The sequence below is a fragment of the Delphinapterus leucas genome, chromosome 9 (assembly GCF_059928025.1).
Source record: "Delphinapterus leucas isolate spDelLeu-1000000601 "Yukka" chromosome 9, BTC_Dleu_Yukka2, whole genome shotgun sequence".
NCBI lineage: Eukaryota > Metazoa > Chordata > Mammalia > Artiodactyla > Monodontidae > Delphinapterus > Delphinapterus leucas.
In genome coordinates this window covers 99,268,455-99,397,892 of record NC_143137.1, presented here as the reverse complement: position 1 = coordinate 99,397,892, position 129,438 = coordinate 99,268,455, and the positions used below count along the sequence as shown (strand labels likewise).

At 42.9% G+C, this 129,438-nt stretch overlaps 1 protein-coding gene and 1 pseudogene across 3 annotated transcripts; both read left to right on the top strand.

Moving 5' to 3' along the window:
• The first annotated feature begins 48,965 nt into the window (after positions 1 to 48,965).
• On the top strand, positions 48,966 to 50,847 carry LOC149748470 (mitochondrial intermembrane space import and assembly protein 40 pseudogene; annotated as a pseudogene).
• Positions 50,848 to 68,264: 17,417 nt separating this feature from the next.
• On the top strand, positions 68,265 to 128,491 carry LANCL2 (LanC like glutathione S-transferase 2). 3 transcript variants are annotated; one of them, XM_022593169.3, is made up of 9 exons: positions 68,265 to 68,479; positions 86,227 to 86,344; positions 104,125 to 104,326; positions 105,205 to 105,352; positions 106,716 to 106,862; positions 109,824 to 110,006; positions 120,402 to 120,578; positions 123,584 to 123,656; positions 126,018 to 128,491. In XM_022593169.3, exons 1-9 carry the CDS (start codon positions 68,291 to 68,293, stop codon positions 126,131 to 126,133), a joined length of 1,353 nt encoding a protein of 450 aa, XP_022448877.1. In that variant the 5' UTR covers positions 68,265 to 68,290; the 3' UTR covers positions 126,134 to 128,491. The 3 variants fall into 3 exon arrangements, with proteins under 3 accessions (XP_022448877.1, XP_022448876.1, XP_030617352.1); XM_022593168.3 differs by having other exon boundaries at positions 68,268 to 68,479; positions 104,119 to 104,326; XM_030761492.2 differs by lacking the exon at positions 68,265 to 68,479 and adding an exon at positions 77,905 to 77,954 and having other exon boundaries at positions 104,119 to 104,326.
• Positions 128,492 to 129,438: the final 947 nt, after the last annotated feature.

Here is a 129,438-nt window from a genome sequence, read left to right as displayed (position 1 = left end):
CCTAAGTTGTTGAAAGCAGCCACAGACTAATGGTGCCCTCTGCTGGTGGAGCGCAGCAGTACCGCACAAGGGATCCAGGCCGCAGTCTAAGGATGCTGAGATTCACAGTGTGCTCGCTTCTTCAGCGAAGAAGCTGAATTCCAGCCCCAACTCTTCTGCCGACTGACTAATTGGCACCGTGTAAGTGATTCCCCCTCCTGGGCCTCGGGGGTCTGTTCTGGAATGAAGAGCTTGAGCCGCTGCTTTCACATTCCTACGTTCCTGGATGGCAGGAGAGCCAATCCAAGGTTTGGGAACCGGACCCTTTCACAACCTGGCGTAGAAGCAATAAAAGTCCCTGTACCACTATCACCTCCAGTCAATAAAACATCACCTACTTCATCTTGACTTTTCAACTTCCTACGAGAGCAGAGAGAACCTGGGGCAGAGGAGACACAGCTGCTGAGACGTCCAGCTCACATGTGGCCAGCACACCCCCAGTCCTTCCCGCTGTCGGAATCCCACTCCCCTCCCCCAGCCACGGCTGGCCCACTGCTGCTCTCTACTTGTTGCACTTACAAGTGTGCGGGTTGTGCATTATCTAAAGCCTGAGACTCACCGCCGGTGAGGGTCACTGACAAGCTGTCCTGGAGACAGCACTGGGGTTAGTCTCTACAGGGGGCATGGTGATGCCAGAGGCCAGAGTCAGGCTCCACCTCTGCTTCTGCCACGTTCCAGCTGGGTCCTGTGTCTCCACTCCTGCGTCGCTGAAAAACAGGGGTTTACTGAGGACCAAAAGAGAAATGAATACAAAACTGCCTCATCAACCCTGAAGAACTGTGCACATAGATGTGACCATTAGGCTGCGAAGCCATCAAATAACAACCTGGCAGGACTTCCTTGGTGGCACAGTGGTTAAGAATCCGCCTGCCAATGCAGGGGACACAGGTTCGAGTCCTGGTCCAGGAAGATCTCACATGCCGCGACGCAACTAAGCCCGTGCGCCACAACTACCGAGCCTGCGCTCTAGAGCCCACGAGCCACAACTACTGAGCTGGAATGCCACAACTACTGAAGCCCACGTGCATACAGCCTGTGCTCCACAACAAGAGAAGCCACTGCAATTAGAAGCCCACACACAGCAACAAAGACCCAACGCAGCCAAAAATAAAATAAAATAAATTTATAAAAAAAACAAAAACAAAAAAACAACCTGGCATAGTTAGGTAGTAAAGAATGAATCGAAGGAAACCAAAAAGGAAAATCCAAATTTATGCAAAAAAATAAATTAGGAGGTCTTGAACTAATAGCAAGATTATCTCAGGGCATGATTTCCCAAAATAAAACTCCCTTGAGATTGCTCCAAGGGAAAATAACGATTGCATGGGCTTTATTCCCTCCTGGGAGATTCACAATGCCTGTCAGATTTTGCTGCCAAATTTATTACTAAAAATGCTCAATTTTTAGAGCTGTTTTGGATTTCAGAATTGCAGAATTTTGATACTTGTAAACCTGTATCAAAATCTACAAAAAAATTTCCAGTCTGAGTGGCTCCTATGTCTCTGGTCTCTTCAGAAGGAATTATTTCAATCTAGTTTTAGTTTATATCGTTGTCAGTAACTTAGTAGTCAAAATAATCCCACCAACTAGGGATGATTTAGGACTAAATTGCCCAATGTATACAACGTGCTTATCTGTAAGTAGGCACAAGAGGGTTTAATACGTGTGCTATAATCACCATCTGTAATAAAAGCATTCCTTCTGGCTCCAGGTCACTAGGAAAGATACTGCATGTACCAGTGCCACCTAAGAAAGGACCCAGGCCGCCACCTCATACTGATATTCTGAACCTCAAATCAGGACTAACGATCTGACAAGTATAACAGTAAGAATCACAGGATAGACTATTTGAACTCAGGACTGCCACAGAACACGTAGGATGCATAGATGACATAAGAAATGCATGAGAAAATGGGATCAATTGTCTAACAATTGACCCATCCTGGAATGTCAGATTCCCATCTGTCATATAATTCTTACTTATTACACAGGCTGAAGGAGGACGGAGAAGGATGGTTCCATCAGTGAATACAGTGAACGGCTCTAAACTTTCACTATCACCATGTGCGGCGTCTTATTCTACAAATCAGGGTCTTTTTTCAGCCAGCACACACTTCCTTGTCCTGAGAACACTGAATACGGGATCAGGAGAACCACTGTTCCCCAGTCAGGTCGTGGTCATACAGGCGTGGACCCAATGCTCAGCTCCCCATGTGCTCCTTTGGCCTGTTTGTGGTTTCTCACGCCTGTACCACACCGTGTTGATTACTGGGGCTTTATTAGTGAGTCTTGAAATTGGGCCATGTAAGCCCTCCAGTTTTGTTCTTTTCTTTTTTTCAAGATGGCTTTGGATATTCTAGGTCCTTTGCATTTCCATATAAATTTCAGAATCATTTTGTCAATTTCTACAACAAGCCCTGCTGGGGTTATGATTGAGATTGCAGTGAATATCTATTTGGGGAGAATTGATATCTCAATAATACTTTCTTCCAACCCACAAACATGGTATATCTCTCCCTTCATTTAAGTCTTCTTTAATTTGTCTCAGCACCATTTTGCAATTTTCACTATAGAAGTATTGCATGTTTTTGTTGATTTATTGCAAAGTATTGTATGTTTCTGTTATGGTATATGTTTTTTTTTATTATTTCATTTTCCAACTGTGTACTGCTATATATTAAGTACCCGTCGATTTCTGTATATTAACCATATACCCTGCAATCTATTATCAGTTCTAGTAACTTTGTAGATTCCTTAGGATTTCTCTATATAAACAATCATGTCATGACTATAAATTAAAAACCAAGCCAAGCCATACCCATAAAATTAAGTCTCTCTTTGGAGCCTAAGAAAAATGAGGAAAAGTAAAACTTAAGATACTTCATTAATGAACTAAAAGTTTACATCTACATGACCCACAGAAATGAGTGCAATAACACAAGAAGGTGGACCAGATTATCAAATTTTATGTCATTTGGTTGTGATTTCCTTTGATTTATGGAGGGGGAGAGAGAGAGAGAGAGAGAGAGAGAGAGAGAGAGAGGGAGAGAGGGAGAGAGGGAGAGAGAGAGAGAGAGAGGGAGAAAGGGAGAGAGGGAGAGAGGGAGAGAGGGAGAGAGGGAGAGAGGGAGAGAGGGAGAGAGGGAGAGAGGGAGAGAGGGAGAGAGAGAGAGAGGGAGAGAGGGAGAGAGGGAGAGGGGTGCTACTCTCATCTACATTTGGGTAAATTCTCATCTACTCCCCAAACAGTGTTACTATCAGTAAAGATACCCAGAAAGTATTTGTCATACATTAAATAATGACCTGCATTAACTGCTGTAAGATAATTTAAAATATAGGGACTTCCTTGGTGGCACAGTGGTTAAGAATCCACCTGCCAACGCAGGGCACATGGGTTCGAGCCCTGGTCCAGGAATATCCCACATGCCGGGGAGCAGCTAAGCCCTTGCGCCACAACTACTGAAGCCCACGCGCCTAGAGCCCGTGAGCCACAACTACTGAAGCCCGCGCGCCTAGAGCCTGTGCTCCGCAACAAGAGAAGCCACCGCAGTGAGAAGCCCACGCACCGCAACGAAGAGTAGCCCCCACTCGCCCCAACTAGAGAAAGCCTGCGCGCAGCAACAAAGACCCAACGCAGCCAAAAATAAATAAATAAAATTAATTAAAAAATAATAATAACCACACAAATATTTTTGTGATCCTGTAACACAACCTCTTTTCTTCCATGTTCTTGCTTCCCAATCAGCTCTGACACCATGTGATCATCTCCACGGTGGTCCCACCCACGCCCCCCAGCAGGGGGCAGGAGCCTTATCTCTGACATCGTGTAGAATCTCCAGTCCAAGGTGATTATAAAAAGCATGTGGACTTCAGTCCTTTGCATTACTGTCTGTGGACTCTCTGAGGCAGTACACCCCATACAGTGTGTGCCGGGTGGGCTGTGTCCCTACTACGTCCCCGTGCAACTACCTCTCTACCACCACCTCCAGCTGGGTCCGCAGTTTCTTTGCTGTGGACAAACTACCAGTGCTCAGAACCCCTAACTCAGCCCTGGTCCTGTTCACCAAACATTCCTGCTGGCTCAGCTGTCTTTGAAAGTGTCCAGGGCAGATTCTGAACTCAGGGCCTTTCAGTTATGGAGAGAGGCGTACCACCTTGGCTCATTCAAGCGTTCAGTGCAGGTAGGCCTCTGGTTTCTTATGTGTCTCGAGTAAAATGAGAAATATTACTGCTCCCAAAATAGACTAAACTTAGGCAAAATTTAGACTAGACCTCTGGCCGACAGAATAATAGCCCCCCGAAAGATGCTGCCCTAGTTTGCTAAGGCTGCCACACCACAGACTGGCACACGTTAATTATCTCGGGTTGGGTGATTACACAACAGAGTTTATTTTCTCACAGTTCCGGAGGCTGGAGGTCAAGATCAAGGTGTCAGCAGAGCAGGTTTCTCGAGGCCCCTCCCCTTGGCTGCAGAGGCCGTCTTTCCCCCTCTCTCCGCCCTGGATCTTTGCATCAGCTTCCCTCTGTGTGTGTCTGTGTCCTGATCTCTTCCTCTTATGAGGGCCTCAGTCAGATTGCATTAGGGCCACCCTAAAACCTTCATGTTAGCTTAATTAACAGTCACAGTCTGAGGTACTGTGGGTTGGGGCTTCAACATATGTGATTTGGAGGACACAGTTCAGCCTGTAACAGATGTCCATGTCCAAATCCCCAGAAGCAGTGAGTGTCACCTTACATGGCAAAATGACTTTGCAGGTGCGGTTAAGTTAATTTAAGGATCTGGGGAGGAGGAGTGGTTCACTCTGAATCATGCAGGTGGCCTCACTGTGCTCACAGGGTCCTTAGAAGGAGGCAGAAGGGTCAGGGTCAGAGAAGCGGTGTGACAACAGAAGCAAAAGTCAAAGGGAGACAAGACAGACGTGAAGGGGTAGGTTCCACGGGCTCTGAAGACAGGAAGGGGCCGCGGGGATACAGGTGCCTCCAGAAACCAGAAAAATAGAGGACACGGATTGTCCCCCAGAGCCTCCAAAGGAGCACAGCCCTGCTGACACGTGGCTTTAGCTCAGGGAGACGTCCCACCTCCAGAACTGTGAGATAATAAATCTGTGTTGTTTTGAGCCACTAAGTTTATAGGAATTTGTTACAGCAGCAAGAGGAAAACTAATATAACTTCCCAGTCTGGAAACACTTTGGAAGCTGTGAAAATGAGGAAACAAAAGGATTGTTGCAAAAAATAATGAAAAACTAGAGTTCAAGGGAAAATACCAAAGGAAACGAGGGAGGGGGAGAAAGGGGGAAAGAGATATCCAGGAATGCGACAGCAGAGAGCATAGGATGCCTACAGTGGACACGTGCTGGCCTGGAGAAGATTATAATATGAAAGAACTTAAAACACTAAGCCCATAAAACCAGTTGTGGAACCCTGAGCCTCTAGGAGAAGCGGCCACCAGTGTCTTCAGCAACTCTTTGCATCCATGACTCTGACCACACAGCCAACGGCCCCCGCTGAGCTGCCTTAGAAAGACCAGACCACGAAGCCAGTCAGCCAGATCTGGAAATGGTCCCGGGGCGGGCACGCTTCAGAGAAGCCACAGACATAACAGGACCTGGTTCTGAGACCATCCAGGTGAACGGTGTGGGCACCCGCCGTGGAGGTGATAATAATAATAACAGCTACTTTTTAGAAGCCTATTACTATGTCCACGTACTTGAGAGGCAGAATATACAAAGAGACAATGGCCAGACCATATATAAGCATAGAGCTCTGACCCCCCACCCGCTGCAGCCCACACAGGGAACCGACCTCTCATCCACAGTCCTCCACAGGAACCAGCCCAGGAATCAGCCTGCTGTCTCTAGTGACAATGCAGAAAGTCAAACAGTAACCCCTGCAGCATTCAGCCCCAAATGCCCAGGACCTGATGAACGAGTGACAGCATACTTTTGTCCCTACCTCCAGCTTAGGACCAACCAGAGGAAGCCAAATATGTCCCTCTGACAAATCGCATAAGATGCCCCCGTCTAGTTGCCGCCTCCAGCCAGGGCATGCCTGAAACCTTCCTTTTTTTTCCACCATGAAGCTTTCCCACTCCTCTGCTTGGCTTTGAGTCTCTGACCAACCAGGTGATGGGGTGGTCCCCGCCCTTGCTGCAGCCAGCTCTGCGTAAATAGCCTTTGCCTGTTTTCACGTGGGTGGTCTTCACGTACACGCTTAGGACACACCCACAGCCGCCCATGCAGTGATAACTTCCATGAGGCTATGCAGAAGCTAGAAGCCACTCTCTGCTTGGCACCTGAGGCTACATGCTCATCACCTGACACCTGGAGCCCAGAGAAGTTTGGCTTCTTTTCCCAAAGCCTACCGCTAACCATGTTTGGGAAAGACTGAACTAGAGTTTCAGAAGCAAAGCCGTAATTTGGAAGCCAGAAAGATAAAGAGTTGAATGCCAGAGAAGAAGGATTACACAGGGAAAACCAGAGAATGACCAACATGATGGTCAGACGTGTCTGGCCCTCATCACAGGGGCACTTCCATTTAGAAATTAACACGCTTCAAAATGTGCCCAAGTGTTGCTGGAGGTTCCTCCAGGGTCTGTCTCGTGCTGTCCAGTGCAGTCCAGGCCACCACTGTGCCCATATCGCCCTGGGTCTCACAGACTCTGGAACCTGAGCACTAACGCGGGGGCCTGCCTTCAGAATCCCGCACTCTTGCACCAGAGCTGAGACCACTGCCCCCGCGGGCCGGCCTGCCCCCCAGACATCCGAGGCTGAAGCACACGCCCGCCCGGGGAGACCAGCACGGCCCCTCACTCCTGTCTCAGCGCACCTCCTCGACTGTGTTTTGTCGCAGCATCACTGTCACCTCAAATGATTGACAGGAGAACATTTACTCCTTCCCCCCATGATTCTTAAAGATGATCACTCATTGCTACATTCCCATAATCACCTTGTTGAACTTGCAACAGTCTTGAAGTTATTTTCACAAACACTATTCATACATTACACTATTCCTCTTTTTTATCAACATCTTTATTGGAGTATAATTACTTTACAATGGTGTGTTAGTTTTTGCTGTATAACAAAGTGAGTCAACTATATGTATACATATATCCCTATATCTCCTCCCTCTTGCGTCTCCCTCCCACCCTCCCTATCCCACCCCTCTAGGTGGTCACAAAGCACAGAGCTGATCTCCCTGTGCCATGCGGCTGCTTCCCACTAGCTATCTATTTTGCATTTGGTAGTGTATATATGTCCATGCCACTCTCTCACTTCGTCCCAGCTTATCCTTCCCCATCCCCGTGTCCTCAAGTCCATTCTCTACGTCTGCATCTTTATTCCTGTCCTGCCCCTAGGTTCTTCAGAACCATTTTGTTTTGCACAGCAAAGGAAACGATACACAAAACGAAAAGACAACCCTCAGAATGGGAGAAAATATTTGCAAATGAAGCAACTGACAAAGAATTAATCTCCAAAATTTACAAGCAGCTCATGCAGCTCAATATCAAAAAAGCAAACAACCCAATCCAAAAATGGGCAGAAGACCTAAATAGACATTTCTCCAAAGAAGATATACACTATCCCTCTTTTGGGAGGATGATGGACACTCAGGGGACCCTTGGTTTTCATCCAAAGAGCAAAAAATATTTAAAATCCAAAAAACCTCTCCTCAAGCTCCATGAAGCCAAGGACGAGATTTCAAACAAACCAAGTCACCCCAGCTGCCATCTACCTGGGCTCCCTTTGCTGGGTGGGCTAGAATCTGGGCAGGGGCTGGGGGACATGATGGGGAACATGTGAAAAGAAAAGGGTAAATCGAGGAAGACTACCAGGAAATGCACTGGCAGAAGGCCAGCTCGTGGTAAGCACTCTAGGGTCACAGCCCACAAGCGCAGCCCTCTGGCGTGTGGGAGATGGGGTGTCCCTGAGCCTCGTCCTGTACGGCCCGTCATTCAGGACAGAGCTGACCCGCACCCAGAGGCGGAGCAGACGCCAGGAGAAATACGATGAACAAAGGATGAGAAACAAAGCTGAGCTGTTTTCTGAATGGAGACTCTATGAGAACCAGGCGGAGGGGAGCAGAGCGGCCCCCTCCACCCCTGCCGTCCTGAGTGCAACGGGGGTGACCCTGGCCCTCTTGTGTGGGCCAACGCACCCTGCCATGCCTTCACCTCGGGGTGTGCAGTGGAGGTGTACTGACGCTGCCACACATGCTTTCTTACAGAAACTTCTGCACTCGATATACGTAATGCTGTCAGAGCCAAGAACAGAAGGTTGTAGCCTCGCCCGTGACCAGGCTGGCCTATCACTGCCCCATCCCTCCAGATACTGCGAGGGGTTAAGGGGGAGATACGAGCCCAGCAAAACCCATCAGAATATTCAGGGAGATGGAAGAGGTCACTGAGAGAAGAGAGCTGTTCCTTATCAAATTCGAAGCTGCAGGAATACTGTAACCGGGAGCCCCTGGAAGGCATCGTGCCTGCCACCTCACAGGTGCAACGCAGACCTGCAGACGAGAGGAAGTGGCCCCTGACAGCAGGGGCCAAGGACCAGCAGCCTGCCGCTGCTGTACTTGGGCTTCTGCCTCTCTTCCCAGCTAGAACAAAGGGAAACTGGCTGAGCCTATACCTGAAACTAGGACAGATACTGAGCGGCAGAGCCCCTGCCCCTCCCCGGTGCCCGCTGAACAGTGCGACCCGGGAGGGATCAGGGAGACAGAGCCTTCAAGAAGCACGGCTCCCACCAGAGCTAAGCCCAAGATGAGGCAGTGACCTTACAGTGTGTCAGGACAGCCAGGAGAGCAGAAATAAAGCCTGTTCTCCTCCAAAGGGGCCACGGCCTCGGGTCCAGGCACGTAGCTCTGAGTAGCAGAACACACTCACTCCCTGACCCTAGGGCGAGGCTGGTCCAGATGCCACTGAGTCAGAAACTCCTCCTCCAGGGTGCAAACCACCAGGAACCACCTTCACTGGCTCCTTTTGTTTCCAGAGCTGGGACTGGGCAATCCCAGCAGAGCCACACTGAACATGCCTGGCTGCAGCCTGGTTTGGGACCCTGGAAGGGACACGCCAGGTCCAGGTGGGGCCCTTGGATTGCTCTGGATGGCACTGTGTCCCCTCAAAATTCGTATGGTGAAGCCCTAACCCCTCACATGGCTGTAGTGGAAATAGAGCCTTTCAGGACGTGATGAAGGTTATATGAGGTCATAAGGGTGGAGCCCTAAGCCCATGGAACCAATGTCCTCAGCAAAGAGGAAGAGGCACCAGAGATCTCTGGTGAGCATACGGTGGGAAGGCAGCCGTCTGCGAGCCCGGAAAAGAGTCCTCGTCAGAAACCACATCCTCCAGCACTTAAATCTGGACTCCGCAGCCTCCGGAACTGGGGAGAGAGAACTTTCTGTTGTTAAGCCCCCAGCCTGTGGCATTTGCTTCGTTGCCCTGAGGTGACTAAGATGAGGACTACAAAGATCTCTGGGTAGATACGCACCCGCCCGACCCTGTGGTTTCCTAGACAAAACCTCAGTAATGCCGAGCTCCACGTGCTGAAGGACAGGGCTGCTGCCTGGAGCTCCCCTGCCCCAATGACCAGCACGGCTGGGCCGTGGAGCCTACAAACCCGAAGGGTGGACTCTGGCCAGGAGCTCCGTTTCCTCACTGAGGAGGTCAGGGCTGCGGCATAACCTTGAAGAAAATGAGGGGTCAGGCAAAGTCCTGGCTCAGGGCTCAGTCAACTGGCCCCGCGGTTTGGACACTGAGTGGACACAGAATGAAGCGGGCCTTCCAATTCCAGATGCTTCAGCTGCATCCGAGGCCAGGTGGCAGGGGCCCCCTACTGACGACTGGTCAGCAGAGCAGCCACCCTGGACAGTGTGCAAAACAGTCTCCCTGGGCTCCGAGCCCAGGGAGGGCAGGGCCGTGTTGGCTGTGCCCACCTTCGGAAGTGCTGGGGCCCACGGACAGTGCCCAGCCACTCCGCTGTCCTTGCCATCACGGCGGCTCCTGAGCACCACGGGGCCGGCTGCCCTGGATACTTAGCACGGCTTTCCCACCCTGCGGCTCTCTCCCCAGGCCTTTAGAGCAGAGGAAATCCCCTGCCTGAGCTCCACCCTTGCTGCACAGCACGGCCGTCCATCAGGGAGAGGGGCTGAGCGGCAGGTGAGATCCATCGCACGGCCGGGCGTCTGCTGGCTCTTCCCCTTCACAATGTTACCCAAGGTGGGGTCCGGCTGCTCGTCCCTCAAAAGCCAGTACTCAAGAGGCAAGGTTGGTGGAAAGAAAGATTGCTTCATTCCAGAGCCCCGCAGCTGGCAGGGAGGGCGGACTCGTGTCCAAAGGCCAACTCCCCCCACCAACTATCAGGAGAGTTTCAGGGGTGCACAGGCGGAGGGAGGGGGCTACACATGGAAACAGCACAGTCGGCTCTGACGGCCATCCTGAAACTGGTCCTGCGGTGCTCTGACCAGCGTCATCGTGACCGCTTTAAGCACACTTAGTCTTCAGTTCCAGGCTTGGTTTGCTCCCATTTCCTTGAGGCCGATTCTCAGAATTGCGGCAGCTCATGTCAGGGCTACAGTCTGGTCATCACGTAGTTCACTCCTTCCACCTGGTGGCGGTTTCAGTGTCTAGGAGACAGCTCACAGGATGTGGCTCAGAATATTTATCTGTAGCCCTTGAGGAGGAACTAAAGGTCTCTGACTTTGCTTAAGGATTACACTATTATTATTTGGTCTCATTTGATTGTTTTCCTTTGTTTTTGCATTTTCCCTCTTCTCTGATTAAACTTATTCTTTGACTAAAGCTTTTATATAGACAAAAGGCATGCGGAGGACATGGTGGGGAGGGACCACAGGGTCCTTCAATTTCAATTTCAATTCAATTTCAATTCCAATTCAATTTCAATTTCAATTCAATTTCAATTTCAATAACCATCCCGGGAAGGAGACCAGGGCCTGCCTCGCCCAGTGATCCCAGCACATTTCTGGAATCCTTTTGCTCTCTCACTTCCCCGGGAGGTTATTTCACGATTTCTCCTGGCTGGAACACCCCACACCCCTCCCCCTCCTCACTCTCCACCCACAGCATCCCCTTCTGCTTCCCTAAGGACACAGAGGCAACGATCTCCCACAGCCTGTCTGCAAAACTGCCCGCCCCGAGAACCACCAGCTCCCTGTGTCCTCCCCGTTGCAGCTGGTGAACTGACCTCGCTCCTTCTAACGCAGCCCCTGCCCCCCGTCTGTGCTCAGGACCTCACCCCCTCATGTCAACTCAAGGACTTTTCTCCTACGGTTGTCTCCTCTCCCTCTGTTATCAGCGGTTTACCCTTGTCTCCTGGATGATCACCATAAACGTGCAACATGTTCTAGGATCTCCCACCTTTTAAAAACTTCTCTCTCTAGAACGCATGTTCCCCCTTGAGCTGCTGCTTCCCTCAGTGCCGCCCCTTGCCCTCTACACTGAGCCTCTTCTCTCTTGCGTATGCAGCTGCTCGTCCATCCCATGGCTTTAATGACACCAAAATGCTCATGATTATCAAATGTCTATTTCCGGCCCCAACATGTTCCCTGAGATCCAAACTCAAATATCTCAGTGCTTACTCAGATGTCTAGTAGGTGTCTCAAAATTAATACAATCAAAACAAAACTCTTCCCAACGCCCCTCAAACTTGCAGATGCCCATTTCAGCAAACGGCGCGCACACTGCTCCCATTTTCAAATCAAAACCCCAGGAATCCTCACTAATTCCTCTTTCCCACATACTCTGGGATTCATCAGCGGGTCATACCCACTCCTTCATGAATCCCAAATCCAACCCCCCTGCTCCCAGGGCCTGCCAGCCCCAGGGGCCCAGCTTGGGGCCCCTCTCTAAGCTCTTGTGCTGACAGCCGCGAGGCCATGGGCGCTGCAGCCCCTGGGGCAGGACAGGTGGTGAAAGATAAGCAGGGGCAAGGGACATCCCCACCAGCTACCACACTCAGGACCAGGGCCACAGAAATGGTCATTACTTGCCCTAAATCACAAGACAGTAAGTAGAAGAGGCAGGATTTGAACCTAGGAAATCTGGCTCCAAAGTCTGGGCTCTAAAATACAGGCGAGGACTGGACATGCAGAGTGTCCGGCTCACCTAAAGAACTGCCCAGCTGGAGAGAGTTGGACATATTCAAACCCCACCCACGCATTCCCACGGATACAGGCCATCCATAGAGTGGGCGGTCACGAGGCCATTTTTTCGGTCTTCAAAAACACTCTCCTCCAGGGATGAGGGTCTAGTTAAAGGTCTGGGTCCATGAAAGTGGCCAGTAGGAGAAGTGGTGCAGCAAGGGTGAGGATAACGGGAGCGTCCAGGGAAGGAGTGACGTACAAAGAGGCGGTCCCTGAACTAACACGGGGCTCCTTTCCTGGAATGCAGGGTCCTCCTTGTGGCCTGGCTTGGGGAACAAAAGCTAACAGGAGCCCGCCTCTACCGGAAAAACTAAATGCCGACACCGAACAGGCCATAGGTTCCCAGCGTGATCACAGGAATTGCTTTGGAAGACTGAAAATACAGATTTCTCGGCCTGAATGAAGCAAAACATCTCGGGTGGCATCTGAGGATCTTTACTTTTAGAAGCTTCTCAGATGAGCTCATCCAGGTTTGAGAACCACTGGTGCAGAGTGGAAGAAGGAAGAGGGGTTTGGGGCCTGGTGTGATGGCGAGCTTCCAGGCTGACCCCCAGCCACCCCCACTGTCTGGCGGGAGCTCCTCCCTGGGGCATCTCCTGCCATGCACAGGCCTAACCGGGGACAAGTGTCCTGCAACAGGGCAGTGCAAATGGTGCTGTGAGGTTTGAGGCCAGGTCATAGAAGACATCACGGCTTTTCCCCTCACCCTCTCAGGATTACTGATGTGACACATGATGTCACAGGGACACTCCGGCAACCCTACAGAGGAGCCCCCGTGGAGAGGAACCCAGGCCTCCTGACAACAGCAAGCACAGCCACGTGGGTTCGCCGTCTTGGAAGTGGATCCCCAGTGCCAGTCAAGGCTTCCTGACACAATGACTCTGCATGAGACAGGCTCCGAGTCAGAACCACCCAGCTAAGCCACTCCGGAACTCCTGATCCACAAAATAGTATGAAATAATAAACGTTTATTGTTGCTTTAACCTGCTGAGTTTTAGAGTGACTTGTTAAGCAGAAAGAGAAAATTAATAGGCCTGGAATGATCAGGACATTTTGGGAAGGAAATTGGACTCTGGGCTCTGATAAGAAGAGAAGAAGGGAAGGGCATTAGATTAAAGAGTAATCTAGGTCCAGAATGATCTATTTCACTGCAAGTCAAATGGAGAAGGATAAACTTATCCCTTACCCCCGGGCCCAAATTATCCTGCCTTCCCAGTGACAGTAACAGTACTCCTCCGGGATCTGGGGCGGGGCCTGGGGGGTGAGCTGGCATCATGATGCTCTGTGAGGAGCTGGCCTGGATCCTCACTGACGCCGTCCATGGGTCTCAAGCTGGGTTACATGTTAAGATCACCTGAGGAGCTTTAAAAAATATTGACTCCTGGGCCATCTTCCCAAAGATTCTGATTTAACTGGTCTGGGCTGTAGCCTGGGCATGGGTAACGTTAAAATCTTTCCAGGTGACTGATATGCAGCTCTGGCTGAGGACCACGGCTGTAGACAAAGAGCTTCAGCGTCTTCCTAGAGCTGGACTAAATATACGTGCAGCAAGGGTGGGCAGAAAACTGTGCACCTTTGTTCTTATGCAGCCCAGTATGCAGGGGTACTGGGACCATGCACACTAAAGTCAGGGTCTTCTGAAGGGCAATAATTTTTTTTTTTAATGTGTTTGGGGATTTTTTTTGGTTTGTTTTTTTGTGTGTTTTTGTTTGGTTGGTTTTTTGGTTTTGTTTTTTGTTCGTCTGCTGTTTTTCCAAGCTGCTCAGCTTGCAGGATCTTAGTTCCCCGACCAGGGATTGAAGACGGGTCCTCGGCAGTGAAAGCGCAGAGTCCTAACCACTGAACTGCCCCGGAATTCCCGTGAAGGGTAATAACTGAACAGCCAGTGAGGATTGCTGCTCTGGTTATCGATAGCTGTGTGGCATGAACCACAATAACCGCCGATTGTAATTATCATGCTTGCTCTGGGATCGATGGAATTCATCTAGATGGTGCTTACTGAACTCTCATGCAGTTACAGTCAGACAGTGGCTGGGCTGGAGTCCTCTCTAAGACTGCTTCACACGATGGTTGACACTGGCTATCAGCTGAATCTCGTATAGGGCTGTTGGTGGAACATCTACATGCAGGCTTCCCATGTGGCCTGGACCTCCTCACAGCATGGTGACCAGTTCCAAAAGTAAGCTTCACAAAAGAAACCATCAGAAGCTACTGGACCTTTTCTAAGCCAGCCTTGGAAGTCATGCAGCATCACATCTTTTTTTCTTTTTTTTTTTTATTGAAGTAGAGTTGATTTACAATGCTGTGCCAATCTCTGCTGTGCAGCAAAGTGACTCAGTTACACACATAGAGACACTGTTTTTTTTAATATTCTTTTCCATATGGCTTATCACACGATATTGAATATAGTTCCCTGTGCTACACATTAGGACCCTGTTGTTTATCCATTCTAAACGTAATAGTTTGCATCTACCAACCCCAAACTCCCAGTCCATTCCTCTCCCTCCCCCCGCTCCCCCTTGGCAACCACCAGTCTGTTCTCTATGTCCGTGATTCTGTTTCTGTTTTGTAGATAGGTTCATTTGTGCCATATTTTAGATTCCACATGTAAGTGATATCATATGGTATTTGTCTTTTTCTTTCTGACTTACCTCACTTAGTATGATAATCTCTAGTTTCATCCATGTTGCTGCAAATGGCATTATTTTGCTCCTTTTTATGGCTGAGTAGTATTCCATTGTATATATGTACCACATCTTCTTTATCCATTCATCTTTCAGTGGACATTTAGGTTGTATCCATGTCTTGGCTATTGTGAATAATGCTGCTATGAATATAGGAGTACATGTATCTATTTGAATTATAGTTTTGTCTGGGTATATTCCCAGGAGTGGGATTGCTGGATCATATGGTAATTCTATTTTTAGTTTTCTGAGGAACCTCCATACTGTTTTCTATAGTGGCTGCACCAACTAACATTCCCACCAAATGTGTAGGAGGGTTCCCTTTTCTCCACACCCTCTCCAGCATTTGTTATTTGTAGACTTTTTAATGATGGCCATTCTGACCGGTGTGAGGTGATACCTCGTTGTAGTTTTGATTTGCATTTCTCTAATAATTAGTGATGCTGAGCACCTTTTCACGTGCCTACTGGCCATCTGTATGTCGGAAATGCCTATCAAGGTCTTTTGCCCATTTTTTGATTGGGTCGTTTGCTTTTTTGTTGTTGAATGGTATGAGCTGTTTATGTATTTTGGAGATTAAACCCTTGTCTATCTCATCATTTGCAAATATTTTCTCCCATTCCATAGGTTGCTATTTTGTGGATTTTTTTTTTTAATGATTTCCTTTGCTGCGCAAAAAGCTTGTAAGTTTGATTAGGTCCCATTCCTTTATTTTTGTTTTTATTTCTATTGCCTTGGGAGACTGGACTAAGAAAACATTGGTACAATTTATCAGAGAATGTTTTGCCTATGCTCTCCTCTAGGAGTTTTACAGTGTCATGTCTCATGTTTAAGTTTTTAAGCCATTTTGAGTTTATTTTTGTGCACAGTGTGAGGGTGTGCTCTGACTTCACTGATTTACATGCAGCTGTCCAACTTTCCCAGCACCACTTGCTGAAGAGACCATCTTTTACCCATTTTACATTCTTGCCTCCTTTGTCAAAGATTAATTGACTGTAGGTGTGTGGGTTTATTTCTAGGCTCTCTATTCTGTTCCAGTGACTCATATGCCTGTTTCTGTACCAATACCACACTGTTTTGATTACTGTAGCTTTGTAGTATTGTCTGAAGTCTGGGAGAGTTATGCCTCCTGCTTTGTTTTTTTTCCTCAGGATTGCTCTAAAAATTCTGGGTCTTTTATAAATTTTTGGATTATTTGTTCTAGTTCTGTAAAAAATGTCATGAGTAACTTGATAGGGATCACATTAAATCTGTAGATTGCTTTGGGTAATATTGCCATTTTAACAATATTAATTCTTCCAATCCAAGAGCATGGGATAGCTTTCCATTTCTTTGAATCCTCTTTAATTTCCTTTAGAAATGTTTTACAGTTCCCAGTGTATAAGTCTTTCCCCTCCTTGGTCAGGTTTATTCCTAGGTATTATTTTTTGGTGAGATTTTAAAAGGTATTGTTTTTTTACATTCTTTTTCTGATATTTCATTGTTAGTGTAAAGGAATGCAACCAACTTCTGAATGTTAATCTTGTATCCTGCTACTTTACTGAATTCATTTACTTGGTCTAGTAGTTTTTGTGTGGAGTACTTAGGGTTTTCTATATATATTATCATGTCATCTGCATATGGTGACAATTTTACCTCTTCCCTTCTGGATACCTCTTATTTCTTTTTCTTGTCTGATTGTTGTGGCTAGGACTTCCAATACTATGTTGAAGAGAAGTGAGAGTGGGGCAGCATCACCACATTGTATCATCAAGGTAGTCACAAAGGCACAAGATAAAGGTGCTACAGACTGAATTGTGTCCCTCCCAAAATCCGTATGTTGAAGCCCTAACCCCCAATGATATTTGGAGATGGGGTCTTTGGGAGGTGATCTGGTTTATATGAGGTCATAAGGGTGGAGCCCCCATGGTGGGATTTGTGCCCTTGTAAGAGACACCAGAGAGCTTGACCCCTCTCTCTCTCTGGCTCTGCCATGTGAAGATACAGCAAGAAGAGGGCATCTGCAAGCCAGGAAGAAGACCCTAACCAGAACCAAACACACTGGCACCTCGACCTCAGACTTCCAGTCTCCAGAACTGTGAAAATAAATGCTGTTTAAGCTCCTGGTCTATGGTATTTTGTTATAGCTGCCTGAGCAGACTAAGACAAAAGACTCCACCTCTTGTTAGGAAGAGTGTTAAAGGACTTGCAAGCATATTTTAAAAGCACCTAAAATAGAATTGACATAAACAACACCTCTACAATACATCAAGCCTCATGCCAGTGAGTCTAAAGCTGAGAAGTTTCTGGGATTTTATAGATGTTTAGCGGTAGAACTATTTTGTAATCCATAGATTTCCTGGAATTGCAGCTCCCAGACCCTTTCTAGCCGAAATGGGAGGAATGAAGGTTGACTTGGTAGTCTCACCAGGAAAGCAACAGAGGAGATTCTCACTTATTTTAAAAATTCCAACACATGTGCTCTGCCTAGCACATGGGAGGTGAAGAATAAACACTTTGTGAATGGATGAATTCGGTTCTCAATTACCACCTCAGTCACAGCCTTGACAGCCCAACTGAAAGGCCCTGGGCTTGAATCATCTCCATCCTATGTCTGGCATTGGTCTGCCTGTTGGGAAACAGAAGACATTAAGTGGGGCTTCCCTGATGGCATAGTGGTTAAGAATCCGCCTGCCAATACAGGGGACATGGGTTCGAGCCCTGGTCTGGGAAGACCCCACATGCCGCGAGGCAACTAAGCCAGTGCACCACAACTACTGAGCCTGCGAGCCACAACTACTGAGCCCACGTGCCACAGCTATGGAAGCCCGTGTGCCTAGAGCCCGTGCTCCGCAACAAGAGTAGCCCCCGCTCTCTGCAACTAGAGAAAGCCTGCGCACAACAACAAAGACCCAGCACAGCCAAAAATTAATTAATTAATTAATTTTTTTAAAAAAGAGAACAGAAGACAATAAGTGGACAAGGTGTCCACCTGCCGCCCAGTGACAGAGATGGGAGCCAGCAGCAGAGGGCTGAGACTGTTTATAAGAAATTATTGGGATAGATTTCTGCTCTGAGGAGACAGTGTGGGAATCTGTGAGGGGGATTAGGCTGGGGCTGAGATGCTGGAATTCGTTTCAGATGTGGATGACAAGACACAGTGGGACTGGAACGCAGGCAAACTTTTCAAGGCTGCTACAGCCCTTCGGCTGCTGTGCCCTGGCTCTGTGACCAGACATCAGATACTCGCTAGAGGTGCCGGCCCTGGGCACTCCTCCCCGGGGCTCCTCCAGCCCTCACAACAAGAGTACAACATACGTGGAATTTCCACAGGCCACCCTGTTCTTGCATCCATTAAACTGGTGTCACTTGGGAGGGCAGATGGGAGGAAGTCCACGGGATGGAGAGTGCAACCTCAGCTGTGACTAGGGCAGCAGGACACAGCGCCCTAATGCTGCCATCAAGGTGTCAGCCAGAGGGATTTGCTAACTGGCTGAAGCATGACAAGGCCACGGGGAAGGTGACCTGAGATGAGGTGAGAGGGGATTCCCAAAAATCAGGAGGATGTCCCCACGAGGACTCTCAAGAGCAAAGAAGCAGCCCAAGTGATGACTGTTTCAAGGTGTTACTATATGCCTGGCAAGAAGCCAAAGCATGGGCCCATCCGGGGCTGTGGCTTGGCTGTCAGATGTGTCCACATAGCCATTCATTAGACATCATATCCGTCAATCTCCTGGCAGCCTCTGAAGTGATGTCTTCCCCACTCTGCATCTGAAGAAACTAAGTGTATTCCTCTCCTGTGCTGCTGTAAGAAACGACCACAAACTGAGCAAGGTGTTCTCTCCCAGCGTGGGCAGGCCTGCTCCAGCTGAAGGCTTCAAGGAGGACCCTTCCAAGCCTCCGCCTGGCTCTTGATGGTGCTTATGGTCCTTGGCATTCCCAGGCTTGTGGACGCACCTCGCCAGGCCCTGCCTGTCTCCCCTAACCCACCCCACCCCACGCCCCGCCTCCTGCCGTGTCTCCTCTGGCTGCATCTCTCCTGATCCCCCTCCTCTTCTCAGAACACCTGCCATTGGGTTAGGGCCCATCTCATCCAGGAGGACCTCACCTTAGCTAATGACATCTGCAAAGACCTATTTTCCAAATAGGAGCACATTCTCAGGCTCCGTTGAACATGGATTTCAACCCAGTGCACTGAGTTTTAAAGAGGTTTAAGGAATTGCCAAGTTTCCACAACCCATAAGAAGGCAGTTGGAAAAAGGTTTGAACCCACAGAGCAAAGCCGCTTGCACGCATCCCAGATTTGCCTTTGCAACAGAGGGGTTTAACGCTGTGAAGCCCCCAAGAAACATTCCCACCGCTGCCCTCACTTTTGGGCCACGAGGTGGAATTGGAAGACAAGTACTGTGCTGTCACTGTGAACCCCTGTGCCCGCACCCCTCAGGGAGCTGAGGGAAATTCTGCCCAGATGCCTGACCTCCCGACAATGTTCCCAGCTGGCTTAGGGAGACCATACAACCTGACAGCCCTCACCCCACCCTCATCAGATCACCGGGTGTGGATCAGATCCCAAACTCTGCAGGAGGCCGCAACCTCAAGAGTCCCACGTGGACTGCCGTGACCCCTGGTCGCCTGGAGGAGGGGCGCTGGAGGGAGAGTCAAAGCCTGGACTGGGGGGAGGAGGATGCTTACAACTCAGGGAGGGACCCCGGAATCCCAGAATCCCAGGAGAGGGCCTGGGTGTTCTTGAGCTGGGTGGGGGACTCCTAGCGATGGGTGGGCCCAGGATAAGAAACCATCCTTTCTTGGTCCAAAGACTCTGCATTGCACCACAGCACATGATCAAAAAACAGGAACTCAAAGCAGCACAGGGCTCAAGGGGCACCTGCTCGTGCACTGGACACCACGGACCTTCCTTCCCGCATGAGGGTGGGTTTGAGGGAAGGAATGACAGAGGCCCACTCGATGACCAAAGCCCCCCTCCATCCCCCACCAGGCCTCAGGCCACTCCCGGCCCGTGCCTTACTGGTGCCATCGTGTGCCTGGTCCTCCACCAAGGCGCCAACCTGCGCTGGGCTTCAGTCCCTTCAGTTCCACCAGGGAACAAGGATGACCTGACAGAATCGTAGCCAGGACAACGGGACAGCAACTGACAAGTGTCACCTGCAGCTCCGTTTCCGAAGATAAGGAGTATTATCGACTTTTTTAATGTTCTAGATAGCCACCAAGCAGGTCAGAAGGGCTGGAGCTGGTTCTGCATGGCGGGACCCAGGGACCAGGCTTGGCTGAGCCAAGTGGGTGTCAGGAGCAGGGCCCGGGGCCTCAGAGCCGGCTCAGGGCCCTGCCCGGTCCCCTAGCAGCACTGTGGCCTCAGCAGGATGCGTCCATCCACTGAGCGCTGGGCTGTGGTGGGACCCGGAGGAGAGCACGCCTGGCGCCCAGGCAGCCCTGACATTCCCGGAGTCTCCACGGCCTCCCCAGAACCTGCCTCTCCCCTGGTCCTAGATTCTGCCACCACCTCCCATTTACTATGACCCACTTCACACCCGTGAAGTGCCGCAACTAAGACCTGATGCAGCCAAATAAATAAATATATAAAAAAAATATATATATATATATTTTAAAGCTGAAAGATTTTCCTCTAAATTCAGAAACAAGACAAGGATGCCCACTCTCATTACTTCTATTTAACATAGCATTGGAGGTCCTAGCCACAGCAATAAGACAAGAAAAAGAAATAAAAGGCATCCAAGTTGAAAGGGTAGAGGTAAAACTGTCACTATTTGCAGATGACATAATACTTTATATAAAAACCCTAAAGTTTCCACCCAAAAACAATTAGAATTAATAAATGAAATCAGCAAAGTTGCAGGATACAAGACTAATATGCAGAAATTTGCTGCATTTCTATACAATAATAATGAACTACCAAAAAGAGAAAGTAAAAAAAAAAAAATACCAAAAAGAATAAAATACCTAGGAATAAACTTAACCAAGGAGGCAAAAGACCTATACTCTGTAAACTGTCAAACACTGATGAAGGAAACTGAACGTGATACAAAGAAATGGAAAGATATCCTGTGCTCTTGGAATGGAAAAATTAATATTGTTAAAATTACTACTGTGTACTACACAAAGCTATCTATAGATTTAACTCAGTCCCTACCAAAATATGACATTTTTCACAGAACTAAAATAAATAATCCTAAAATTTATATGAAACCATAAAAGACCCTGAATTTCCAAAGCAATCCTGAGGAAAAAAGAACAAATGATATGACCGATAAGGAGTTAATATCCAACATATATAAATAGCTCTTACAACTCAACATCAAAAAAAAAACTCAATTAAAAACTGGGGGGCTTCCCTGGTGGCACAGTGGTTAAGAGTCCGCCTGCCGATGCAGGGGACACAGGTTCGTGCCCCGGTCCGGGAAGATCCCAAGTGCCGCTGAGCGGCTGGGCCTGTGAGCCATGGCCACTGAGCCTGCACGTCTGGAGCCTGTGCTCTGCAACGGGAAAGGCCACAACAGTGAGAGGCCCGCGTACCGCAAAAGAAAAAAAAATGGGCAAAAGAACTGAATAGACATTTTTCCAAAGAGGGAAGGCTAATGGCCAACAAGCACATGAAAAGATGTTCAACATTGCTAACCAACTGCAAATCAAATCCAGCAACATTTAAAAGGGAGTATATACAATGATCCAGTGGAATTTGTCACAGCAATGCAAGGTTAGTTTAACATATGAAAATCATTCAATATAATAGATCATATTAATAGGCTGAAGGACAAAGTCCACATGATCATCTCAATCGATTCAGAAAAAGCATTAGACAAAATATAACACCCTTTCATGATAAAAATATCCAACAAACTAGGAATAGATGGTACTTCTTCAACCTGATAAAGACCATCTATGAAAAAAAGTTAATATCACACTTAATGATGAAAGACCAGATGGTTTTTCCCTAAGATCAGGAACAAGACAAAGATGTCTGCTCTCACCACTTCCACTCAACATTGTATTGGAGGTGCTAGGAGGGCAATTAGGAAAGAAAAAGAAATAAAAGTCATAGAGGCTGGAAAGGGTAAAATCCCTATTTATAGATGACATAATCTTGTATATAGAAAACCCTAATAAATCCACTAAGAAACTATTAATAAATGAGTTCAACACATGTATTAGTCAGAGTTCTCAAGAGAAACAAGACCAACGTGGGGGGGAGGGTGCAGAAGAGAGGAGACGGGAGAAGAGAGAGGACAGAACAAAGAGGAGAAAGATTGAGATTTATAAGAAATTGACTCACACGATCGTGGGGACTGGCAAGTCCAAAATCTGCAAGACAGGCCAGCAGGGAAGAGTAATGTTGCAGTCTTGAGTCAAGGCAGTCTGGAAGCAGAATCCCTCCCCCCTTGAGAAACCTCAGTCTTTTTCTTTCAGGTGTTCAACTGACTGGATGAGGCAGTCCACATGGTGGAGGATAATCCACTTTACTCAAAGTCTACTGATTTAAATATTAATAACATCTTAAAAATATCTTCACAGCAACATCCAGACTGGTGTTTGACCAAACAACTGAGTACCAAAACCCAGCCAAGTTGACACATAAATTTAACCATCACAGCAAGGTTAATATACAAAAGCCCATTTTCATACACTGGCAATGGACATTCCAAAAATGAAATTCAGAAAACAATTCCATTTATAGTAGTACCAAAAAGAATAAAATATTTAAGAATAAATTTTTAAAAGTAGTGCAAGAATCATACACTAAAAATTGTAAAACATTTTTAAAAGATATTAAAGATCTAAATAAGTAGAAAAATCCCCATGTACATGATTAGAAGACTCTAAGATGGCCACACTCCCCAAACTGATCTGCAGATTCAATGTCAATCCTATCAAATTCCTAGCTGGAAATTTTGATAAGCTGATTCTAAATTTATATGAAAACTCAAGGGATCAAAAATTATCCAAAATAAATCTTGAAAAAGAAAAACAAAGTTGGAATAGTCACACTTCCCAATTTCAAAACTTATACTATAAGTTTACAGAAATCAAGAGAGTGTGATACCAGCATAAGGATAGAAATATAAATCAATGGAATAGAATTAAGAGTCAGAAATGAACCTTTACATTTATGGCTGGTTTTCAATAAGGGTGCCAAGATAAAATGGGAAACAATAGTCTTTCCAATAAATATTGCTGGCACAACTGGATATTCACATACAAAAGAATGAATTTGGACCCCCTATCTTACACCATACACAAAAATTAACTCTAAATGGATCATAAACATATATGTAAGAACAAAACTATAAAACTCTTAGAAGAAAATGACCCTGGGTTAGGCAACGGTTTCCTAGGTATGCCACCAAAAACGTGTGATGAAAAAAATATATAAATTAGACTTCATCAAAATTAAACCTTTTGTGCCACAAATGATACCATCAAGAAAGTAAAAAGTCAACTCACAAAAAAAGAAAATATTTGTAAATCGTGTTATCTAAGAAGGGACTCTGATTCAGAATATATGAAAAACTCTTCCAACTCAAGTAAGAGTTGTAAGTAACCCAACCGAAAATGGACAAAGGGTTTGAACAGACAATTCTCCAAAGAATATATACAAGGCCACATGAAAAGATGTTTAGTATCATTTAGTCTTTAAGGAAATGCAAAACAAAACCACTTCATACCTCCTAGGACAGCTGGAATCAAAAAAGATAGATAATAACAAATGTAGATGAAGATGTGGAGAAACTGAAACCCCCATACACTGCTACTGAGAATATAAAATTGAGTAGCCACTTTGGAAAACGGTGTAACAGTTTCTCAAAGGCTAAACATAAAGTTACCATACAACCCAGTAATTCCACTCCTGGTTATATACCCCAAAGAAATGAAAAGCATATGTCCACACAAAGGCTTGCAGGTGAATGTTCACAGCTGCATTACTGATAACAGAGAAAAGGCAGAAACAACCCAAATTGTCTATAAACTGATGCATGTATGAATCATATGTGTTAGATCCATACAGGGGAATATTATTTGTCAATGAAAAGGAATAAAAGTATTTATGTGCTACAACGCGGATAAATAAAAAGGAATAGTGTACTGACATGCTACAACATGGATAAATCTTGAACACATAAAAGAAGTCAGATGCAAACAACTACCTTATGTATAAGCCCATTTACACTAAATCTACAGAACAGGCAAATCTTCAGAGCCAGAAGAGAGATTAGTGGGGGGGGGTGGAATTAGGAGTGACTACTAACAGGTAAAAGGTTTCTTTCGGGAGTGACGAAAATGCTCTGTAATTAAACTGTGGTAATGGTTGCACAACTCTGTAAATAAACTAAAAACCACTGGATTGTACACTTTACAGGGAGGAATTTATGGTAAGGGAATAATATTTCAATAAAGCTGTTAAAAATTTTTGAGAAAAAAAGATTCAGACAAGAAGGAGGAAAGAGAAAAAAAAGGAAAGAGAAGGAAGAAGTTATCTGTGTTGTCTTTCCAAAGTCATAAGGAAAGCTCTAAACACATCCTTGGAATGAGAGAGACCAACCTAAAATCACAAGAGGGGTCACAAGTCCAAATGCCTTAGACATGTGTATCACGACTGCGGAACACCACGCTTAGGAAACCAGAATATTTCATTAATATTTTATTTGTTTGTTTATCTTTTATTTATTATACAGGCTGCTAGCAAACCTGTCTGACTTTTACCTTGAAGGGAGACGTTGTTATACTAGACAGCAAACAAAACCCTACTCTCTGCTCCACAATGACACGAGTTCTCTATTTTCCAAGGCTATTCGCCATACAAGTGTTACCGAGCAAAGGCTCGCAGCCTGACACGCATAGGAGCCAATATCATGGTACTGGCTTTTGAGAAAAGAAAGAGCTTTATTGCAAGGTCGACCAGCAAGGAGACAGGAGGCAAGGCTCAAATCTCTCTCCCAATCCAGGGTTGGGACAAAGGAGTTAGGAACAAAGGAGTTAGGGGAATTTCAAACTTGGAAGCTGATTGACTAGTCTTGAATCGGGCCATATAAGCTACTCATGCTGCTGGAAGCCAGATTCTCCCCCCATTGAAGGACTTCTCGCTTCATAAAAGGCTCTGGTGGCAGCATTTTTATTTATTAATTTTTTTTTTTCAGTTCGCAGGCCTCTCACTGCTGTGGCCTCTCCCGTTGCGGAGCACTGGCTCCGGATGCTCAGGCTCAGCAGCCATGGCTCACGGGCCCAGCCACTCCTGCGGCATGTGGGATCTTCCCAGACCGGGGCACGAACCCGTGTCCCCTGCATCGGCAGGCGGACTCTCAACCACTGTGCCACCAGGGAAGCCCGTGGCAGCATTTTTATTCTTTGAGTTCCGTAGACTGAAGGTTCTTGGTTCCAGGATCATGCTGGAGACACGGGTTCCCATCTTGCATATGCACAAGGCTGTCATTCTCTAGTCCCTGGATAAATTCTCATTTGGGTACATTTTCAGTCTTGTCATCATCCCGACTCTTGCGTCTATGTTCCAGATTATTTACAGTTTTCCAAACATGTGGCTTTCGGAAATGAACACACTACTCCAGGTGTGGCTGACCAGCACAGAGTGAAACGGCCTATCACTTTCCTCTTCCCAACTTCTGGACTTCTATTAATGCAGTCTGAGCTCATTCTAGCGCTTCTGTTCTTTGTGGATTTTTTTGGCAGTCACTTCACAAACTCATGACTCACACTGAGATAACTTTTTAAGAAAGGCACTAAACATCCAAAAGTCTATTTAACAGGAGATGCCGCAAAACTACATAGTCCACATTCTGCACTTGAGCAAGTGGGTATATGGATCAAGACCAGGACTTTTCCTAACTGCTACTTGTCATGATTCTTCTGAGTCCCGATTTCTGTTCCACAGCTCAGTGTAACATACAAGTGTGAGAACTGTGCCTTCTTTGAGTCATACTGCAGGATTGGCATGAGACATGATGCTTCCTTACAGCACCCTGGAGCAGGTGAGATCAAAGAGGGAGCCAGGACCTGAGACAACCTTTATCAAGAGAGTCAGAGGAGTAGACGGAGCCTCTGCAGGGAATGCTGTGCCTGGAGGGGCAAGCGAGGTACGGCCAGCCAAAGGATACGACCAACGTGGTCTTCAATCTGGCCACTGGTGCTAGGATACTGAAGACAGTGAAATCCTTTTCTGGGGGGTTACAATGGAAGGGGCTGAGAATCTGATGGGCAAAAAGCCACGGTCCAGGGCAGCTCTCCAAAGGGCTACAATTATTTGGAATGTGCAAAGAAAAGGCTTGGTCCCTGGAAGTAGACCTAGCAAGAACAGGACAAGAAGCACAATGGAAACCCAGTCCTAGCAAACAGGGCCTAAGGAGAGCTTCTGCTGGGCAAGGGCATGGGGGCAGGAATAGCACTTCCTGACCTGAGTCCAGGAGTGACAACCTGCTGATGGACCTGCCTGGGCAGGACTGGTTTGGAGGCTGGGATGAAAGGGGGTGGTGCTGGGGATGAATCCAGCAGGAGACAGTTGCAAGTAACGGAGAAGGCAGAAACTGGGAAATGAGATATCCGTGCCATCACTGAAGCCCCCAGTGAAAGCGCAGAAGAGGACTGGGCTAGACAGGGTCCTAACACCCACTTGCAGCCACGCCACTCTCATCCTCTTCACTTTGAATTCCCCTTCTATGTAGTTTTCTCCATTTCTTTCTAAAATCTCACTTCATCGAGAGCAATTTCCCCTGTACTTTTTCCTGATGTTACTTGGCCCTTAAATAGGAAGATATGTCTTTAAATAATCAGGCATCAGGTATCAGTACTCAGCGCTTACACCTAATTGCATTAGCATTTAACCTGCATTTTCCTCTTATCCAAAGGGATAATGTTTTTTAAAAAAATTAGGGGCTTCCCTGGTGGCACAGTGGTTGAGAATCTGCCTGCCAATGCAGGGGTCACGGGTTCGAGCCCTGGTCTGGGAGGATCCTGCATGCCGCGGAGCAACTAGGCCCGTGAGCCACAATTACTGAGCCTGCGCGTCTGGAGCCTGTGCTCCGCAACAAGAGAGGCTGTGACAGTGAAAGGCCCACGCACCGCGATGAAGAGTGGCCCCCGCTCGCCGCAACTAGAGAAAGCCCTCGCGCAGAAACAAGACCCAACACAGCCAAAAACAAACAAATAAATAAATAAATTTATAAAATAAAAAAAAATTCTCTTCACAAGGAAAAAATCTTTAAAAAAAAAATTATATGCCTTGCTAAATTTCAGTAGCAACGTTGACCACTTTGCCAATCTCTCAATTTTATAACTGGATCAAAAAAGGAAATGAAGCTACTTCAGTATAGTTTTTAATTAAACCTACTGCCAAATTCTAGTCACCTCTTGCTTATGCAAGTATAGACAAGCAATTCATTTGCTAACCTATTCTACAAGACTATAGTCTATAGAATGTAGGATGTACCTTCTTTCCCTTGGAGAAAATGGAAGCACCTCTTCATCTTTGTTCTTCTTACATACTCCAAATACCTGTGATGTGGTGAGTTCAGATGCTCTGAAGTTCCTTTGGCTCAGACCTATAGAACAAGCAGATAATCTCTCAGTAGAGCTCACCAACCAGCAGACCTCAGACATATCCAGACCACAGCTGTATTTGATTCACTCAAACAAGGTTTTAAAAACTATGAATTAGTTGCCAATGTTGAACATTGAAGACATCACATAAAATCAGGATTCCTGACCTCTCTTGAAAAGTTGGAAGCTATGACACCCCTGGGCCCTCATTTCCACATGGTACATCAGGTGTCTTGGGGTAGCACGCGTTTCTAGTTTGCCTCTCCACCTGGCCCACCTGCTCCTCCATATTGGCTTGCTGGCCCCTTCTGGTGTGGCGTTTGTGATCCCTGATTTACAGTTTCAACATTCACCCTGGACTCAGTTTCCCCCTTCCAGTTACAACCTTCCTATCTGAGGTTAATACTCCCCAGATGAGTACTAAGATGCAAAATTTGAGTTGAGAGCAACGGTAAATACCAACATAGCACCTGCCAGGCACCACAGACACTGAACTATTAGTTCATGTCACACTCAAAACAACCCTGTGTGGAAAGTGCTATCATCCCCACCCGCCCTTACAGGTGGAGACACTGAGGCTTAGAGCTCTTAGTCAACTGCCATGTCTACATCTTCTGCTCAACTAACCCTTACACTCCGGATGGTTTCTGCTCTGAACCTAATATTCAGACTGGTTTTTTTTCTTGACCTCAACGTTTTGGGCTTAGCCTCAGCATATCTGGGGGTTAGGGTGCTAGCCCTCCAGACACTATTCGTCCAGCTCTGTGATACTTCAGTCTCCCTTCTCTCATGTTCTGTGTTTGCCCACTTTTAAACTGGAGCTCATCTGAGTATGACTCCCGCCATGTCTTCGTGGCTCAGGAAACAGGAATCTGTTAAACAAATGAAGTCATTGTTTTGGATACACCACTAAGAATGCTTAACAATAAAACTGCCTGATAGAACTGTGCGTAAATGGCCTGGGAAAATGAAGCGTGGATGAGAATGGTAATTATTCCTTACGAGTCAGGGAAGTTTTAAATTTACTTTCTGGAGTCAGAGGGTTAGAGGGTCACCATTGCAATCTGGTGAGTAAGTGGTTTCAGCACGTTTCACTTGTCATTGTAAATAAACCTGAAATTGAAGGGAAGTGAAGAAACACGTTTCAGAAGAGCATGGTGTCTTTGACCTGAAGTACTAGGGCAAGAACTGCACACAGACTCCTAAAACCTCACCCAGTAAAGCAGGAGAGCATTTAGATTCAAGGACATTCACGCAGTCAGTAATTCATCAGGTATGTATTAAGTGCCTACTATGTACCAGAAACTGTGCTAGGTGGGTACCAACAGTTTCATCCAATCGTTAATATTCTTTTGTGGGCCTACTACGTGCAAGCACCACATTAGACTCTGGGATGTAGCCCAAACTTTGGAGCTTATGTATTAGCAGAAGAGCCAGACTTTCAACAACCAATTACACAAAGTAGTTAATTATAAGTGCTGCAGAAAGAAAACACAGTATGCTCCCCAACTTAGGTGTTCCCGAACATCTAGTTCCCGACAACTAGTCTGGGAAGTAAGGAAAACCCCCCCTGGTGAAGTAAGGTTTGAGCTGAAATCTGCAGGAGTTGGAAGAATAGTGAAGTGAAGAGAAAAGGGAATAGAAAGTGCCAAGGACCTAAGGAGGGAAGGAGCCCTTGACTTCAAGGAACTGAAAAAGGCCAGTAGCAGCACACGTGGAGCACAAGAAGTGAGAGGAGAGGCACGGAGTGGGACCAGTGACCTGGGCAAAGATCACACCAGCTACAGCTGGTGGACCATGTTAAGAATTTTGAGATTTATCCTAAAAGCACTGGAAAACCAGTAGAATTTTAAGCAGGATGGTGATAGGATCAAATTAGCATTCCTAAAGTTCAGCATGCCATTATGTGAAGAAAGGTCAGAGGCATGGAAGAGTAGGTGCCGTGGGTCAGTGATCAGGCTAACTCAGTGGGGCAGGCAAGGAGTGCAGGGTTAGGGACTTCCCTGGTGGCACAGTGGTTAAGCATCTGCCTACCAATGCAGGAGACACAGGTTTGATCCATGGTCCAGGAAGATCCCACATGCCGTGGAGCAACTAAGCCCACGCGCCACAACTACTGAGGCTGGCACTCTAGAGCCCGTGCACCACAACTACTGAGCCTGCACTCTAGATCCCAGGAGCCACAACTACTGAGCTCATGGGCCACAATGACTGAGCCTGTGGTCTAGAGCCTGAGCTCCGTGACAAGAGAAGCCACGTTAATGAGAAGCCCACACACCGCAGTGAAGAGTAGCCCCCGCTCGCTGCAACTAGAAAAAGCCTGCGTGCCACAACAAAGACCCAATGCAGCCAAAAATTAATTAATTAATTAAAAAATAAAAAAGAAGTGTAGGGTTAGTGCTGAGTTTCTCAGCAGCAGCACCACTGGCATTCTACACTAGATGCTTCTTTGCTGTAGGGCTGTCCTGTGCATTGCAGGATGTTTAGCAGCAACCCCGGCCTCCATCCACTAGATGCCAGTAGCACCCTCCCTTAGTCATGACCATCAAAAATGTCCCAACATTGTCAAATGTCTCTTGGGGAGGAAAGTCACACACAGTTGAGAACCACTGGTTTAGACTAAAGTGGTGACAAGGGAGGTGAAGAAATGTGGAGAGATTCAAGATGTACCTTGAAGCTGAATCAAAAGTAATTAATGATGGATGCATTAAAAAGAATAAAATACCTAGGAATAAACCTACCCAAGGGGGTAAAAGACCTGTACGTGGAAAACTACAAGACACTGATGAAAGAAATTAAAGATGACACAAACAGATGTAAAGATATACTGTGTTCCTGGATTGGAAGAATCAGTGTTGTTAAAATGACCATACTACTCAATGCAATCTATGGATTCGATGTGATCCCTATCAAATTACCAATGGCATTTTTCACAGAACTAGAACAAATCATTCTAAAATTTGTATGGAACCACAAAGGACCCCGAAGAGCCAAAACAATCTTGAGAAAGAAGAACAGAGCTGAAGGAATCACGCGTCCTGACTTCAGACTATATTATAAAGCTAAAGTAAACAAAATAGTATGGTACTGGCACAAAAAAAAGACACATAGATCAATGGAACAGAATAGAGAGCCCAGAAATACACCCACACACCTATGGTCAATTAATCTATAACAAAGGCAAGAATATACAATGGAAAAAAGTCTCTTCAACAAGTAGTGCTGGGAAAACTGGACAGCTACACTTAAAAAAAATGAGATTAGAACATTCCCTCACACCATATACAAAAATAAGCTCAAAATGTATTAAAGACCTAAATGTAAGACCTAAAACCATAAAACGCCTAGAACAGAATGTGGGCAGAAAACTCTTTGACATAAATCGTAGCAATATTTTTTGCACCTGTATCCAAAGGCAAAAGAAATAAAAGCAAAAATAAACAAATGGGACCTAATTAAACTTAAAAAGCTTCTGCCCAGCAAAGGAAACCATCAACAAAATCAAAAGACAACCTATGAAATGGGAGAAAATGTTTGCAAATGATATGACCAACAAGGGGTTAATATCCAACATATATAAATAGTTCATACAACTCAGTATCAATAAAAAAAAAAAAAAAAGATGGCAGAAGATCTAAATAGACACTTTTCCAAAGAAGACATACAGATGGCTAACAGGAACATGGAAAGATGCTCAACATCCCTAATTATTAGAGAAATGTAAATCAAAACCTCAATGAGATATCACCTCACACCCATCAGAGTGGCTATCATCAAAAAGAACACAAATAACAAATGTTGGTGAGGATGTGGAGAAAAGGGAACGCTCATTCATTGTTGGTGAGAAAGTAAATTCCAGCCACTGTGGAAAACAGTATGGAGGTCTCTCAAAAAACTTAAAATAGAACTACCATATGACCCAGAAACCCAGAAATTCCACTAGGGTATATATCCAAAAAACCCAAACTACTAATAAGAAATGATATACATACCCCAATGTCCATAGCAGCATTATTTACAATTGCCAAGATATGAAAGCAACTTAAATGTCCATCAACAAATGAATGGATATGGTATATATACCACATCATATATATACACACACACACACACACACACACACACACACACATATACATACACAACGTACATGTTGCCATCTGCAGCAACTTGGATGGAACTGGAGGGCATTATGCTAAGTGAAATAAGTCAGACAGAGAAAGACAAATACTGTATGATATCACGTATACTGGAATCTAAAAAGTACAAAAAGCTAGTGAACATAACAAAAAAGAAGCAGAGTCACAGATATAGAGAACAAACTAGTGGTTAACAGTAGGGGGAGGGAAGGGGGAAGGGGTAATATAGGAGTAGAGGATTAAGAGATACAGATTATTATGTATAAAATAAGCTACAAGGATATACTGAACCACACGGGCAATATAGCCAATATTTTATAATAACTATAAATAGAGTGTAACCTTTAAAAATTGTACACCTGTAACTTACATAATATTGTATATCAACTATACTTCAATAAAAATAATAAATAATAATTAAAAAGAACTAGAAAAAAAGAAATTAATGATGGGTTTGAAAATGGACAGAGCATGGGGTCAGGGATGACTCTAACTTAAGCTACCAGTGGATGGCATGGCACCCAATGATAGAAAATATGAAGACCAGGTTTGAAGGAAAAGAGAAAGAGTTCCATTTGGGGTATGTGGAATGTACAGTGCCTCTTAAGACCTGCAAGGAATGCAAAGAAAAACACACAAACAAAAAGTGCCTGTCTTCCAGGAGTTTAGAATCCAGAGAGACTGACAAATACATTAATGAGTGCAGTGCACCGGGTCAAACACTGTGTTAGCTGTGCTCACGTGAGTGGCTGGGAGTGAGACACACACAGACGCAACCAGATGTAACTGGAGAGGGAGGCCAAGGGTGGCTTCTTAAAGAAACGAACCTCAGGGTGGCTTTTAAAGGCTGGGTTTAAAGAAACTGGTTAGAGACAGAGAAGGGAAGAGGAAAGCAAATGTGAACAATCTGTGCGGCAGCGAGCAGCCTAATGAACTCAGACAAGGTGCAGAGCAGCTGAAGTGAGGGCCTCTGCTAAGACAGTGAAACTTATACGGGGTGAGTCTGAGGGGTCTCCTGAGGTCCATTCCTCAAGACTTCAGACCGACTGGCCGTAGGGGCGAGAGGATGGGCTGCTCCAGCATGACCTCCGGCTGGTGCAGCGGGTACCACCACCAGGACATGTGCAATATGGGGCCACTCCCCTTGACAGAGACTTCAGGGTGAGAACTAGACTTCGTGGGAGATATTTGTGTGAGTTTAGGAAAGGCGAGTTTGAGGTGTGGGAGGGAGACAGGCAAGCGGCAGCAGCCTCTAGCGCACTGACCCCAGGCTCCTAGACCCCTGGCCTGTTTCAGAGTGAAGTCGGGCCCCAGCAGTGGTCCTTCCAACAATCGTCCTCCCCCCACCACTCCCCACGCCTCCCCGCGGGTTCTGAGCTGGGTGCTGCCTACATCTCACCATGTCCACCGCCGCCCTGGTACACCTCGGACTGCCAGTCTCCATGTGTAAGCAGCCAGGGTCCGGGCGGGGAGGCAGAGGGTCTGCGCGACGCCGAAACTGGGAGCAGGGTTGCTTCCGGCGCCAGCGCCGGGGCCTCCCCTGGAGCCGCTTCCGGCCGGCGCCGTGGGGCGGGGCTGCACTCGGAGGGATGCTGAGCCTCTACCTAGACGTTCACGCAGCCCGCCCAGGCCTCGTCTTCCGTGAACATTTAGTGCAGGTTTCCGGCACTTCCGCTGAGCTGAACTGCAAGCTCCATGGCGTCGATCGTGTTCTGTGAGGCTCTGGGAACTCCTTACGCTGCAGACATTGCTCAGGGCGTTTCAAGGGATGAAATAAATTGGTAAAATGCGGCAAGCTGGCAACGTGTATGAAATGGAGATGAAAATAGGTCAATTTGAAAACTTATTTTAAAAATTTCTAAGAAGAAAAATGCTTCCCCCATTATGAACCAAGACTGTACCTCATCCCTTTTCATCAATCCAAAAAATACCGCTATGACTCATCCACTGTCTCTTCTGTCACTTGGTCACAACAGAATTGAAAAGTGAAAAAACTAAAACGTTGTGCATGGAGTAGGGTTGCCAGGTAAGATACAGAACATTCGGTTAAATTTAAATATCAGATAAACAGCCAAGTTTTTAGTATACATATGTCCCAAATATTGCATAAGACACACCCTAAAAAAAACAAAAATAGGAATCGTCTATATAAAATTGAAATTCAGCTGGGCACCCTGTATTTTTATTACTAAATCTGACAGCTCTACTGTGGAGCAATCTGAAATTGGACCTTCAGCCTCCTAAAAGAGGTATTTAAATGTGTTTATTCACTTGTCAGTAGGTCCCTCCTTGTTCCAGAAAGGATGGGAAGTGCCTGAATAAAGTTGTGTCCTTCTAGGTGACTCTGTTGCCAGCTGTGGTCACTTACTCTTTATACTGAAGAGAAGGTCCTCCTCAGACGGCAGAGCAGGTCCCCCCCGGGGCAGTCAGAGACCCAGGCAGGTTCTGAGAGACCCTGACACCCTCCCTCGGCGCCTCCTGACTATCCTCTCAGCTCAGGGCATCTATTTTCCCATCGTAAAGCCGGCATTGAACCTACAGCAAACGTGATGAAAATCAAGGAAGCCTGTGTGCTGGTGCCACCTTCCTCTTCATCCCCTACTCTTTCATCCTGGGGGAAAGCAGAGCCTCTCACTCCCCACACAGTGCTCCGGTTCATTCTGTTCCCTAAGGATGGGTTCCCAGCGAGTCAAGAGGAGTGTCCTTCAAGTGCCAGGGGTCTTTTCAGACCTGTTAGGTGTGCCATGGAACCAGCATTCTGAGCTGATTCTGTTTGGGTCGGAAGCGAAAGCAGGGAGAGGGACACTCAGGCAGTGGCATCTTCTTAAGAGTTATGTGTCATCGTGACAGACACAAAGACCGTGAGGAAGACTGGAGAAGTCCGAAAACACCTGAGAGAGAGAGAGAGAGAGAGAGACCAGGAGTGGTGCCGTTTTAATGTCCTCGCTCTCCCAACCGGGCTGACCCTACCCCCAGGCTTAGCCTTTTCAAAACTAAGAAACTGGTTGAAACTCTGTGGTCAGAAGTGCCTTCGAAAAGCTACCTTTTCAGGCCTCAACTCTGTCTGGTTTTGCTGGGAAGGGAGAGAGGCAGGGACATGGACAGCAAGGCTGGCTGTCCCAAGGAAGAAGAGGCACGAGCTGGTCTTCAGAGGCACACACCCACAGGGCCTGGTCTGAACTCCGGCCTAGAGCTCCATGGCAAGTCGCAGCTCCTAGGATGTCATCTTTAGTCACTCATTAGAAAAGTCTGAACAAATACAGAAGTCATATGCCTGGCCTACTCCAGATGGCTCAGAGCTCTTCAAGGCCATTATTACATGAATTCTTTTTAAGATTCGCAACAGTCATATTTGATAAGTGGGTGTAAATATTCCTTTTTATAAGAGAGACATAGGGGCACTAAGTTTACTTAAGATCAGGCCAGAGAATAGTAATAAGACTCCTACATAAAAATGATTTTTTTCTTTTTAAAAAATATTATTTAAAAGGTTAAACGTATACAAAGTAGAGAGAATAATATAGTTAACACCCATGGACCCATTGTTCAACTACAACAATTATCAATTCATGGCCCATCTTATTTCAACATCCACTTTCCACTCTCTCATATTATTTTAAAGCAAATCCTAATTATTTCATCTAGAAATGTTTAGTATGACTCTCTGAATGATCAGAACTCTTTTTTAAACATAGCCACATTACCAATCTCATACCTAAGAAAGAGTTAATTTTCCAGTGGCATCAAATATCCAGTCAACGTTTAAATGTCCATTGATGTCATAAATCTGTTTTTGGTTTATTTAAATTAATAGGATCCAAATAAGGTTTACACACTCGGATTGGTTGACATATCTCTTAAATCTGTAACTTCCCCTTCTACATTATTTCTTTCCCTGCAATTTGCTTGTTGAAGAAACCGAGTCATTTGTCCCGTGGAGTTTACCATAGTATGGATTTTTCTGATTGAATCCTGAGATGTCATTGAACCTATTTCTCTGCCTCTGTGTTTCCTACAAACTGGTAATGGGGGCTTGATCCACCTTCTTTTAGGAAAACTTCTTCACAGGTGGTGCTGTCTACTTCCAGGAGGTTATCTCTCTTTCTCCATCTCTTTTTCTGTCTCTCTCTCTCTCTGAAGTTATCTGCCACTTACTATTTAAATATTCAAAGCCTAGTTCTTTTCATTCATCACTGGTTGTGAAAAGGCGATATTCTGATTCAGTCTTTCCTTCTTTTATCTGTTAGCTAAACTACATCCACAGAAAGAAACCACCCTCTTCTACTATCTGGTTACCCACGGGTATAGTTCATAGAGGAAAAGTAGGTCACCTGTTTGATTTCTTCCCTTATGTATCATTTTCAATGTACCACTTTTCAAAATAATGAGGTGATCCACTAGCATTCTGCAGCTGTTATCAGCGAAGTTTCTTTTGTGTTTGTGTCGTGATGATCACAAATTAAGATATTGATAGACCATGAAATCAGAAGGTAATAGAAGATTTGAAAAATAATTAACAAGCTTACATCCATAATTGCAGAAAATATATTTTTAATTGAAATATAATTCAGACATAAAATCCACCCTTATAAAGCATAAATTTAGTAGCTTTTAGTATATTCGCAAAATCGTGCAAACATCACCATTATTTAATTCCAGAGCATTTTTATAACCTCTCCCAAAACACCCTATAATCTTTAGTGGTCATTATCTACTCCTCCCTCCACCCAGCCCCTGGCAACTCCTAATCTACTTTCTGTCTCTATGTATCTGCCCGAAGATATATTCTTTACAATCACATTTGTAACGTTTAAGAAAAATTACTGTGTGAAAAGTCAGAAAGCAAGTCTCAAGGAATGTCAAAGCACTGATAATATTCTTTGGCTACAGTGCAAATAAATTAGAAAAAAATAACGAAAAGATACCACATAACTGGAAGATCAACAACACACTTATTTGACTCAGGGGTCAAAGAATCAATAAATCATGTCAATATTTACAGTACCTAGGAAATTACTTCCTCTGCAACTATTTAAACCTAAATTGAAAAGTATTAGATATCCACTTAAAGGTATGGAGAATTTTTCAAAATCCTTCTATGGAAGCGTGAAAGAAAGAAAGAGGTTAGAAAGGCAGGAAGTTCGCTGGTTTAGAGACCGCTTAAGGTGCCTGCCAGCGGGGGTGGAGCCCTGCTGAGTGAGGTGGTGCTGACCTGGTGGGCGGGGTCATCAGCCGGAGGTGATGGGCCATTCCTGGCAGTTCAGAACAGACAACAGATGTGCTCTGACTACAGGAAACATCCCTTTAAGCCAGGCACTGCTCTGCCGGAAGTGAGAGTGCTTACTAAATTGGTCACTGGAGCATAGGTGCTTCCCCAGTAGCTCCTTCACTTGAAATCCCCTGCAGTAAGGACATACATCCCCATAGCTTCTTCCGGTTACCACCCAGACAATTGCCAGTCACTTCTTCACAGGTTGTGCGATGAATGAGAATCCCTCCCAAAAGTGAAACTACTTCCACTTCGCTGCACACCTGAAACTAACACAACATTGTTAATCAACTATACTCCAATATAAAATAAAAATTTTTTAAAAGTCCAACTTCCAACAATCCTATATTTCTGATTTTATGCTAACTCATCACTCCAGTAGCTCCATAAATGTGCCATGAAACTTCCATTTTCACTTGCATTTCAAGTGGCCCTGGCATGCACCTGGTGGGCACATACAGCAACATCACTTGAGTGCCTTTTGTCAACCACCGTGGATCAAAGCCACTCAGATGAACACACAGCAGTGGCGGGAAGCAGGACCACAGCAGTGGAATAAACAGATTGGTCAGCACTTGGGAAGATGAGGAAACAACACAGGGACCCGCACTGGCCGCGGGGGCACATCTGACTCTGTGCGGTCACGTAGCGGCTAATGTGATATGAGGACTGTGATAACTGTACTCTTCAGAATTCTAAAATAAAAAATACTTCTGAGGGAAACCGAGCCATGGTGCCTCAGCCCGCACGCGGCCGCTGAGTGGGCGTGATGAGACAGCGCGGCCTGGAGACTCAGCTGCAGTGCTCAGGCCTCAGGGTTTCGCTGAGGCCAGCAGTGGTATGGGACTAGAGGGAGGCCTGGGGTTCCAGCAGTTACTGGTTTTGTTACCAAGAAGGGGAAGGTCCATTCCTCTTTGCTCTGTTGTCCTTTCTTAGACCTGCGGCCGAAGGAAAAAATGTTAACTTGTGGAACTTGAAAGTTGCTTGGAAATTCAATATAAAATAGTAGTTAGTGGGGTTTCCTTCATCCAAAACCATCTTGCTAAAGCACATATCAGGGGACGGTCAGTGACTGAAGCCAGGGTATAAGGGTTCACAGATGGACAGCTAGGAAGCGGTTGGCTAAGGGCCCAACAGGACATCTGTTAGCCAAGAAAGTCAGACCTAAGACTAAAATATTTTAAAATATTATTTTCCTCTGGACTAGACTTACAAAGCATAACACAAGATGAAGAGGAAATTTTTCCAAGATAAACAACGTGGAGTAGAGGGAGGCCTTGTTATCTTTGTACTCTTAGTAAATCTCCAAGCATGGAGTTCACAGAGGAGAATTCCTGATCTGCCCAGATCACAGAGAATGTCGCGTGATGTTAATTTTCATTATTTTATGCTAACTGTGCTACATAACATTTCAGTGAAAGCCTAAAAGTGCTGGCTACAGTACGCCGAGCCAGCAAGCAGATGCCCTCTGGGAAGACTCGTGCAAGAAGTCTGCTCCTGGCCACTACCCTCTCCTCCGTTACTGCTCTCCTGCAGTTCCCTCCAGGGTAACGTGCACATAGGCATTTACGAAGGAAAGCTGTCATGTGGCATTGCACACAGACTTCAGGGTAAAATCATAGATATTTTAAATAAATTACAGCTACACATTTTCTTAATCAACCCAGGTTCTAAGCATTAATCATATAGATTTTCCAATTAAGGCCCATCTACTTTCTTTCTTGAATAAGATAGCTGTTGTTTTAAAAATACATATAATAATAATAAATGCTAATCATCAAAAGTTTAAAAAATTAAGAATTCTAGTGTATCAAAATCCTACCACCAGTGATTACTATAATACATATACACATACGTGCGCGCACACACATATACACACATGCTGAAATCTTGGCATTCACGAGTTAATCATTTGCAGTTTTAGTGATTCACGAGTAACTCCGAGTTCAACAACGTACGAATGTCACTTCGCTGTGTGAGAGGATGTCACTTTGGCGTTATCACTAAGCTAACGAGCTATCTTGCTGAAGTTTCTGCCTCGACTACCTGGATCTCTGGTTGTCATAAATGAATGCATAAGAGAACCCGAATTCAATCCATATGAGTACATTTATTTGAAAACCCTACTGATATCAATAGAGACGCATTCACACTAAGTGTATAAAGGAAGAGGGTGGGATTAATAAGCAGCAGCCTCGTTGACATACGTGGAAAGAAAGGGACACACATGTGGAACTCACAGGGAGTAGAGAAGAAAATTGGGAAACCAGAAACCATGGCTACTCTCTCTGCCCTGTCTTAGGGATTTACTTGCTCCTAGTTGGTTCTTTCTGTGCCTGTGTTCCCCTCCCCAGTTTTCTCTGCTTCCTCCTCTTGCAAATGCCTAAAAATGGCCACCTCACCCCCCGAGGATAACTGAATCTGTCTTATGATCCAGAGAAACTGTCACATTTTCAGTGTCTTATTTTCAGCATCCCTGGAGTGGAATCAGAATGGCACAGTTCATCTTTGACTGCCAGGCCAAGGCCTGCTAGTCCTTTGGAAGGACTGTCTTTTTTTTCTTTTTTTTTTTTGCTTTGAAACCATGTTTATATAATTCAGTAAAAGATAAAAAGCGGATGCATTCATCCATCAGTGTACTTATTTAACTGAGTGATTTCAATCTAGTGTGAATATGCTAAACTATTACTTCTCTTGGACATTTACAGTTTAACCCATTTATTTAGTATAAGTATAGATTGAAAAGTTTTATGTAAAGACATCTCAAGCATCAGTAACTTTTCCTGCAGATTGGGGGGAAGTGGCGAGTTGAGTAAGATAAAATTCAAACTATGGCCTTAGAAGTGATCTGACATTGTCCTTGTACATGGCTGGATCCAGACAGTCTATTTCAAATCTCTCTTGTGGGAGATGGAGCTGGTCTATTCAGATGCTGGAGGCTTATTCCCACAGGTATTTAGAGGCTCAGGGAAACCAGGACTCTTCCCTGTCTTCCAGGCAGAGGGCAATTCAGCAAGTTTACATCTTCTGTAGAAGGATGGTCTCCCTGAGTCCAATATCTATCCTGATCTCGTCAGCTGTCCTCCCACTCGTGAAGGGCAGCCTCCCTTGGAAGGGGCCATGGACATCTTTGGCGTACAGATGCTCAGACAACCAGAACTTAGCACTTAGTCTTTAACGTGACAGTGTGATCTCCTTCCTTTGTAGCTGTAAAACAGATGAAACTTTATTTGGGTCTTTGCAGTTGATTTTGTATTCAGGGAATGATTTATCTTCCCGAATATGAATTCTGACAATAATCTCTGAAAATTAATGTTTGGCCTTGGGAGATTGGGTATATGGGGTGTGTGTGTGTGTGTGTGTGTGTGTTTAAGCAAATCATCTTCTATTGGAAGACTGGGAATAATGGAAAGGGTTTTACTCTAATGGGAAAACCTTCAAGGTCTTTGACTGAAGTGCTGAAGCCCAGGTGCTTTAGCAATGTTTTACTGACAGCTCCTTGATATTGGTATAGTTTGATTAAATCAGACTTTAGGAAGCATGCTAAAGTGGTTATTATACAATAAGAATGTACCAGTGGGATAGGAATGTACCAGTGGGTGAGGAAATAAATCCAACACCCAGAGTAGGTCACTTGGTCTGGGTTCCCCAAAATGCAGTTTCATAGGTGCAGCTAGTTTATTTGGAAAGAGGATCTCAGGAAGCAGATGCAAGAGAGTGGGCAGAGGCAGGGAAGGGAGAAAAGTCAGCAGAGGCTATATTTTGAGCTGTACTTGTTGTAGGCGAGTGGAGCTTCATCCACCTGGGAGCCTCTGAAGAGCCTGGGGGGGAAATGCCTCAGGAAGGCCTCACAGGAAGATGGGAACATCTGTCCACGGGTTTCCACCTTCCTGAGGCTTGGGTTGCCCCCAGGGGCATTAGCTCCACTGCTCCTGGGCAGGGGCTGAGTGTCCTCCTAGGCCTTCACAGCAAGCCCTGAGGCAGGGCGACTGAGAACCACTGCTGGTTGTAACCTGGAGAGCCCAAGGCCTGCGGTGAGGGCTCCAAAAGCAATGGCTGGAGCTGGGGATGGAGTTTCTCTAGAAGGTGGTGGAAGTTCCCACTGTAGAGGCGCCTGCAGGGAAGCTGAGTTCTCAGGACAGGGAGCTAGTCTGGGACCTGGGAAGTATCCTGAGAGCATCTCCCATGGAAAGTTTACCTATTACTTTGTTTTCTTTGTTTTCCCAAGAACTGTGGGACTAGTTGTACTTCCCAGAAGGGCTCAACCTTTCAATATTCTCTAGCTACCATCAAACACCTGCATACAGTTGCCTAACTCCATCTGCGGTTAGTGTTTTGCCGGGTTTTCATTAACTGTATGTATATATCTATCTGTATGTGTATATAAGTATGTAAATAAAACTTCTGGATGATTTGAAAGTAAGTTGCAGATGTTACGTCACTTCACTCCTAAATACTTCAGCATTCTTCTCTTAAGAGCGGCATTCTCCTGCATGACCACAATACCATTCTCATAGCTACAGAGATAATTCAATAATGTCATCTAAGACAGAAATCATTTTCAGATTCCCCAACTGTCTCCAAGATGTCATCTAAAGTACTGCCCCACCCCAGATCCAATTTGGTTCACACACCGAAGATGTTAAATGTTAGTTTCTTTTAGTCTAAAACTTACCCCTTGCCTTTTCTTCCTTTTCATGATAATTGACTGTTTTTTTAAGAATCTGGGCCAGATTCTTAAATTAACCACATTCTGCATTCGTCTGATGGTTTCCTTGTGATGAGATTCAAGCCAAATTCTTTTGGTAAGAGTATAAATAGAAGATATTGAATATTTCTTATTGTATGTACCACGTCAGGAATTCCAAAATGTCAGGTTTTCTCACTGTTGGTGCTGTTAAATTAGATCACTTCGATAAGGAACCAACCAGTCTCTCAATTCTAAAACCACATCTTCCCCCATCTAATTAGTAATTAACCTGTGTAATCTGTAAGTAATCTGTGGGATGAGGGTTTTTGTGTATAACATCCCGTTCCCACAACATTTTATCTCATTGTTTTATCATCTATCTAATGATCACTAATGAATCAGCAATTAATGATCACTCAGGGGTGCTGTTTAAAATTCTACCATTCTTTCTAAATTTATTCACCGGCATTTGTAAATAAGAACTTGCCTTCTTCTGCCTTTTCTTTCTTTTTGCTTTTGAATTTTATATGGACTCATGCAATTTTTTACTGTTATGACTTATTATTGTCATTATTCTTTTTGACGAACTGACCCATTTTGGGGCAGTGGGAGCCCCTTCCAGACCATGTGTTTGTTGGTTTTTTTGGGTTTTTTTGGTAAGTGTTATTGAGGTATACAATAAATATAGAAAAGCAAATCCTGTGTCCTTTGACCCTGTTTATCCTTCACTGAATTCTTCATTGATTTCTGGTAAAACAAGATGATATCCCAGGCTCACCTCAGACTCCCCCAGTCCCAGGCCTAGCTTCAGATACTTCTTCAAGGAGTCCTGGTTCCTTTTTGTAAGAAATGGGATTTAGAAAACAAGCTCTTGCAACTAGAGATTATCAGACTAAGTGAAGTAAGTCAGAAAGAGAAAGACAAATACCATACTATATCACTTAATGTGAAATCTAAAATATAACACAAATGAACCTATCTATGAAACAGAAACAGAATCACGGATATAGAGAACAGACTGACGGTTGCCAAGGGGGAGGAATGGCGTGGGAGGTTGGGATTAGCAGATGCAAGCTTTTATATACAGAATGGATAAACAACAAGGTCCTACTCTACAGCACAGAGAACTATATTCAATATCCTATGATAAACCATAATGGAAAAAACTGTTTTAAAAATAATGTATATATTGTATAACTGAATCACTTTGCTGTACAGCAGTAATTATCACAATATTGTAAATTAACTATACTTCAAGATCTGGTGTTTGTTGCTTTAGATCATTTTGGTATACAGACCCAAAAAAAAAAAAGATAGTATTTTTAAATGTTGATAAGGGCTATAGAGAAAAAAATAAACAGGGAGGAGAAGGCAAAGATAGCAATTTCAAAAGGGAATAAAGGAATCAGGACATTAAGAAAAAATGGAAGAGTAGAGCATAAAGGGAGGTGTGCTCCCTCCCACACCCACCCTCCAGCCGCTGAAGGCGGCCAGCAGATGGACAGGAAGAGGCTGGAGAAGTGAGGACAGCTGAGAGGATGGCTCAGGCGCAGACTCAAGACTGAGCACCCCACCCCACCCCTGCTTCTCGGCACGCCAGCCACGCCAGGACGTCAGGAGTGAGCGATGAGTGGTGGTTGGGGGGCAAGCTGGCGGTTGGGTTACGGAATCATGGCCATTTTTTTAAGTAATTAATTTTTTATTGGGGTATAGTTGATTTACAGTGTTGTGGTAGTTTCTGCTGTACAGCAAAGCCAGTCAGTTATACAAACACCAATCTCCACTCTTGTTTAGATTCTATTCCCATATACGCCATTACAGAGTATTGAGTAGAGTTCCCTGTGCTATATGGTAGGTTCTTATTAGTTATCTATTTTATATATAGTAGTGTGTACAAGTCAGTCCCAATCTCCCAATTTATCCCTCACCCCTTGGTAACCATGAGTTTGTTTTCTACATCTGTAACTCTATTTCTGGTTTGTGGATAAGTTCACTTGTACCTTTTTTTTTTTTTTTTGCGGTACGCGGGCCTGTCACTGCTGTGGCCTCTTCTGTTGCAGAGCACAGGCTCCGGACGCGCAGGCTCAGCGGCCATGGCTCACGGGTACAGCTGCTCCGCGGCATGTGGGATCTTCCCAGACCGGGGCATGAACCCGTGTCCCCTGCATCGGCAGGCGGACTCTCAACCACTGTGCCACCAGGGAAGCCCCTGTACCCTTTTTTTAGATTCCACATACAAGCGATATCATATGGTATTTGTCTTTCTCTGTCTGACTTACTTCACTTCGTATGATAATCTGTAGGTCCATCGATGTTGCTGCAAATGGCACTATTTCATTCTTCTTTATGGCTGAGTAATGTTCCGTTGTATATGTACCACATCTTTTTTATCCATTACTCTGTCGATGGACATTTAGGTTGCTTCCATATCCTGGCTATTGTAAATGGTGCTTCAGTGAACACTGTGGTGAATGTATCCTTTCAAATTATGGTTTTCTCAGGATATAGGCCCAGGGGTGCAATGGCTGGATCATATGATAGCTCTATTTTTAGTTTTCTAAGGAATCTCCGTACTGTTCTCCATAGTTGCTGCACCAATTTACATTCCCACCAACAGTGGAGGAGGGTTCCCTTTTCTCCACACCCTCTTCAGCATTTATTGTTTGTAGTCTTCTCTGATGGTGGCCATTCTAACTGGTATAAGGTGATACCTCACTGTAGTTTTGATTTGCATTTCTCTAATAATTAGTGATGCTGAGCATCTTTTCATATGCCTCTTGACCATCTCTATGGCTTCTTTGGAGAAATGTCTATTTAGGTCTTCCACCCTTTTTTTGTTTGGGTTGTTTGTTTTTTTGAAATTGAGCTGCATGAGCTGTTTGTATACTGTGGGGATTAATCCCTTGTCGGTCACTTCATTTGCAAATATCTTCTCCCATTCTGTGGGTTTTCTTTTTGTTTTGTTGATGGTTTCCTTGCTGTGCAAAAGCTTTTAAGTTTAATTAGGTCCCATTTGTTTATTTTTGTTTCTATTTTCATTACTCTAGGAGGTGGATTGAAAAAGATCTTGCTGTGGGCTTCCTTGGTGGCACAGTGGTTAAGAATCCGCCTGCCAATGCAGGGGACACGGGTTCAAGCCCTGCTCCGGGAAGATCCCACATGCTGCGGAGCAGCTAAGCCCGTGAGCCACAACTACTGAGTCTGCGTGCCACAACTACTGAAGCCTGCACACCTAGAGCCCATGCTCCAAAACAAGAGAAGCCACCGCAGTGAGAAGTGTGTGCACCACAACAGAGAGTAGCCCGTGCTCGCTGCAACTGGAGAAAACCCAACACAGCCAAAAAAAATAAAATAAATAAAAATAAATACGTTTTTTTAAAAAGCCTTATTAAAAATTTTTTTAAAAAGCAAGGACTCTTTAAAAAAAAAGAAAAGAAAAAGATCTTGCTACACTTTATGTCAAAAAGTGTTCTGCCTATGTTTTCCTCTAGGAGTTTTATATTATCCGGCCTTACATTTAGGTCTTTAATCCATTTTGAGTTTATTTTTGTGTATGGTGTTAGAGAATGTTCTAATTTCATTCTTTTAGGTGTAGCTCTCCAGTTTTCCCAGCACCACTTGTTGAAGAAACTGTCTTTTCTCCATTGTATATCCTTGCCTCCTTTATCATAGATTAGGTGACCATAGGTATGTGGGTTTATCTCTGGACATTCTGTCCTGTTCCATTGATCTATATTTCTGTTTTTGTGCCAGTACCATACTGGTTTGATGACTAGCTTTGTAGTATAGTCTGAAGTCAGGGAGCCTGATCCCTCCAGTTCCATTTTTCTTTCTCAAGGCTGCTTTGGCTATTGGGGGTCTTTTGTGTCTCCATACAAATTGTAAAATTTTTGTTCTAATTCTGTGAAAAATGCTATTGGTAACTTGATAGGGATTGCACTGAATCTGTAGATTACTTTGGGTTGTATAGTCATTTTGACAATATTGATTCTTCTGACCCAAGAACATGGTATATCTCTCCATCTGTTTGCCTCATCTTTGATTTCTTTCATCAGTATCTTATAATTTTCTGAGTATAGGTCTTTTGCCTCCTTAGGTAGGTTTATTCTTAGGTATTTTATTCTTTTCGATATGATGGTAAATGGGATTGTTTCCTTAATTTTTTTTTTGGTGGTACGCGGGCCTCTCACTGTTGTGGCCTCTCCCGTTGCTGAGCACAGGCTCCAGACGCGCAGGCTCAGCAGCCATGGCTCACGGGCCCAGACGCTCTGAGACATGTGGGATCTTCCCGGTCCGGGAAGTAACATTTTGAAGACAGACAATCATTTTGCATTAAGTCATTCATCCAGAGTGTAGGCCAATTGTTCACCAATATTTTGTACCAAGTGGAGGAGGCTTTTGGCATAACTACTTATTTCACTTTGAAAATGTTACACTCTTTAATCATTTTTTGAGGAAAATTTTTAGGAATAAAGTTAATTTCAGGTTTTCTTGAAATTTCCTGGGTCATTGCTTCTGTGAACAGGACTCAGTTATGGACTAAGTCACCCCATTTCAAATCCTCATAAGGAACCTACCCATTAATTTGACTGAGAAATCCAAGACCTAGAGCAATGGTCTCCTGATAGATCATATAATTTCCTCTGATGAAAACTAGGATTGTTTTACATTTAATTCACACCACAATGATTTTATTCAATTGTTTACCTGCCCCCTTGAATGCCTAACTCATTAAGTTTGAGCTTTTCCTTGTTTTAAATGTGTATAATTTTCCTCCTAATATTGCTTTAGCTACATTTCTCAACTTTTTATGTGTGGTATTTTCATTACCATTCAATTCAAACTATTTTCTAATTTTCATTATAAATCTAGACCTATGAGATTTGGAGGTTATCCTTCCATTATTGATTTTTTTTTATTATTTTCATTGTGGCCAGGTAATGAAATCTGTTTTATTCCAATTCTTTGAAATCTCTTTAGCCTTGTGTTTGGAGATATATATACATACATACTTACGTACTTACATATATATATGGAGAGAGAGAGAGAGAATAAACATAGAATATACATGTGTATATATATATATATATATATATATCTTCTATGTCAGTTTACTTCCTGGTCACTTTACACTAAGAGTGGAGGACTGGAAGTCCAGCTTTGCGGGAAAGAATCTGACACCTGGTCAGGCTCTGGGCTCATTTTTCTCTATCTTTTCCATGATGTTCCTGAGGTTGTTTGGTGTGTGGCTCTACTCATGTCCCTTTCGCTGTGAAAATGGAGGGTGTGTTCCCCGTGTCCGCAGAGGCCCTTGCCCATGGACTGGGTGCAGTGCTGCTTGCCTTTCCAGCTCCTGTCTTCATACAACACCAGCCTGAGGATGCCTAACTGCCCTGTCATCTCAAAGAAGCCTCTAAGTCCTGTAGACACAAGTTTATACAGGAGTTTTTGTTGTTTTCAAGCAAATGGGTAGATGTGGGCATATAGCCTGTTTTTACTGAAACTGGATACCCTTGAGGCTGTGTTTTGCACAGTGACCTTAGAGGTTCTCGATTACATGTGAGTTAACAGAAAAGTCACAACCTGCTGGAGACTTCGCCTGGAGACAGGGGAGAACAGGGCCTAGAAAGGGGTTTAAAGGGGCAGAGGCACTCTAAACTAAAGCCATTTTATGAGAATTGTGCTGTTGAATGTAATGTTTGCACTGATTTTTATGATTAAGTGAGCATTTTCTAATATCAACTTTAAACATTTTTCAGGGAAAAATAATACAGTCATACGCTATGATGTATAACACTGGGTGTTTTTCTCCCCTTTTCTCTGTGTTTGAGCAAAACCAAAATTATTTCCCAAAGAAAATCTTTTGGAAAAATGGTTCAAGAAGCTTTAAAATTTCACATCGTTTGATCCACTGATTATACTTCTAGGAATAGTTATAGTGGAACAATAAATAGGAATATTTTCCAAGTGTTATTAATAATATGGAGAAATTGGATATAACTCAGAGTCCAAAAATAGGGGCCTCCTGAAGAAGTTAGGGTGTTTCCTTTAGGTGGAATATTACACAGCCACTAAGATCACAGTTTGGCAGACTATAGCATAGTTTGAGGAAATGCTCATGATAAAATGTTTATGGGTAAAAGTCAGGGTCTATATCTATCTATCTATACATATATATATAGGCATGTTTTTTAATAGATAATTAGAACATTGCCAGAAAAGGGAAGATAAGAATAGGCAGAAACCGAATTAGTAAAATGTTAGACCAATCATCAGGAATATTGCAGCCCTGAAATTCCTGGGCAAAACTGTACACACTTTCTCAAAGATTATTAAAGAAATAAATACAAAGTATCAGTTTTTCATCCAAATTATAATATCACCATCAGAAACAATCAGCACAAAATACCGGCAACAATTAATTCTACACACAGAAAAAATGTTTGTTAGAGACTTTGTAAAACTGACAGAAGAATCTTGTAAAATCCGGAAGTTTTGACTTAGTAGAAATAAGCGACAGTAGGTAAACTCTGAATTTCTAGATTTTTGTCACAAGGAATCAATTCCTTTTAAAATGTGGTAAATAAACTTTACCATGACCAATTTTACTAAAAGCTTATTCCCAAACTGACTGAAAAGGGTTGGCTAGTTTTATTTTATTTTATTTGTAGACCCTAGAATGGCAGGACCCGTCCTCCACGCCTTTGCTTTCCCTGGAGAGCTGGCAGGAGCTCAGAGAGGAACATTCACAGGGCAAACCTGAGGAGAATGGAGCTGGGGGAGCGGTCAGGGTGCCCCGCCTAGGCAGGAGCCCCATAGCACAGGATGAAGCCGAGGAAGCCCCACCTCCAATGAACCACAAGGGCTTGGACAAGGGGCAAATGACGGTGACTAGTGTAATCTACAAAGCAATGGGATCTTCCTTAATGGTCTGGAATGACCTGGATTCTTTGTGCTTCTCTAGTAGAAGGGACATCTGTGCTGGTTACACTCTATTCCTCCCCAGCTCTGACCCCTCAATCCATCCCCCCCGGCCTTCTGCTCTGGGCCTCAGGAGGCTGACCCTTATGGGCATGATTCCTTGTGCTCTCTCACCTTCTGGCTTCCTGAAGCATTTGGACAGTGGAAGGCACTGACTAAAGGTCAGAAACGGGGAGGAGAGAGAAGTCAGAATATGCTTTCCTGAGAACGCAACAGAAGTTGAGAGAACTAATCCAAGTATCTTCTGAAATGATTTTATGTACCTTGGGCCAAATCAGAGTGTTGAGTCAAGTGAGTCCTTCCAGGAAACCATGGAACTAGTGAATGATGATGGGGCATCACCCACTTGATTAGAGAGAAAAAACAGACTTGGCATGAAAGAAGAATTGCAAATGACAAAAAAGCAAGTTTTGGGCTTCCCTGGTGGCGCAGTGGTTGAGAGTCTGCCTGCCGATGCAGGGGACATGGGTTCGTGCCCCGGTCTGGGAAGATCCCACATGCCGCGGAGCGGCTGCACCCGTGAGCCATGGCCGCTGAGCCTGCGCGTCCGGAGCCTGTGCTCCGCAACGGGAGAGGCCACAGCAGTGAGAGGCCCGCGTACTGCAAAAAAAAAAAAAAAAAAAAAGTAAGTTTTACCTGCCCAGTGTAACAACATAGATGAATGCAGGTAGAATGAGGGTTTATTATTCTCAATTACAAGTAAACTTTTAGGGATCAAGGAATATGAAGATAATTTGTTCCTCCAGTTACAACTGTAGTTGGGGGTCCAACAAGACAAAAATATACAAGCTTATAAAAATATAGAAATTACCAAAGATTGGAGCCAATCTTCTAGTATTCTTAGATACTTCTGGGAGAAAGAATATTGCCTGCACACTTTGCTTGGACCCATCTTTTGAGTATTCTTTTATCTGCAAAGATTGGGGCAGTGGTCCTTGGGACAACAGATCAAGTGGGATTTTTCCAGTTGCCCCAGAATTAGTGACTAAAATCCAATACCAAGGACAGAAAGGTGCTGAGTATCCCCACTATAGTCAAGGTCATCTATAGCCTCCCCCCACCCTGAACTAAAAAGGAGACCTGTAGCTTCCACCTGCCTCACCAGAGGAGGAGTGGGTGTGGGCAGGTCCCTGAGTTACCTTGTGATCTGGCCCAGCATTCATGATGAGAGGCTTCTCTCTTCTCCTTCTACAGAGAAGCAGGAAGTTCTTCTCCCCTACCTATCCCCACCCAGAGCCCAGAGAGGAAGGAGGTGCTAGAAGAATTATTTAGGGGAATTAGGAGTGCCTGAAAAATAGATTGGCCTCTCCGGAGCAGAGAGGTCACGGCGTGAGGTCGGAGCACCCGGCTGCACCATGGCCTATTGCCGGCAGGAAGGGAAGGATCGAATCATAGTTGTGACCAAAGAAGACCATGAAACTCAGAGCTGGTGGCTGACAACCCCAATGATCCGTACGAGGAGCACGCACTGATCCTGCCCCACGGAGACATCAGCTGGAACTGCCCGTGCCTTGGGGGCGGCCTTTCCCTGCTTCCACTGCAGCACAGAGGATGTCAAGGGGTCGGACTGTGTAGACCAGGTCCGGGCCATGCAGGAGTGCATGCAGAAGTACCTGGACCTCTATCCCCAGGAGGAGGAGGAGAAGCCAGGGGGTCGATTAAAGGAATCGGCTGCCTCTGAGGCCATGGCAACCAAAGAAGAGGAGAGGTCCAGCTAAGGAAGGCGCGGGGCACTGGGCGCATGAATCTCTCCAAGAAATTGTCTTTCCCTCTGTTGTTCTGAGTGCTGTAATGTACAAACTAATTTACTGAGCTGATCAGGGGTCTTGGCCCCTTGACATATACACTGAAAAATGGGTTGTATGTATGTGTGTCTCACATAACCTATCAGCGAATGTAGCTGCGCGTTTTGAATTCTCTTTGAAATGATGTGCTGAATAATCTCAGCAAGCAAAAATCTTTATCTGGGGGTGTCTCTTGTGAGTGAGCTGATCTATTCTGATCCATTGTATCCCTTTTAGTAGATTTTATACCTACTTGGAAAGTGAAATAGAAACAAACATCTTCCTTTCAAAATGTTGGAGTAGGGCCATTCCTTGTAGAAGAGACCGGATGATCAGACCTTGAGTATATGATGAAGCACTCTGCTTCTTTTCTTTTCTTTTTTTTTTTTTTTTGCGGTATGCAGGCCTCTCACTGTCGCGGAGCACAGGCTCCGGACGCGCAGGCTCAGCGGCCATGGCTCATGGGCCCAGCCGCTCCGCGGCACGTGGGATCCTCCCGGACCGGGGCACAAACCCGTGTCCCCCGCATCGGCAGACGGACTCTCAACCACTGCGCCGCCAGGGAAGCCCTCTGCTTCTTTTCTGATATATTTTGGTTTCCAGTTGCATTGAGCTCCAGGTTTTCTACGTTTGGAAAACAGAGCTTTGGACCCTCTGAGGGACTCCCTTTGTAAGTGAAGAGAAAGGCTGTTTTTTCCTGTTCTTTTTATTCCAAAAGCCCTGGTTTGGGGTCTTTGTTCACACTGGCTCTGTCTCAGCCTGTTCAGATGCAATGTTCTTTAGAGGTGGGGACCTAATCATTACCAAAGTAGCACCCGAGAGAGGAAACGGTGTCAATTAAAAGAAAAACCTGGGCTTCCCTGGTGGCGCAGTGGTTGAGAGTCCGCCTGCCGATGCAGGGGACATGGGTTCGAGCCCTGGTCTGGGAGGATCCCACATGCTGCGGAGCAACTAGGGCCCGTGCGCCACAACTACTGAGCCTGCGCGTCTGGAGCCTGTGCTCCGCAACAAGAGAGGCCGCGATAGTGAGAGGCCCGCGCACCGCGATGAAGAGTGGCCCCCGCTCACCACAACTAGAGAAAGCCCTCGCACAGAAACGAAGACCCAACACAGCCAAAAATAAATAAATTAATTCATCAATTAAAATAAAAAAAGAAAAACCTGATTTAAAAAAAGAAAAAAAAGATTGGCCTCTCTCTCCCCCGTAGATGGCCCCCATGCCAGCAAGATGAGACGGACCCACTGCGGGATGTGCCAGAGAACCAAAGGGAGTTACTCCTCCACCCAGCCCAGATCTCTGAAGCTCTTGGAGACATGAAGGGGGGATAAGGCATTCCAGTGTGGAGCTTAGATGCTGGGGGAGACAGGAGCCCTCGGGTCACCCAGGCACAGGACAAGAGATAGCAAGCCCTGCCCTGAACAGATGCTATAGACCTGGACTGTTGGTGTGGCTAACGGGACACACAGTTGCCCCCTTTTGAGGGAATACTCTGTGATAAAGGGTAGGTCAGGGTGAAGCTGAACGCTGCCCCCTCCCAAATCAAACACACACACCATCTACACAGAGAATGGCATAGCAGAGAAGCCACCAGCGTCAGATTGAAACAATCCAAGCCAAGGTAGGTCCAGAAGGGAAAGGGGATTAAAGAGCAGGTGCAGCCACACTCCCATCCCAGCCCTTGAGCCACAGTCTCTATAGAGACGACGGTGGGGAAGACACATCAGATGCCACTGGACCAGATTTCATTTCGTTTTTTAAAATAAATTTTTAAGTGAAACACACATATAGAAAGTGCTTTAATTATAATTAAATTATAATCAATTATTAAAATTAAATTATAAGATTACAGCTCAATGAACCATCACAAAATTGAACACAACCCTAGATGTAAAGACTGAACATCACTGAAGCCACAGGCACCCCTCATGCCCCTCGCTGTCGATGTCCCCTCCACACAGGCAACCACTGTCCTGACTTCTAACAACAGAGATGAGTTCTGACTGTTTCTAAACTTTACCTAAATGGAACTTATACAGTGGGTTGTCTTTTGACTCTGGCTTCTTTGGTTCAGTGTTATGTTTTTGAGATGCATCCAAGTTGTGTGTGAAGCCATTCATTTATTTTTATTGCTATATAGCATTCCATTGCATGGTGTATTCCTTTCCTGAACTGCTGTAACAAATTAGCACAAACACAGTGGCTTACAATAGAAATTTATTCTCTCATGTTTCCGGAGCCAGAAGTCCAAAGATAGTATCACTGAGCCTTAGTCAAGGTGTCAGCAGAGCTGCACTTTTTCTGTCTTATAAGAGAGATCCATCCCTTGCCTTTCCCAGCTTCTGGTGGCGGCCGGCATTCCTGGACTAGGGGCCACATCACTCAGTCTCTGCTTCCTGGGTCACACTACCTTCTCTTCTGTGTATGTGAAATCTCCTTCTGTTTCCCTCTTAATAAGGTTACATCTGATTGTATTGGTGGTGGTAACAATAAACTTTACATTAGTGAGATCCATGATAGCCAAACTATAACTTTTCTTTTGCATCTTTCCTTATTAATCTGGATGGGTTCTATTGGACTTTCTCACTATCTTTATTAACCTGGTGCTAGGAGGAGGGTGAATGTTATATTCAACAGGACCAAGTACAGATGGAACCAATTTTAGTTAATCAATTCTTTTTAAGAACTGAAGCCTCCACTAGTGATATGAATTCTGGGTAGATATAATTTACTAAAAATAATAAGAAAAGAACACAGAGAGATTTTTTGCCCAATCAGGTAGAATTCCATGATATTCATATTGCCAGAGAAATAATACAGAACTAGAAGAAATAACCAAGATGAGTCACCCCTACCCTTGCCAATTCTTTCCCTGACAGATGGAGAGATAAAAGATCTAAAACTGTGTATATAGTAAGAATTAACAGTCTAAAATATAGTCACTTGTAGGAATATTATATCAATGATCACTTGAAAAGACAACACATCAAGCATTTTGCTTATGGGACCCCAACTGGCTTCCCCCAGAAGGAGCTTTGATTTGAGAAGCCACGCAAAGTATTTCCTCCCCCTCACTCCACCCTCCACCCTTCTTTTCTCTTTTTTCCTTCTTGCTCTTTCCCCTTGCTCCCTCCTTCCTTCTCCTTTCTTCCTTCCTTCCTTTCTTCTTTCTTTCTCTTTCCCTTTCTTCCTTCCTTTCTTATTTCTTTCTTTTTCTTTCTTTCTTTCCAATAGAAAGTATTTTATTGTTCTATTTTATAGCCCTATATTTAAATTTCAGTCAGGATGTTACCCTAACCCTAGAAAGGAATATAAAGAAAAGTAAATGTGGGACCTCCCTGGTGGCACAGTGGTTAAGAATCCACCTGCCAATGCAGGGGACACAGGTTCGAGCCCTAGTCCGGGAAGATCCCACATGCTGTGGAGCAACTAAGCCTGTGTGCCACAACTACTGAGCCTGCGCTCTAGAGCTCACGTGCCACAACTACTGAAGCCCGTGCACCTAGAGCCTGTGCTCCACAACAAAGAGAAACCACTGCAATGAGAAGCCCGTGACCCTGCTCGCTGCAACTAGAGAAAGCCCGCACGTAGCAAGGAAGACCCAACACAGCCAAAAGTAAAGGTAATTCTTAAGTCTCGTTATTTCCAAAGGTCTCTTAGCTAAATAAGGATCTTTAACTTACCCATGTCAGTAAAGAAACTATAATTATGTCATTTTTTTGTAAAGATGCTTTCTCTTCTAACCCAAGTTCTCCTCAGCAGGAGAGTTCCTCAATATAATCAGCAATAAAGAATGCTCTCTTCTTCCCTGGGTAAGTCTTCACAAGCACCCTGTGGTCAAGGTGCCACTCTCTGGACCGAGACCTACACAGATCCATGCTGATTCCCGGAGCTGAGCATGGAGAGCAATGAAGAAGGAGGGGACTGGAAGGGTCAGACAAAGTAAGAGATTCAGAGACAAAGCCGGGATGCGTGAAGGTAGAAAGAAGCCGGTGACTTTGGTACAGTGTGTAGTCCACACTTTCTCAGCAGCACCACAGGCAGACACATAAAGGCGTGACTAGTAATTTCAGGGTTAGCAGAAAAGATATCATTTAGTTCCAAGACTTCAACTCATAGTTTCTTTGGGATTCTCTAGCACTTCATATCCTCCTTCTCCCTGACAGCGTCCCTGGGCTCCTAGACATGGCCCCAGCACAGCACAGCTCTGCAGAACTGTGTGTATTCTAAGATGTGCTCCTACGGATGTCTCAGACACAATACAGTGTGAGGGGCGCCACCCAAAGCTGGGCAGTGCCGTGTACTGTCACATGATCACCTTGTTACTGAACTCAAGTTCAGCAGCTTGCCACTCAAAAGCCAATAGTCGAGAGGCATGTGTCAATAGGAAGGAAAGGTGCTTTAATCAGAAAAGCTGGCAATCTGGGGAGAAGGTGGACTCATGTCCCAAGGCCAACTCCAAAGATTCTGCTCAGCCATTATAATTTTTGAGGGGACAGAATGAGGGCAAGAATCTCAGTGAATCATCGAGGCAGGAGGTTGGGTTCTGCATCCTTCTCCATTGTGTGCAGACTGGCTGACTCTCTCTTCATATGTTATCTCGTCCGTGTGCTCTGCCTGCAGGATTACTAAGAGGGTCTCTTGAGGGTAGAGAGCTAGTCATTCTTTACTTAATTCTTCATTCTTACTTCTTCTTATCTAGGAAAAGAATCAACAGGTTAATTAGGTTCTTTCAAGGTTAGAAGGGAACAGAAATGGGAAAACAGGAAAGGGGCAAAAGAGCTGCTTTCAACTTTGGTGAATGGCCAGTGGCCATTAATATCTTATTATTTGTTACTCATAAAAACAAACAGAAACAACTAAACCTCTCATAATGATGTGATAAAATAAGTTCTGATAGGTCATACAGTGGGATACTATGCAGCCAATAAAATCATGTTATAGGAGATATTTAAGGACAGAGGTAAACATTCATGATTTATTGCTAAGGAAAAACACAAAATATATACAGGAGTTCTGGCTTCTATAATGTGGGAACGATTTCACCAAACTAGCTGCAGGAGGTCAAATCCTCCCACAGATAACACTGATAAAACCCGAAAAAGAAAAAGAGTTAGGGGCTTCCCTGGTGGCGCAGTGGTTGAGAGTCCGCCTGCCGATGCAGGGGACACGGGTTCGTGCCCCGGTCCGGGAAGATACCACGTGCCGCGGAGCGGCTGGGCCCGTGAGCCGTGGCCGCTGAGCCTGCGCGTCCGGAGCCTGTGCTCCACAACGGGAGAGGCCGCAGCAGTGAGAGGCCCGCGTACCGCAAAAAAATAATAATAATAATAAAGAATTAAAAAGACAACAGTGTGGTCCATCAACAGAGGAATGGATAAAGAGGATATGGAACATATATACAATGGAATATTACTCAGCCATAAAAAAGAACAAAATAATGCCATTTGCAGCAACATGGATGGACCTAGAGATTGTCATACTGAGTGAAGTAAGTCAGACACAGGAAGACAAATATCATGTGGTATCACATATATGGAATCTAAAAAAAAAGGGAAAAAATGAACTTATTTACAAAACAGAAGTAGAGTCACAGATGTAGAAAACAAACTATGGTTACCAGGGGATAAGGATGGGGAGGGATAAACTGGGAGACTGGGATTGATATATACACACTACTATATATAAAATAGATAAGTAATCAGAACCTGCTGTATAGCATGGGAACTCTACTCCATACTCTGTAATGGCTTATATGGGGAAAGAATCTAAACAAAAATAAAGAGTGGATATATGTATATGTATAACTGATTCACTTTGCTATACACCTGAAACGAACGCACATTGTAAATCAACTATACTCCAATAAAAATTTTTAAAAAGGCCACAGGGTGTATATACTTGAGCAGGACCAAAAGCAGGCAGAAACTGGAGTGGAGTCAGTCCTTGAAAGTCAGGGAGCCTAGTGGGCAAGATTTGTGATTATGCAGCTGTTGGCCTGAAGCAACCTGGAGAGCTCCCCAGGCCATAGGCTGCTCAAGGCGGCTTGAAGTGTCAGGTGACAAAATTTGGGGCCTGCAGAGCAGATGGAAAGTTAGGGAAGAAATCCTGGAAGGGAAGGAGACGCAGAGTGGCTAAACCCCAAAATCTGACTGTAAACTCTGCCCAGATTCTTGGCTGATCTGCTAAACTACACATGCATGGGGATGTTACCAAACCAAACTTGGGTCTGCTCAGCCTTGCCCAGTAAAGCCAGTCTCCTGACACTGGGTTATGGTGAAGGAAAGTGCAACCTTTATTGTAAGGTGCCACACACGTAGTAGTCCGGGACAGCTAGAGCTCAAAAACCCCGAGCTCCCCAATGGGTTTCAAAGCACTTTTAAAAGCCAGGTGAGGAAGGGGTCGCAGGGTAAGTGATCAGCTCGGGCACAATTCTCTGATTGGTTCATGGTGAGGTAACAGGGTGGTGTCACAGGGGTTCACATTATCAATCCTCAGGCTCTAGGAGACCTGGGGGCTATGTGCTCATGGTCATCTAGTAATTAACGTCTTCCATTTGGTGGGTTTTTTTCACATCTGTAAAGCGACTCAGGAAACGTGCATCAGATACTATTATCTAGGTACTTCAGAGAGGAGCTAAAGCAGAGGATATGGGGGAGGAGTCTGTCCCGGGAAGGCCCCATAGGGTCGTGCTCCATCACAGGGAGACTTCAATGGTCCCAGCAAAAAGGAACAGCTGAAAACTAAAAGAACGGTTAGCTATTTCAGCTGCTGTCCACTGCAGGGGAAACAGTTTAAAGTTCTTTTTTTATTCTATTAATTTCTTTAAAAGAAAGATTAACACTGTGTTTGGATGTTTATGACGTATATACATGACATATATCTATAATAACACAAATGATAGGACATGTAACTGAACTATATATCTTTTTTTGTCTGTTTGCTGTTGTTTTTATTTTACTGTGGAAAAAACACTTAACATGAGATCTACCCTCTTAACAAATTTTAAAGTGCACAATAGATTACTGTAGAGTATCGGTACAATGTGGTACAACAGATCTCAAGAGCTTATTCATCTTGGGTCACTGAAACTTTATACCCATTTCTCTCTCCCCCCAGTCTCTGGTAGCCACCATTCTTCTTTTCAATTCTCTGTATTTGACTATTTTATTCAAGCCCCACTTTTAAATTGAGTTGGGTTTTTTTGTTTGGTTGGTTTTTGTTTTTGTTTGTTTTACTGTTGTGCTGTAGGAGTTCCTTGTTCATTTTGTAGATTAACTCCTTATCAGATATATGGTTTGCAAATATTTTCTCCCAACCCTTAGGTTGCCTTTTCACTCTAGTGATTTTTTTCCTTTGCTGTGCAGAAGCTTTTTAGTTCAATGTAGCCCTGCTTGTTTATTTTTGTTTTTGTTGTTTGTGCTTTTGGTGTCATCTTTGTGAAATCACTGTCAAGATCAATGTCATGAAGCTTTTCCCCTATGTGTTCTCTGAGGAGTTTTACAGTTTGGGGTCTTATGTTTAAGTCTTAAATCCATTTTGAGTAGATTTTTGTGTATGGTATATCAATGAAAAACAAAGTTCCCTCCCATATCAGTAAACAAAGGATCAAATCAAGCCATCACATTACGGCCCACCCTGTGGTGAGCCCTAAGGGAACTCAGGGTAGAAACAGGATGCCCACCATCAAGTAGTCAGCCACTACAGCCACCCCCGGACTTGCACCCCAAAGAGACTCAGGATGAGAAAGCACACGACACTGGCCCCAGATAGCTGAGGTGCAGATCAAAGGGATGACTTTAGTGAGCCCAGACTCTTGCATCTTCCCACACATAGAAAAGCACTAAATTCCTTAACATGAGATGTCTGGTTTTCTTTCATTAACAGTAATCTTTTGATGTCCTGACTACCTGGTCTTTGTTGCAAAAACTCCTCTGTATCCCGGTTTCCCCCTTACCTCTTCGGGGCAGTGCCTCAGAGCGATCTGAGAGGCTGTGTCCCGAGCTTAAATCCTCAGTTTTGTCCACCAAATAAAACATAATTCTCAACTTTTAGCTTGTGCATTTTTTTCAGTCAACAGGTTTATAAGGGTCCAATTTCATTCTTTTGCCAGTCTTCCCATCACCATTTCTGGAAGAGAAATTGTATATCCCTGTGTATTCTTTTTGTTTCTCATATTTTATTTTCTTTCTTTTTTCATTGAAGTATAGTTGATGTACAATATTTTATCAGTTGCAGGTGTACAATATAGTGATTCACAATTTTTAAAGGTTATACTCCATTTATGTTATTTAAAAATATTGGCTGTAGGGCTTCCCTGGTGGCGCAGTGGTTGAGAGTCCGCCTGCCGATGCAGGGGACATGGGTTCGTGCCCCGGTCTGGGAGGATCCCACGTGCCGCGGAGCGGCTGGGCCCGTGAGCCATGGCCGCTGAGCCTGCGCGTCTGGAGCCTGTGCTCCGCAACGGGAGAGGCCACAACAGTGAGAGGCCCGCGTACCGCAAAAAAAAAAAAAAAAAAAAAAAAAAACTATTGGCTGTATTCCCCATGTTGTACTCTTGTGTATTCTTGACCCCCTTTTGAAGAAGAGTTGACCATGCAATTGACTGTGACAGTCACAGGGGTGAACATGGTGTTCCTTCTTCTCTACTAACATTATTTCTGAAGTTGGGGAAGGTGATGAAATAAAATTTACATTTTAAGGCAAGACAAGAAAATTTAAGCATAAAATTCTCTCTGTTTGGGCCTCCTCCCTCCCCCTTTAAGGTGCAGTGTGTATCTGTGTTATACATTAACCAGATCTTCTCAAAAGTGGGAGCGCCTGCTCGATGGTAAAGATCAATTGTTTTCCTTTCTTCTGATGCTAGCAATGGAACGTCTTAAAAGGTTAGTGTTCTTTCCCAGGTCTGTAAGGGGTCATGGTGACCTGCTGCTCACTTTGACCATGATTACCTGGACTAGTGTGTCTTTGGTGAATTTTATGTAAAATATAAGTATGTCATTTTTATGTACGATCCTTTGTCTTGAAAATGTGTTTGACTGGGCCTTCAACTTCTAACAGGCGGAACGGTTCCCAGGTTATAATCCTCAATTTCAAAATTCTCAATTTTTCCTTCTTAGCTTGATGATGAATTGAGTTTTCGTCGACAAATACATACAGGAGGGTGTATAGGGCCCAAGGCAAATAATGTTTTGCAGGGCCATTATTTACACAAACAATTTGAATCACCCCAAGTCAGTGTATCAGCCCCATTCTGAGGCCTAATCATTCTCCAGACCACTCTCCTAGAACCTGGGTCCAGCCAGGGGGACCCTAGGGAGTCTCCAGAGGCACAAGTCCCAGAGCTTCTGGGGCATCTGGTTTGTACCCTGTAGGGAGCGAGTGCTCTGAAGAAAAGAAATGGGAACGGACCCTTGTATGTCCTGCCAGGGCCTGGGGCACCCCACCCAGAAGGCACAGCCAGTCTTCAAGAATCCTGGGCAGAGGAAAGGAACTTGGAAAATTCCAAGGAAGGGCCTAGGGTGTATTATGCCATCTCTCTCCTTTTCTCTTTATCCATCTCTTTCTTCCTCTGGTCACCATACTAATTCTCATGGGGACCATATCAGAGCACATTTGAGTGATGCCACGTAATGTCACTCCCAGAGCCTTTTTTTGGCCAATAATCAATAATAAATCTGTGTCCCAACATACAGCCTAGGTGTCTTGAGTTTCTCCACCTCACCTGGTGCAGGTGAGCTCAGTCCTGCCACCCACCTGTGTTGGTGGAGAGTTGGATCATGGCACTCTTCTGCCTGGGTATTGGCTATCAGTGCCTCAACTGTTTTTTGTGTGTAACAGCTTTATTGAGATATAATTCATACAGCATATAATTCACTCACTGGAAGTGTATGATTCAATGGCTTTAGTATATCACAGAGTTGTGCAATTGATTGTATCACCACAATCAATTTTAGACCGTTTTCATCACCGCAAAAAAAAACCCTCCATATCTCCTAACCATCACTTCCTAATCCCCTCTCCCCTCAGCCCCAGGAAACCACTCATCTATTTTCTGTCTTTATAGATTAGCCTATTCTGGACAGTTTATATAGCACAATATGTAGAGTAGGAGGGGGATCTTTCCATGCCATTATCTGCTAAGGAGATCGGGTAGCTAGCTAGTAAGCCAGCTCTTTCCTTATGAATGGGAGGGCTGTCCCAAATGAAGTCCAGTTTGCCTTAGGAGAGGCCTATTGCTTTGCATGGAGAAGAGCTAAGGAAATAATTAGCTAGATGGAGGCAGAGCAGCCACCTGAGTAGAAAAGGTATCTTGTAGTACTCGTTACTGAAAAATCCTGTATTTTTTCCTGGAAAGAACTTATCTCTGCAACTGCTCTGTGCACCAGGTAGGCCAGGTTCCCCTAGCTTATGAAGAACTTCTCATGAACAGTTGGAAGTCACAGTTCACTGGCTCATTACCTGCAAACCACACCCCGCCACCAAATATTTATGGGAATCTTTATAGTGCGTCTCCTATGTTCTAGGGGGAGTCTGCTCCTCCGGCACTGCATCTGCTTCACAGGGCACCACGCTGCCTTTGCCTCCCTCATGGGCTGTGCCTGGTCTGGAGGAAGGAAGGGGTAGTGCACAGTTATCCATGAAGCCCATTCTTCCTTCCAGTGTTTTGTAGAGCACTGTTATTAATCAAAATGCAGAGGCATGGGTCCTCCCAGTTTTGCTCAGAGAGCAGTTCAAAGATATAGATATATAGATAGATTTGATTCAAAAACTCTCATGGGAATAGAGATTATCCTTGTACTTGAGTGTGAGGAAGAAAAATTTAATCATTACAGCATAAGAAAAACTTGAAATCAGTTTTGTCAGTAGAGAATTCTATAGATCATGATATAGATGTATGTCTAATTCTTATTTTTAAAAAGTCAAATAACTGCATGTTTAGTAAACTGTTATATGCTAGGTGCAGTTAGTAAGAACCATGTCTCAAATGCAGTCTAAATTACTTATAGTTTACCTGTTTTCAGTTTCAGTTAAATTATTAACGTATCCCTTCATTTCATTTTTTACTTGAACCCCTACAATGTAACATCTAGGCAATAAATTTTGGAACAGACGTACAGTTTGTATTTACAGGAAACGTAAAATCTGTAGAACTGACGTAATATAAAACTACGTTGTATTGCTAAATTAGAAGTTCATTCCTCGGTATTGCTCATTTAAATGTACAAATAACATCCTTATGTAATAAATTCATCATTTCCTGTGGGAGGGCGGGAAATGATGACATTCTCTTTTCTGAGGACCAATCCAGGTTGAGCTGGGGATGAGCCCCTGCCCCGCATTGTTCTCAGAATCCCACCACATCTGCAACTGAGGCTTTGTTCCTGGGCCCGATGGTTGCACCTGGCCCTCAGAGGGTAAAGGAAGACACATTCCTTGCAAATAGGACTGTGCCAGGGCTGACTGCGTGTCCCCAGACCTTCTCAGAGACGGCTGAGCTGAGTCAACCTTTCTGTCTCATACTTTGGGGCATTCCAGATGAGCTCGTGCTGAGAGCCTGTGGCCACTTCAGTGCTGTCTGCTCCTTCTTAGCCTTTTCTGTGATCTAACCAACTGCTGGGTTCACCCTTGCCTTCTTATCTATCTGTTAGTCTAGAACAACTTAAATCGTCCCACAGATTCCTGCAGAGATCTAGAAATCAAATTAGACATTTTGGGCAGTCATGATAGATTTTGATCTGATGTAGAAAGAGAGCATGAAATTGCCCATTTTGACTCAAAGATTTTCAAAGATCGCCACGCCCTCCTCTGGTGAGAGCCGCTGAAGCATCCCCACGAGAGCAGTGGCCCTGTGCTCAGCACCCAGGGGCACTGCCACAGAGGACCGGTGCTGAGAGCTGCCACAGAGACAGGAGCAGAGAAAGATGCCCTCCAATCCACCACCACTTCTTCCTGCAAATGCTTGCAAAACCCAACATTGGTTACAATCTAAATTGTTTCTGGTTTCTACAACTATCATGGAAGCACTAACATCCAGCTTACGTTTTAGATTTTGGCACAAGCTTTAAATCTATTGATACATCCGTGACTACACATGCAATTTGGGACAGGATCTCCTAACTCTCCTTTTACATGTTTGAATTGACACCTAGCCTTTCTTTGATCATAATTTTCCAATCACAAATTGAGTTCCACAAAGCAAGAAATTATACAAATGACATCAAAATACATTAGTGTCATAGGGAGACCTAGTAAAAAAGACTACAGGAAGTGGCAAACACGAGCAGGTGAGGGTGCAGCTCTTTGCAGTGCTTACCTACACATTGTACTGCTTTGAATCATGTCCCCGAAGTGAAATGTGCCTGATGCAACAGCTTGCTGAAGGCAGTGGTTCTCAAATGTCCGGCCTCAGAATCCCTTTACACCTTTACAATTTATTGAGGACCCAAAATAATTTCTATGTGGGCAATATCTATCAATACGTACCAAATTAGAAATTCAAACTGAAAACATTTTAATATTTATTCATTTGTCAATATATTAACGTAAACTACATGCTACAGATTAACATAAACATATTTTTATGAAAGATAACTATTTTCAAAACCAAAATAACAGATATGGGGATATATGCATATGTATAGCTGATTCACTGTTATAAAGCAGAAACTAACACACCATGGTAAAGCAATTGTACTCCAATAAAGATGTTAAAAAAAAATAACATGCATGAGAAAAGGGGCATTGTTTTATATTTTTGCGAATCTTTTCACCTGGCTGCTTCTCTACTTAATCCGCTATGACATCACATATCATGTTGCCTCTGGAAAACCCCACGGTACACTCATGAGAGACAGTAGTTCACGGGTACTCCTCTCACACACGACTCCAGCTGTCTGCGCAGGCCCACTCGTGCTCTGTGTCCTGTGCACGTGTATGAGTGACATGTCTGACTACCAGAGCACCAGTTACCGTTGCTGCTGGGACAGCTGCAGTTGGTTATCTAGCTAACAAAAGATTTTATGTTAGAGATCATTGCAGCCTTTCATATCCAGAAAAACAACCCTGATCTGTACTCCTGCCACTGTTGGAGGTCCAAAAGATTTCCATTCTGTAACGGATTTCACACAAAACACAACAAAGATGAGACAGGCTGGAACCCGGGACCCTCTGCTGCAGGGCTGCCGTGCTTGCACCTGGACAATCGGCTCCTAGAGCAACAAGATACAAAGAAAGTATATGGGACTAAAAATAACTGTGTGCACGTGCAGTTGGGGCAAATTCTGGACAAAAGATACAAAAGACCAAAAAAAGCCCAACTGCCACTTCTGAAGAGCTGGCAGCAAAACAGGGTGTCAGGAGCAAAAGCAGGGCACTGCACGTGCCCCCTGCACTCGACACCACCTAAGGGGTGAGCAAACAACCTAAGCCGCCCCTCTGGCCCGACCCCTGGATACACCCCTGCCCTCACCCCATGTAAGGAAACAGCTTGCACCTCAGAGCCCCCCACTCCCCAACCCCTCTGGAAGCAAGCAGGGAAACCTGTTACTTGTTCTCCCTCCTGCTGCAGCAGGGGCCCCAATAAAGCCTTGACCGGCCTCTAGTCAATTTCTATTGTTTGGGGAAGGCCACGAACCTTGGTCGGTATCAAAAAGACTGGAGACAACGTGGGACCTCTGATCACTAAGAGATAAGAAATCTAAATGAAGAGTTTTGATGCTGCAAATCCATTTGTCATGATGTTACTTGATTGTCTAATTAGAATGACTACCCCTTCTGTCTAATGCACCTCCCTAGGTTCTAGATGTGGTATATTGCGAACTGCAACGTTCATATCCACATTATTTGCCTTACTTGTTGAACTGGCCTGGTGAACATTTGTTTAAATTTTAAAAAAAGGAAAAGGGAGAAACCCATCTTATGGGCTGTGTGTTATTTTGGTCTTGTAAGGATCTGTTTCTTCACATTTAAAATAATGACATTAAGATATAATAGTTTATGTTAAAGTTAACATATTAAATTATTCTCAAAATCAAAACACCAAAAACTAGTGTTGGCTTCTTAGCCACCCTAAAGGGTCTCTGATCGCACTTTGAGAGCTGCCAGCTTAAGGGATCAAATTTGCCTTAAATCAGGGCTGTAGAGCATACATAGGTCCTGTATATGGACTGCAGCTGAAAGGAACCGTCTTATGTATCAACAGAGAAAGGGGGTAAAGCAAACCCCCCCCATACCCCTGGGCTTGTTTCTTTCCCCAACTAGCTAACAACTTGGACCCTGATGGATGGACAAAGTGTAGGGAAATCTCAGAGGGGAATGCAGTGAAAGACAAAGGGAGTTTGCTGGTCTGCCTGCTGGGACTTCCCCTTGTACCATCCAAAGGAAAAGCCTTCTTAATGAAAGCCTGGGCAGCTCTGGCAATGGGACCAGAGGACTCACTGGTAGCTGAGGAACATGGACAAATCTAAAGCCTGTCAGATGACAAACGTGAAGGATAAATATAATAGAAAGAAAAACACTTAATAAATCAAAAACAAACAAAGCCTCAGGCCTGCATGTGTCATCAACAAATGTTCCTTCCCCTGACCCCCTGCCAACAGGCATGCCATCTGGAAGTTTCTCAGCCATGCAGCCCTCTGCACTCCCTCCGGAAAACCTGCTGTGACGGGGAGAAGTCTCACTCCCTGGGCCCTTTCAGAGTTCCCAACCTTGAGTGGTGCCCTAGGTTTCAGCCAGGGAACACAGAGGCGCCCCTCTCCCAGTTAGATTCCTTTGAGAGAAGGGACAGGTCAATTGCAAATTGTCCTTACCACTCCCGGGATTTGTTTCGGATGGGCATTTAGCTAATCCTTGTACTGTCCATCTCACTTACATAGAAGGGTTGGGGAGGATGCCCTCCCTGTCAAAGAATTTGGTTTGGCCTAAAATAATTGAAATGTTGTAATTCAAGGCACTGGTCGAATCTTTGTACTACTAAAGAGTGTACACCAGAGGAGGATGGTCCTGAGGTTTGAAAGGGCAGAACGGATCCCCATACCTCCTGCATTAAAAAGCCTCTTGGAGGCAAGAAGGTGAAGAACGGAGACAGTCACTTCTTGAAAAATAATTTAATCAGTAAGTGAAATCTCCACTGAGGGCAGGAACCGGCAGATCGGACAGCGTTTAGGAAAATTTGCCAATTCCTTAAACCGGGTTTAGCTACGTCGGTCTTTGAACATACCGGTTGTCCTTAGGACAAGTTTGTGTACTTGCCAACAGTTGTCCATGGTTATGCCCAAGATTTTAAGAAGAATGAGAAAACCTGCCTTTACCTCGCACCAGGTTGTGGACACAATGTTGCCCTGCCATTTCAGTAAATGAGGAATGTTCTGACCATCAAGCCCTCAGCCAGTGCGGCCGTTCCCAATGGTGCACCCGTTCCCGATGGTGCACCCTGAGGGGATTCAGGATGGAGAAAAGCAGGATACTGGCCCCAGACAGTTAAGATGCCAACCAATGGAATACTGTCAATGAGCCTAAAATCATTAATTTGCGATGTCTGGGGTTTTTGTGTGTGTGTGTGATTAGCAGTAATCTTTTCATATTCAACAACAGGGTTTGTTTTGTTTTGTTTTTTTCCAGCAAACTCCTATATATGCTAGCTCCTCGGTTACCTCTTTGGAACAGTTCCTCAGAGCTATCTGAGTGGCTGCCATCCCAGGCTATAGTCCTCAGTAAGGCCACCGAATAAAACATAATTCTCAACTTTTAGCTTGTGCTTTTTTTTTTTCAGTCAACAGGGGTGGAGAGAGATCAAAGGTCACCAGGCTTAACATAAAGCCAGCAGTGGATGCTTCTGCTGCACCTACCTGCGGTGTTAGGGTCTACATAACGCAGGCTTTGGGAAACGTCTGCTGTGGGTTATTCTGTGTAGTAAAGTCCCTGAGGTGGGAGAGGGATGGCTCCTAAGACAGGTCAGACTCAGTGGTTAGGGTGTCACCGTGTGGACTTGCGTTGTAACGAAGTAGCTTCAACCGAGGAGGTCAACGGAAGGCCCGGAGCAGCAATATCGGTTCACGATAGTAAGCAAAGAATTGCAAACTACCACGTTAAGCTCAAGCACAAAGCAAAGTTTATTTAAGCATAGGTACACTCTCAGAGAGGGAGAGAGAGAAAGAGCGAGCGGGCTGTTTCAGCGAAGTGAAGGAAGCCCAAAGCAAAGTTCATCGAAGCAAAGGGAGAGAGAGAGAGAGCGCGAGGGAGGGAGGGAGGGAGAGAGAAAGCTGTTTCTGCGAATTGAAAGCAGCATTCCTGTACAGGCTTAAGAGCGTTTTTTTTTTATTAATTTTTAAAATTTATTTATTTATTTAATTTACTTAAGAGCCCTTTTAAGGAGCATTTTGCAGGGAGGCGGGGGTGAGTAACGGGATCATTATTTGATTGACAGTCCCGAGCTATGGAACAAGTTTACTGCTGTGCATGCTCTCACCCTTGAATCGCTAAGAAACGCCCACTGGGGGGGCGGGGGGCAAAACTACCTGTAGATTTTATTATAATTATGGTATAATGAGTTCGGGTTCACTATAGGTTATATGCCTGTGTGGTCTGGGCATGGGCAGCCCAGGGAAGTCCCCCTCGTATCACTGTGCCTCTCTTTATCAGGATAAGTTGCTCACCACACGACCATAGTTTCGCCCGTTCTGGGGGGGTCAGGGGAGAGTCCCCAGAAGGCTGGGTGTGTGACTCGATTTTTCCTTGTCTTTCTCGCCACTGTCACCTCCTTGCTGCTAATGTCTGACTAACTACCTAACAAGGGGACTGAATTTCCTATATGGTAAAGGTATCAGAATTCAGGAGCAGTTAGAAAATGTCCTTGACTGAGGGTGGGAGAAAGATGGACCCCGGGACAAACGAATGAAGCAGAAGAGTGGAGCGGGCCCCTCAGGGCATTCCATTATATCAGTTCTGTTTCCTTGAACTCTAAGGATATATATTTATGCTAACCCCTTTATAATGATTTTTTCCAACAGTGGAATTTCCTATGGTCATCCTATAGGTAGGGGCTGTTTCACATGTGCATCCTTGTACAGTTGGGGGAGACAACAGGACAGACAGGAGTGGGAAGCCAGGCCACAGAGGCAGGAGGATGGAGCCTTTCCAGGGCTTGGTACTGTTTTCCTCTATCATGTCACTTTTTGACATATTAATGTATACCTTGCTTGGTTTCAGAAAAGTACCCACATCATGCTAAGCTATGCTTACTTTTCTCACCCACTAACTTGGAATCCCGAGGGTAAAAACTATCTTTTGTCATCACCTAGTACCATCTGGCATTCAATGTTTAAATGGAAAAAAAAAAAAAGGAATAATATATTTCCCTCAAGGGGGAGAAATCATTACATCTATTTAGTTTCAAATAATTAAAGAAACAACAAGAAGAACAAAGAGAACCAATAAAGGCTGCTAACTATGTTGTGATTACATAAATGCAGATGTACTTGCTTGTGTCCTTTTATTATTATCCATGTTATGCTCCTGGGCAATTAAACTAATATTGGACGAGCCGGGGGGGGGGCGGTCAATGAAATATTTAGGTGATTAAGGATGCTTTCACATTACATGCTGCTACCAAAGATACCCGTTTATTCAAAACAAAAGGACTTAAAACCTAAAAGGAAAAAAAAAAAGGCGGTGGCTCCTCCTCCAGACCCCCCTCCCCCCCGACGGCGGGATGACTGGGAGGGACAGCGCCCTCCCCGGAGACGCTGCCCTTGCGGCGCCGCTGGCCGGAGCCTACTCCTCGGAGGGGACCCCGCTACCGCGGCGCTCCGGTGACTGCGAATCGCCGCAGCCTACCCGAGGGCCCGTCTAGAGCCGGGCCGGGGCGGGGCGCCCGCCGCCTTCCTTAGGGCTTGCCTGAGACCCGCCCGTGGCCGGGCCCGAGCGCCTCGGAGGAGGCTTGTCCCCGCTCGCTCGCCGTACCGCGCGGCCCCGCGGAGGGCAGGGCGCGCGGCCGACATGGGCGAGACCATGTCCCGGAGGTTTAAGTTGCAGTTGGGCGGGGACGCGGATATGGAAGAGCGGGCGTTCCCCAACCCCTTCCCGGACTACGAGGCCGCCGCCGCCGTGCCGGCCGAGGAGCCGCCACGTGCTCGCCCCCAGCTCACTCCCGACGAGCTCGGCCTCCCCTTCCACAGCGATGGGAAGGTGAGTCGGCGACCGGCGGCCGGACTCGGGCCGCGCCAGGCGTTGGGGGAGGGGAGCGCCGGCGGTGGTAGCGTCCACCCGCCGCCCCCTCGCCGCGCGGAAGTCACCCACCCGCGCCGCGCGCTGTTCCTGGGTCAGGGCCCTGGGTTCCGCCGCTGGGCGGTCCGGGGCTGGCGAGCTCCCAGCGCGCGGGCGCCGAGCTTCGGTCCTTCCCGGGCGATGTGGCCCTGGAAGGCTGTGGAGCTCTACGTTGTTAGCCGCTTTCCTCCTGGTAGGCGCCTCCTGGTCCCTCGTGCCTTTGAAATACGCTCTTTCGGGGCTCTCGGAAGTGCGGGCCAGGTCTCCGGGGTCTGTTGAGGTGCAGATTTGTTTATCATCGAGGGCCCGCCCCCAGAGCTGTAAAGCGTACCCGCTGACCGCCTGTTGGCACTTTCCCTGGGGCCGAGGTTATCGTCAGCCCTGGCCTGCGGTCCCCTGTCCTTGGAATGTAGGGCTTGGGAACAGCAACCAAAAGGCCTTGTTTCTACACAGTAGTGTCACTGTAATGGGTCTGGTATGTGCGCCCAGGAGTCGGCAGTGGAATACGTGTGAACAAGCTAAGTCGGTAGGGGGAAGGTGGACAGGAAGGAATCCGTGAAAATCGGCACAGCTGTTCTCGTTTTGGTAAAGCCGCGCGTTCACCGGTTAGGTTCCTGTGTTTCCACTGATCTCTGTTCCAACTCCTACTTTACCTCCCTGGCTCCCCATGTATTTTGTGTTTGAAAAGGCGTTAGTTCGCCCCAATGAAGGCAATTTTGAAAGAGCTATTATTGGTCTGAACATGGAATCTTAGGCAAGTGACTTCTCTAAACTCGCTCTTCTTGTATGTAATTCAAATCTGGAGAACAATTCCTAACTCACAGGGATGTTAGTGATTGAATTAAAGTATATCAAGTGGTCTGCCAAACTGCCTTACGTGGTACCTGGTAAGCCCCCCAATAAATCCACCCTCATTCTTCCCCTGGAAAAGTCAGTGCTCGTGGTTTAGAATTCATATGTCAGCACTGATTTTTCTCTGGATTTCTTCTGTTTTCACATACATTTCTGTTTTGTTTGTGACTCGGTGTTTAAATCCTTTGTAGTAAAAATAAGTCTCTGGCAAACATTTGAAAAATCTGTCATTCATACATATTGTCAGTTTAAAGATAAGTGAAAGGAACCACTATTTGAGTCTCCCTGAGAACAGTAAAGAGGTGAGAACAGTTGAGTTTCATTTTCTACCTCAGAGAAGGAGATAAACACTGGTTCTGAAATTACATGTTTTTCTTTTTAACCTTTTATATCCAGTAAACATAATGTTGACGTCAACTACATACCAAACGGGCTTATGTAAAAGAAAATTAAGCCACAAATAACTAATGGGGCTTGTGATATCTCCATGCAATTAAACAATAAAAATAAGTCAGGGTGGGGGGCCCATGCCAGTGGTCGTTGTTATATACTAAAGGAAAGGGGAAGAGTTTTTTCATGTTCTTGAACATCAAGATGAGAGCACATTAAAGGGAGAGAGGGATTTCTGATTTTGAAAGGTGGACATGAAATGGAGCAGGACCCTGTGGTCCGCACCGCCGCCCCCCGCCCATGTCCTCAGCACACCTTTCGTCTGTAGAAAAACTGCAGCCAAATAAGTTGAATTAGAGAAGTGAGAAAATGCAGAAGCAAAGGAAAGCAATCAAACAGGACAAAATAATAGTTTAGTCATGAAGCAAAGTGAAGGACCTTTAGTTCCTCCTCAAGGGCTGTAGATAGTATTCTGGGCCATGTCCTTTGAGCTGTTTTGTAGAGATGGAAAGCCCCACCAGGTGGAAGAAGTGAACTACGTGATGACCAGACTGTAGCCATGACATCAGCTGCCACAATTCTGAGAACTGGCCTCAAAGAAATCGGAGCAAACCGACCCTGGAACTGAAAACTAAGTGTTCTTAAAACAAGATGATGTTGATCAGACCACCACATGACCAATTCCGAGACGCCTGTCAGAGCTGCCTGTGCTCTTCTGCACGTAGCCCCCTGCTTCCACTTACACACCCCAGAAACTCGCCTTTAAAAGCTCTTACCCACTGGTCATCCTTGGGGGCGGGGGGTGTCAGCCTTTGGACACGAGTACCCCCTCCCCCCTCCCTTGGTTTGCCAGCGTCCAAAATAAAGCAAACTTTCATTTCCACCAGCCTTGCCTCTAGAGTATTGGTTTTAGAGCAGCAAGCAGCCAGACCCCACTTAAGGTAAGAGAATGCTTAGATTTAGGGAAGTAGTAAAATAAAATGAACATGAATTAAGTTTCCCTGCCTTCTGTATTGATAGATTGTGATTATTACATCTTTAATTCTCAGAATATTAAGAATGTAATTAAAATAGAAGTTGTCAAACTATGCATTTGTTTTGATAGACATGAAGTTTCATGAAAATGAGGGTGTTATGAGTTGAATTGTGTCTCCCCAAAAGATGAAGTCCTGACCTGTGGAATGTCAGAATGTGACTCTTGGGAATAAGGTTATGTTATATGTAATTAAAGTAAGGTCATGCTGGAGTAAGGTAGGCTCTTAATCCAATATAAACTAGTGTCCTTAGAAGAGAGACAGACACACAGGGAGAGAGAAAATGGCCATGGAATGATGGAGGCAGAGATTAGAGTGATGCATTTGTAAGCCAAGGAATGTCAGAGATTGCTAGCAAACACCAGAAACTAGAAGAGGCAAGGAAGGATTCTGCCCAGAGTCTCAGACGGAACATGGCCCTGCCAACCCTTGATTTTGGACTTATGGCCTCGAGAACTGTGAGACTATAAACTTCTGTTGTTTTAAGCCACTCAATTTGTTTCGGCACCCTAGGAAATTAATACAGAGTGTAATTTGTAAATTAGGCATTGAGGAATGATTTTATCATGACGGTGTGTGCTGTTAGTGAGAAAAGATTACGTAAAATCTACCAGCACAGTCACTTTATTGCTAAGTACTCTTTAAGTCACTTATTTGATCCCGTTTAGGTTAGCTGTGTATATGTTGTGGTGTAATCAATCAGTAAGATTCACCTCCAGTTCTAAAACCAGGTCAAGTCTACTTCACTGAATTATGTTTCTGTAAGTAGGCTTTTGTAACATTTTGACAACGTCGGTCCAGATACTATGAAAAGCAGTGAACCAGTGTAATAGCAGCTTTTTTTGTTTTTGTTTTTTAAATTTGGAAGGTATCTAAAGTCAGCACTGTTGGCTACTTCTCTAATAGCCATTTCTTCCCTTCTTCTTTTTGCTTGATTTCCTTGTGGCCGTGAACTTCAGGAGCTGAATCATGGTTGATGTACACCAGTGTTTCTCAGAGTGCTTCTCCGATGAGCAGCGTCAGGTTTATCTGCTGTATCGTCAAGGATACACTCAGGAGACAGAAACCACACAGTGATTTGGTAGGGAAAGTTTCATATAAAGAATTATTCCTAAGCATAAAGAGATTGGAGTAACGAGAGGTTGCCTCATAAGAAGTAAAGAGAACTCTAAAGAATATAGGAATAGCCGATATGAGGAGCAGCCCCATTCCTGGGGCTAAGAGGGCACTCAAGGGAGAAGCCACTGTTACTATCCATCTATTGCTATGTAAGAAATGATCCCCAAACTTAATAATTTAATAAACATTTATTATCTCACATAGTTTCTGAGGGTCAGGAATCCAGTTGCTATAGCTTAAAGCCCAGTTGGCTCTTTGTGATTGGTTGTCCTTAGGTTTTGCTTTTGTAACCTTGAGGCATTTACAGGCTTAGGTTTTAGTTTGCTTACAGAGGCTGCCAAGGCAGTAGAGCCACCTCGGCCTAACGGTCTCCTTGTTTAGTTAATCTAACAATACCCCTTTTGGTCACGCTCTCATACATGAGAGATTGGTCTCGAATGGTGTAAAAGCGCCACCCTCGGTCACCATCAGAGTTAAGTTGCTCTTGTCTCATTGTGGAACTCACAGGTTGTGGTGTCAGGTCCATGGAAGAATTGTTTTTGCTGTTCATCTCTTTGTTCACTTGTTTCTGTTTCTCCAAGAGCAGTGAGACCACCTGATGTACTGCTGATGGCTGTGAACATGCGTTTAAGACAGTTGAGAGAATGTAGCCCACCAGGGAGACTGATGGCGACTATGAGGACGATAACACAGAGACTGAAGGCTAATCCTAAACCAGGGCCCCCATGAACGAAACCAGTTGGTATCAAATAAATCAAAGAATATACCTGAAGGGATATCAACCTGTTTTAGCCAAGTAGCTTATTTGCTAATTTCTTACATTTGCTAAAATATCAGAGGGGTTGATCCAGGTACAGCAGGAAGTATTTGCTTTGGTGCACACTCCTTGTTTAGCCAGTAAGTGATCTAAGCAATTCTATTATCTAGAACCACCTTAGCAAGAAAGCCTAGTGACTCTTGTTGTGCAGCTATGGCCTTGGCAGTAGATTCAGGGATAGTTGCCAGAGCTAAGGAGCATTGTCTTCTTGTGCATTAGCAGAGAGAAAAAGCAAGTAGTGAAGTGGCAAAAGGAATGAAGGCTTTTATATTGGAGATGAAGATCTTGTTCTGGGATCTTGGGAGATGCCATCTGCTTCTGGGGAGGAACCTCCCTGGTCAATTTCACTTCAGATCTTCACCTGGTGTGCAGTTCCAAGAGTCTGGAGGAGCCCTTTTTAGTTGAGGGATGTGGATCTAAGGTTCAGGGTCCTGAAATTTGGCTTCCATCTGGGTTTGAGGGGGGGGCCCTTCAAGGAAGTTCAAGGGCAATCTTTGTTCTTAGTGATTCCAGATCAGAAAGGTGGGAGAAAACTGGAAATACTATTGATAGTTTGGAGAGTCATAGCCAGGCATTTGAAGAAGCTAGAAGAATTCAGGATCCAGTCCAGTTTACAGGTATATAGCAAACCTCAAAGACAATGAACAGGACTAAAATCTGATATGCACCTGGTTGTGTTACAATTTTCTACTGAAACATAATTTTTTTTCTCTACAATCACCCTCATTTCTATTAAAGATAATCAAAGTAAGGCTAATTTGTTTGCAAAATAAGTCATCTCATGAAACTTGGCCTGTTTTAATGAGGGGACCTCCTGGGGGCTGTCAAGGGTCTCCTTCGATTTCCTCTTCTGACAGCGGAACTGTCAAAAGGTAAACTGAGGCATATTACAAATGTTAAGAGTTTAGTGAGCACAAATGGATTTGAATCAGGCAGCACCAAGCTGGAAGTGGTTAGGAGCATTTTTCCGACGAGCCAGGGGAACAGTGAGGGGGTTGGGGCACTGATCCTCCGAACAGTCGAATGTCCCCATAACTTAATTCTGCATAGGTCATTCCTCTGTACTGAATTTCTTCCATATCTGTGGTTCCTTATCCGTGGATTCAACCAACTAGGGATTGTGTGGTACTGTAGTATTCACTGTTGAAAAAAATCCCCGTGCGGGTGGACCCAAGCAGTTCAACAAACCTGTCTCCTTTAAGGGTCAGCTCTGTAGAAGAAGTGTGGAAGCAAAGCAAGGACATTCTTGATTGGCTATAGCTTAAAGCCTAGCTGTTTGTCGTTGGTTGTCCTTGGTGTTTTGATTTCATAACCTTGAGGCATCTGCGGGCTCAGGTTTTGGTTTGCTTACTACACTGCCAGGGCTTTGGAGCCACCTCAGTCCAGTGGCTTCTGCTAATGAATCTGACAGTGGGACTTTGCCAGGCTAAGGGGGAGCGCTGCGTGAAGGGAAAGGCAGGGAGTATAATCTGACTGCAGAGGAGGGAGCGTGAAGAATATTGGGTGGTAACGGGGCTGAAAAGGTAGATTGGAGCCAGTTCTAAAGGACTTGATGGGTCCTAAGGATTTTAAAACTTTTTCCATACAAAAATGAAGATAAAGAGAATTTTTACTTGGAATCTATAACTTGACATTATCTTGAGCTGTTGGAAATTCTTCATTTTATACTTTTTCACTTAATTTTCTGTATTTTTGCTTTTCACTTCAGAATTTGTTGAATGTCATAATATATCATGGAAGCATAAGGAAATAGCACTTTTCAGTTGCCCAGAAAATACATTGGGTTGGCCAAAAAGTTCGTTTGGGTTTTTTTGTAACATCTTACGGAAAAACCCAAACGAACTTTTTGGCCGACCCAATAATTTTTCTTTCGTTCAGATGAGCTAAAATGGGGGTGAGGGAGGGAATATACTCTACAGCCTTTCTCCTCAAACTGAGATTTGTGGACCCAAAACATCAGCCTTTCCTGAATGCTTGTTAGAAGATGCGGCTTCCACCCTACACCTAAAGAACCAGAACCTGCGTTTAACCAAATTCCCAGGCCAGACAGTCCATATGCCCATTATATGGGAGGAGCACTGCTCTACAGCTTGTTGAATTTTCTTTTAATTTTAACCTTCAGCCAGTTTTCAATTCCTGATACGGAAAGATATTGACATAAAAGCATAAGGGGAAGATTATGTAGGGGAGACTACAAAAATATTGCAAATCAGCATTTCCCATCGGTTGGGAATAACATGTGGAGTATAGAGCAGGTGAGAACTTGGATACACCTGGGTTTGGCTCCTACTTTTCTGCCACTCTTTAGCTATAGCCTTTGGGCAAGTAATTTGGGCAATGATAGTACCTTCCTAATAGGTTATGACTATTAATGCATTTAAACACTTAGAACAATGCCCATTAACATAGGATAATAGCATTTATCTCATCAGCTTGTAGTAAAGGGTTAAGTTGAAAAGGTAATTGAAGTTCTTAATATATTGGTTGAAAGTTGATAATAATATAGTTGTAGAGTAACCCATTCCTCATTAGGTTGTTACGGTGTTTAAGTTAATACATTTAGAGCAGTCAAAAGGGTGCCTGATACCGATACAATTAGTACCTTGTTACACATAATTACTAATATATAGGTACGTAGTTTAAGAGTTCAGTTAATGATAGCTATTAGCATTATTATGTATCCTATTTTTTGTCACTATAACATACAATGTGATAATGCAAAATTGCTTAAAGGTTTATATCTTTAGTGGAATATAAAAAAATATTGCATATCTCTTACTTTTTCCTTCTTGGAGAAATGCTTATTCTTGTGCCTTTTCCTTCTGAGGAAAATATAGGCAAACATGCAGTATTCATGTGGGTATGTTCTCAGATTTCTAAATTCCGTGGCATGCTTTCCTCACTCACATCTCTGCAGTGGGGACACTAACACGCCTGCTGATGGTGGGGAAGGTGAAAAAGGATTATTGGATGTTGGAAAGTCAGCTAAACTCTCTGCCCACAGTTCTGTCAACTCATGCTCTTTTTATTGGGGCCTCAGCAAAATTGAAAAGTGTTGTATATCATGACATAGATCTTCAGATTCGCATGCTTATTCTTGAACCCCCAAACAGGAGCTCTGAAGGTTTAATCCGTGGTTAGTGAGGGCTGACTGATTCATTTTTGTTTCTCTTCCCCACTTGACTCTTTGAGACAGGAATTTTTTCTTACCTATGCTTGAATTATTATTATTATTTTAAAAACTATCTCCACACTTGATACTGAGCTAGGACAGAATAGATACTCAGTGAATGTTGAATGAATAAATGTACTGAAATAAAAAACTTTTTTTATTAGAATCATTTTTATATATTATTTATTAGCATCATCTTATCTTTAAAATCTCTTCTGTATCTAGAATGTTATATGAGTCATGACTTAGGTCCTCTAGACAATCTTCTAACCTAATATAAGACTGTGTAATGTACTTCATGGGTGTCCCAGGTGAGGCCTATATTCTGTAGGGTGGCCACCTAGGAGTCTGCTAGGGCCAGAATAGGTTTGAGCAAATTTTACTTGAATAGAATTGAATATAACAAACTGAGTTTCCTTTTCAGAAAATGTTTCTCTTCCCTAGATTTTAGCTAATACCGTGCAGCAATTGTTTAATCAAAAATGAAACCTAGTTTTTCACCGAGAGCTTTCCAAAAATAAATATAATTTGACCACAAAGTCCTATTAACCTTATAACTGTAATTGTGTATGCTTTGAGCCCTTGCAATCAGTTCATTAATATGCCATTACTAAGCAGCTGTCCTTGGTTCTTTATGGTAATTACAGACTTCTTTTGTGGTTATATATATACATCCCCTAGAGAGGATACACAGCAGATTATCAATTAATTTTTATGACACAAAATAAGTACATCAGAATTGGACAGATGTGTGTGTTTAGGATATGCAGTCTAGAATATTTTCTATTAATAGTGTTACTGAGTTTGAAACAAGAAAAACAGAAACAGACCTGATTATGTAAATACACACCTATTTTTAAAAGAATGAACTATTTTCAAACATCTAAACAAACAGCATTTCCTTGACACACATTCAGTATAGGTAATGATCCTTCTTCTGTTTATTGAAAATACTGCTAGTGAGGGTAGATGTTCCCCCACCATCTAATTCTTTTTTTTTTTTTTTTTTTTTTGCGGTACGCGGGCCTCTCACTGTTGCGGCCTCTCCCGTTGCGGAGCACAGGCTCCGGATGCGCAGGCTCAGCGGCCGTGGCTCACGGACCCAGCCGCTCCGCGGCATGTGGGATCTTCCCGGACCGGGGCACGAACCCGTGTCCCCTGCATCGGCAGGCGGACTCACAACCACTGTGCCACCAGGGAATGCCCACCATCTAATTCTTTACTGTCAAAACATACAACTTTTTTCCCCTTTTCTCCTGTAGTAATTCACTTTGAGATAATGATTGGGGTACTTTTGCTTATGCATTTTTGTTTGAAAATGAAGTGTTAGAAAACCAAGCCCACCTACTTCATATGTGTAAACTGTCACAGAGCATCTTCCCCTGGGAGATCTGAGATTGCAAAATATACTTTCCTCAACTTGTGCCCTGGATTAAAAAGACTTGTTAAAACCTTTCCTATGAAAGAATTACTTGCTGATGTATATATATGTGCCTGTGTATACATATACTTGTAATTACTGGTGTCTATATATTTGCACATATTCTGGAGTGTATAATCTGTGTATCTCACATACACAAAATGTGGGTTAAAAAGCTATTTTTATTATCTTTAAAAATGTAGACAGGTCATTGTTAGCTTTAATTTCTTTGTCTATAACACAGGGATGATAATGTTGTTATAGGGTTATCAGGATTGAATTAGATAGAGTGTCACAAGTGCCCACCTATGTGAGGAGTATAATAAATGATATTATTCACAAGCTCTCCTGATGCATTATCCAAACTCAGAAGTTTGGTTCACAAATACCTGTTCCAAGCATTCCCTTTTGCTTTAGGAGTTATTTATTTGTGCATGTTAAACACCTATTTTGAGAGTTTCCACTCTCTATTTGAAGTTAAGATCATGAATTTTAAAGTTAATGATCAATCTCTTTTACGGTTTCTGTATTTTTGTATTTTAGGGTTGTATTTCCTCAAACACAGCTTTCATTAACAAAATACAGAAAAACATGTAAGTATTAGAAATACCAACATCGTTTTGCTTTATAGCACTTTGGGGCATCCTTGTTTGGGAAAATTGCCTAGTATGTAGGAAAAGAATATTTTCTTTCTAATTGCAGTGCAGTTACTAAAAATTAATCTTTGAGTCAGAGAAAAACCTCCCAAATTCTTTAGCTACTCGTTCTGTTTCTGTGCTTTGTGGAAGATGTGTATTGTATTCATATGGTGTGATTGAGTGAAAGCTGTAGTAAGCCTTTCAAAAATCTAAAGGTAAACTGTAAATAGAGAATCAAGCAAAGATTTTCACAACAAGGGCTCAGCATAGGGAGGCCCAGGAACTTTCGAATTAGACAGTCTAGCTACAGCCCCAAAAGCTCAATCTCTTGTTGTCTCATGTGACCTTGGGCTGGCCTCAGGTTTCTCACCTAAAAAACAGAACCATTCAGTAATGTGAAGATTAATTGAAATGTCACATAGAGCACTTAGTGCTAGGCATATGGTAAAGTGCTCAATAATTATTAATTATCTTTATAATAATACCATTATTAAATGAGATTAACCAGTTAAAATTTCTCCAAATAGAATTACAGCATAATAAATTTTTTTCTTTGTTCTTGAGACTTTGGTTCCAACATCAACAAATTAGAAATCTCTTTGATGACAGAGAGTTAGAAAATTAGGAACTAGAAAAGATACCTTAAAGCGAAGGCACAGAAACTATTTTCACAATGCAATTTTGTCAAGTATTAAAAGGCATTAGAGTGAGTAATCGTAAGCCTTAGAACTATACTCCAGTATCACTTATGAGGAATAAAGCATATGCTTTGGAATAAAGTTATCATGCCAGAGCTAAAACTGTACATGAATGTGTTAGGCCTGCATTCAGCTACAATAAACAGAAGACTCAACTTGGAAGTATCTCAGTTAGATTATTTTTCCTGTATAACAGGAAGTCTAGAAGTAGGCAACTCTTGGTGTTGATTCATTTCAGGATTTCTGCAGTTATGTTGGTCTTTCTCTCATATTTTTTGTGCTATAGTATAAGATGGCTGCTCTAGTCCCAGATTTCTTGTCCAATTTTACAGTAGGACGAAGGGAGTAAAAAGAAGGGAGTACCAGCTGTATCTTTCTCTTTTATCAAGAAAAATGAGAACCTTCCAAGAGCCCTTAGAAGACTTGCACTTACATCTCACTGGTTAGAACTGTGTCATATGGCTGCCCCTGGTCATAAGGCAGTCTGGGAAAGCAAGTAGCTCTTCTGGGGTTGGATGCATGGCTGCTGTGAATCTAATCAGGATTCTGATGAGGAAGGAGGGTGTCCTGCAGTAAGTGTGGGCTAGGTACTACCTTATGGGTTCTGCCACACCAGGTAATGAAGTGGTAGTACTCTAGTTTTTTTCCTTCTCATGAAAATTATTTTGTATCTCTTTGATTACTGGTGGAAACCAAAGGTCAAGACACAGGAGGCTTACATTACTAACTTGGAGTCAAAAAGTTATTAAACAGTTGGATGGAGAATCAGACATCTATCCTCTTTGACACATAACAGCAGTACATGTTAATTTTTCTGATCCATGAAAACAGGATATCTTTCCATTTGTTTATCTCTTCACTTTCTTTCATCGGAGTCTTACAGTTTTCAGAGTACAGCTCTTTCACCTCTTTGGTAAAATGTGTTCCTAAGTATTTTGTTGTTTTTGATGCTATTCTGATGAGACTGTTTTCTTTCTTTCTCTGGATAGTTTGTTGTTAGTGTATAGAAACAACTGATTTCTATATATTGATTTTATATCCTGCAACTTTACTGAATTTATTGGTTAGTTCTATCAGTTTTTTGGTTGAGTCTTTAGGGTTTTCTGTATATAAGATCATATCGGTAAATATAAACGGTTTTACTTTTTCCTTTCCGATTTGGATGCCTTTTATTTCTTTATCTTGCCTGATTGCTCTAGCCAGGATTTCCAGTACTGTGTTGAACAAGAGTGCTTAGAGTGGCACCCTTGTCTTGGTCCTGATCGTAGGGGAGAAGCTTTCATCCTTTCACCATTGAGTATGAAGTTAGCTATAACCATATGGTAAGTATATGGCCTTTGTTATGTTAAGGTGTTCTCCTTCTATTCCCAATTTGCTGAGAGTTTTATCGTGAAAGGATGTTGTATTTTGTCAAATGCTTTTTCTGCATCTATTGAGGGGATCATATGATTTTTATCTCTTGTTCTATTAATGTGATGTGTCACACTTACTGATTTGCATATATTGAACCATCTTTGTATCCCAGGGAAAACTCCCACTTGATCATGGTGTAAGATCCTTTTAGTGTATTTTTGAATTCATTTTGCTAATATCTCGTTGAAAATTTTTGCATCCGTGTTCATCAGGGATATTGGTGTGTAGTTTTTGTTCCACATAGTGTCCTTATCTGGCTTTGGTATCAGGGTAATGCTGGTCTTGTATTTGGGAGTGTTCCCTCTTCAATTTTTTGAAAAAGTTTGAAAAAGGTTGGTGCTAATTATTCTTTAAATGTTTCATAGAATTCACCAGTGAAACCATATTGTCTGGGGTTTTCTTTTTTGGGAGGTTTTGTATTATTGATTCAATCTCCTTATACATTATTAGTTTACTCATACTTTCTATTTGTTCCTTTTTAAAGATATTTATTTATTTATTTGGCTGAGCTGGGTCTTAGTTGCAGCACGTGGGACCTTTAGCTGCAGCATGCGAACTCCTAGTTGTGGCATGAATGTGGGATCTAGTTCCTCGACCAGGGATCGAACCTGGGCCCCCTGCATTGGGAGCACAGAGTCTTAGCCACTGGACCACCAGGGACCACCACTGGGCCACTCTTTCTGATTTGGCCTTGGTTAGTTGTATGTTTCTAGGAAATTATCCATGTTTTCTAGGTTATCCATTTTGTTCGCATATGGGTTAATCTGCATGTAACTTACAGTCAGCCCTTCATATTCTCGAGTCTTCCACATCCCTGAATTCAACCAACCATGGACCATGTAGCACTGTAGTATTTACTACTGAAAAGTATCTGCATATAAGTGGACCTGTGCATTTCAGATCTGTGCTGTTCAAGGGTCAGCTGTATTTCTGTGGTATCACTTGTAATATCTCTTCTTTAGTTTCTGTTTTTATTTATTGAGTGTTCTCTTTTTCTTAGTTTAGGTAAAGGGTTTGTCAATGTTTAAAAAAAATCTTCTTAAAAAACAGCTCTTAGGGACTTCCCTGGTGGTCCAGTGGTTAAGACTCCATGCTCCCAATGCAGGGGCCCAGGTTCAATTCCTGGTCGGGGAACTAGATCCTGCATGCTGCAACTAAAAGAGCCCGCATGCCGCAACTAAAGATCCCGTATGCTGCAATGAAGATCCTGCATGCCGCAACTAAGACCTGGTGCGGCCAAATAAATAAATGAATATTAAAAATAAATTAACTAATTAAAAACAGCTCTTAGTTTTGTTAATCTTTTCTATTGTTCCTCTAGTTTCTATTTCATGTATTTTTGCTGTGATCTTTGTTATTTCCTTTTTTCTGCTAATTTGAGCTTGGTTTATTCTTTTTCTAGTTCCTTGAGGTATAAAGCTAGGTTATTTATTTATTTAAGACTTTTCTTTTTCCTTACTGTAGGTATTTATCACTATAAACTTCCCTCTTAGAACTGCTTTTGCAGCATCCTATAGTTTTGGTAATGTTGTGTTTCTGTTTTCATTTGTTTCAAGATATTGTTTGATTTCCCTTTTGATTTCTTTGACTCATGGGTTGTCCGGGAGTATGTTGTTCAATTTCCTCATATATGTGGAATTTCCAGTTTCCTCTTGTTGTTGATTTCCATTTTTATACCAGTGTCAGTAAAGATACTTGGTATGATTTCAGTCTTCTAAATTTGGTTAAGACCTGTTCTGTGCCCTGTCATATGATCTATCCTTAAGAATATTCTGTGTGTACTTGAGAAGAATGTATACTCTGTTGTTGGATTGAACATCTTATATATGTCTGTTGGGTTCATTTGGTCTAACGTATGGTTCAAGTCCAGTGTTTCCTTAGTGATTTTCTGACTGGATGACCTACCCATTGCTGACAGTGTGGTATCAAAGTCCTCTATTATTGTTGTATTGTTGTCTGTTTCTCCCTTTAGCTCTGGTATTATTTGCTTAATATATTTAGTTGCTCTGGTGTTGAGTGCATATGTATTTCCGATTGTTAATGTCTTCTTCAGAGGAGTTGACCCCTTTATCTTTATATAATGACCTTTGTTTCATGTGACTGTTTTTTACTTAAGGTCATTTTGTCTGGTATAAATACAGCTACCCCTGCTTTCTTTTGGTTTCCACTTTGTGGGATGTCTTTTTCCATCCTTTCACTTTGAGCTATGTGTGTTCTTAAAGCTGAAGTGAGTCTTTTGTAGGCAGCATATATAGTTGGGTCTTGTTTTTTATTCATCCAGCCATTCTTTGCCTTTTGATTAGAAGTTCAGTCTACTTATATTTATAGTGATTATGGATATGTAAGGACTTACTAGTGCCATCTTTTTAATTGCTTTCTGGCTGTTTTGTAGTTTTCTTGTTCCTCTTTGACTCTTGCTGGATTCCTTTGTGAATTGGTGATTTCCCACCATTGTATGCTTCTGACTCCCTCGTCTTTATCTTTTGGGAGTCTACTCAAATTTTTTGCTCTGTGATTTTCATGAGATACATAAAACATTTTATAGCTATAACAGTCTATTTTACTCGGATAACAGCTTAATTTTAATCTCATACGAAACACCTACCCTTTTACTCTTCCACCTTTTATGGTTTTTTATGTCACAGTTTGCCTCTTTCCATATTGTATGTTCATCAGCAAGTTATAGTAGCTGTAGTTACTTTTGATACTCCAGTTCTAATCTTTATTCTAGTGTTAAGTGTTAACACACCATCATATTGCAGTGTTCTGAATTTGATTTTATATTTATCTTGATCAGTGTATTTTTTATGTTTCACATTACTAGTTAGCCTCCTCTCATTTCAGCTTGAAGAACTTCCTTCAGCATTCCTTGTTAGACAGCTCTAGTGATGATGAATTACCTCAGCCTTTGTCTGGGGAAGTCTTTATTTCTCCTTCATTCCGGAAGGATAACTTGGCCACAGGGAGTTTTTTGGTTTTGTTTCTGTTTTTTTTTAATTTTTGGCTGCGCCGCACAGCATGCAGGATCTTAGTTCCGCGATCAAGGATCGAACCTGTGCCCCCTGCAGTGGAAGCGCAGAGTCTTAACCACTGGACCGCCAGGGAAGTCCCCACATGGAGTCCCCAAATGGAGTATTTTTTATTTTTTTATTTTTTGTTTCATCACTTTGAGTATATCATCCCACGTTCTCCTGGCCTGTAAGATTTCTGCTGAGAAATTCACTGATGTCCCATTGGACGTTCCTTTGTAGGTTACAGTCTTCTTTTTCTCTTGCTGTCTTTAGGTTTCTCTTTTTGTGTTTGATTTTTGATAGGTTTATTACAGTGTGTTTTGGAGAAGGACAATTTGGGTTGACGTAATGGGGTAATCTGTTTATTAACTTCATGAACTTGATGTGCAGATCTCTTCCCAGGTTTGGAAAGTTCTCAGCCATTATTTCTTTAAGTAAGTTTTCTGCCCCCTTTCTCCCTCACTTTTCCTTCTGGAACTCTAATGATTTGGCTGTTGGTTTTTTGAGGATGTCTCATAGATCATGTAGGCTTTCTTCACTCTTTTTTATTCTTTTTTCTTTTTTCTCTTCAGACTGGGTTCTTTCTAAGTTCCTATCTATATTGTTGATTCTGTCTTCTATTTGATCTGCCAGCTTTTGATGCTCTCTATTGCATTTTTCATTTCATTCATTAAATTCTTAAGCTCCACAATTCTATTTGTTTATTTTTCAGTGATTTCTATTTCTTTGTTAAATTTCTCATTTTTGTCACATACTGTTTTTTTTATTTCATTGAATTGTCTTTCTGTGTTTTATAGCTCATTGAGTTTCCTTAAAACAGCTATTTTGAATTCTTCATTGTGTAAATATTAGATTTTCACGTCATTACGTTTGGTCACTGGAAGATTATTGTGATCTTTTGGTGATGTCATGTCTTCTTGATTTTTCATGTTCCTGGACCAGCAGGAGCTACATTCCTTTAATGCCCTGGGAATCTTATATGCTGCTCTCTGACTTGCTCCCTCTCCCCAGGCCTGGACTCCCTCTGTAATGCTCTGGATGCATTATGAGAAATGAGAGAAATAGGTCTCTTCATCAGAGTCCTGCACAGATTTAGAAACCAGGCAGTCACTCAGTGGCTCTCCCTTTCCCCAGATGGAGAAATAACGGGCCATCTATTTAGCCATATGCTATACCTGAACATTAGGTGATGCCGGCAGAGACAAGCTGTTACTCTTACCCACTTGAGTGGACCCAAACTCCTTTTTCTCTTTTTCCTCCAATGGAGTGTTGGTACTTCTCCTCGGGAAATCTGGACTTCCACAAAGGCTATCTCATCCGAAGGTGACTGCCTAAGTCACTGTTCTGCCTGCACTCCCAGACTGTAGCTGAGGGGCTGGAACCGATTCAGTCTCCTGTAGGTTTCACAGCTGGTACTGAAGTCTCTCTGCTTATTACCTAGTTCTCTAGTGGGCTAGCTTTGCTGTGTGTCCCTTGGTGTATGGTGCTGCATTCCACAACTCACACGAAGGCACTTCCGTTGGTGGATGGATGCCTCATTTTTGTTGTTAAAGGGGAAAACAAAAACAAGGGATGTGTTGTACTGCCATGATGTTGATATTACCCTGGTTTAGGTTTTCAATATTTATACTTCTTAATTTTTTCCTGAATGTACACAAGAGGTTTCTGGATCAGAGATTTCTTATTTACTAGACAGAAAATAACCAGTGAGTGGATCCCTGTCTCACGTCTTACCTCTTTGGCAGTGAAAGCCAGGTCAAATGTCCTACATACACAAAGTCTGTATTGTAGGCAAAGAATGAAGAAAAACAAGTTTTCTCTGCTTTTTATACAAGGGAAGGAGACAACTGTCTCTCCTTCCCTTTTTGAGAGAGTTTCATTGGAAATATCAAAGTCTTTGGAATATAAATAACTCTCTCTGTGAAAAGACTGGCCCGTTTGTCTTCAGTTCTATGACTGGGAAGGGTTTCCCTGCTCTAGCTTCTCATCCCCTTTGAAATGTACACACAGCCCTCCGGGGTTAAGTAAAACCTCTCCGGGGCTTTTACAATGTATACTATTGTAACTTAATTCCTAAGGTTGCTTTTAGTCCAGAATCCCAAATTTCAGTAAAATTTGGCCTGAAAACCCTAACCTGTCCAGTAACATGAAAATATTTTCCCTGTAGTCCCACAGAGGGATGTTTCTTTATGATAAAATCTGTCAGGAAGATCTAGCGTTCCTAGGTTTGTCTATGCCAAATAACAGAACTACAAGTACACTAAAGAAAAAAAAAGCAGAATTAAAGGGAGAAACAGACAATTTCCCAGTCACAACTGGAGATTTTAATACACCTCAGCAATTGATGTAACAACTGGAGTCTTCAAAAATCATCAAAGGCAGAAAAATCTGGACAACACTGTCAACTACATGTTTAAGAATACTGATAAATTTCCCTTGAGAAAGATCACCAGCAGTGAATAAGAATACCTGTTATCTTAGCTCCTGGCAGCCTTGGGAGTTAACATTTTAAAATTTTTTTATTATTTGTTAATCTGATAGGTAAACCATAGTTTTGGTACTTACTTGCATTTCATTAATTGCTAAGTGATTGAACATTTTTGCATATGCCTGTCATTTGATTTTTTTTCTTTTTATAAGGTACATTGATAATTTTAAGTGTATTTCTGTATTGTTATATAGTTTTATTTATAATATTTTATATTGCACATATTTCCCCTTGTCATTGACTTTTAAACCATCTCATGTTTTTTAACTTAAAGAAGTTAAAATGTTTGTGTAGTCAGATACATCTCTTTCCTCTTTTTTTGTTTTTTAGTTTTTTCCTTTGATTTCTGCAACTTTTTTTTTGTGGTTATACAATACTTATGACTTAGAGTCCATATAGGGCATTCTAATTCTCCTTATGACTTAGAGTCCATATAGGGCATTCTCTCATTTTAAAACTTACCTTGTAAAACCAAGGTAGACTCCCTCCAACCAATGAAACACTGAAATGGGCCAGGTAATATAATTTCTGTCTGTTTTTACAACTTAGACTGGTAGTTACTACAACATTGTCCTATTCTTGTGCAATTTAATTTTATGTCTTCTTTTGGTTCTCAGATTATTAATAATTTCACAAGGCGGATCCAGACCAAAATCAAAGATCTTCTACAGCAAATGGAAGAAGGGCTGAAGACAGCGGATCCACATGATTGCTCTGCTTATACTGGTTGGACAGGTAAGCCTCTGGGATATAAGTAATTGATATGTTTTATTTTTGGATTATGATATGTAAGCCTTGGATCTGAATTCTTTTTCTTTTAAAAGTCAAAGGTTTATACCTTTTAAAAGAAGTCCTGAGCTATCTTCATTGATGAGATGCTTTGTAATTTTATTTCTAAAGAAATTCTTTCTGCCTGAAGTTTGAATGGCATATGAGTTTGTATGTCATATTTTTGTAACATTAATTATCTGACCTAATTTATGGCTGTTTTTGAAAATGTGTTAAGATCAGCTTTTTTGTTTGCTTTTGGGTCTTTGATCTTTGCAACAAGATATATTTGTGTGATTTCTCTGGCCCGATACGTATGAACGATTTAACCTACTTTTTGTACTCATTTACATCATTTGTACACATAAAGATTTTGATTTTGATTCTGATAATAATAATTAAACAAGCAACCAGTAATACATTTCACATCAAAAAACTTAATTTCAAAATGAATTTGCCTTAACTAATCTTTACATTCTTTTTATTATTTTACCATGTAGCCATAATATTGTCGTAGCTCTTTAGGGAATATAAAAGAAATGAGACAGACCTTGTTCTGAGGGATTAGACTGCAGTATGAGCATTGCTATCGTTATAGCCTTTTCTTGCTAAGTTTTTATAGTTTAGTCAGTGAACAGTATGGGCACAAGTGTACATGTTGGAGTCACCAAGAGCTGGCACTTGTCTTTGCAGTGCACGCTCAAACTTGATGGCCCTGATCTTTTTTATTATTTGTGTTTATATTTGTACTCATTTATGCGATGCTTTATTTATTATTTGCCTGTTATCAATACAGTAGTACATAGTAACATTAGAATTGCAAACTTTTATACCCAAACAGACATGGAGCTAGTTCTCTTACAGAGCCAAAGAAACTTATCCTAAATGTAATTTTTAAAAAATATTTATTTATTTATTTATTTGGCTGTGTTGGGTCTTAGTTGCAGCACGCGGAATCTTTGTTGCAGCATGCGGGATCTTTAGTTGCAGCATGTGAACTCTTAGTTGTGGCTTGTGGGATCTAGTTCCCTGACCAGGGGCCGAACCCGGACTCCCTGCATTGGGAGCGCAGAGTCTTAGCCACCAGACCACCAGGGAAGTCCCCTAAATGTAAAAGTAAATAGTTTTGGCTAACTTGAAGTAAAATACAGAGAATAAGGTTATCTTGAAAGAAAAAACAGTTATTAGTAGCACAGTTTTCCCCCTATAAAGTCTTTTACTTAAAGCATTTCTTCTTGTTGAAAAGGGGTTTTAACTCCATGATTGTTAGGTCCCAAATTGGCTATGCATCAGAATTATCCAGAGAGCTTTATAATAAACAAAGACAATCAGCCTCCACCCCAGGACAGTTACATCAGGAACTCTGGGGGGAGGATTCTAAGAATCACTATTTCTTAAAAATCCCTGGTTGTTGTCATTTTTTGGAATCACTGAGAGAGTCATCATGGAAGTATTTGGTTTGAATGATTTCAAATAATATTTAGGACTTTGGAGTTCATGTAACTGTGTGGAATTCACTTACACCCCTACCTCCCTGTCTTTTCTCCTTAAACTGTACAATATAAGAATAAATGAAGCACCCCAAATTTATCCCTTTAGCAAAAAGTGAGATAGAGAATATACACAAATAATAAGGGGTGAAAAACAAATAGCATCCAGAATAACTATGGAAAGTCACAGTGGCAGAGCCAGTGAAGAAAGACAGAGGATCCAGGGCTGGCAAAATCTGTCCCACCATTCCCCACTTTCCCAATTAACGAGTAATTATTCCCAGAAGGAGTGAGACACACCCTGAGGGGGATCTTTTGAGGGCGTATCTAAGTGCAAAGTGGGCAAGTAATGCTGGACAAAGCAGAGAAAAAAGGTGTTTAGGGTATACAGGGAACAGGTTTCATTTTAGACTTTCTATAAAAGCGTTATTCTGAAAAAGAGGGGATTAACTTACAAAGCAGAAGCTGCATTCCTGGTGGCACTGGCTAATGGTGTAGGTAAGGAGAGAAACAGCAATGATAGGGGCCCTCCTCAAACAAGAAAGAATATGAGACTCAAAGGAAATCTGGCTACCAAAAGTCATCATTTATTAACTAAACTGTTCATCACTTACTAAGAAGAGGATGCCTTTCAGATTACAACTACCCTAACCATTTTCCTCTTCCTGTTAATAGTTGATCCAGAAAAATCTATCTGTTTTGAATTTAAGAAAAAAAATTTACAATTATTTACATAATATTAGGAAGAAGAAAATCAGATTTTGTCAGCAGAAGAAAACACACCAGGAAAATTCTACTACAAGATGGAGAAAAAGGGCAGTACTTTCAACATTAATTTTGTAAGTTAATTATGCAATATAGTCACAATGCAGAAATAAAGTAACTCAGAGAAGAGATGGCAAGACAGAAAGGTGATGTGAAATAAGAATTGACAGAACTAAGGAAAGAAATTAAAGGAAAAGGCAAAATCACTTCAGAAATGAGGACCAAATTGCAAGGAGTTGAAGAAAGAACTGGCACCACAGAAAACACAGCAATACCATAAAAGGAAAAAAATCAAACTGGAGAAAAACTTCCAGTTTCTGGTCTGATGTGTAAGGAGTTTAGAAGTCACCACTTTGTCCTAAAAAGTTAAAAGCTGAACTAACTGAAAAATCAATAACTTTTCTAAGATCCATCAGAGAAGTGGGGTTACATGACAAACGGCTACACCAAAAATAGCAATAGACAGGGAGATTCAGAAAATCACAATTTACTGGAGCAGAGACCTACAAGGAGAGATCTCCACAGGAGCCCAAACTGTAATTGATTAATTGCTAGAAGCTCAGTGTGGGCAAATATGAGAGTTAAAAAAACTCTAGGAGGACCCAATCATAGGGAGGCACCCACACTTTTGTGAGGTTAACTTTGGAGTTATCCCAGGTCCTCAGTGTGAATATTGGAGAAAAATCCTCTCATGCCTCTGGTTGGGGGAGGGGAAAAGGAACCATTCTGAAATATGCTAGAGCATTCTGTTCTTAACAAGGCCAGCCTTCAGGAGAAACTGTTTTACCAGAGCCTCGCCTACTGGAGTTTTATCAGAAACTAACCTACCTGGAGGAAGGGTAGTAGCCAACTCCAGCTCCCTCTAGCCATTCTGTCCAACCTAAGGGGAAGAAGACACAGAAGCACTGGTGGAGTTCATGGTCCAGGGGCACATGTTCATCAAAACACTGAGACCTGGTCATAGGACCATAGAACGCTTCCACTCCCCCACTCCTTACCACTCCATTACTAGAGGACTATTTGTTGCAGCTTCTTTTACCCAGTACATTATGTCCACCTTTCAATAAAAAAATTACAAGACATACTGAAAGGCAAAAACAAACCAGTTTGAGGAGACTAAACAAACATCAGAACCAGAATGAGATATGGCGGGAATGTTGGAATTATTAAACCAGGAATTTTTAAATACTATGATGATATGCTAAGGATTTAATGAAAAAAGTAGACAACACGCAAGAACCCATGGATGATGTAAGCAGAGAGATGTAAATCCTAAGAAGGAATTGAACATAAATGCTAGAAATCAAATAAGCTATAACAAACAAAGAATTCCTTTGATGGGCTCATTTAGTAGACGAGACACAGCTAGGGAAAGAATCACTGAGCTTGAGGATATGGCAGTAGAAACTTCTAAAACTGAAAAAAAGCTGAAACCCCCCCCCCAAAACCAGTATCCAAGAACTAGGGAACAATGACAAAAGGTTCAACACTTGTGAAATGGTAATACCAGAAGGAAAAGAAACAGAAAGAATCAGAAACAATATTTGAAGCAATAATGACCAGGAATTTTTCCAAATTAGTATACACTAAACCACAGGTCCAGGAAGCTCAGAGAATACCAAAGAGGATAAATGCCAAAAACAAAGAACAAAAAAACAAAAAACCTGCATCTAGGCATATAGTATCCAAACTTCATAAAACCAAAGATAAAAAATCTTGTAAGAGATACTTGCTCCCCAGTGTTCATTGCAGCACTATTTACAATAGACAGGACATGGAAGCAACCTAAGTGTCCATTGACAGAGGAATGGATGAAGAGGATGTGGTACATATATATGATGGAATATTACTCAGCCATAAAAAAGAATGAAATAATGCCTTTTGCAGCAACATGGATGGACCTAGAGATTGTCATACTGAGTGAAGTAATTCAGACAGAGAAAGACAAATATCTTATTACTTATATGTGGAATCTAAAAAGAACGGGTACAAATGAACTTACTTAGAAAACAAATAGAATCATAGATGTAGAAAACAAATTTATGGCTACCAGAGGGGAAAGGGGGGAGGGAGGGATAAATTGGGAGATTGGGGTTGACATATACACACTACTATGTATAAAACAGATAACTAATAAGGATGTATTGTATAGCACAGGGAACTCTACTTAATACTCTGTAATGGCCTATATGGGAGAAGAATCTAAAAAAGAGTGGATATATGTATAACTGATTCACTTTGCTGTACAACTGAAACTAACACAACGTTGTGAATCACCTATATTATAATAAAAATTTTTTTTTAAATCTTGAAAGAACACAAAAAAACTGCCCTATTATAGAAAAGCAAGGATCAGAATTACACCAGACTTCTGTTCAGCAACAATGTAAGCAAGATAGAATGGAGTGAAATACTTAAGGTATTGAGAGTTTAAAAAAAAATTTTAAATCCTAGAATTTTGTACCCTGCAAAATTATCCTTAAAAGTGAAGGAGAAATAAAAGCTTTCTCAAACAAAAATCAAGGGAATTTGTTGCCATTAGACTTGATTTTCAAGAAATGGTAAGCCAAATCCTTCTGAGAAGGAAAATGGTATTGGTTAGATACTTGGATCTATGTTAAAAAAGGGAAGAACTTCAGAGTATGAATAAGTGAAGGCTAAATAAAAACTTTTATTTTTCTTATTCTCAGATGATCTAACGGATCAAAATGTGTGTTCAAAATAATAGCAATAATGTGTTCAATTACATATGCTTAAGTATATGTTTATATGTATGCATATATATATATGTTTATATGTACATGTTATGTATAAGTAAAATGAATGACAGCAAGATACAAGAGGTAGGAGGAAGGAATTAGGAATATTTTATTATTATAAGATACTTGGCTCTACCCATGAAGTGGTACAGTAATATTTGAAAGTGGAGTGGGATTAAACAAGAAAAACATCACATCATATAAATAGATGCAGAAAAAGCATTTGACAAAATCCAGTGGCTATTCGTGATTAAAAATTCTCAGCAAACTATGCATAGATGGGAACATCTTCAACTTGGTTAAGAACATCCACAAAAAAAGTACGCTGTATTTAATGGTAAAACACTCAGAGCTTTCCTGCTAAGATCAGCAACAAGGTAAGGATGTTCCCTCTCACCACTGCTCTCAGCATCATATTTGAAGTCCTAGCTAATGTAATGAGACAAGAAAAGGAAATAAAAGGTGTATGGATGGGGAAGGAAGAAATAAAACTACCTTTGCAGATCACATGCTGTTCTATGTAGAAAATCAGAAAGAATCAACAAAAAAGAATCTCCTGGAACTAATAAACAGTGAGAGCAGGGTTGCAGGATATGAGGTAAATATACAAAAGTCAGTTGCTTCATTATATACCAGCAATGAATAAGTGAAATTTGAAGTAGAAAACACAGTACTGTTTACATTAGCATCCCCCCAAAATACTTAGGTATAAGTCTAACAAAATATATGCAAAATCTATGTGAGGTAAACTACAAAACTCTTATAAAAGATATCAAAGGGGAGCTAAAGAGAGATATTCCATATTCTTGGATAGGAAGACTCAATATGGTCAAGATGTCAATTCTTCCCAACTTGATCTATAGATTCAATGCAGTGCCAATCAAAATTCCAGCAGGTTATTTTGTGGATATCAGTAAACTGATTCTAAAGTTTGTATGGAGAAGAAAGAGACCCAGAATATCCCACTCAATATTGAAGGAAAAGAACAAAGTTGGAGACATGATGCTATCTGACTTTATAAGACTTATAAGACTATAAGACTTATAAGCTACAATAACCAAACCAGTGTAGGACTGGTGAAAGAATAGAACAGAATAGAGAGCCCAGATATAGACCCACATAAATATAGCTACTGATATTTGACAAAGGAGCAAAGGCAATGCAGTGTAGTGAAGATGGTCATTTCAACAAATGGTCCTAGAGCAACTGGGCATCCACATGCAACAAATGAATCTAGATACCTTTCAAAAGAATTAGCTCAAAATGGATCATAGACCTAAACATAAAATTCAAGACTATAAAAGTCCTGGAAGATAACACAGGAAAAAACATAGGTGGCCTTTGGTACGGCACTGACTTTTTAGATACAACACCAAAGATGTGATCTGTGAAAGAAATGTAGGCATACCTTGGGGATATTGTGGGTTCAGTTCCAGACTACCACAATAAAGCGAGTATCGCAGTAAAGTGAGTCATATGAATTTTTTGGTTTCTCAGTGCATATAAAAGTTATGTTTACAGTACATTGTGCACTAGTATCATGTCCAAAAAGAACAATGTACATATGTTAATTTAAAAATATTGCTAAAAAATGCTAACCATCATCTAAGCATTCAGTGAGTCAGTCTTTTTTGCTGGTTGAGGGTTTGAGATATTGTGAGAATTGCCAAAATGTGACACAGAGACACAAAGTGAGCAAATCCTATTGGAAAAATGACTCTGACAGACTTGCTCAATTCATAGTTGCCACAAAACTACAATTTGCAAAAAACACAACATCTGGGAAGTGCAGTAAAGTGAAGCACAGTGAAATGAGGTATCCCTGTAAATGATAATCTGGGCTTCTTTAAAATTCAAAACTACCTGCAAAAGAGAATGAGACAAGCCACTGACAAGGAAAAAATAATTGCAAAAGACATATCTGATAATGGACTTTTACCCAGCGTAAACAAAGAACTCTTAAAACTCAACAGTAAGAAATGAACAACCTTATTACAGAATAGGTAGAATGCATGAGCAGACACCTCACCAGAAAAGATATACAGATGGCAAGTAAGTGTATAAGAATGTGTTCAACGTCTTATGTCATTACAGAATTGCCAAAATTCAAAACACTGACAGTACCGAATGCGGGTGACAACGTGGAACAACCAGAACTCTCATTTACCGCTGGTGGAAATGCAAAATAGACACACTGGAAGACAGTTCAGAAGTTTTTAACACAACTAAACATACACTTACCATATGTGCCAGCAATTGTCCTCTTTTTTACCCAAATGAACTAAAAACTTAGGCCCACCAAAAAACCTGCACATGAATGTTTATAGCAGCTGTATTCATAATTGCCAAAAGTTTGAAGTAACCAAGATGTCCTTCAGTGGGTGAATGAGTAAATAAATGGTGCATCCAAACAAGGAAACACTATACAGACTTAAAAGGAACTGTGCCACAAAAAGACATGGAGTAAACGTTAATGTATATTTCTGAGCTTCCCAGGTGGCGCAGTGGTTAAGAATCCACCTGCCAGTGCAGGGGACACGGGTTCGAGCCCTGGTCCGGGAAGATCCCACATGCTGCGGAGCAACTAAGCCCGTGTGCCACAACTACTGACCCTGTGCTCTAGAGCCCACGGTCCACAGCTGCTGAGCCTGCATGCCACAACTACTGAAGCCTGCGTGCCTAGAGCCCGTGCTCCACAACAAGAGAAGCTACCACAATGAGAAGCCCGCGCACTGCAACAAAGAGTAGCCCCCACTCACGGCAACTAGAGAAAGCCCACACACAGCAACGAAGACCCAATGCAGCCAAAAAATTAATTAATTAATTAATTAATTAATTAAATTGTATATTTCTAATTGAAAGAAGACATTCTGTAAAGGCTACATACTATGTGATTCCAACTATATGATATTCTGGAGACTGTATAACTGTGAAGACAATAAAAATGGTTAGTGTTTTCAGTGAGCTAGAGGGTGAAGGACAGATGAATAGGTAGAGCACAGAGGATATTCAGGACAGTGAAACTGCTCTGGATCATTGTACAGTAGTGGATACATCTTATTATACATTTGTCCAGACCCACAGAATGTACAACACCACGAGTGTACCGTAATAAAAACTATGGGCTTTTGGTGAAAATGATGTGTCAGTATCAATTCATCAATTGTAATAAATGTACCACTGTGGTGTGGGATGTCAGTAGTTGAGGAGGGAGGTATATGACAGAAATATCAACAGGGAGAAAATCACATTGGTATCAAACCTCTAAGTGGCCACATTCAGAAGTTCACCAGCAGGGGCTTCCTTGGTGGTCCAGTGGTTAAGTATCCACGCTCCCAATACAGGGGGCCTGGGTTCGATCTCTGGTCAGGGAACTAGATCCTGCATGCCGCAACTAAGATCCCATGTGCTGCAGCTAAGACCCGGCACAGCCAAATAAATATTTTTTAAAAAAGAAGTTAACTGGCATCCTACAAGATATTCAAGGAATGAAAATATGAGGATAAGACGTTAAATCCAGCTAGGTTACTGCCCTCCAGGCATATGAAATATAACAAAAGGTATAACAGGAACCTAGGAAATATTTTTATCAAGAGCATTCCAGAGGACTCTACTAGTGTAGTAGTTGACAAACAGTGGCTCATGGGCCAAATCTGGGATACAGCCTGTTTGTTCACGGGCCTTGAACCCAGAAGCGTTTTTATTTATATTCTTAAGAATTTTGAAATAAAAGAAAACCCGACAGAGACTAAATGTGGCCCTTGAAGCCTAACCTAAAGATGATTATCTGGCCTTTATGGAAAAAAAAATTTGCTGATTCCTGTATTAGAGGACTAGCCAAGATATGATTGAGGAAATGGGCATAATTTTATAGTGACATTAATTAGGAACAGAAGTTTGCAGATAGGGGAAAAGGGCACAAAAACATAAATGAAATCGGGAAGCCTTAAAACAGAGGAAAATTTAGGGACTTCCCTGGTGGTCCGTTGGTTAAGAATCCGCCTTCCAATGCAGGGGACACAGGTTCAATCCCAGGTTGGGGAACTAAGATCCCACGTGTCACAGGGTAACTAAGCCCATGTGCTGCAACTCCTGAGCCCGTGTGCTCTAGAGCTCATGCACCACAGCTAGAGAGCCCACACACAACGACTGCTGAGCCTGCGCACTCTGGAGCCCTCATGCCTCAAGTAGAGAGCCCACGTGCTCTAGAGCCCTAGCGTCACAACTTAGAAGCCTGCGCACCACAGCGAAAGTTTCCGCATGCCACAATGAAGATCCCACATGCTGCGACTAAGACCCAATGCAGCCAAATAAATAAATAGATAGAGGAGATTTTAGAAATCACATGACTACTTTTCACTTTACAAAAATTTATTTCACAATGTAACTTGAAATGGATAATTCTCTGTGAATACATAATCTACCAAACCTGACCCTAGAAGAGATAGGACATGTAAACAGACAAAATTCCAAATAAAAATTTGAGAATGTTGTCAAATATTTACCCAAAAATTTCACTGGGAAATTATACCAAACCTTTACTAAAGGACAGGAAATCCTTAGGAGTGACAACAGTAAAATGGTGGAATAGGAGTTTTCTACTGTCTTCCTCCCCAAAGAACACTGATTTTGATAATTATACACAGATGAGAGTACCTTTCTGGGACCCAAGAGTCCAGTGGAGGAGTTACACAATACCATTGGGCGGGGTGGGGGGGGACACAAAACAAAAACTGAGATTGGACACATTGAAAAGGGTAAAAGGAAAATTTTCACTTCACCTGTGTCACCCCATCCCCAAGGTGGCACAGCTTAGTGCCAAGAGACACATTCAGCCTGAGATTTCTCCTACAGGGGAAAGTGAGAACATGTGAATGAGTGCCTGGCTTCCCCAGCTATGTGGGAAGCTACAAAGGATACCCACTTCTTTCTCATCCCTTTCAGAATACAGAGGAGATCTTCATGACCAAGGGGCAAGGAAGGGCTGAGAGCATAGCAACCAGGGCTCAGAATTCAACAAGGGATGCAGGTCCACTAGCCACTTTGAGGACTCCATCTGGAAGCCTGCCTGTGAGCCACTGGGGACACCTCACCAGTGGATCCCCCAGTTAGCCCATGGTTACCTCCAACGTCCTGCATTCCTCACCCACACACTGATCCGCCCCATAACTGTGTGAGCCCTTGAGGGCAGTGTGTGCAAACCTTAGTGGACAGTTAGTGAGCATGGGCAGAAAGCTGGCCCAACCCTGCAGAATTGGGAGAAGGCATAGACACTTGAGCATCCCTCACTGCCCTAGGAAAGCAAACAGGAGACTGTCAGCACTCAGCTTGGCTTTGTGGAATCAGGAGAAGGCATACAGTCTTAAGAATTCTCCCCTAACAGGGAACAAAAAGTGTGGAGCAGGCATATCCATAGAGAAGGCCTGAGAAAGCCTGAGAATCTGTAATAAGGCTGACAGAAGACATTTCATTCCTGAAGGCTGTCAGTAAAGACCGGAGGAGGTGACTGTGTCTTCAAATGCTAAGACAGCAACACAAGACTTCAAGGAAAATGAAAGATCAAGGAAATATAACAGCACTAATAATTTATAATTTTATAATAAAATAATTTGCCAGTAACCACCCCCAAAGAAATGGAGGTTTATGGTGTGCCTGATAAAGAATTCAAATTAGAGGACTTCCCTGGTGGTCCATTCGTTAAGAATCCGCCTTCCAATGCAGGGGACATATTAATGAAGTCAGGAAAACCATACATAAACAAAACAAGTTTAAGAGAGAGAACCAAGAACGAAGTGTAGAGCTGAAGAATATAAATGAATGACATGAAAAGTGCAGTAGAGAGCAGCAGCAGAATGAATCAACAAGAAAAAAAATCTGTGAACTTGAAGGCAGGTCATTTGTAATTAACCAGTCAGCAGAAAAATGTAAAAAGAATGAATAAAAGTAAAGAAAGCCTACATGAATTAAGGGACATAATCAAGTAAAGCAATTAATGCGTTATAGGCGTCACAGAAGGAAAAACAGGGAGAAAGGGGCAGAAAGTTTATTTAAAGAAATAATGGCTGACAATTTTCCAAATCTGGGGAGAGAGTTAATGATGTCCATAATTTCCCATACAGACTCATCCCAAAGAGGACTTTACTGAGACACGTTATAATAAAACTGTCTAAAACCAAAGACAGAGAATTTCCAAAGCAGGAAACAAAAATCTGCTTACGTACAAAGGAACCCCAAGAAAGCTATCAGAAGATTTCTCAGCAGAAACTTTACAGGCGAGGAGAAAGTGGGTTGATGTATTCTAGGTACTTAAAAAAAAATGCCAACCAAAAATACTATATACCTGGCACGCTGTCCTTCAGAAATGAAGGAGAAATACTTCCACAGGCACACAAAAGCTGAGGGAGTTCATCACAAGTAAACCTGCCTCACACGAAATGTTGAAATGAGTTCTTCAAGCTGAAACAAAAGGATGCTAATTAGTAACATGAAAATATAAAACATACTGTTATAAGCAAGTGTGTAGTCAAATCCAAATACTATAGTAATGTAATATGGTCATGTAGTACTTAATTTTACTACAAAAGTTTTAACAGAAGTATTAAAATTAACTATAGCTACAATAATAATTTTTTACTGGATATACAACATAAAATATGTAAATTTGTGATGTCAGAAACATAAGATGTTGGGAGAGGGGAGGAGAGTTTTTGTACTAGCTTAAAATAGAACGTTGTAAGATGTTTTATGTAAATCTCATAGTAACTACAAAGCAAAAACCTGTAGTAGATACACAAGCAATTGTTAAAAAAAAGAAAGGAATTGAAGCGTACCAATAGAGAAGATCATCAAATTGCAAGAGAAGACAGCTAGAGAGCAAGAAAGGAACTACGGAACAGCCAGAAAAATAATAAGATAGCATTCGTAAGTCCTTACATTATCAGTAAGTACTTTAAATCTAAATGGCTTAAATTCTCAAATCAAAGACAGAGTGGTTGAATGGATAAGAAAAACTATGTGCTGCTTACAAGAGACTCATATCAGCTTTATGAACATAGGCTGAAAGTGAAGAGATGGGAAATTATATTCCATGCAACTAGAAACCAAAATAGAGCAGGAGTAGGTATACTTATGTCAGAACAAATAGACTTTAACTTCCAAAACTTTAACAAGAAGCAAAGAAGGTCATTATACAATGATAAAGGAGTCAGTTCATCAAGAGAATATAACTGTTGTAAATATATACACACCTAAAAATATAGCGAATACTAACAGTTCTGAAGGGGAAAATATACAACAATGCAACAGTAATAGGGGATTTCAAGATCCCTCTTCCAACATCGGACAGGTCATCTGCATTATCAATAGGAAACATTAGAATTGAGCTATGCGTTAGACCAAATGGATCTAACAGACATATACAGAATATTGCATTCAGTAGCAGCAGAACACATTCTTCTCAAGTGCGTACAGAACGTTCCTCAAGATGATCATGTGTTACAACTCAGAACAAGTCTCAACGAATTTAAGAAGATAGAAGTTATATCAAGTATCTTTTCCAGCCACAGTGGTAAGAAACTAGAAATCAGTAATAGTAGGAAAACTGGAAAATTCATAACTATGTGGATATTAAAACAGAAAGCTCCTGAACAACCAGTGGGTCAAAGAATAATCAAAGGAATAGCAAAAAATATCTTGAAACAAATGAAGATGAGAGCACAGCATATTAAAACTTAACAGGATGTAGCAGAAGCAGTTCTAAGAGGGAAGTACCTTGCAGTAAGCAACTACATTAAGAGAAAAGAAAGGTCTCAAAGAACCTAACTTTACACCTCAGGGAACTAGAAAAACAAGAACAAACTAAACCCAAAGATAGCAGAAAGGAGATAAGAAAGATCAGAACAGAAATAAGTGAAATAGAAACCAGAAAGCAGTGGAAAAGATCAGTGAAACTAAGAGTTGGTTTTTCAGTAAATAAACAAAATAGGCAATTTACCAAGCCTAGCTGAGAAAACAAGAGAGAAGATCCAAGTAAATAAAATCTGAAGTAAAAGAGAAGACATTATACTTGATACCACAGAAATACGAAGGATCATAAAACACTACAATGAACAATTATAAGCCAGCAAATTGGATAACCCAGAAGAAGTGGATCAGCTCCTAGAAACATACAGCCTACCAAAACCGAATCATAAAGAAACAGAAAATCTAAACAGACCAATAATGAGTAAAGAGATGGAATCAGTAATCAGAAACCTCCCAACAAAAGCCTAGGACCTGATGATTTTACTGGTGAATTCTGTCAGACATTTAAAGAATTAATACCAGTCCCTCTCACACTGTTCCAAAAAAGCTGAAGGAAAGAAGAAAACTAAAGGTCAGTATCTCTGATGAACCACAGATAACAAAAATCCTCAACAAAATACTAACAAACACAATTCAAGAGCACATTAAAAGAATATGCATGATCAGTGGGTTTTATCCCAGGGATGCTAGGATGTTTCAACATACACAAGTCAATAAATATGATACACAACATTTACAGAATGGAGGATAAAAATCATGATCATCTCAGTAGATTCAGAAAAAGCATTTGATAATACTCAACATACTTTCATAATAAAAACTCTCAAATTTGGTACAGAAAGAATGTACCTCAACATCACAAAAGCAATATATGATAAGCCCACAGCTATCGTCATACTCAAGGATACTTGTACTCAGCTAATAATACTCAGTGTTTCCTCTAAGATCTAGAACAAGACAAGGACGCTCAATCTTGCCACTTCCATTTAACATAGTACTGAAAATTCTAGGGGGGAGCAATTAAGGCCTGCCCCAAAATAAATAAATAGATAGATAGATAGATAGATGGCATCCAAATCAGAAGAAGTAAAATTGCTTCTGCTTGCAGATGACATAATCTTATATGTAAAGAACCCTGAAGATCCACCAAAAAAATTTGTTAGAACTGATAAATTCAGCAAAATTGGAGTATATAAAATCAATATACAAAAATCAGCTTTTTCTGTACATTAACAACAAACTATTGAAGAGAGGAACTAAGAAAACAGTTCTGTTTACAATAGCGTGAAAGAACAATACTTAGGAATAAATTTAATCAAAGAGGTAAAAGACCTGTATACTGAAAATTATAAGACATTGATGAAAGGAATTGAAGCAGTGCAAATAAATGGAAAAATATTCTTTGTTCTTGGATTGGAAGCATTAATGTTGTTAAGATATCCATACTACCCAAAGTGATCTATAGATTTAATACGGTCTTTATCAAAATTCTAATGGTATTTTTCAGAGGAATTGAAAATCAGTCTTACAATTCATATAGAATTACAAAAGACCAAGAACTGCCAAAGCAATCTTGAGAAAGAAGAATAAAGCTGGTGGCATTACACTTTCTGATTTTAAAATATATTATAAAGGTATAGTAATCAAAGCAATATGTCACTGGCATAAAAACAGACACAGAGACCAATGGAACAGAGTAGAGAGCCCAGGAGGAAATCCATGCATAAATGGTTCATTAATTCTTGACAAAGAAACCAAGAACACACAGTGGGGACAATTGCCTCTTCAATAAATGGTGAAAACTGGATTGCCACGTGCAAAAGAATCAAACTGGATCCCTATCTTACACCACTCTCAAAAATTAACTCAAAATGGATTAAAGACTTAAATATGTAAGGCCTGAAACCGTGAAGCTCCTAGAAGAAAACAAAGGAAAAGCTCCTTGGGTCTTCGCAATGACTTTCTGGATATGACACCAACAGCACAGGCAATAAAATAAAAAAATAAGCAAGCGGGAATAGGTCAAGCTAAAAAGTTTCTGCACTGCAAGGGAAACAGTTGAAATGAAAAGGAAGCTTTATAGAACAGGAGAAAATGTTTGCAAGCCATATATCTGCTAAGAGGTTAGTATCCAAAGTATATTGGGAACTTATATAACGCAATAGCAAAAAATAAATAATCAATTAAAATATGGGCAAAGGACCTGAGTGGACATTTTTCCAAAGAAGACATACATATGGCTGGCACATATATGAAAAAGTGTTCAACGTCACTAGTTATCAGCAAAGTGCAAATCAAAACCGCAGATGTCACCTCACACCTATTAGGAAGGCTTTTGTCAAAAAGACAAGAGAGAACAAGTGTTGGTGAGGGTGTGGAGAAGAGGGGACCCTAGTATATGGTGGGAACATAAATTGGTGCAGCCACTATGCCAAACAGTATGGAGGTTCCTCAGAAAACTAAAAATAGAACCATATGATCCAGCAGTCTCACTTCTGGGGAAGTCAGTATCTCAAAGAGACATCTGCACCCCCATGTTTATAGCAGCATTATTAACAATAGCCAAGATATGGGAATAACTAATATCCATCCATCCTTGAATGGATAAAGAAGTTGTGATCGATTGATCGATCTGTCTAACTATATCTAATGGAATGTTATGCTGTCTATGAATGGAATGTTCAGCCACAAGAAAAAGTGAAATCCTGTCATTTTTGACAATATGGATGGTCCTAGGGGGTATTATGCTAAGTGAAAAGCCTGACAGAGAAGGGCACAAACTGTATGATCTCACATACATATTGATTCTGAAACAAACAAACAAAATGTCAAACTCATGGAAACAATAGAATGGTGATTACCAGGGGTTGTGTGGTAGGGGAAATGGAGAAATGGTGGTCAAAGGGCATAAGCCTTCAGTTATAAGATATACCAGTTCTATAGATCTAATGTACAACCTGGGACTATATTGTATACTTGTAATTTGTATACTTGTAATCTGCTAAGAGAGTAGATTTTAAGCATTTTTATACATACACACAGTGTATTGTATACTTGTTTACTTGTAATCTGCTAAGAGAGTAGATTTGAAGCATTCTCATACACACACACAAAATGATAACTGTGTGTGATGATGGATGTGTTAACCTGATTGTGGTAATATTTCCACATTGTATGTCAAATCATCCTGTTGTACACTTTAATATATACAGTTTTGTCAATTATACCTCAGTAAAATGGGAAAAAGAAACAATAAACTAATAAAAAGAGACAATTTTTTTTTGAAGAACAGGAAATCTCAGTGCTCTTCTTACACTGTTTTAGAGAATAGGAAAATAAGGAATACGTCCCATTGTTTTATGAAGCAAGGTTAATACTGGTACCAAAACTGACATAAAGATCTACCAAAAAGAAAAAAAAAACACAGCTCAGTCTCACTAAGTATTAATTTTGATAGTTATGATGCTGTTTTGGCTTGTAAGAAAAGGTTCGTATATTTTGGATTTTCATACTGAAGTATTCAGGGGCAGAATGTCATGATGACTTTTTTTTTTTTATTCTTTATCCATCATCATTTACTTTAAAATACTTAAGCTTTGAATGTATATAATAACCGTAGGTTTTCAGGTTCACAGGTTGACCAGATCATCATCCTATTTTTAGGGGTTTCTGAGTCAATCATGAAGTACTTGTAAACCTTTTATAGTGATTATTATGTTTGAAATTTGTAGGTATTTAACTTCTAACTTGTTTTCTATATGTTTATCATTTCAATTATTTGAATACAGAAGACACTCAAGGAGGTCATAAGTAATTCACATGGAGGGATTTTTTTCAGGGCTTACAAATATGCTACTTTTATATCTGTTTGACTTAATGTCTTTAAAAGAAAAAATGGATAATGACAAAAGAAGGACTTCTCAAAAAATATATGTAGGTGTTAAGAATTATTTTGAAAGGCAAGTAGGATACCCTGAATAGGAGAATTAAAGAAGAAGCTACCTATTTAGAGAAATTTGAAAAGCAAAATGAAAAATATTAAAAGTGAGAGTAGGATATCAGACAAAGAACAGAATATTAGAGAACCTCAATTCAAACATTAATAGATTTTTTTGCCTTTTCACCATCATATCATTTCTTTAAGTATTTTTTCCTACAGTATACTTTATTAGGTATATATTTACACAGATTCCTTTATTACTTATCTGTCACATTGACTTCTTGAGCCCAGGAATAATAGCATGCTTCTTTTAGAAGTCATATAGGTCATCCTCCATAGATTTTCAGAAAAAGACCCCTCTCTGGTTCCCTTGAGTAACCAGCTCTGTTCTTTAATCTAAAGTCGGAAGTTTGGATAGGTGATAAGCTATGTCTTCTGAATGCAGTACCTTACTCTGCGTCATGTAGCTGTTCTGTAAACGGTGAGTTGACTCACCGGTTGTTTGGTCACTAAAGAAAATTGAAAAATTGTGAGAAATAGATAAATTAGAAAGAAGATGGTATAAAACTCAGAAAAGCAATCATGTAATTTGGCATAAGATAGGAGGACATTATTATATGAGAAGTAAGAAGAAAAGGATCCAGATTAGCTTATAATACAAAGGAGAATAAGTACAACCTGGAAACGAATGAAAATTAAAGGGGAATGAGTGGGAAGTCTTGTATTTCCTTTATCTAGGAGGCAGTGAATCATTGTGTCAGAACAGTTAGCAACATTTTAACTTGCTTGCAATTTTTTCTACACTGGGTTCTTTTTTTTCCCCATTTTTAAGAAACATATCATATGTAATTTGTTTGATGTTACTCCTTCAGAAACGTAGGCTTTATGTAGGTTTTTCACGTAATCATGAAATAATGTCCTGACAGTAAAAAGGAAAGACAATAATGCTTTTCTTTTGCGGGGGGGTGGTGGTGATTATTCCAGGCATAGCCCTTTTGTACCTGCAGTTGTATCGGGTCACATGTGACCAGACCTATCTGCTCAGATCCCTGGATTACGTAAAGAGAACACTTCGGAATCTGAATGGCCGGAGGGTCACTTTCCTCTGTGGAGATGCTGGGCCCTTGGCCGTCGGAGCTGTGGTATATCATAAACTCAGAAGTGATTACGAGTCCCAGGAATGCATCACAAAGTGAGTTTTTACAACTGGAAGTATTTTCTCCAAATTCTCAGTCTTGATGTAGAAAGAAACTCAAAAAACGAAGAAGAATTTATCTTTTAATTCACGTGCTCTTGCAGACAGTTCTCTCCAATAAGCCGAGAGTTTGTAGTTTAATCTTGAGCGTAATGGCGGGATTGTACGCTACCTTTCTATCCAAGCATGCGTTTGCCTTAATTTGAGGGAGGAATAAACATGTTTTTTCCTAAATAATTTTTGGTTGCCTTCAATGCATGAAAATTACCTTATATGCCTTAGATTCTCTATAATAACTCAGTTATTTTTAGGTTCAATTGTTAGGAAACAATTAGAGAATGTAAGCTTTTATGGTACCTTTTGGTTTATATTCTCTTTTGAAGCAGCAGAAATCAGAGCTCATGGCCATAGTCTGGTGGAGTGTCTGGCAGGTGCTGGTCGGTTACTGTTTGTTAAAGATGGGGTGACTCAAGCTAATTTTCAAGCATTAGCTACATTTTAGTAACATTTTTGTTAAAATTTGAAATCACTTTCTTGTAATTCTGGATTACAAAATTGAGTATCTTCTCGTATATGGTTTAGAGTATCTTCTCTTATATGCATATATCCTATACATTTTAGATATAAATGTAGAACTTTTGAACAGCAAGGTGTTTTATCATTCGTGTTGATGATATCTGAGAGAGAAGTTTTTGTTTGGTTTTGTAGTGGGGAAGTTTTCGTTGTTTTCCCTCTTTTTTGGGTTTTTTAAAAATTAGTTTTAAATTAAAAATAGTAACAGATGGTTCCTAAAGTGACAGGGTTCCTTGCAGTTTCGGGAAGAGGTATGTTAGACATTCTCTCTCTGGGAAAGCAGGATGTTTCTTGTTGGGTAGACTTTTGCAGCTCCAGAGAGCCATCGTCTGCCGAGATTCAGACCTTCCCGACGAGCTGCTTCAGGGCCGGGCAGGCTATCTGTACGCCTTACTCTACGTGAGCACGGAGATGGGGCCGGGCGCCGTGTGTGGGTCAGCTGTCAAAGAGGTACTGTGGGGTCCCGCCCCGGGGCGTCCTCTCCTGTCTGCCACGCAGCCTGTCTGCCACGCAGCCTGTCTGCTAGCAGAAACTTGCAGTAGTGGCTGGACTCTGCTTCTAGGTAGGAGTAACTTCCCAAGGCCACTCATAAAATTAATAAATTGCTCCTTTTTTCTCTTCCAGGGATGTTTTTAAAAAAACTTTAGGTCTGTATTAATTTAGCTGTCTTTACTAGAATCAAACAGCAGCGTCAGGAAGATAGAATGTTTATTTCTCTTTTAGGAGGTATCAGAACTGGTAGGCAAACCAGGCGAATATGGCTAGGCACCAGCTTCTGTCTTGTTCTGCCTTATCCTAGGACCGTGCCCTTATGTGCACGACCACAGCTCGCTGAGCACCCCCAGCCCAGGGGGCGGTGAGGAAGTGGGAGATGAGCAGCTTCCTTTTTAAGCCTGAGAACTAGAAGTTGCCCACCTCACTTCTGCTCCCATCCCACTTCCAGAACTCAGTCAGATGACCGTGTCCAGCTGTTTGTATCTCTGAGGCCAGATGCCTCGCTAAAACTTGGGGCACTGTTACCAAAAGTGTGAGGGGAGAGAGGATATGAGGAAACAATTACTGTCTTTGCCGCATAGTCATTCTAAAATCCTGCAACAGACCCCACTTCCTTAGCCTTTCGTAAATAAAGCCAGTTCCTCTAGCCTTGGAAGATGTACAGTTATCCTTTAGTACCTGTTAGGGATTGGCTCCGGGACCCCCCTTGGATGCTAGAACGCCGGGATGTTGAAGTCCCTTATATAAAGTGGTATAGTATTTGCATATAAATTGTGCACATCGTCCCATGTACTTTAAATCATCTCTAGATTACTTATAATACCTAACACCATGTAAATGCTGTGTAAAAAGTTGCGCACGTGCAGCAAATTCAAGTTTTGCTTCTTGGAACTTTCTGGAATGCTTTTTTACCAGTATTTTTGACCTGAGGTTGGTGAATCCATGGGTGTGAAACCCGCAGCAAATATGGAGGGCCGACTGTACTTGCCAGTGTTTGGGGGAAAACATTGAAGCTACAAAGCAACTAAGTCTAGGATAGCTTTTATTGGAAGTTTTTCCAGGTTCTAGTAAACTGTTCATGGAAAGACCTTTTGATCTCTTGGTTCTACTTCTTAATATCTTTTTCTACTCTGAGATTGTCTTCTGGTTTCTCTGTGCCTGTATTTATTTATAAAATAAAGATAACAGTGTTGGCTACTAACTGCTTAAAGATTTTTAGAATAAGTAATCTATATAAAGACATGTTGTTATTGTTAATTAGACTAAAACAGATGACATGTAAGTTTTTTAGACTTACGCTATCTCATTATGTCTGTAGGTAGTCGATGCTATTATTGAATCGGGCAAGGCTTTGTCAAGGGAAGAAAAGAAGGCTGAGCGCTGTCCCCTGTTGTATCAGTGGCACAGGAAGCAGTATGTTGGAGCAGCCCATGGCATGGCCGGAATCTACTACATGTTAATGCAGGTGAGTGATACTCTGAAATACTAGTGCAGTGACCGTATTATAAAATACTAGATCAAATCGGAAATGTGTACTGAAATTTTACTACAAACCAAGCAGGCTGAAATGAAATAAGGATCCTGCTTTGAACCATGGATCCCCAAGCAGTGGCCTCCTGAGAGCAAATTCTGTGTGCAGTTACGTGTTGGATTAGTTGTCTGTGGCCCACACTTTCTTTCTGTCCATGTCCTCCTGCTCTTTTAATAGGGGAAAACCTTCGGAGAGCAGAGAGGGCTTCCAGAATGCAGACTAGGGCAGAGACTTCATATTCAGATACCCCCAACTTCATCAGTTGTGTTCAGAATTTAACTAGTTTATTGCTGTGGTTATGATTTTGTCTCTGAATCATCCCTGACATCTACTGAATTAAATACTGACTCTTGTGTCAGGCAGGCAAAGACCTCACCCCAAATATGGCTTCAACCTGCTTCCAGCCTTATGGCCTGTGGGTCCCTCTTCCGCTCTGTATGCAGCCTGCAGGCACACCTCGGCGACGTTGCGGGTTCAGTTCCAGACTGCTGCAATAAAGCAAAACGTCGCAGTGAAGCAAGACTATGCTGTAGTCTGTTAAGCGTGCAGTAGCATTGTCTTAAAAAAAAAAGTGTACTTACCTGAAATTAAAAATATTTTGTTGCTAAAAAACGCTTAACCATCATCTGAGCCTTCAGTGAGTTGTAATCTTTTTGCAATAGTAAGATCAAAGATCACAGATCACCATAACAAACATAACAATGAAAAAGTTTGAAATATTGTGAGGATTACCAAAATGTTTGAGAGATACAAAATGAGCGAATGCTATTGGGAAAATGGTGCTGCCAGCCTTCAATTTTTAAAAACCGCAAGGGCAGCACAGTAAAGCAAAGAACAGTAAAACAAGGTCTGGCTGTGCCTCTTGTTTGTTTGTTTTTTCCCCCAATTAAGCCTTTATTTATTCTGCTACACCCATAACAGAGTACTTTATAAATTTATTCAAAATTACAACGCTAGTAAGTCAAGGAGCATGGATTAGAATTTAGATCTTTTTAACTAAAATCCCATGTATTCCTTTTTTAAATTTTCACTTACAAATTCCTGTTTTATTTTTACATTTTGCATCATGCTGCCCCTCACTAAGGGAAAACAGGAGGTTCCTGTCTGCACAGGACTAGAACTCCCTTCTCTGGTGATTAGTAGGTGTCTTTGGTTATCATTGTAGAAAGTAAAACACGTATGTATTCCAATTTGTGAATCTAGGTGCAGACATGTTTCCAAAATAATCAATTCCATGTCTCATTTTAAAATGGCAGTGTTGTTCTAGACAGTTGGTAGATTGTCCGTTTTTCTCTATTTTCCCAGAAAAAGGTTTTAAGTGGCTTTTGAACCCTGTTTTAAAAGTGATCATACTTTTAAGGGAAACATAATCATATGAGAATCACACCAATAAAAAATAATTTAGATCTAGGTGTTTAGTTTAATTTTGCTAGATACTGGGGGGTTCTTTGAGAGAATCACGAATCATAAAATTTACAGCTCATCTGCTTTTAAAGTGAAGAACGTGGAAACACTCTTTCGTGAGGATCCTATTTAGAAACTGGTGTCAGCGTTCTCCTGGTGGATACCAGCGGTGTGCCAGAGCTGGGCTCACGAGGCCAGCCGCACACGCCGCTCCCCAGCGGTGCCAGCCTAGCTGTGCGGGGCTCCATGTGTGGTTTCATCTGGACAGCTGTCAGAACGACATACACAAGAACTTTCAAAATATCACTTAAAGGGAACTCCGCTCTCACAATGAAGAATAAAAGCACAGTTCTCCCCTGGAAAATCATTTCAAAACCTCAAGGAAAACAGAAAACAGACACCCAGCTTCTCCGATGAGACTCGGAGACTTCTGGAGCCCTGTGCGACAAGTGGACTGAGAACGGACGAAGGAACGAAGGAACAGCAGGGGACCTGACGGGACAGGGATGCCCGCACAAGGTGCCTGAGGAGGAGGATGCCAGCAAGAAGCCAGCCAGGTGTCCTGCAGGACCCTACACTCGGGAGCTTACGGCGCCCTCGGTGTCGGCGCCGCACGTGTGATCAGGTGGGAGTGAGGTCTGGGCTGCAGGGGAGCTTCTTTGGAAATCCTTGTGCGGCCCAGCTGGACCTGTGCAGTGAGATCACTGTGCAGGGTGAGGTGACTGCAGGAAACAGTACGTGGTCTGGAGCAGTCAAACCAGTTCTTCTGACTCCAGAAAAGCAGGTGGAGAGGAGAGTGGAAGTGGAGCACAGACCTGAAAGCGGGGCTTGGTGACTGTCCACACGGTCAGCGGGAGACCTCCCTGCTGCCACAGCCAGCCTTGCACCAGCACCTTTACCCGCCCCAGCCAGCAACACGGCCACCACCTCACCTGGGGGAGTGAAGTCTCTCTTTTGGAGAAACAGCTCAGATAAAAGATGTGTAGGTATAGGTATATGGAAGTCCCCATTAAAAAAGGTGGCTAGCTGTCTGTGGTGGTTAATTGTATGTGTTCACTTGGCTGGGCTGCCATTGCCCAGCTATTTGGTCAAACATTATTCTGGGTGTGTCTGTGAGGGAGTTTGGGTGATACTTACATTTAAACAGGTGGACTTGTAGTAAAGCAGTTTGCTCTCCGCTTGTGGGTGGGCCTCATCCAGTCAGTTGCATTGTGGGTGGGCCTCATCCAGTCAGTTGCCTCCCTTGAGCAAGAGGGAATTCCCCAGGGGATGGCCATCAGTTTCATGCACAGCATTGGGAAGGGTTGATGCAAAGGTCTGCCCAGGCCTTAAGTAACCAGAGAAGTGGATTAATTCTAATTTTATGTGTTCCTCAGTATTCTGGGTAATTGATGCTTAACTATATTAGCCACAATGCAGAGGTTTAAAAAAAAAGAAAAAAAAAGCTTATGGAAACATAAATTAAATGTTTTATTTTTGTTTGTTTAAAAGCCAGCAGCAAAAGTGGACCAAGAAACCTTGACAGAAATGGTGAAACCTAGTATTGACTATATGCGCCACAAAAGATTCCGATCTGGGAATTATCCGTCATCCCTAAGCAATGAGACAGACCGACTGGTGCACTGGTGTCACGGGGCCCCCGGTGTCATCCACATGCTCATGCAGGCGTACAAGGTCAGTGCTGCAGGGCGTGTCCTTAGCACCCGATGTGCACAGACACGGTTTTCACCGCCAGGTTTTCAGTTTGGTTTTGGTAGGCACATTTGCTTGCAAACTAAAAACATTTTAGAGTTAATATTTTTACTAGTAAACAGAAAGTCTTTTTATTTCACTGTTCATCACCACTATAATCAGAGTTGTAAGTATATGTGTGTGTGTTTTAACAGGGATTATATTCATGTGCAAAAGAAAACCTAGATGACTTAAGTGTGAATATCCAATAAGGCAGGAGGCAGTATTATAACCAAACTGCTTTTTATTTGCCGTCACATCATCTGATTTCCTTGCTTGAATAAGCCTTTATTGCCGGATGATGGTGATCCAGGAGCTTTTAAATTTGAGTTTTAAATTATTATAAAATTATTTACAAAAGATCGATGCGGCGTTCAAATTTTTAGACATATGAGGTATTATTGGAAATTAGGCAGTACCTTTACTGATGAATTGTAGTAGACTCCGTAGATCTATCTGGGCACAGTATTAAGAATACTGTTGATTTCTCCCCTGGACTTAGAATTATCGTGTAAGTTGAAAGCAAACAATTCTTCCTTTGCAATTTTATTTTTCTTTTAATGCATCTTTGTTTGTAATAGTTGATGTTGGAGATTGTTGCTTATATACCAGAGTATACAGATGTAACCACAGTGATTAATCTTAGTGTTTTGGCAAGGTCTCTTAGTTTTGCAGAAATAGGCTTACTGGAGCAGAATTCATATGTCTACCTGAAAATTACAGAAGAACTGGTCCATGAATCAATTTCATTTTCCTTTTGTCATTAACTGTAATAAATTATTTAGAAAAATTGTGGGGAATTAACCTTTCATGATTTAGGCTGATTTCTCAGAATTTTTTAGTCCTACAACAATAACACCAAAAATACTCACATAATATAAAAGTCAGGTACGACCATTCAAGAAAATAACTCAGAAAGTTATGATGTTTGATGAGAGGAAAGCACAACGAAGTATACTTTTTGGAGATCTGAAGAACTTAATGATTCATCTTCTTAACAATACCTCAGCTTTTAAATTAGAACAGACTTCTGTTCAAGTCACTGCCTCCCCTTTTCTAGAGCTTTAGAGGAAATGTAACTTCAGTGACATAGAGATGAGTCTGTAATATTATAAATATCCAACCATAGTATCTGAGCACAGTACTGACAGCACAAACAGGAATCCTTTGGTATTCAAAACAGTTGTTTGACTGTTAAAAGCTGAAAGCTTCTATTTGTCAAATTCCTTTTCCCTTTTGCTTTTAAAGAGGATCATCTACAGAGATGGGCACTCCTGGTGGCTGGTAGTCTTGGCTTCTGGGGGTCTCCCCACTCCTGCTTTTAGCATCTGAGCTGTGGGCAGTGAGAAGTGGTCAGGAGCCAGGGCTCTCAGTGGGCCCTTGTCCTGGGCAGTTCCATTTCCATTAGCCATGCTGACCGTGGCCACCACCTGCTGCTTCCACCACTGCTGGAACCAAGGGAGCATGCGCCACAGACCCCTGCCAGCGGCAGGGCCACCGCGTCTCAGCCCGGCTCCTGCCTGCAGGGCTTCCGCTCCAGAGACCACTGGGTGCCTGTACCCGCCCCCACCACCGCACTGATTCTAAAACAGAAGTTCCTCTTTTCTAGACAATGACAATAAGATCCCATACTTAGTCACTAAAACTTAATTTTGTCCATGTACTTCAAAATTCCCAAACACGAGGAAGGAGAGGAATAGCAGAATCTTCTGGGGCAGAAGGTGTGAATGGTAGTTTGAAGAAGCATAGATCATGTAGTTTTACAGTTGGGGGTGAAAATACGTCTTCAGAGTATAAGTTAGTGGAGTATGAAATTTGTACTTGGCCAGGACAGGGGGTGGCACAAAGCTAGAGAAGCACAGCTCTAGACTCTGTTTTCTCTCAAGTTATTGTTAACTCAGATTAAGAGGGTCATTGTCCATTGAAGCCATCTCTTAAATTTTGTGTAATAACAAGCTTTCAGCAGTTTCTTATGCTGGCATATAAAGTTGTAAGTCCTTCAGGAGCACTTAGGAAGGCATAAGGTGTTCAAGTATTTTAAAAAAATATTAATATCTTTCACAAATAAAACTATAATTTGAGTCCAGATTCACACTAAATTTGTTTTCCCTTCCTATAGATGCTAATCACATTTCACGTAGGGTATACTCTTCTTGGTATGAACATGTGTTATTCGCAGTTATATAGTATTGGAGATGGTCTTGGAAAAAATGTCGAGATTTTTAACAATATTTCTATGCTGTATTAGGAATTTTGTTACTTGCAAATGATTTCCTAACAATTACATTTGTGGACCTCATAGCTGGACTCCATTTTGATGAATAGTTACGATCAGTTCTTCATTATCTGACAGTAAATTACAGGTTACGGTAACAAATCCTACCACCTTCTAACCACACATTTAGGCCCTAGGGCATTAGCAGTTTGTGTGGACTCAGCCACTGATAAACAAATGCTAGCGTTGGTCAAATAAAATTATATTTGGAAAAGTAAATATGTTGCCCAGGAAAACTAGGTAAGTCATACCAAAGTGATATCAAAGTAATCCTTTGATTCTGGGCCAGATGTGTGAAACAACCATACCTTCGCCTCCTGCACCCACAAGCCTGCTCTGAAATTCCCACAGTAGACCTGGGTTAGAATGCGTCCTCCTGGTCGACTCTTCACTGTCCATCAGAAAATATTTTCATATGAATTATTTTCCAAAAGCTCATTTGTAAGTTGATTATTTCTAACATGGAATGTCTTTCTAGGTGGTGTATATCAGGATCACCTGGAGAGATTATTTTCAGACTATGTTTTCTTTCCTTCTTCCTCAAGATTCTGGTACCTTCCTAACATTAAGCATCATTTATAAACGTACCACAGCTTATGCCTTTGTTTTTCAGTTGTTTCTAGTTTTTTGCTATTGTGAATAAGCTGTAGTGAACATTCTTGTACAGATCTTTTTGTAGGCATGTGTTTGCATTTCTTTGGGGCTAATAACTAGGAGTAGAATTGCTTGATCAGAAGGTAGCTTTTTTAGTTTCATAAGACACTGCCAGACCTTTTCTCAAAGGGCTGTACCGGTTTACATTCCATCTGCAGTGTAAACAGTTCCAGTCGCTCCGCATCTCTGCTAACACTTGGTGTTGAAAGGCATCTTGATTTTATTCCGGTGGGTGTTTCATTGTGGCTTTAATTTGTGCCTTCCTGATGGTTAATGATGTCGAGCAATTTTGCTTGTGCTCATGGGTTGTTTGTACAGTTGACCCTTGAACAACATGGGTTTGAACTGCGTGGGGCCACTTATACATGGATTTTTTCAGTAAATACAGTACTGTGGTACCACACGGTATGCAGTGTGGTGAATACGGGGATGCAGAATGGCATACAGAGAGAGCCCATTGTAAAGTTACGTGAGGGTTTTCAACAAGGTGGGGGCCGGCACCCCAACCCCCATGTTGTTCAAGGGTCAACTGTGTATCTTTGTTGAGTGTCTGTTCATACCTTTTACCCACACTGTTTTATGTATTTATTGTTTTCCTTTTATTATGGAGTCATAAAAATTCTTCCTATGTTTTGGTTGTAAGTCCTTTTGTCAGATACGTTTTGGAAATAATTTCTCCCAGTCTGTAGTTGGCCTGATCATGTTCTTTATGGCATCTTCTAATGAATAGAGGTTTAAATTCTGGTAAAATCTGCCTTATCAGTGTGTTTTTTGTAATGGTAACTACTTTCTGTATCTTGTCTGAGAAATTTTACTCACTCCCAGGTTATACAGACAGTATTCTCCTACATGCTTCATGGATTTAGATTTTATGTTGAGAACTGTCTCAAATTAAGTTTTGTATATTATATTATGTGAAGTAAGGAGTGAAGAACTTTTTTTAACCATAGGAGTATCTGATTGTTCCCACATCATTTGATTTCCCCATTGATTTGGTACCTGTAGAGGCACTAGTTCAAAAGTCAAATGACCTAGTAAGTGTAGGTTTATTTCTGGGCTCTCTGTTCTCTTTCTTTGGCTTCTTTATCTGTCACTGTGATACCGTGCTGTTTGGATTACTTTAGCTTTACTCTAAGTTTTGACATCAGGTAATTTAAGACTTCAGCTTTGTTCTTCTTTTTCAAAATTGCTTTAAATATTCTAGATCCTTTGCATTCCCATGTAAGTTTTAGAAATCAGTTTGTCAGCAAAAGAGGCCTAGTGGGATTATGACTGAGATTGCATTCAATCTGTAGAACAGTTTTGGTAGAATTGATACCAATATTGAGTGTTCTTGTGCACAAATATGGTATATCTCTCCACTTTTTACATTTTTTTTCATTTATGTCAGCAATGTTTTATAGTTTTTGATGTCTTTAAAGTGTGTGTCTTCATAGTTGGGTGTTGTCTAGCAATGCAGTCTAACAACCTCAGCCTTTAATTTGGAATGTTGAGTCCATATATAGTTAATGTAATTATTTATGTGGTTGGATTTAGCTCTGCCATTTTTCCATATGGTTTCTATTGGCTACATCTTGGAACTCTCTTTTCCTCCTCTGTGTTTTCTTTCTTGCCTTTTTAGGGAGGTAGGAGAGAGTAACTGAATATTTTCTGGAATTCCATTTTAATTTCTCTGTTGACTCTTTTAACTATACCTATTTGAACATTTTTTTAGTGGTTACTCAATATACATCCTTAACTTTTCACAGTCTGCTTAGAATTAACATTGTACACTTCATATAAAATGTTAAGGAAATAGTAAGTGCCTAGTTCTCTTGACAGCAGTTCTGTACATCTTTATTACATCTGTCAAGATGTATCAACAAATGTTATAAACCCCCAGTATAGTTTTATAATTTTTGCTTTTTAAATAGTCCTATGTATGTTAAAGAAATTAAGACAAGCAAAGAAGATGGTCTTTGATGTGTATTTGTATATTTCCTCTTTTCAGTGCTCTTCATTCCTTCTTGAAGGTCCAGATTTCTATCAAGTATCATTTCCTTCAGCCCAGAGAACTTCCTTTAGCGTTTCTTATAGTCCAGGTTTGGTGACAACAGATTTATCACTTATCTTAAATTTGTCTTTATTTCACTTTCATTCATTCTTTTTTTTTTTTTTCTTAATGGAAAATAAAGGACGGTATATTTTAGTTGTAGTGCATGCATTTGGATCCCAACTCATTGCTAAACAGTCCCGTGCCTCCGGCCCTGCCTCGGGTGGTGAGTGCCATATGGACACCATGTTCTGCCTGGAGCCACCCACTTGAATGCACCAGTCGGAACTCCTTTGGCCTGGCTTTCATTGATTCAGCAGATCACTTAGAGGATGATCCATTGTCAAAGAGATGATTCTTGCAAGGAATGCATGTCTGCAAACAGCCTCTAGCTTGTAGATCGTTGTGGAATCTGTGATAACGAGGATTCTGTATCTTCCTCTAATTGAAGAAAATTTCTTGCAGTTCTGTGTGATGATGATGTGTGGTTCTTGACATCGGAATGAACTGATACAATTCTAACAGTAGAATTCCTACCGTTACATATTCCTGTGGCACTGGTGCAGTCTGTACCGAATTGCTTTATAGTTTTCAAGGTGAGCTTGACATTTTGGGATTACTAGTACATCTGCTTTACATACCAGGGAACTTTTCCTAATATAGGTGAAAGTTTTGGTTACTTCCTGGTTGTTCCTACAATGGTGATTTCCATGGGCAAAATCTGAAACAGTCCCTCTGGGGGTGGTGCTTCAGTCTTCCTTCCACATCCTGTGGTGGTTTGTGAAGAATGCTATCCTTACTGTGAACATCTAGATCAGTTCCGTGGACATTTCTTTATTATCCCCAAAACTGCAGAGAACAGGGGTTTTGTAATAACTGATTCAGAAATTCCCTTGCACTTTAGGAATGCCTAATAATAAGCAAAAGCAATGAGAGAGGTGAATATTACCCTGTACTTAAGAAAACTCAGTTCTGCTGCCCCATCAGATTGGCTACTAAGTCTAAATGGAAGATGTAAAAAAAAAATTGAAGTGGAAAATTGTGAAGGATTCCTTCTCTCCAAGACCTACAGTGGAAATGCCTCTTAGGAATTAGTTTTTTAATTAACTACTAAAATATTGTAAGTTTAATCTCCTAATAAATTGAGTATTGTTACTGGAAGAGGTCTTGTAAATGAATCAGCTGAAACGTCACTTCTACTTATGAGAATAAAAAAGAAAAATGTTAAGTAGCGTTATTAACTTCCTGTCATGTTTGTTTCTTGGCAAGTCCAGACCCTCTTACCAATCCAGTTTCACTGAATGTGAGCTCATTTTTCCTGTTTTGATATTTTTCTTGAAGGCTTTAATTTTAGTAGTTGAAATCATCTTAAAGAAGATAAAGGAAATATTGGATAAAAAGATGAAAGCATTAAGAAGGAAGGGAAAAAACCCTTCATTTCCTTGGAGCAGACATTGTTATTCACAGTGTTTATGAAGAAATGGTAAACACCATGGCAGTAAGACAAATAATGATTTGCATCCCAAAGGCTGTTGCATGTAGTCATGTATTAAGCCATAAAAGAAAAAAATCAACCCAGTTTTCCCTTGGAAAAGCTTAAGAGGCAGAGGGAGTAAGGTCAGAATCTTATAGCTCAATGGAAAATTACACCAGATATTAAAAAATTCTGAATTCTACTTCATACCATGCAATCCACAACAGGGTTATACCGAGGAGAGGTCTCGGTGACCAGGCCTGAGGAAGGGACAGGGTGTGTTCTAGTCCACCGTGGTGCAGAAGAGCTAGGTCCACTCTACGAAGGGTTAGATGTGAAACAGTGTGTGGTCTCAGAGGGCTGTGGTACCACTGGCTCCTACTCTTCACTCTCTTATTTTATTTTTTTAATTAAAGTATAGTTGATTTACAATGTTGCATTGGTTTCAGGTGTACAGCAAAGTGATTCAGAGATATTATATATATCCTTTTTCAGACTCTTTTCCCTTATAGATTATTACAAGATATTGACTGTAGTTCCCTGTGCTATACAGTAGGACCGTGTTGTTTATGTATTTTATGTATAGTAGTGTGTGTGTGTTAATCCTAAACTCCTAATTTATCTCTCCCCCCTTTCCCCTTTGGTAACCATAAGTTTGTTTTCTATGTCTGTGAGTATGTTTCTGTTTCATAGGTAAGTTCATTTGTGTCATATTTTAGGTTCCACATATAAGTGATATCATGTGGTACTTGTCTTTCTCTTTCTGACTTACCTCACTTAGTGTGATCATCTCTAGGTCCATCCATGTTGCTGCAAGTGGCATTATTTTCTTATTTTTTTATGGCTGAGTAGTATTCCATTGTATATATGTACCACATCTTTATCCATTCATCTGTCTGTGGACATTTAGGTTACTTCCATGTCTTGGCTATTGTAAATTTCACCTTCATTCTTTGAAGATATTTTTGCTGAATATCTAGGCTGACAGTTTTTTTTATTCCTTTCAGTTCTTTAAAGATACTGCTCCACTGCCTTCTGGCCTTCACTGTTTTTAGGATGTTAGTCATTCTTTATATTGTTCTCTTATAAGTAGTCTGTGTTTTCTCTGGAAGCTTTCGGGATTTCCTCTTTTTGGTTTTCAATATTTTTATCATGTACCCATGTGTATCTGTTTGTGTTTATCCTGCTTGAGAGCCTTTAAGCTTCTTGAACTTGTATGTCTTCCACTACATTTGGTAAACGTTAGGCCTTTACTTTCCAACAGGTCTCTGAGGCTTTTGTTTTTAATTTCTTTTCTTTTCTGTAATTCAGATTGTATAATTTCTATTTATTGAGCTTCATATTCACTAATGAGTTCTTCTCCATTAAGCCTTAATAAGTTTTTAATTTCATCTATTGGTGTTTTTTCAGTTCCTGAATATCTATTTCTTTTTATAGTAATGTTTCTCTGAGATTTCCAAACCATTCATTGATGATGTGTTTAGTTTCTTTTTCATCCTTAAAGATTTTTAATAACTGCCCCAAATGCTTGTCTCTGTTTTCAACATTTGGCCGTCTCAGCATCAGTTCATTTTCTAATATGAGCAGACAGAGTCAGAGAAGTTACAATGACTCGCCCAAAGTTACTCGGTCAGTTGCAGTGGAAGAGGGAGTCCAGCCATGTCTTCCGACTCCAGATCTCTTACGTCTTCCTCTGCATCGCGCTGTCTCTTCAAACTTTGTGTCATGGCATTTCCCAGGGAAATTTACGATTTGAGAGAGATAATGTGGATCAGTAAATAGATTTTATGGCCAAGTTATAATGGCTACAATGTAGAGAAGATAAATCTGGGAGCTTCAGTGTGCATTAAATTTTCAAATGTCCCACTATTTATTTTTTTTAAAGGAATATTTATTTATTTGTTTGTTTATTTATGGCTGCGTTGGGTCTTCGTTGCTGCACGTGGGCTTTCTCTAGTTGAGGCGAGCGGGGGCTACTCTTCGTTGCAGTGCGTGGGCTTCTCATTGCGGTGGCTTCTCTCGTTGCAGAGCACGGGCTCTAGAGTGCAGGCTTAGTAGTTGTGGCACGTGGGCTCAGTAGTTGCAGCTCACGGGCTCTAGAGCACAGGCTCAGTAGTTGTGGCTCGTGGGCTCTAGAGCGCAGGCTCAGTAGTTGTGGCTCGCGGGCTCTAGAGCGCAGGCTCAGTAGTTGTGGCTTGTGGGCTCTAGAGCGCAGGCTCAGTAGCTGTGGCTCGCGGGCTCTAGAGCGCGGGCTCAGTAGTTGTGGCTCATGGGCTCAGTAGTTGTGTCGTGGGCTCTATAGCACAGGCTCAATAGTTGTGGCGCTCGGGCTTAGCTGCTCCACAGCATGTGGGATCTTCCTGGACCAGGGCTCGAACCCATGTTTCCTGCATTGGCAGGCGGATTGTTAACCACTGTGCCACCAGGGAAGCCCCTCAAATGTCCCGCTATTCAGAGTAGCTCCTCACGTGGAGCATGAGTGTGTGACGGTAGTGGGCGTGGTGGGCGTGCTGCGGGCATGCGCCGGGGAAGGAAGGTAAAGCTCGCTGTGTGGGGTGCCTCTAGCAGCTTCAGTCTCACCGGGGGACAGGGACAACGGGAGAGAAGTCTGATTGATTTCACGTACCCCTGGGTGACCATCAGAAAGGAGCCAGTCAGGCTTTCTTTAGGACTGGCCTTACTCTCAGTGTGATTTTACGACAGAGCCTCCGAAACAGTGTCCTTTCACCTGTCAGCTTTGACCTAATCCTTTTCAGGATGGGAACAAGCTTCCTTTGATAGTTCATTTTAAGAGGCTTAAGATGCAAATGCGAGGATGACATGTCTGTGCTGGCATCATAACACAGAAAGGATGGTGGTCAGTGACAGCTCGGAAGTAGCACTAACCGTGTGCCAGGCAGTGTTCTGAGAGCTTCTTGTGTGTTATTTCATTTTAATACAACAAGCCGCTGAGATGAAGAAAGGGTATCTTTTTATAGTACATTAAGACGTAAGAGGTGCCTTGTCCTCGGTCACAGTTAAAAGGTGACAGAGCTGAGGTTGACACTCAGGGGCCCCAGAGTCCACGTCTCAGCTGCTTTTATGACCGAGAAGCCTGCTCCTGCCCCTGGCGAGGCCCTGCACCTGGAGCGGTGATTGTGTGCGGGTCTGCCTCCGTCCCCTGCTGGCCACGGCAGGCGCTGGTCGCAGTTCAGGCACTTGGGTTTTCCTGCACCTCAGAGCCTCCTCGGCGGGTGCCCAGGAGTCACCGCTCAGCAGTCACAAGGAGGGTCCCCTTTGCCGCCCCAAGGAGCTCTTCTCCAATGACCCTTTGCCTCTAATCCATGGTCCAAAGCGCATTTGCACTAGAATGGAATGAGCTAAGCAGGGGAGACTGCTAATAACAGATTCAGAGGAGAGGACCAGGGAAAGAAAATAAATGAAATGAGAGGAGACAGAGGAGTGTCAAGGGGAATCTGGGGGGGGCGAAAGCTTCCTCATGCTGGCGCACTGGCCTCCACTGAGCACGTTTGTCCCTCCGTCCCCATAAACCATTGCGTGGAGATGGTGCCGCCTGCTGCTGGGGCTGAGGACACTCTTTGCGGGGTTCCTTGTGACGGTTTATGACAGCTCGTCGGGTGCGGTGGATGTGTGGCTAACCTAGGACGTGGAATGTTCCTGACCTGCATGACGGGACAGTGCGGAATCCTCGACTGCCCTCTGCACGAGTAGGAGTGTCACAGCTGCAGCCTACAGGTCCCAGGAGGCACGGTACCTGGTGCAGGGCTGCTGCCTCTGCGCTTGGTTTACCCGTCATTTCAGGTTTCTGAACGCCGTGCAGTTTTCTAAACAGAAAGGGGAAATACTTCGCTAACTCATTGCATAAGACATCTGTTTAACGCTGCTTTGTTTCTCATTGCCCAGGTGTTTAAGGAGGAGAAGTACTTGAAGGATGCCATGGAGTGCAGCGATGTGATTTGGCAGCGAGGTTTGCTGCGGAAGGGCTATGGGATCTGCCATGGGACCGCTGGGAACGGCTACTCTTTCCTTTCCCTTTACCACCTCACGCGGGATAAGAAGTACCTCTACCGCGCTTGCAAGGTAAGGACATCTCTATCCAAACCACTTCTGAACCCTCCAGGGCACACACAGAGCCCAAATACAGCTCTCTCCTCCTTCAGACATGTTTCTCCCAGCTCTGTGGTTTCTTCTGCACAGCCTTGTCCCTGGCGGCCACGTGCCTTGGCCGTTCCATCTGTACAATGGGACTAAGGGGTGGAAATGCATTCTGGAGTCCCATGACCTGTTAGGATGCCCTCCTGTGCATTTATTAGCTTCATGACTTTGGGGCGCCCCTTCTTCAAGCCTCAGTTTCCTCATCTGTAAAAATACTACCCGCCTCCTAAATTTGTTCCAGGAAGGGTTAATTGAGGTAGTGGGCAGGTCGCCAGTAGTTGCCCCTGCTTAAAATCCTCCAGTGGTTTCCCACTGCCCGTGAGCGGCACCCACAGCCCCGAAGTGGAGAGCCCCGTGCGCCTCGGCCCCTGATTGCCTCTCCCCCGCCTTGCCCCATGCTCTCCACGGGGAGCAGCGTTCCTGGGACTTCCCCGAAATCTGCCTGGTGGAGGCGACCTCTGAGGTCTCCCCGGTGATAGAGCCACCAGGGCACTCACCGTGCGCTTCTGCTTGTTCCTGAGTGTACCACACCCTAGACCACGAGCTGCGTGATCTTCCTAGTCAACGTCCCAACCCTGCCCAGTACCTAGGGCAGTGCCGGCACCAGGGACAGGCTTAATAAATACGCATCAGATGTGCGAAAATGGACGCACAAAACAAGACTCAGTAAATGTTTGCTGGTGTTTTTATTACTATACACACTTCACAAAATAAAGTTACAGGAACACAGAAAAAAAGATTGGAAGAAAATGCACCAAAATGTCCAATGACCCTTGATAGAGGCATTCGGGTGGCTTATTCTGTATATTTATTACTGTTCTGAAGCCTTTTCTCACACCAGATGGAACAGAGCCCTCCGACCTGGTGCCCCGAGACACGCACGTGGTCGTGGTGCCCACGCTCAACAGAGGCCACGCAGGGCATTGTGGGGATGCAGAGGGCAGGTGCCTGACCCGGGCGTCAGGGGTGCCATGTAGGCTGAGACCCAGAGCAGAGCTGGAGCTTGAGCAAGCGGGTGGGAGTGGTGCCACCAGCCGAGGAAGCTGGCGGGGTGAGCACCCTGGGGCCCGCAGCGTTCCCTTGGCCAGAGCAGAGCAGGGCAGGAGCTGGGGTCAGTGAGGCGAGGGGCAGTTCGGTTGGACGGCAGTCACAGTAGCAGATGGGTAAGAAAATATGGGGATTGGGGAAGGCTTCATGGGGGCTGAGGCACAGCTAGTTTTCTAAAGATGTGGAGCTTTTCAGGTGGGCCAGGAAGGCAGGGCATGGGGAGGCGAAGTGCACCCCAGTAGGAGAAGAGCCCCTGCAGAGCCACGGAGGCAGGCACGGCACAGTGAAGCCTGTCCCCGAGCGCTCAGCGTGGGAGGGTGCAAGGGCGAGGGGTGAAGTCAGAGGGGCCGAGGCCAAAGAAAGCTGGTCCTTCCCCTTAGTCAGTAGATCTGAGCCTTGGTTACACCTTAGAATCACTGGAGCTTTAAAAGGGGGCCTGGGGCTTCCCTGGTGGCGCAGTGGTTGAGAGTCCGCCTGCCGATGCAGGGGACACAGGTTCGTGCCCCGGTCCGGGAAGATCCCACATGCCGCGGAGCAGCTGGGCCCGTGAGCCATGGCCGCTGAGCCTGCGCATCCGGAGCCTGTGCTCCGCAATGGGAGAGGCCACAGCAGTGAGAGGCCCGCGTACCGCAAAAAAAAAAAAAAAAAAAAAAAAAAAAAAAAGAGTGCCTGGACCCCACCCTGGGCCCGGTTCTGTGGGAGCCCAGGCCCCCAGGTGCCAGCTCCTGGGTGGTTCTCATCTGCAGGCGGGGCTTCCCAAAGGTTTGTGATTCATGTCCAGACTCCTCTCAGAAGGATTGCCCTGACCACGGTGGGGTGGATGAGATAGAGGTAAACAATTTGGGTTTCTCCAAATTGTTGTTTAATAATTAATGCAAGAAATGTTGAGTTATAAACCCAAGGGTTGGCTGTGATACTAAAGAGGAGAGATTCAGAAACACTTAAGGTATCGATACAGCTGATTCACTTTGTTATAAAGTAGAAAGTAACACACCAGTGTAAAGCAAGTATACTCCAATAAAGATGTTAAAAAAATAAATTCCTCTTGATAGACACTAAAAAAAAAACCAGATATTGAGCTGAGCCCACAGAATTTAGTGGGTTTTTTTTAATGTGGAGAAGACAGAAATGTATGAATGTCTCTCTGATCTCTAAGGAAACCAGATAGATGGTGGTGCATCAAACAAGCTAGAAGAGTGAGCAGATTTGGAGAGTAGAAAGTTTTATTGTATATGTGCTGAATTTATGATTCTTTATATACATATGACAAAAAATAAGTTACCTTAAGCAAAAAAGGGAAATTTATTATAATGTTATAAAAATCCATTGAAGAGGTTTAAGAAGAAGGGGTCAGGGGAGCTCAGAGGAAATTGCTGATAAAGCTAAGGGATGAGTTTTCAAGATGAGCAGGGTGGGCAGTGGGCAGTGGGTGGGCCGGCCGGGGAGCAGTGGGGAGAGAAGGGAGGGAGGGCTGCGTGTTCAGCAGAGGGGCTGGCGGTGAGCCCAGAGAGCGCAGCCAGGCGAGCGGTTTCAGAGCCAGTGTTTTAATCTGGATGGAGCACCTGCAGGGGCAGGAGGCGGTGCTTAGAAAAGACCGGAGGTTGTTGGGTTGTGAGATTTCTTACTTCAGCCTTCCCAACAACCTTCCTAGGTAAATTCCCCCCTACAGAGGAGGAAACAGGCCTAGGCAGGTGACAGAGCTTGCCAGGACTCACCTGCTCAGAAGAGGTGGTGCCGAGTCCCTCCGAGCTCACACTCCTGACCACTCTGTTGCCTGGGAGTCTGCTTTCTTTGATTCTTGGTGAATTCACTGCGGTGTCTTAGGCGTTCCATTTTCACCAAGTGAAATCCCCACTCTTAAAAAGAAATGTCTTTCTCCCTAGTTTGCAGAATGGTGCCTAGAATATGGAACACATGGTTGCCGCATTCCTGACAGACCCTATTCTCTCTTTGAAGGTAAGAGTGAGGGAAAGCTCCAGGTTTAAGTATGTGGGTGTGTGCATTTGGTTCTCCTGACTCTGCGCCATCACAGTTGATCTTAATTAGTAATCGCTGCACAGCTGGTAAATACCGTGAGCAAAGTCGTTCATTGCAGAAAATTATATTGAGTCTCTTTACCTTGCCTGTTTTGTGTGTGCTCCTGTGAACTTCCTCCAAGTATTTTTAGATCTTTTGTGACCTGTAGAGGCATAGACTGTCCGCTGCTCAGTAATGGAAGAAAATAACGTTTACTCCTGTGCATTTCATCGGTAATATTGTGCGTGGAGTATTGATCTATTCACAGCGAACTTGGTTAGTTACTTAAATGTATTTAATTAAGTCATGTAAAGAAGTACAAATAATTAATATTAGTAATTTTAAAGTATTAGTAAATACAAGTATTAGTAGTTGGAAAAAATAATGAGAATATTGAAGACAGTTCTGAAAAACAAGAGCAATGAAAGAAACCAGCAGACACATTGCGAGTCTGCTCCAGGCACACACAATACATAGCATTAATTCAGGAAAACAAAACGGGAGTCCTACAGAGACTCAGATATTCTTTGTTTAGTGTGTGTGTGTGTGTGTGTGTGTGTGTGTAATGGTAATTTGGAACATAAGCCACAGAAACCAGAGGGCAAACGTTAATGGTGTTACGATAAATGGATGGTGACTTTTTAATTACTTTAGAGCCACCTTTTATAGTAATTCCAAAATAAATTTCAGAAGGAATAAATGAATACTTTTTAAAACATCAAAAAGTAGATGGGTGTTGAATTTTGTCAGGTGCTTTTCTTGCATCAGTTGATAAGATCATGTGGTTATTCTTCTTCGGGCCCCTAGCACTGTGGATCACATTGGTTGATTTTCAAATATTAAGCCAACCTTGCATCTCTGGAATAACCCTTACTTGGCCATGGTGTACAGTTCTTTTTATGTATTGCAGAATTATATTTGCTAATTGTTGTCGATGATTTTTGTGTCTATATTCATGAGGAATATTGGCCTGTAGTTTTCCTTTCTTATACTGTGTTTGTCTGGTTTCGCTATCTGGGTAATACTGGCCTAATAAACTGTGAGAAGTACCTTCTCTGTTTTCTGTAATAGATTGTGTATTAATTCGTGGAAGAATTCTCATTTAAATGTTTGGTAGCATTCTTCAGCGAAACCTTCCTAGCCGAGAGATTTCTTTTCCGGGAGTTTGAAATTTACAAATTCAGTTTGTTTAATAGGTTACAAGGCTGTTCAAGTTATCTGTTTCATATTCAGTGAGCTTTAGTAGTTTGTATTTTCAAGATATTGCTCCAGTTCACCTGAGGGGTTAAATTTTTGTGCATAAAAAGCTTTGGTGGCAGTCCTTCGTTATCTTCTTGATGTCTGAACTGTCTGTCGTGCTAATGCCGTGTTTTATTTCTGCTACTGAGATTTTAATCATATAATAGATAAACGAGCAAAAATTAGAGCATTTGTCATTATCTTTTGCAGAATAAGATCTTTTTAATATTCAAAGAAACTGTAACGAAAAAATGTTTCTCAGAATAAAAATTTTCGTCTTTTGGGTCATAAAAATGAGGTGTATTTGTATCAGATATAACACAGTTAATACCTGAACTCTAAATGGAGTTCATTCAGGTTCATAAATTCAAGTTGATAATGGCAAATTCAAAGCCCCAGCGGGTGAAAAAGCTTGGAATGTACCCTCCCGAGAGGCTGGGAAGCTCTTGCGTTCTTCTGGGCCCCTGTGCCTCACAAGTGCCTGGCAGGAGACACTGACTAGGTTCTCGTTGGATGGGTGAATGTCGGTGTGGAGGCCACTAGGCTGGAAGGGCCCACAGCGCCCAGGACCCTTTGTGGAGGAGCTCCCTCCTGCCAAGGGATCCTTCGGGTAGGCTGCTGAGTTACTGCAGTGATTGGCGGTGGGGATTTTGACCAAGCAAGTAAAGTTCGTTTTAAAATAACATTTTTGAAACCCAAAATGCAACCTTCCGTTTGGAATAAAAACGTAAAGGCTCTGAGAGGACGTTTATATGTTGGAATATCACAGTAGCAGCGCACTTAACTTTTTTGTTAGCACTTCTGTGAAATCATCTTAAAGTGTCAAGATACAAGATTAAAGCTCAGAAACCAATTTTTAAAATTAAGATAATGAAGAAAACTGGTATTACCTGCTGGGTGCTGATGTGAAGATTTCCTTTTTGTGCGTGTGAAGTTATTTTCAAAGTCCTCCCCACCTTTCCCACATCCTTACAGCCCCAGTAAAGGCAGCGATCAGAGGTCACTCGGTTCTGGACCCCGCCACGCACCCTTTCTCACAAAGGACCGCGTTTTGCGTTGCAGGTATGGCTGGCACTGTTCACTTCCTCTCCGACATCCTGGCCCCGGAGGCATCACGGTTTCCAGCATTTGAACTCGGCTCTCCACAGAGGGATACAAAGGTGCAAAAAGACGACTGAGAGATCCAACTGGACCAGAAGCCACCGGGTTGCTTAGTGCCTGACACAGAACCAAGTGTGAATCCTGAAAGAGGGAGAAAAAGGAGAAGCAGGCACCCTCCCAGACCCCTGTGTCAGAATGTGATGACAGACCATCCCATCAGCGTTCTGTAACAGTGTCCCCTCACTGGTGTAAAATATGACTTCCTCGTGTCCAGTTCTCTGCAGTGTGTGCATGTCTCTTGGTGTTTGCTGTCTGTAGGTGTAGGTTGTTCTAAACGGAAGCCCTTCTCTGTCCATGAGCCCGAGCTGGCTGTGCATGAGGGCACGCGGCAGCCTCTTCTCTGTACATAATATTTAAAGCGGGGTGTTTTCTGTACTGACAAACAAGAAATAGGCAGGTGGTGTCTCTCCTATGTAACAGAAGATTCTCCGCAGTGATGTCCCAGTCATAAGACTTTCCAGCATTTTCTGTGGGTACCTTTCAGATCAGCATGAGAGAAAGACCACTCCAGAAATGAAAAGAAATAGAACAGGTAGAGGGAGTTTGCTGGAGTAGGGGGTGGTGAGCCTTTCCACCAGGTAGTCGAATGCTCCCTCTTTGTGTTTTGTGCTCACCTCAGTGTTTTTAAGAAGCCGAAGGGGGTGCATTGCAGCTCTGCTGGGGCTCCCATTCTCAGGCTCTTTGTGTGAAGTTCCGGACCCTCCTCGCAATCCAAGGCAGCTCGTGCCCTGGGGGGTGGACTCATGACACCAGGGCCACTCAAGGGAACCGTTTTCGTGGCCACATTGTAAATCATGTAGCAGTGACTGAGGGTTGGCAAGTCTAGATTCAGTGTATATTATTAAAGTAGGCTGCACCTCAGTTCTATCAACATTATAACTTAGTGATATAAGTACAGTGGATACAATTCCAGATGCAAAATAAGCAGAAAGATATTCATCTCTTCCATGTCCCTCCAATTAAACTTACTCCAAACTTTGGTAAATTCTCAAAGTACAAATTTGGAATGAATGTAGTCCTTATTTTTGTCTACTATTTGGGTGATAAAAGTCTCACCTTTGATGAAATGTATTAAGCATAAAGCACTAGTCTGCATTTATGCATATGGAAAACAGTCTTCTAACCAAGAAAATTACGATCCTGTCTGACAACTTTTATTTTAAAACTGGGCATTAATTTGGCTTAGCATACCCTCAATAATTTTACCTTGTACATCCGTTTTTAGAAGAGTTTTGCTGTCATGGTATGAGTGGTCTAGGACTTTGTACAGACCTCTCATGAGCTAAGGCCAGTTCATAAATGACAAGATAGGTCTCTCTGATGGTCTGGTCCTGATCTACAAGGGATTGTCAGGTGTTTATCAGCCTCGTTTCCACTCCTTTCATAAAGGTGAGAGAGTGTCCACTTAGAAGACAGATCCCTTCACACGTGTGTAATTCAGTGCAGTCCTCAGGATCCTGCTGAGCCTTGGCGGTGGGGCTGACTCCCGAACACGTGCCCTTCGGTTTCTAAATGATGCCTCATGAGTCTCAGTCACGACTGTTCAAGTTAGGTTGATGACTTCCATGGGTATAAATCCTCACGGTTGTGTTTTAACCGTCTTCCCGGGCCTGCTCATGTGCCTCCCCGGGACCTGCAGGCGGGACGTGAGTGAGCTGAGGGGCTGTTTGTCGGAAGAGCTCCCCTGGTGTCGCAGCTCAGCCCAGCTGCACTGCTGCCACCTCGCGGGGCTTCGGCACGGAGTTTTACCCAAGCCGCCTCATTTCTCAGGGGGGCCAGTGGGGCTGCACAGGGTTCACCCCCCTCAGCAAGAGGGGGCAGCACGTGGAGGCCCTGGTCCTGGCCACGTGTCTCCTGACCGGAAGCAGTGAGGGTGACCCTTCGTGACACCTGGGCGTCACGATGCCTTGTATGTTCGGCTTGTTTCTGCCTCGCACACTGAGGGAAGATGGAGCGCTTGTGAGGTAAACGGAGGAGATTGTATTTGCAGGGTTTTTTTAGAAGCCAGCTGGATTGACCCCTCCCGCTTGCCCAGCAGATGTCAACAGAGACGCAGTCTGTGACTCCACAGTAACCCGCTTCCTGGGGCGCGACACGGGCGGCTGCACGGTGCCAGGTCCAGCTCTCAGTCCCCGGAGGCAGCGGGACCAGAGGAGTCCCAGAGCTGGTTTAGTGGTTGTGATGAGTGCGATTTCGGACCTCAGAGCAGCTCACGGTGATTTCTTACGTTTGTGTATCCAAGATGTGTCTAAGTGTTTAAAATAATGTGTATGCACAATGCCATTTTAAAATAAGAAAGAGAAAACGTTGATGTCCACAGAAACTGTGTGGGGTTCCCTGTTTCGGTACTTAGTAAAAACATGGTTTTGTTGTGACACTTGCGGGGTCTTCGTCTCTTCTCACCTCTGCCTTTGAGAGCGACGGTTGGAAGCCTTGGCCACTGTTCTGAAGGTGGCCTTCCTCATGGAAAACGTGGCCGTTGCTCACGTTATGGCGTCCTAGGTGCTTCACTAGAATGACGGCTTTCTGTCTCTATCCCAAGGGCCTCCGAGCCCTGGGCAGTACCAAGAGAAGCCTGTCTTGAGCCTGCCCATGTGACAGGCCTTTACACTCACAGTCACCGTGAATGGCCCCAGCACGGCTGGGGTCACAGCGTGCATGGCGGTGGGCACTCTTCTCATCACTGTCTTACAAATGAGAAAGCTGATGGCCTTGCCCAGGGTCACAGCCGGAATGAGGGACAGTCAGGCTTCCGACCCGACGGTTCTTGCCAGTGGCCATACTTCTGACTTGTACTCGGTACCTCTTCCCCTACGTGCCCAACACGGAAGGTGAGAAATTGAAACCCCGGAGAGGCCCTGTCATCTGTGCTCCTGCCCTCCTGGGTCCCTCGAACCATTCAGTGCAATTCCATACTCTTAACTTCGTAAGGCAGTTCTCAACCGCTATTACTTCATTTGCTAAATTCACAAAAGCAGGACCCAGGCGTGAGGTCCAGGTCCCCCAAACGTTTTTACAGACTGTCTTTACTCCTTCCCAGTCTCTTTGCTAAGCTTCAAGGGCCCCTTCCTTTCAGGTCTCTGTTTTTCCACATCATGTTTTCTGGAGGAGAGCCAGGTGTCCATTCCAACCAGACGGTCACCCCCAGCACCTGTCAGTCTTCTGTCAAACTGGCCGGTGGCCTGGAAGGCTGTGCTGCGTCATCGCTTCTCCTGATCAGAGGAGGGCCGCAGGCTCCTCCACGGCCCCTGCTCCCTGGGGTTGGGTCGCTGGGTGACGGAGGCTATGACGCGTCCAGTCGACCTCACAACGCGCCCCTGCC

Bases quoted from the DNA above. Each gene is read 5' to 3' on its own strand.
- LANCL2 (XM_022593168.3), top strand. From the start codon at position 68,291: ATGGGCGAGACCATGTCCCGGAGGTTTAAGTTGCAGTTGGGCGGGGAC. The intron at 106,863-109,823 runs GTGAGTGATACT...TTTGTTTAAAAG, and splicing joins TCTACTACATGTTAATGCAG to CCAGCAGCAAAAGTGGACCA. The intron at 110,007-120,401 runs GTCAGTGCTGCA...CTCATTGCCCAG, and splicing joins TGCTCATGCAGGCGTACAAG to GTGTTTAAGGAGGAGAAGTA.